The sequence below is a fragment of the Podarcis muralis genome, chromosome 13 (genome assembly GCF_964188315.1).
Source record: "Podarcis muralis chromosome 13, rPodMur119.hap1.1, whole genome shotgun sequence".
Taxonomy (NCBI): domain Eukaryota; kingdom Metazoa; phylum Chordata; class Lepidosauria; order Squamata; family Lacertidae; genus Podarcis; species Podarcis muralis.
Genome location: NC_135667.1, coordinates 10,215,750 through 10,357,734, shown reverse-complemented (window position 1 = coordinate 10,357,734; position 141,985 = coordinate 10,215,750). Strand labels below are relative to the sequence as shown.

At 41.6% G+C, this 141,985-nt stretch overlaps 10 protein-coding genes across 10 annotated transcripts; all 10 read right to left on the bottom strand.

Moving 5' to 3' along the window:
* Positions 1 to 307: 307 nt before the first annotated feature.
* Positions 308 to 4,764, bottom strand: LOC144325269 (vomeronasal type-2 receptor 26-like). The gene is made up of 4 exons (XM_077918005.1): positions 3,964 to 4,764; positions 2,581 to 2,808; positions 1,775 to 1,901; positions 308 to 1,209 (listed from the first exon to the last, which is right to left on the bottom strand). Exons 1-4 carry the CDS (start codon positions 4,762 to 4,764, stop codon positions 308 to 310), a joined length of 2,058 nt encoding a protein of 685 aa, XP_077774131.1.
* Positions 4,765 to 10,912: 6,148 nt separating this feature from the next.
* Positions 10,913 to 12,362, bottom strand: LOC114583466 (vomeronasal type-2 receptor 26-like). The gene has a single exon (XM_077916922.1). It carries the CDS (start codon positions 12,343 to 12,345, stop codon positions 11,446 to 11,448), a length of 900 nt encoding a protein of 299 aa, XP_077773048.1. The 5' UTR covers positions 12,346 to 12,362; the 3' UTR covers positions 10,913 to 11,445.
* Positions 12,363 to 33,380: 21,018 nt separating this feature from the next.
* LOC144325259 (vomeronasal type-2 receptor 26-like) lies at positions 33,381 to 38,524 on the bottom strand. Its single transcript, XM_077917978.1, has 4 exons — positions 37,671 to 38,524; positions 36,348 to 36,575; positions 35,531 to 35,657; positions 33,381 to 35,011 (listed from the first exon to the last, which is right to left on the bottom strand). Exons 1-4 carry the CDS (start codon positions 38,487 to 38,489, stop codon positions 34,110 to 34,112), a joined length of 2,076 nt encoding a protein of 691 aa, XP_077774104.1. The 5' UTR covers positions 38,490 to 38,524; the 3' UTR covers positions 33,381 to 34,109.
* A 7,839-nt stretch (positions 38,525 to 46,363) lies between these two features.
* On the bottom strand, positions 46,364 to 51,039 carry LOC114583467 (vomeronasal type-2 receptor 26-like). The gene is made up of 4 exons (XM_077918004.1): positions 50,221 to 51,039; positions 48,837 to 49,064; positions 47,847 to 47,973; positions 46,364 to 47,265 (listed from the first exon to the last, which is right to left on the bottom strand). The coding sequence occupies exons 1-4, from the start codon at positions 51,037 to 51,039 to the stop codon at positions 46,364 to 46,366; spliced, it is 2,076 nt and encodes a 691-aa protein (XP_077774130.1).
* A 6,058-nt stretch (positions 51,040 to 57,097) lies between these two features.
* On the bottom strand, positions 57,098 to 68,978 carry LOC114583465 (vomeronasal type-2 receptor 26-like). Its single transcript, XM_077918003.1, has 6 exons — positions 68,166 to 68,978; positions 64,515 to 64,742; positions 64,202 to 64,328; positions 62,720 to 63,615; positions 57,917 to 58,029; positions 57,098 to 57,407 (listed from the first exon to the last, which is right to left on the bottom strand). Exons 1-6 carry the CDS (start codon positions 68,976 to 68,978, stop codon positions 57,098 to 57,100), a joined length of 2,487 nt encoding a protein of 828 aa, XP_077774129.1.
* An 8,061-nt stretch (positions 68,979 to 77,039) lies between these two features.
* LOC114583463 (vomeronasal type-2 receptor 26-like) lies at positions 77,040 to 81,562 on the bottom strand. The gene is made up of 4 exons (XM_077916704.1): positions 80,753 to 81,562; positions 79,402 to 79,629; positions 78,568 to 78,694; positions 77,040 to 77,979 (listed from the first exon to the last, which is right to left on the bottom strand). Exons 1-4 carry the CDS (start codon positions 81,560 to 81,562, stop codon positions 77,078 to 77,080), a joined length of 2,067 nt encoding a protein of 688 aa, XP_077772830.1. The 3' UTR covers positions 77,040 to 77,077.
* A 1,467-nt stretch (positions 81,563 to 83,029) lies between these two features.
* Positions 83,030 to 99,873, bottom strand: LOC114583458 (vomeronasal type-2 receptor 26-like). The gene is made up of 8 exons (XM_077918002.1): positions 99,638 to 99,873; positions 99,091 to 99,382; positions 96,928 to 97,800; positions 96,013 to 96,240; positions 93,095 to 93,221; positions 91,615 to 92,510; positions 87,138 to 87,421; positions 83,030 to 83,417 (listed from the first exon to the last, which is right to left on the bottom strand). The coding sequence occupies exons 1-8, from the start codon at positions 99,871 to 99,873 to the stop codon at positions 83,030 to 83,032; spliced, it is 3,324 nt and encodes a 1,107-aa protein (XP_077774128.1).
* A 4,637-nt stretch (positions 99,874 to 104,510) lies between these two features.
* On the bottom strand, positions 104,511 to 109,355 carry LOC114583464 (vomeronasal type-2 receptor 26-like). The gene is made up of 4 exons (XM_077918001.1): positions 108,546 to 109,355; positions 107,134 to 107,361; positions 105,994 to 106,120; positions 104,511 to 105,412 (listed from the first exon to the last, which is right to left on the bottom strand). Exons 1-4 carry the CDS (start codon positions 109,353 to 109,355, stop codon positions 104,511 to 104,513), a joined length of 2,067 nt encoding a protein of 688 aa, XP_077774127.1.
* Positions 109,356 to 115,081: 5,726 nt separating this feature from the next.
* LOC114583470 (vomeronasal type-2 receptor 26-like) lies at positions 115,082 to 130,130 on the bottom strand. Its single transcript, XM_077918000.1, has 8 exons — positions 129,955 to 130,130; positions 128,899 to 129,190; positions 126,803 to 127,675; positions 124,293 to 124,520; positions 122,522 to 122,648; positions 121,079 to 121,974; positions 116,131 to 116,414; positions 115,082 to 115,391 (listed from the first exon to the last, which is right to left on the bottom strand). Exons 1-8 carry the CDS (start codon positions 130,128 to 130,130, stop codon positions 115,082 to 115,084), a joined length of 3,186 nt encoding a protein of 1,061 aa, XP_077774126.1.
* A 4,016-nt stretch (positions 130,131 to 134,146) lies between these two features.
* Positions 134,147 to 139,952, bottom strand: LOC114583471 (vomeronasal type-2 receptor 26-like). Its single transcript, XM_077917999.1, has 4 exons — positions 139,131 to 139,952; positions 137,452 to 137,679; positions 135,761 to 135,887; positions 134,147 to 135,048 (listed from the first exon to the last, which is right to left on the bottom strand). Exons 1-4 carry the CDS (start codon positions 139,950 to 139,952, stop codon positions 134,147 to 134,149), a joined length of 2,079 nt encoding a protein of 692 aa, XP_077774125.1.
* Between the last annotated feature and the right edge of the window lie 2,033 nt (positions 139,953 to 141,985).

Sequence of the window (141,985 nt, the reverse complement as noted above, 5' to 3'; positions counted from 1 at the left end):
GCTCAAAAAGGTGGCTATTCCAGGTGCTGTAGAGGGAAATGAGGGGCAGATGGGTCTCATAAACTTTGGAAGGAAGCCCACCTAGGAGAAGGAAATTTTGAACCTAAACCTCCATTGCTTTACAGCATTACTCATTTGTGAAAAAGGCTTTGGAAGTAGAACCTGAGGAAAAATCTGCACCCATTGCCTTTGGGAAACTTTGGCAGACAAAAAAGTTAAGAAGCAAATTTTACACATATCCAGAGTTAGGACGCATAAAGTGATACCAGCCAGCAAGTCCCAACTTAACCACAAATTCCACTGTCATTTATACCTTTCTTTGTGTTAGCTGCTCTCTGTTGTTCAGGTCAGGCCTCACCACAATAATGTAGCATTTAGGGGTGAAAATGCAAACCAGCAACCCAGCACCAGAAGCAAAGATGGAGAAGATCTCCACAGCCACCATGTATTTTCCTCTGGTGCTCAGGTAGGTTGGAATGAAGGAGAGCCAAACACTGCAGAAGACCAGCATGCTGAAGGTGATGAACTTGGCTTCGTTGAAAATGTCAGGCAACTTCCTGGCTAGAAAGGCCACCGTGAAGCTGATAGTGGCCAGGAAGCCCATGTAGCCCAAAACACAATAGAACATGGAGACTGACCCTTCATTGCAAAGAAATATGATTTCTTCAGGCATTGAGTGCATGTCCACATCTGGGAATGGGGGAGAGGTTGCCAGCCAGAGGACACAGATCCCTACTTGAACAATGGAGCAGGAAAAGACAATGGAATAAGCCAGTTCTTTGCCTACCCATTTCCTCATATTGGATCCTGGTTTGGTAGCCATGAATGCCAAAACCACCAATATGGTTTTGGCTAAGATGCTGGAGAGGGCCACAGAGAAGACAATACCAAAAGCAGTTTGTCGGAGAAGGCAAGTCACCATATTAGGTTTTCCGATAAACAACAAAGAAGAGAGGAAACACAAGAGGAGGGAGATAAGGAGACCATAGGTGAGGCTTCGATTGTTGGCTTTGACTATGGCTGTATTGCGATGCTTAATGAAGATGCTGAGCACCAGAATTGTGATCAGAGAGAATAGAAGCACAGAGGATGTTGAAACAATGGCCAAGGTTTCATCAAAGGCTAGGAAGTTTGGAATCTTAGGAATGCATAGATCCTGGCCGCTGTTTAGATACTGATCTGCTGGGCAACTGACACATGTTTCCATGTCTGAAAATACAAAAACAATGTGTGACAATTTGAAGTAACCAAAAATATTCTTAAGAATTCCACATCACTAGTCCATTGAGCATAGTGTTTTCTACATCAGAATGTATAAGAGCTTCAAGCCCCAATGTTTTTGTACTAGGTGTATCAAAAATAAAACTTGTGTATCAATACTGGAATTTTCTACATGGGTAACATCTTTTTTTTCTTTATTGTCTCCCTGCTTTTTCTTAGAGCCACATAAACAGTACAACAAAATGAGAAATGCATTGCAGCTGAAATATTGGATTTCAGAAAAGTGAATTTGATAAGACTTTCAGCCCCTTGGCAAACAACCTAATTCTTAGGGGAGGAAACACCACTTCTATTCCACCCCAATTCTGAAGAAGTTGGAGGTAAAATATATTAGCTTCCACTTAAAAAAGAAATCTTCAAGATGTTTTAAAGATTAAAATATATTGATGTGATCTATAAACAATGAGAAGCCTTCTCTCCTGCAGCAGTTCAATGTCAACAAAATTGCCAGGAGCCCAGAGGTTCTGCATTATCTTAAGAGGTCATCTCTAACCTTTCTCATTTGAAATCATTCCTTCTGGACATGGATCACAATCATAGCAGCAAAACTTCTCCCCCTCCTTCTTTTTCTTCCTGTAGCCAGGATGGCACTTGGCATTACATAGAGAAAGCGGTGGCACCTATGCAAAGAGATAGGAAGAGTTTGATATTATTATATTGTTTTGGGGAATTTATCAAATATCCAATATCAGGTGATTTAATAGTAAATAGGAGGACTAATAGCATGAAACGATTCGTAGGCACACAAGTGGCACATACAGTGGGGTAAAAAGCTGCTGTTCTAAGCATTATACAAACTTAAGAAGATGTCCGTATTCATGCCTGGACTATCCAACCTTTCAGCTGTGTTAGATTTCACCGCTGGCTTGGCCTTTTGCTGGAGTCACCACTTAACGGCATTTGCTTCAAGGAGTTCACATGGTGCTCCTTTGTGGTGGCACAAGGAATTAAAGGTATGCCATTATAGTGGTTCTGCTCCTACCTGCAGGGTCAGTACAAGAAACTAGCAATAGGAAATCATTCCATGACTTTTGGGTTCCGCTTTCCTGTTAGGCCACATCCTGTCTCAGAGAGAAATGCTTTCGGTTCCTATGCCTGACCTGTTCTGGGAGGAGTTGCATTCCGTTTGAAACAAGAGGTCTGGGAGCACTCCTCTATTCTAACTCATCACTAGTCTGAAGTGGTTTCAGGTGCTAGTAAATTTCAAAATGAATAATGTGTGAAGTGCTTTTGTTACATCCCATTTTGTGGATAGCCACTAATTCTGGGTTTTTAGGGACTGTGCCATTATTTCCATACCTTAGTGAAGCGTCTGTTCCATTTGATTCTGTCTTCATTAATGGTGAGCTCTTTGCCCGGAGGGGCCTGAGGATCCAAACTTCCCACTTTGACCCTGACATAGGAATTATTTGGGAAAGTGACCAAGTTGGTAATATCAAAGCCGGCTGCTAACTCTCCATATTCATTTAATGCAATTTCATCACCAGCACTGTTGTTGAATGAGATTCTCTGCAGGAATGAGTGGAGCTAAGTGGAAAGAGAATCGAAGTTAAACGCTTCAGTTCGCAATGGAGAGCATCCATATTCTAGTTGCACATACAAGAGGAGTAGGAAATCATGAATCAGTGCTGATTCAACACTCAACAGACTTGCATCAAGATATTATGGAGAGATGAAACCATACACCTGCTTGCTTGCGACCAGCCTTTGTCAAGATCCAAGAAAGGGAAGGGATTTGAGAAGTTATGTATGAGAAGAGATGGTAGCTTATATTCTTAAAGGATAGGAATGCAGTATGAGAACATTGGACTGGACCTTTTCATAGTTTATAGAGTGGATTTGAGCATGGTTGGATGTTGGATGCAGAGGAGTGGCAGGAAGCAGCAGATGGGTAACTCCCAAGGGACACCTCAAGGAAAGGAGGCTCAGAGCCAGGGGATTGGTGGCAGGATGACAAGGAGTGGTCAGTGGGCAAAGAGGGAGCCGACTGGGAGGAAGAGCTTTCAGATACAGAAGAGGCAACAGGGTTAAGGGAGCAGGAAGAGGATGCGCCAGACTGAAATCCAGACTAAGAGGCAGAGAAGGAGAAAGGAGAAAAGCAGAGTCTAGAGACAGTGATCACACAATTGCTAGCCTCTTCTGGGAACCTACCAGTGAGGCTTCAGGCCCCAGAAACCCCTGGTGGTTGGCATACAGGGAAAGATGAGGAGTTGGCGATGGGGCCTTCCAGGACGTGTCCAGGTAGTGGCAGCCGCCTGATGGGCTGCTCTTCTCTTTTCTCTTTGATATGAGGATCCCTGCAAAAGGCAGTGCCTGGGGGTTGGGGTCCTGGTTGTGCTCCCTTATAATTATGCACCTGGGGCCCCCAACCTTACACCACTGGGTAACTGGACAGGTAAGAGAGACAGAAAATTGGTGAGGGATGTGGATAGAAAATGGATGGGTTTTCAGTATGGAGAAGGTGGTTGGCACAGCTTCAGTTATGTGTAGTTTTTTCCTTATGTCATCTAAAGTCTGTTTAGTAGCATTATAGGAAATATTCTAATTCCCATCTTTGATAAAATTACTAAAGGTTTATTTTTTAATTTCTTAAGTTTTATTCTTTTATTTCTTTACTGATAATTAAATACCAACTCACATAATGTACCAATGCAGTGAATGCTTTGTAACAGAGAAGAATACCTGCCAAGGATCTGCATAGTGAGGAGAGAGTTTTCCCTGAGCATCTCTTCTGTTGTGAATGGTTCCAGCCAAGTGCATGCTATTTAAGGCATGAGCCAAAGCATAGACAGCATTATAGATACTGTAGCTGTGGCCAGTCATGCTCATTTCAAAATATGGTGCAGGAAGGCTCTCCAGCATTTCCTCTCCAGTACACACAGTTTTTGAGAGATTGGAATTTGGAAGTGAACAACTGAATGCATCTTCCCAGAAATCTTGGATAAAACCATCTGTCTCTGTCCATTGAGGATATACACTCTGAAGAAAGTCTTTAAAGTTGTGAATCTCTTTGAAGTGAATTGCAAAGGAGATAGCACCATGGAACATTCGTATATTAACAGTAAATTTTTGAAGGCTATATAATATGAAATCAATTTGGGTAGTTGTAATCCATACTGTTCCTTCACGTGAATTCTTTTGAGGAAATAGTAGCTGAGATAACTCCATTGTGCTTAAAGCAGCTGACAACCATATACTAAATCTACTTTCTCCATATACAAGAACTACATTGGTTCTGCTGGTTGTGAAAATTGGTAACCAGATCCTTGAGTCATGCAGTTGGTTACTGCTATAAATTAGATAGAGTTCCACTCTTTCTGTGAATGCTGAACAGATTCCATTCTTGAAAAGCATCGGCTCAATTGTCTGTAAGAAACGTTCTCCAGCTTCATTAGCTGGAGTCATGAGCCCAACCCATTTCCATCTGAAATGCAGAAGTAACTGGATAATTCCCTGATACTGAAGGTCTTCATTGGGGACCATGCGGTAAAAGGAAGGGAACTTGGTTCCATAATTTATGGGTGGTTCAAATGAACCATATGAAATCTGGAAAACAAGAAATCATCATATCAGAAAATATTTGTATATAAAAACACACACACACACACACACACACACACACACACACACAGACACTGAATATATATCCCAAATGTACCAAATTACATAGAAAAACAAATATAATCTTGCTCTTGGTTTCTGTAGATATTTATTGTTATTATTATGGCATCATCCCAGCTTTATACTTGTACACACTGATAGTCTCCAAATAGAGAGGAGCATTTATCATCGTTCTTGTTAATATACTAAATGGAAGACTCAACAAAAGTCCAAAGTGGAGGTGGATCATGTACTTTTGCTCTTTAACTTTTATAGTGATTGTAGGGAGTGGTTGATTCTCTATTGATATTTGTTATTAATATTATGGCATCATCACAGCTTCATTCTTGTGCATTTTGATTGTAACTAAGAATAGGGAAGCATTTATCATGGCTCATGTTTATATACTAAGTGGATGTTTAAGCAAAACTCCAAGGTGGAGGTGGAGTGATAGAAATTATTAATTATGTACTTTTGCTCTGTAACCTTTGTAATGTTTGTAGAAAGCTGTTGATTCTCTATCTACTAAGTACTCTCTCAGGAAGGTTTCGTGGGAAATCATGAAGAGCTCCATTAGATTGTACAGTGGTACCTTGGGTTAAGTACTTAATTCGTTCTGGAGGTACGTTCTTAACCTGAAACTGTTCTTAACCTGAAGCACCACTTTAGCTAATGGGGCCTCCTGCTTCTGCTGCGCTGCCTCTGCATGATTTCTGTTCTCATCCTGAAGCAAAGTTCTTAACCTGAAGCACTATTTCTGGGTTAGCGGAGTCTGTAACCTGAAGCGTATGTAACCTGGAGCGTATGTAACCCGAGGTACCACTGTATATGCTATTCTTCTCTGAGCACTATAAACCAAATCATATAAAATATCAGTAAAATATAAAATACTGTACCAGCACTATTTAAAACAATTAAAATGAAATACAGCAATGCAGCAGAATAGCACAATGCTGACACCACTATATAAGGCTCTGAAGTGACAAATTCCAGAACAATGCAAGAAAACACTTCTACAACTAGCCTCTGAAAGTGAACAATGTTGATTAACACCATACTCTGGGAAAGGACTGTCTTGATTTTTAAGGGGAGGAACATTTTTAGTTAACATGTTCTCAGTTATTTTTGCCTATGAAGCCAATGTCAATGTCATATATTCAGTAGCTCACAGGAAGCCAGTGCAGTTCATTCAGGATTGATATATATGAACCCATCTAGGTTTCTCCTTTACAAACCTGGCAGCTTTACAGCAATCTTCTATTACATCTATTAAACACAAATTGCCCTTCTTACACACATTGTTGGTTATGCAAATTATGGCCCTTTTACTTTGTCTATTTTCCCACTCCAGAAATATGAATCAGTAGATTCCTAATGCAAGGAAAGCGTGACATCTCTGTTTTTCAAATCCATATTCTACCTGTGGAATCTTGAAAAGACCTAAGACGTTTGCCATGCACCAGGAGGTATCAGAGCTGAGTCCCCCAATGACTCCTATGACATTTTTCTGGATGCCACACCTGTAGTTGGGAACAAAGTGACGTGATTTAAAGAGCAGGTCCAGAGTGTTTCTGTAGGTCATCTTTGAATCATAATAGCTATCATAGATGTGGAACCCGAGAGATACATTGGGCAACATCCTGGGATTCTCGTTGATCTCATCGACAGCAAACACCAAGGCCAGGATTTGCTGGTAGAACTTTGTCAACACCCTGCAAATGAAGGGAGGTTTTGTTTGATGGGAAAATTAGACAGTGCACAGAATCTAGATGGGAGAGACTCACCTGCCTCCCTATAAGGAGAGGATGAAGCCAGCAAAGTTTATTTACTTATTTGGGCAATCTAAGAATACTGTGTAATTAAAAAAGCTGTTTCTTCATATCTTCAGCAACCCGTGTTTGTTTTCACCACCTTGAAAATTTGAGTATCATCAAAAAAGTTGAGTACCATACTACTTTGCTATATGCTTTCCCTATTTTTTATGCCATCTCTTTTCTCTTTCTCCTACTCTCTTCCCTATCTCTCCTTACACAATTTGACTCAAAAAAAGCTTATTGTTCATTGACAGTATGCACATAGCCTATATGCACAGAGATTTCTAATAAAATCTCTCCACACATTTAAAAAATAAAGTTCTAAAGCTATCTTCCTCCCCAATCAGGCAAAGTTATTTTTAGTCAGATATAGTATATAAGGAATAATTAAATAATATTAGTTAACGGTTACTTACAGTGGTGCATCAATGAAGTCCTGGGAAGGGTGTTTCTTGAAGGATAATTTGGGGACTATGTAATAGATATGAGATGCCATGGCACCAATGACCAGGTGACCTGGCTCATACCACTCGTGTGGAACATGAACAGGATGATTTGTTGTGCATTGAGCGCTTTGTACTTGGGACACTATATTGGGGAGCAGCAGGAGCAGCAGGAGCAACATCCTGATGGCAAATACCCTTGTGGGCATGGACTCCCCTGCTTCTCTCTACAATATTATTCCTCTCCTCGACCTGTTCTGAACAAGACAAATTGGGTGACAGCTGATTCTGTCAATCTGGCACTTTAAAGGACATGTATCCACCTTATTGTTAGCTTGAACACTGTCACAACAGAATGCTTGGATGCCAAATAAGATGCAGTGGTTTGATATGAAAGAGGGAAACTGATAACTGATAAGTAACAGAGCCCAGCCTAGTTGTTTATGGAGCACAGAGGAGCTTATGATCATTTCAGGCTTGATTGTTGATTCTTTTTTTCCACTCTGGCATTTGGTGGTTCAGTCAGGTAGTTTGATTATTGTAATTTGAGTAATGATAGGGGAGAGAATCACTTGTGCAGTGTTTTTGGATTCTATGGTGCATCAGCAGTAGAGGAAATGCCAAAATATTACTATTATTATTATTTAAATATATATTCTTATTGATTTACCAATATTGTTCCAATAGCGACCTCAATATAACAATACCGATTTTATCCAAATAATGCAATTATGAATTCCAATTATTCAAATGTCAAATTATATGATTTAATTAAAAGTTTCCCCTTGCGTGCTAGATTTGATGGCTTCATTCTTCTTCATTATTTCTGTGTTCCACTATGTTAATAATTTCCATTGCATTCTATCCACATATAGTAATCTCTTAGATAACAGCTACAGTCTTGTGATTTCTATTTGTGTTGGTATATATTAGGTAATTTATAAAGTTTGATGTGAGTAACTCTAAGTGTAGTCCTTATTCTTTCCTGCGTGTGACAAGTTCCCCCCATGATGTTTTCCTTTCCATATATGGTGCTGTATCCTTCATTCCTGCAACTGTTGATATTTCCCATCATGCCCTGGGAGAAGCGGTTATCCCACAGTTTCCAAAAGTCACTTCATCACTTTGTCCTGTGTTTGGCTTCCAGTAAAAAAGCAGTGTTCACCATTTTTTTCCAGCCTAGGAGGAATGGTCTGAATCCAGACCACAGATGTTGAACCCCAAAGCATCTATTACTGCAGCTGGTAGACAGGAAGCCGGATCTGCCAATGTACCGGTAATTATATTTGTAACATCACAAAATCATAGGCAAGGAATGAACCTACAAGGTCAGCAGGATGGCTAGAGTTGAGCTGGTCCCATCCTTTCCCCGCTTCTTAATTTGTTAGTACTGTGGTATCCATCACCCTCCCACTTATGTAACACTGATGAGACATAGTTTGCCATCATATTAACTGAATGGTGGCAGCTATTCTGGATAGCATCCTTGCCTTACGAAGAAGTGGGGACACTGGATTATAGCATCAATAGACCAATGGGGTATCAGATCCACACAAGGCAAGATGGAGAACAGCAACAACTTGGAAAAGGTAGTTGTGAAAAACTTGGCACCTCAGTTGCCGCTCACCCCCATGTGCCTGCTCTCACTTAAATATATTGTCCCCACCTCATCGAACAACCTTTGAGCTGAAGGCTTAAGAACAAAACCTCACTATCTCTGAATACCTGTAGGGGATCTTTATGAGGGGGATAACCACAAAGTTGGAGCAGGTGTTCTTTAAATAAACAATAAAGATTTATTTTTAAAACAAGGTAGTATAATACAAGTGGAGAAACATAGCTTACTTCTTTAATAATAATACGCTAGTTCACTTCAATTCGCTTTCAGAAGTTTCGGCTTTATAGTTCAGTTCCTTTCTAAGGTGGTACTTTCCTTCAGTTACCCACCCCTTTAACAAATGCAACTCCTGAGGTACTTTCAGTAATAGTCTTAAGGGCTCACCACACCCCCCCTTCCTTCACTGGGATTTGGGAGTCTCTTCTTTCCTCAGAAGAGTCTCTCCCCTCCAGATTAATTTGAGCTGACCTAAGTAGACTCATCTCTTTCAGCTTCTTATTCTCCTGCCTCACCCTCAGTCTCCCCGCAAGATTAGGTCCTATTACTCCTGCAGGACAATACACTCAGTCCTTCACTATACACTCGGAGTGGATGTTTTATTCCAGAACCAACTCTCCCTCCTCCACACTCCTATCCTATCTCCCTACCTAACTCCCAGACTCCCTTCTCCACCCCCCTCTTAACCACACTCTAACTCCATCTCCCTCGAAATCCGCTCCTTTTAAACTCTCCCTCCTAGAACCACAGCCAATCAGAGGCTGCTGTTCTTTAAGCATTTGCTGGAAGGAGAAAAAAAAAATACTTGTGGAACCAACTTTATCGTCACAATATCACAATAGACACAACATTTTACAAGGACTAGAAGAAACAGGACAGAAGGAATAATTGCCACACACAGGAAGAACAAGGATGTAGTTTGAGTGCCACATTTGTAGTTCTATGAATCATTTCATGTGTCAACACGAATAGAAGTTATTAATATTGCAGTTGTTGTATAAGGGATTATTATTTTGACTGGAAGATAATAGAAATTAATACGATTTTGGAATGCGGAAATAAAGGAAATCTAGCACCTAAATTATATGATTCGGTATTTGAGTGATTAGTATTAGTATTACAATTTGGTATTGTTTTAATGACGCTATTATTGGATGGTAATTGAAAATAAATAAAAATTATTATAAAAGAAATAGCATAAATAGACTTTAAATCAACTTTAGAAACAACACATCTGTATTCTCTGACGCCATTTGGCTTATTTGAGATACTCTCTGCCACCACTCTTTCAAACTGGTTAGAAGTATAATTCAGGAAAAAAAAGGTTTGTCCTATTAGTGTTAGTAATATCCAATGTATTTTCCTCCAGATAATGTTGCATATCTCTGCTAATTTGTTAGTTTGTTAAAACTATTTAAAAATCAAGGGAAATGGCTGTTTTAAACTTCTCCTTCTTCTATTCATCAGCTGCTTTGTGGGTGAGAGATAAAGAATGTAGAGCCCTTAACTATTTCACAATGTTTTTTGTTTCTGGTACCCTGTGTTGTCTTCAAGATGATTTTGCAGATTACATGAAGTAATTGATAAGAGACTTTTTATTAACAATCATTCATACAGTACATGTACAACATTGAACTACTGAAATTAACCATTTCTAAAGAAAAGGCTGAGAGTTTTGCTATTAAGATTCCATTTGCTTTAAATATACAGTAATACATGACAGGGGTGTATGGAGTGTTAGGGAGGGGTAGTAACTCTAGCGGGGAACAAGTCATGCTCCTTCTGGGGCAGTTTGTCTACCACTGATCCCCACCCTGCACTCAGTTCTCACCTGGGGCTCCTAGAAGTTGTCAGCATGCAACAGCAGCCACATACCATGAATCAGATTCAACTGGCTCCCTAAATAATAATAATAATAATAATAAACTTTTATTTATATCCCGCCCTCCCCAGCCAAGGCCGGGATCAGGGCGGCTAACATTCTAAAATCATTTCATTAAAAAATCAGAAGGATGGCAACCACTGGGCTAGAGTTCTGTGAAGATTGCCAAAGGAGGGAGTGAGGCTGTGCCCTGGCCAAAGGCTTGGCGGAACAGCTCTGTCTTGCAGGCCCTGCGGAAAGATGTCATGTCCCGCAGGGCCCTAATCTTTTGTGGCAGACTGGAGCCACAGCCAAAAAAGCCCTGGCTCTGGTTGAGGCCAGCCTAGCCTCTCTGTGGCCTGGGACCTCCAAGATGTTTTTTGTTTGAAGATCGTAAGTTCCTCTATGGGACATACCAGGTGAGGGCAGCCAATGGGCCTCAAATCTTCAGTGAATTGGGGAATTTCTCTGCATGCAAAGACAGGATATAGCAGATGAGAGCAAAAGTGGGCCCAGTGCTCAAAAAGGTGGCTACTGCAGGAGCTGTAGAGGGAAATGAGGGGCAGATGGGTCTCATAAACCTAGGAAGGGAACCCATCTAGGATAAGGAAACTTTGAACTTAAACCTCCACTGCTTTACAGCATTAGTGATTTGTGAAAAAGGTTTAGGGAGTAGAACCTGAGGAAAAATCTGTACCCGTTGCCTTTGGAACATCTTTTGCAAGTTAAGAAGCAAACTCTACACATATCCAGAGTAGGGACCTGGAAAGTGATACCAGCCAGAAGTCCATGTATTCTAAGACCCAACAGAAGCACAAATTCCACTATCATTTATACCTTTCTTTGTGTTAGCTGCTCTTTGTTGTTCAGGTCTGGCCTCACCACAATTATGTAGCATTTAGGGGTGAAAATGCAAGCCAGTAACCCAGCGCCAGAAGCAAAGATGGAAAAGATCTCCACAGCCACCATGTATTTTCCTCTGGTGCTCAGGTAGGTTGGAATGAAGGAGAGCCAAACACTGCAGAAGACCAGCATGCTGAAGGTGATGAATTTGGCTTCGTTGAAAGTGCCAGGCAACTTCCTGGCTAGGAAGGCCACCATGAAGCTGATAGTGGCCAGGAAGCCCATGTAGCCCAAAATACAATAGAACATGGAGACTGACCCTTCATTACAAAGAAATATGATTTCTTCAGGCATTGCGTGCATGTCCACATCTGGGAATGGGGGAGAGGTTGCCAGCCAGAGGACACAGATTCCTGCTTGGACAATGGAGCAGGAAAAGACAATGGAATAAGCCAGTTCTTTGCCTACCCATTTCCTCATATTGGATCCTGGTTTGGTAGCCATGAATGCCAAAACCACCAATATGGTTTTGGCTAAGATGCTGGAGAGGGCCACAGAGAACACAATGCCAAAAGCAGTTTGTCGGAGAAGGCAAGTCACCATATTAGGTTTTCCGAGAAACAACAAAGAAGAGAGGAAACACAAGAGGAGGGAGATAAGGAGACCATAGGTGAGGCTTCGGTTGTTGGCTTTGACTATGGCTGTATTGCGATGCTTAATGAAGATGCTGAGCACCAGAATTGTGATCAGAGAGAATAGAAGCACAGAGGAAGTTGAAACAATGGCCAAGGTTTCATCAAAGGCTAGGAAGTTTGGAATCTTAGGAATGCATAGATCCTGGCCGCTGTTTGGATACTGATCTGCTGGGCAACTGACACATGTTTCCATGTCTGAAAATACACAAACAATGTGTGACAATTTGAAGTAACCAAAAGTATTCTTAAGAATTTCACATCACCAGTCCATTTTGTATAGTGTTTTCTACGTCAGAATGTATAAGAGCTTCAAGTCCAAATGCTTTTAGAATAGGTGTATCAAAAATAAAACTTGTGGATCAATACTGGAATTTTCTACATGGGTTAAGTCCAAAGTCCTAATTTTCACCAAGAGTCGAAAAACCTATAATTGGAGAATAGACGGAAAAGCTATTGACCAAGTCTTTAAATTTCAGTACTTGGGAGTCTTTCTCCAACACAACATGGGCTGGAAGGTCCATCTTGCATATGTATTAAACAGAGCTAAAGCCCTTTCCTTTGCGCTACTGCGTTTTTTCTTTTCAGATGGGGCTTTCCATATTCCATCAGTGTTAAAAGTTTTCAAGGCAAAGGTGATTGCAACAATAGCATATGCAATCCCAATATGGGGGTCCTTTGTTAATCTAACCCATTTGGAGGTAATCCAAAACCAGCTTCTAAGAAGGTTGCTAAAATTACCCAGGTGTGTAAGCAATACTGCTATACGACTGGAACTAAATTTTACATCTCTAGAAACCACATTATGGAAATGCATCCTCTGTTACTGGTAGTCATTATGGCATAAACTTCCAAATCTCCACTTGATACAGTGTCTCTGGAGAGATGACTTCCCTAGCCCCTGGGCAAAAATAATACATGGGAAACTTGTGTCCCTAGGACTATCTCCATCTGAACTATTAAAATTGGATTTAATTTCTGCCAAGAGAATTATAACTCACAAATTAGAGGAGATGGATTTACAATTTAATATCGCGACAGGTGGTGGCACCTGTTCGCCGATAAACCTTGGCTTAACACCACCAACGAAACTTCCATCTTATTTAACTACCTTATCTGTGGTGACGCACAGGTATGCCTTTATAAAGGCTAGATTCAATGTTTTCCCATCAAACGTGTTGGGTAACAGACTCTCCAACGGACAGATCTCACTCCTCTGTGACTGTAAAAGTGGATCTGTAGAATCGTTATATCATATAATCTTCTGTTGTCCATTACATTCGGCTTCACGGTCCAAGTTTCTGGCCCCATATTTATCGAGAACTGCTGACGGACCTCAGGAAGCCCAAATAATATACTTATTAAACGACTAAGATACAAGTAGATCCCTTGCATTCGCTAGATACTTGAATAATGTTTTATTTCAAAAGAGGAGAAATGGATCACTGTATGACTCTGACAGCTTAGCTAAACTTAAGAACCATCAATAAGTGCCAGAACTAAGACGCATACCCCCCAAAATCTGATGGATTTGAATTGCGGTTTACATAGAGGGAGCTTATTGTGTATGGTGTTTACTTAACTGAAGTAAAATTGGTTTTATCTGGATGTTTTAACTTGGAACTGTTTAAATTGTATTGTTTATGGATAAATTTCAATGTATTGTTTTCGATATGGGCCAATGGCCGCAATAAATCATACTGATACTCTACATGGGTAACATCTTTTTTTTCTTTATTGTCTCCCTGCTTTTTCTTAGAGCCACATAAGCAGTACAACAAAATGAGAAATGCATTACAGCTGAAATCTTTGGATCTCAGAAAATCGAGTTTGGTAATAGTTTCACCCTATTGTCAAACAACCTCATTCTTAGAGGAGAAAACACCACTTCTATTCCACCCCAATTTTGTAGAAGTGGGAGGTAAAATATCTTAGCTTCCACTTAAAAAAGAAATCTTCAAGATGTTTTAAAGATTAAAATATATTGATGTTATCTATAAACAATGAGAAGAACACATCTGTTAATTTAAGCCTTTTCTCCTGCAGCAGTTTAATGTCAACAAAATTGCCAGGAGCCCAGAGGTTCTGCGTTATCTTAAGATGTCATCTCTAACCTTTCTCATTTGAAATCATTCCTTCTGGACATGGATCACAATCATAGCAGCAAAACTTCTCCCCCTCCTTCTTTTTCTTCCCGTGACCAGGAAGGCAGTTGGCATTACATAGAGAAAGCGGTGGCACCTATCCAAAGAGATAGGAAGAGTTTAATATTATTATATTGTTTTGGGGAATTTATCCAATATCCAATATCAGGTGATTTAATAGTAAATAGGAGTACTGATAGTGTGAAATGATCCGTCGCTACACAAGTGGCAGAAACTTAAGAAGATGCCTGGACCATCCAACCTTTCAGCTGTGTAAGAATTCGGTGTGATTTCACCCCTGGCTTGGCCTTTTGCTGGAGTCACCACTTAACAGCATTTGCTTCAAGGAGTTCACATGGTGTTCCTTTGTGGTGGCACAAGGAATTAAAAGGTAAGCCATTATAGTGGTTCTGCTCCTACCTGCTAGGTTCATTACAAGCAACTAGGACTAGGAAATCATTCCATGACTTTTGGGTTCCACTTTCCTGTTAGGCCACATCCTGTCTCAGAGAGAAATGCTTTGGGTTCCTATGCCTGAGCTGTTCTGGGAGGAGTTGCATTCCATTTGAAGCAAGATGTCTGGGAGCACTCCTCTATTCTAACTCATCACTAGTCTGAAGTGGTTTGAGGTGCTTGTGAATTTCAAAATGAATAATGTATGAAGTGCTTTTGTTACATCCCATTTTGAGGATAACCGCAAATTCTGGGTTTTCAGGGACTGCGCCATTATTTCCATACCTTAGTGAAGCGTCTGTTCCATTTGATTCTGTCTTCAATAATGGTGAGTTCTTTCCCTGGAGGGGCCTGAGGATCCAAACTTCCCACTTTGACCCTGACATAGGAATTATTTGGGAAAGTGACCAAGTTGGTAATATTTTAGTTGCACATACAAGAAGAATTGATGCTTTTGAATTATGGTGCTGGAAGAGACTCTTGAGAGTCCCATGGACTGCAAGAAGATCAAACGCATCCATTCTTAAGGAAATCAGACCTGAGTGCTCACTGGAAGGACAGATCGTGAAGTTGAGGCTCCAATTCCTTGGCCACCTCATGAGAAGAGAAGACTCCCTGGAAAAGACCCTGATGTTGGGAAAGATAGAGGGCACAAGGAGAAGGGGACGACAGAGGATGAGATGGTTGGATAGTGTTCTCGAAGCTACAAACATAAGCCTGACCAAACTGCGGGAGGCGGTGGAAGACAGGAGTGCCTGGCGTGCTCTGGTCCATGGGGTCATGAAGAGTCGGACACGACTAAACGACTAAACAACAACACAAGAGGAGTAGGAAATCATGAATCAGTGACAATTCAACATTAAGCAGACTTGCATAAATATATTATGAAGAGATGAGACCATAGACCTGCTTGCTTGACACCAGCCTTTGTCAGTATCCAAGAAAGAGAAGGAAATTGAGAAGTCATGTAAGAGAAGAGATGGGAGCTTATGTCCTCAAACGATAGGAATGCAACATGAGAACCTCGGACTGGACCTTTCCATAGTTTATAGAGTGGATTTGACCATGGTTGGATGGATGTTGGATGCAGAGGAGTGGAAGGAAGCAGCTGCTGGGGAAAACCAAAGGGACACCCCAACGAAAGGAGGCTCAGAGCCAGGGGATTGGTGGTGGGATGACAAGGAGTGGTCAGTGGGAGAAGAGGGAGCAAACTGGAAGAAAGAGGTGTCAGAAGCAGAAGAGGCAACAGGGTTAAGGGAGCAGGAAGAGGATGCGTCAGACTGAAATCCAAACTTAAAGGCAGAAAAGTGTCTAGAGACAGTGATCACACAGTTGCTAGCCTCTTCTGGGGACCTACCAGTGAGGCTGCAGAACTTCCCTGGTGGTGGGCATACAGGGAAAGATGAGGAGTTGGGGAGAAGGCCTTCCAGGAGGTGCCCAGGTAGTGGCAGCTCCCTGATGGGCTGCTCTTCTTTTTTATCTTGGATATGAGGATCCCTGCAAAAGCCAGTGCCTGGGGTTGGGATCCTGGTTGTGCTCCCTCAGAATAATGCTCCCAGGGCCATGGGCCCCCGGCCCCCAACCTTACACCACTAAGGAACTAGACAGGTAAGAGAGACAGAGAGAACTGGGGAGGGATGTGGATGGAAAATGGAGGGGTTTTATAATATGGAGAAGGTGGATGGCACAGCTTCAGTTATGTGTAGGTTTTGGTAGTCTGTTGATTCTGAAAGCCTGTGTCATCTAAAGTCTTTTTAGTCTCATTATAGGAAATATTCTAATTCCCATCTTTGATATAATTGCTAAAGGTTTATTTTTTATTTTTTAAGTTTTATTCTTTTATTTCTTTACTGATAAGTAAATACCTACTCACATAATGTACCAATGCAGTGAATGCTTTATAAGAGAGAACAATACCTGCCAAGGATTTGCATACCGAGGAGAGAGTTTTCCCTTAGCATCTCTTCTGTTGTGGATGGTTCCAGCCAAGTGCATGCTACTTAAGGCATGTGCCAAAGCATAGACAGCATTATAGATACTGTAGCTGTGGCCAGTCATGCTCATTTCAAAAAATGGTGCAGGAAGACTCTCCAGCATCTCCTGTCCAGTACACACAGTTTTTGAGAGAGTGGAATTTAAAGTGAACAACTGAATGCATCTTCCCAGAAATCTTGGATAAAACCATCTGCCTCTGTCCAATGAGGACGTATACTCCGAAGAAAGTCTTTAAAGTTGTGAATCTCCTTGAAGTGAATTGCAAAGGAGATAGCACCATGGAGCATTCCTATATTAACAGTAAATTTTTGAAGGCTATATAATATGAAATCAATTTGGGTAGTTGTAATCCATACTTTTCCTTCACGTGACTTCTTTTGAGGAAATAGTAGCTGAGTAAACTCCATTGTGCTTAAAGCAGTTGACAACCATATACTAGATCTACTTTCTCCATATAGAAGAATTGCATGAGCTTTGCTGGTTGTGAATGCTGGTAATAAAATCTTTATGTCCACCAATTCTAGTAAGTTACCATTATAATGCATACTGGTTTTAACTCTTTCTGTGAATGCTGAACAGATTCCATTCTTGAAAAGCATTGGCTCAATGTTCTGCAAGAAACGTTCTCCAGCTTCATTAGCTGGAGTCATGAGCCCAACCCATTTCCATCTGAAATGCAGAAGTAACCGGATAATTCCCTGATACTGAAGGTCTTCATTGGGGACCATGCGGTAAAAGGAAGGGAGCTTGGTTCCATCATTTATGGCTGGTTCAAATGAACCATATGAAATCTGGAAAAAGCAAAACCAAACGTTTCCAAGTGGAAACAAGAAATCATGATATCCCAAAATATTTGTATATAAACACACACACACACACACACAGAATATATATCCCAAATGTACCAAATTACATAGAAAAACAGATATAATCTTGCTCATGGTTTCTACAGATATTTATTGTTATTATTATGGCATCATCCCAGTACACACTGATTGTCTCCAAGTAGAGAGGAGCATTCATCATCGTTCGTGTTAATATCCTAAATGGAAGACTCAACAAAAGTCCAAAGTGGAGGTGGATCATGTACTTTTGCTCTGTAACCTTTATAGCGGTTTAAGAGAGAGGTTGATTCTCTATCTATTGATATTTATTATTAATATTATGGCATAATCACAGCTTCATTCTTGTACATTTTGACTGTAACCAAGAGTAGGGGAACATTTATCATGGCTCATGTTTATATATTAAGTGGATGATTAAGCAAAACTCCAAGGTGGAAGTGGAGTGATAGAAATTGTTGATTATGTACTTTTGCTCTGTAACCTTTGTATTATTTGTAGGGAGCCGTTGATTCTCTGTATACTAAGTACACTCTCAGGAAGTTTTCCTGGGAAATCCTGAAGAGCTCCATTAGATTGTACAGTGGTACCTCGGGTTAAGTACTTAATTCGTTCTGGAGGCAGAATAGCACAATGCTGACACCACTCTATAACGCTCTGAAGTGAGAAATGCCAGAACAATAAGAAGAAAACAGTGTTTTCAATTAGCCTCTGAAAGTGAACAATGTTGAGTAACATCATACTTTGGGAAAGGAATATCTTGATTTTTAAGGGGAAGAACATTTTTAGTTAATGTGTTCTCAGCTATTTTTGCCTATGAAGCCAATGTTAATGTCATATATTCAGTAGCTCACAGGCAGCCAGGGCAGTGCATTCAGGATTGATGTATATGAACCAGTCTAGGTGCCTCCTTTACAAACCTGGCAGCTTTACAGAAATCTTCTATTACATCTATTCAACACAAATTGCCCTTCTTTGGGCACACATTGTTGGATATGCATATTATGGCCCTTTTACTTTGTCTATTTCCCCACTCCATATTTATGAATCAGTAGATTCCTAATGCAAGGAAAGCGTGAAATCTCTGTTTTTCAAATCCATATTCTACCTGTGGAATCTTGAAAAGACCTAAGACGTTTGCCATGCACCAGGAGGTATCAGAGCTGAGTCCCCCAATGGCTCCTATGACATTTTTCTGGATGCCACACCTGTAGTTGGGAACAAAGTGACGTGATTTAAAGAGCAGGTCCAGAGTGTTTCGGTAGGTCATCTTTGAATCATAATAGCTATCATAGATGTGGAAGCCAAGAGAGACATTGGGCAACATCCTGGGATTCTCGTTGATCTCATCAACAGCAAAGACCAAAGCCAGGATTTGCTGGTAGAACTTTGTCAACACCCTGCAAATGAAGTGAGATTTTGTTTGATAGGGAAATTAAACAGTGCACAGAATCTAGATAGGAGAGATTCACCTGCCTGCATATAAAGAGAGGATAAAGCCAGCAAAGCTTATTTACTTATTTGGGCAATCTAAGAATACTGTGTAATTTTCAAAGCTGTTGCATATTTCTTCATATCTTCAGCAACCTGTGTTTGTTTTTGCCACCTTGAAAATTTGGGTATCATCAAAAAAGTTAAGTACCATGCTACTTGGCTATATGCTTTCCTATTTTTTATGCCATCACTTTTCTGTTTCTCTTTAAACAATTAGACTCAAAAAAACTTATTGTTCATTGACAATATGCAGATAGTCTATATGTACAGAGATTTCTAATAAAACCTCTCCACATATTAAAAAATAAAGTTCTAAAGCAATCCCCCCTTCAAATCAATCAAAGTTATTTTCTGTCCGATTTAGCATATAAGGAATAATTAAAATAATATTAATTACCAGTTACTTACAGTGGGGCATCAATGAAGTCCTGGGAAGGGTGTTTCTTGAAGGAAACCATGCGGACTATGTAATAGATATGAGATGCCATTGCACCAATGACCAGGTCTCCTGGCTCATACCACTCGTGTGGGACATGAACAGGATTATTTGTTGCACATTTAGCACTTTTTCCTTGGGACACTATATTGGGGAGCAGCAGAAGCAGCAGGAGCAACATCCTGATGGCAAATATCCTTGTGTGCATGGACTCCCCTGCTTCTCCCGACAGTATTATTCCTTTCCTCCACCTGATCTGAACAAGACCAATTGGGTGGCAGCTGATTCTGTCAATTTGGCACTGTAAGGGACATGTATCCACCTTATTGTTAGCTTGAACACTGTCACAACAGAATGCTTGGATGCCAAATAAAATGCAGTGGTTTGATATGAAAGAGGAAAACTGATAACTGATAAGTAACAGAGTCCAGCCTAGTTGTCTATGGAGCACAGAGGAGCTTATAATCATTTCAGGCTTGCTTGTTGATTCTTTTTTTCCACTCTGGCCTTTGGAGGTTCAGTCAGGTGGATTGATTATTGTAATTTGAGTAATGATAGGGGAGAGAATCAGTTGTGCAGTGTTTTTGGATTCTGTGGCGCATCAGCAGTAGAGGAAATGCCAAAATATTACTATTATTTTTTAAAAAAATATATATTTTTATTGATTTTTCAATATTGTTCCCATTGCGACCTCATTATAACAATACCAATTTTACCTAATTAATGCATTTATGAATGCCAATTATTCAAATGTCAAACGATATGATTTAATGATACTGGCCCCCATGCATGCTAGATTTTATGGCTTCATTCTTCTTCATTAATTCTGTATTCCACTATATTAATAATTTCCATTGCATTCCATGTCCATATAATAATCTCTTATATAACGGCTACAGTCTTATGATTTCTATTTGTGTTGGTATATTAGGTAATTTGTAAAGTTTCAAGTGAGGAACTCTAAGTGTAATCCTTATTCTTTCCTTCCCCCTACCCTGATGGTTGCTCCCTTCCCGATAGGGCGACAGCAGTGACCTGTGGAAGACAGGATGAATCCTCATACTGTCCGGCAGCATTAACTTAAACGCCACGGGATTGACCTGTTGGATGACCTCAAAGGGACCCAGTCTCCTGGGCTTGAGCTTTTTGCACCCACCCCTCCAGGGCAACCCCTGTCTGGACAACCACACCCTATCCCCCACCCGGATGACCTCCCCTGGTCTTCGATGCCTGTCTGCTTCCCTCTTGTACACCTCTTTGGCCCTCTCCAAGTTCAACTGAAGCTGTTGGTGAATGGCCTCCATCTCTTCCGCAAACTGTTCAGCGGCCGGCACACTCGATGACTCTTCTCCCCTCCCCAGAAAGGCCCTGGAGTGACACCCGTGATTGGCAAAGAAAGGAGTCATCCCTGTGGACACCTTCTTGGCGTTGTTGTATGCAAATTCTGCTACTGCTAATTTGTCCACCCAGTCGTTCTGTCTCTGACTGACATAACACCGCAAATACTGTTGCAAAATGGCATTTGCTCTCTCCGCTTGCCCGTTGGTTTCGGGGTGCCTTGCTGTCGTGAAGCTCACTTCTACTTGCAGCAAACCCATGAGCTTGCGCCAAAATCGTGAGGTGAACTGTGTCCCCCAGTCAGAAATTACCTTAGAAGGAACCCCATGCAACCGAAACACATGCTCTACGAACAGCTTGGCTGTCTCCTCCGCCGTCACTGCATGGGAACACGCCACAAAGTGACACATCTTGGTTAGTAGATCCACCACTACCATGACTGATGTTTTACCTCTGGACACAGGTAGGTCAGTTATAAAATCTACAGACACCACTTCCCATGGCTTCCCTGGTATGGGCAAAGGTTCTAGTAACCCTGCCCAAGCAGCCCTTTCCCCTTTGGCCCTCTGACAGGTGTCACAACCTCTTACGTATTCCTGCACGTCCTCCCTCACCTTGGGCCACCAAAAGTCCCTTGTAACCAACAACATGGTCTTGTATTGCCCAAAATGTCCCGCAGTGGGGTTGTTGTAGAGCTGCTTGAGGATCTTGGCCCTTAGGGATTCACCTGGGACATACAGTGCCCCCGATAGAACAAAAGCCCCCCTTTCTCCTCAAAACCTCCCTCACCTCCCCTGTTTTCCTTAAGTTTGTTCAGCTTCCGCTGAGCAAAAGCATCGTTTCTGATCAGTTGCACCAGTTCATTGTCCTCCACCAGTGACCCCCCACAAGTCCACCTGTTCTCCAGGAACATGAGCCTGGCTACAGGAGGTCCCTCTTCCACCCAGTACTCCGGTTTGCGTGATAGCGCATCCGCCTTCACGTTCTGCTCTCCTGGAACATACTGAATCCTAAAGTTGAAGTTGGTAACAAACTCCGCCCAGCATATTTGCCTTTGGCACAACACATGCGCCGTCCGCCAGTACTCCAGGTTCTTATGAACCGTGCACACCTGTATCTGATGTTTCGCACCAATCAGGAAGTGTCTCCACTGTTTAAAAGCTGCAAAAATAGCAAGCAATTCTTTGTCGTAAATACTGTAGTTTAGCTCCGACTTTTTCAGTTTTCTGGAGAAAAAGGCGCACGGTCTCCAATCCCCCCTACCATCTTGCTGCATCAGGACCGCTCTGATGGCCCGGTCTGACGCATCAGTTTCCACTCGCAGCGGCAGGTCAGGGTTGACGTGCAATAACTGCTCTGAGGCAAAAACCTTCTTCAGTTTCTCAAATCCCTCTTGCGCTGCCTCAATCCACTTCTTCTTCCCACGAAGGCGGTCAGTTATGGGTGCCGTCAAACGTGCAAAGTTCTTGATGAACTTCCTGTAGAAGTTGCTGAACGCCAGGAACCACAGAACATCCTTCCTGGTCTTGGGGCTTTTCCATTCCACCACGGCTTTCACCTTCTCAGGATCCATTGCTAGACCCTTATCCGACAGCCGGTAGCCCAGGAACTCAACCTCCCTCGTGTGGAACTGGCACTTTTCCAGCTTTACCCACAGGCGATGCTCCTTTAGCTTCCCCAGAACCTCACGCAGTCCTCCACATGCTGCTTTTCGTTCTCGGAGTATACCAGAATGTCATCCAAAAAACAAACACAGTTACGGTACAGTAGCGGTCCCAGCAGGTGGTGCATGAACGCCTGAAAGCATGGGCTTCCGCTTTGTAAGCCGAAGGGCATAACAAGATATTCAAATGCCCCAGCGGAGAATCCCAGGTTTTTCGGAGAACTTAGAGGGGTCTTTGGGCGCAGCGACCCTCTCAAACAGTGTCTGGAGGAGGTTCGGACACTCAGGCACCCGCGGAGAGCCATAACGCAGACCACCCGGCCGCCAGGTAACTCCTACGGGGAGCGAAGAGAGCGGCGGGGAGGAGAAGCGGGCTGAGGGGAAGCCATAGCTAACTCCGGGAAACGAAGCCCCGAGCTTGCGGGGGGAGCTCACAGCTCTCGAAACTAAGAACTTCGGTCTCAGAACATCTTAAAAGTTAACTTAGATTTTATAAGGAAGAGCCGGATGGGAAATAAGTAAATAAGAGACCGGCGCTCTCCCCATTCAATATTGGCGCATTAGAGAAGCAAAGTCGGCAAAGCGAAAATCAGCAGCCGCTGGCGGATATTGAATTTCTCCCTTCTCAAGCCGCTAAAAAAGTAACCTCTTGAGAGAGGAAGAAGAACAAAAGAAGGAAAAAGGGGGAACGGAGGACTAATATCTGCTATCTAAGGTCCTCAGTGGAATTTTGAAAGAAGAAGTTAAAGCGTAATCGCAATTCTCTCTATCCCTTTAAAAAAAAAAAAGACTGAGTAACGGAGGGTATGCTCCACGGCTGTACTGTTCGGCAAGCCTTTTGGGTTCTTTTCTTTTTCCTTTTTTTTTGTCTACCCCTCCCCTTGCAATAGAAGACTCTTTTTGATGCTTATTGGACAATTTACAAGGTTCTACTCTACAACGTGGCTTATCAACTGGCATTGGAGGACTGAGAGACAATCTTAAACACCCCTCGCCTTGATTGCATCATCCTCTATTTCCTTCCTCTGTCTACTGGCTAGCTATTGGTTGTCTACTTTGGTTAACAACTCTGGTTAACTAACTCCCAGGGATTCTCGACACCTAGCGGTTAGGAAGATAATTACAATCTGATTCCTTTTTCCTTTTTTTTCCAATTGATCTCTTGCTTGTTTCCTTTTTGCCATTCGGACACTACATGACTCCTTCGTTTGAAGGTGGGATTTAAATTAGGCTTACAACTACTCTGAAAGAATATAAAGGATCTGCCTAATTAAGGATCTGCCTAATCTTTTTGTCTCTGGTGATTAAATCTGCAATTTAGAATTTTTGAATTCTTGAATTTTGAATTTTGAATTTTTTCCTATTTCTTTTTTTGTGTGTGTGTGTGCGTTTTTCCCCTCTGCCTGTTTGTACTGGACGGCATTTGCCTTTCCCACATTTGTTAATAGCGGACAACATTGGAGAGTAAGTAGAGTCTGGACTCCCAAAGGGATCTCAAAAGGGAGCGACCTATTAGGCGGCAAGAAGAATATATACAAATATCCTATTTTTCTTATATTTTCAATATTCTGCTTCTTATTTCTCTTCCCCCCCCCTTTTTTGTGTGTTACTCCCCCTATTGGAATATTTTTGGAATATGTTGGACTGATCCAACTATTACTTTTGAATCCTAGCAGGAGGTGAAGTTGGAAGCCTTAGGTTAAAAGTTTATTATTAACGCTGTCAGGCTAAATTAAACTATATAAACTAGAGATCCAGAATAAGATTTTGCGTGGGGACAAGTGCTGAAGTGAATAAGGTGGGAATAAAAGGGTAAGGACAATAAGACTGGGTAAACTCTAAATTAAAGATAATATTAGGAAGATGTCTCATGTACCTAAGAAAAGTGGGGAAGGTGGAACACCAGGGGACAGGAGAGGGTTGAAACCAGAAGCAGATTTCAAAACAGAAATCTTGAAAATGTTTGGTGAAATTAGACAAAGTGTGAAGAATATGGAGGATAAATTGGAGCATGTAAATACAAGAATGGAACAGGTGGATCTGAGAATTGAGAAAATGGACCAAAAAATTGATGAAACTGTAAAAGAGTTGAGAGGCCAAATTAAAGATGTCTCTAAAAGAACACAATCTCTGGAAGAAGGAATGAAAAAAACGAGAGTGGAAATGAAGGAAGTAAAACGGGAAGAAGAAAAATTGAAAGCAGGCCTATCAGAAGTTAGTAAAATACAAGAGGAGGTCTGGGACGCAATCGCGATGAACGAATTGAGGCAACGGGAGGTGAACCTCAGGCTGAGAGCAGTCCCTGAAACACAAGGAGAAAATATCAGAGAGAAATTAACAACGGAAATAGCTCAATGGTTAGCGATACAAAAAGAAGAGGTGGAAAGATCGGTTCAGAATGCGTTCAGAATCAAAACAAGAACAACTAGAACAAAGAAAATGCCCGGTGACTGTTTGGTCACATTTAAAGATAAAGACATGAGAAACTTAATTCTTCAAAAAAAACAGAGAAAGAAGACTAAACATCGAAGGGAACTATATAATCATCTTTAAAGACATTCCAGTAAGATTGCTGAAATATAGGGACCCATACAAGCCATTGGTCCAAATCCTCAAGAAGAATAAGATAGAATTTAAATGGGAATTCCCGCAAGGGATCTCATTTACTTATAAAAGCAAGAAACACAAACTTACCAGTCCAGAGGAAACAAGTAAATTCCAAAGGCGATATAGGGAACTGACGGTGGAAGAGGAAGAGGAAAGAGGAGCAGTAGGAGGTGTCGGTCTACTGGGAAGGAGGTACCAGGAAGAAAAAGGAAAGGAAGGGGGAGAATCGGAGGAAGGAGAGGAAGAAGAAGGAGAAGAGGAGGAGGAAGAACAGGAAGAAGACAGACTAACCAATTAGATAACCTTTAATCGGGAAGGGAAGATGGCGCTAAATTTATGGACCTGGAACATCAATGGAATGAACGATAGGAAAAAACGGAACAAAATTGAACAATATCTAAAAAAGAAAAACCTCGATATTATCTGTCTTCAGGAAACACACGTGGCAAAAAAGCATAAGAAAATACTGATCAATAGTAGACTGGGAAGTGAATTTATATCCTCTGATGAAGGGAAAAAAAGAGGGGTCGTACTATATGTAAAAAAAAATATTGAGGCTCAACAAATTTTCAAAGACGAAGAGGGAAGAATAATTGCAATACAGATCAAATGGCAAGGCGAGAAAATAACAATTGTCGGGATCTACGCACCCAATGGAAATAAGTCTGATTTCTATAAAAATTTGGAAGATAAACTGTTGGAATTTGTAGATCAAAAAATGATACTCGTGGGAGACATGAACGGTGTAGTTTCACTGAAATCTGATAGACTAAGAGAAGAAGGCGTAAGTAGAGAAGGAAAACTGCCTAGGACTTTCTTTACTATGATAAAAAATCTCAACTTAATTGATATATGGAGACTCAGACACCCGCTTGAGAAGCAGTTTACCTTCTATTCGGAGCCAAATCAGTCCCTATCAAGGATTGATCAAATCTGGGTCTCTAATGAGCTAACCCCAAGAATCCGACAGATCGAGATTCAACCAAAAACAATATCAGACCATAATCCAATAAAAATGGAGATTAAAGGGTACGAAGAAAGATCATTTAGATGGCGATTGAATGACCATCTCCTGGACGACCAAAAACTCATCCAAGAGGTAAAGAAAAAATTGACAGAATACTTTTTGGACAACATGGATAAGGGTACGAAAATGAGTACAGTCTGGGACGCAAGTAAGGCAGTAATAAGAGGATTCTTTATCCAACAAAATGCAATCAAGAATAAAAACAGAGAAAGGGGGAGGAAAGAAATTCTAAAACAAATAATGGATAATGAAACAAAATTAATTAAGAATCCAAACAGCTTAAAAATAAAAGAGAACATCAAAGTCTTACAGACACAGTTTGCAATGATTATAGACAGGGAGGTTGAAGGAAATATTAAAAGGCTACGACAGAAAAATTTTGAATTTGCTAATAAATCGGGTAGATGGCTTGCGTGGCAAATTAAGAAGAGGAAGGAGCAAAGTACCATCAATAAAATTATCTTAGATGGAGAAGAAGTAGAAAATCCCAAAGCTATTAGGAAAGGATTCCTGGACTTTTATAAACATCTATACAACAACAGAGAAAAGAATAACACGAAGAAGATAGAAAGATTTTTAGAAAGGAAAAGTGTGCAAAGGATCCCGTCAGATAAGAAAGACCGACTGAACGCCCCAATTGTAAATGAGGAAATTATGGATATAATAAAAGAACTGAAGAAAGGGAAGGCTCCAGGACCAGATGGCTTAACATCCAGTTATTACAAAGAACTGAGGCACGCCTTAATAGTACCCATAAGGGAAGTTATGAACAACATATTGAAACATCAAGACATTCCGGGAACATGGAAAGAGGCCTTTATTACACTCATTCCTAAGCAAGATTCCGATTTAACACAAGTAAAGAATTATAGGCCAATATCTCTGCTGAACACAGATTACAAGATCTTCGCTGGAATACTAGCAAAAAGATTAAAGAAGGTTCTGCAGGAAGTAATACATGCTGATCAGGCAGGCTTTCTCCCGGGCAGGCAGATGAAAGACAATGTCAGGAATATAGTAAATACTCTGGAATATCTGTCTGCAAGGAATGAGAAGCAAGCCTTACTAATGTTTGTGGACGCAGAGAAGGCGTTTGATAATGTGTCGTGGGAATTTATGTTAAAAAATTTAGAAAGGATGGAGGTTGGGAATGATTTTTACAACGGAATAAGGGCAATTTACTCTGAACAAAGAGCCAAATTGATTGTAAATAATATACATACCGAGGAATTTAAGATATTGAAAGGTACTAGGCAGGGGTGTCCTCTTTCGCCGTTGTTATTTATAATGGTTCTAGAAATCCTTCTAGGTTCAATAAGAAACAATGATAAAATTAAAGGAGTGACAGTCGGCAAAAATGAATATAAGGTCAAAGCCTTCGCCGATGATATTGTAATAACGATTGAAGAACCTAAAGACAGCTTAAATGAGGTTTTGGAGGAAATTGATCAATTTGGTAAAGTGGCTGGTCTTAAATTAAATAAGAAGAAAACAAAAATAATGGTTAAGAACATAGACCAGAAAACAACAGAGGAACTACAACGAGAATTTGGGATTGAGGTGGCAAAAAAGGTCAAATATTTGGGAATATGGCTGACCCCTAAAAATATCGATCTATACCAGAATAACTATGTCCAGACGTGGAACGGAATAAAGAAAGATTTAGAAACCTGGGCCAGAATGAAACTATCCTTTTGGGGTAGAATATCGACGATTAAAATGTGCGTGCTCCCAAAGATGATATTCTTGTTTCAAATGATCCCGATAATTAGGGGAACAAATGTGTTCAAAGAGTGGCAAAGAACGCTTTCGAGATATATCTGGCAGGGCAGCAAGCCAAGGATTCAATTTAAATTACTAACAGACGCCAGGGAAAGAGGTGGCTTTGCTATGCCGGACCTTAAACTATATTACGAGGCGTCCTCTCTTTGCTGGTTAAAGGAGTGGATAAAACTAAACAACAACAATCTATTAGATTTAGAGGGCTTCGATAATAGGTTCGGGTGGCACGCCTACTTATGGTTGGAGAAGAAGAAAGTACACAAAGGTTTCACAAATCATGTCATCAGAGGTTCCCTAATAGAGGTATGGGACAGGTATAAAAACATTCTAGAATTTAAAGTCCCGCACTGGTTCTCACCATTAGAGGCAATGGCGGTAAAAAAGATTAACATGAGACCAAATTGGATAACTTATGGAGGTTTGGTAAGGAAAGAGGGGGGGAAATGGAAATTGAAGCCATATGAACAAGTTAAAGACCAGGTTTACGATTGGTTGCACTACTTCCAGGCAAATGCAATGTTCAATAAAGATCTTAAAGAAAGGGGATATACTGAAAAAATGTCTAAATTCCAATCGGGAATAATTGACAATGATGTTAAGACAATCTCGAAAATGTATAAAATACTCCTGGAATGGCAAACCAAAGACGAGGGGGTTAAGTCTGTCATGATTAAGTGGGCCAAGGACTTTGGTTATAATATACAACTAGATGATTGGGAGAAGGTCTGGAATGTAAATATGAAATTCACTGCATGTACAGCGCTAAAAGAGAATGTAATGAAGATGGTATACAGGTGGTATATCACACCGGTAAAGCTAGCTAAAATGTACAAGACGTGTAATAGGTGCTGGAAATGTAAAGAGAAAGAGGGATCTTTCTTTCACATGTGGTGGGACTGTAGGAAAGTAAGGGGATTCTGGGATCTGATTTATGGTGAACTGAAAAAGATGCTCAAATATTCGTTTGTTAAGAAACCAGAATCCTTCTTGCTAGGAATAACAGGAAGAGAGATAAAAAGACAAGACCACAAACTGTTCCAGTATGCTGTCACAGCGGCAAGAACACTAATGGCCCAAAGGTGGAAACAGGAGGAATTGCCAACCCTAAATGAATGGAGGATGAAACTTACAGATTATGCGGAATTGGACAAGTTGACTGGAAGAATAAGATACCAGAAAGATCAAAAATTCATTGAGGACTGGGGAAAGTTTGCGGAATATCTGGGAACCATATGTGATCAACAAATAACGCTAGTGGGGTTTAAAGAGACTTTGTAAATATTCTAAGGTATATTGTAAGACAGAACTAGAGAGGTGAAGGTTAAGAGCAAATCAGCAATAGTATATAGAAAATGCGAGAAAATATACTATATGGATGAATGAGGGAGGTGTTGGTGGAGGTCCAAAAACTGTAAATATGTAAATATGGTTGTAACAAATATATGCAAAAGGAAACTCAATAAAAACTCAATTAAAAAAAAAAAAGATATTCAAATGCCCCAAGGGGGGTAAACATGGTGGTTTTCCATTTGTCTCCCTCTCGCACCCTAACGAGATTGTGCGCCCCTCGAGGTCTAGCTTAGTAAAAATTTTCCCTTTCCGCACTCTTGCCAAAACATTGTCGATTCTTGGCATGGGGATGGCCAGGGGTTCCATCAAGGAGTTCAAAATTCTAAAGTCAACTACAAGTCTCTTTTCTTTTGTTGCCTTCTTGTCCACAAAGAACACAGGGCTGCCACCCACTGCCTTGGACTCCCTGATGAACCCCCTTTTCAAGTTTTTGTCAATAAACTCCTTCAACTCCTGTATCTCTTGGTCGGACATCGAGTACAGCTTACCCACCGGTAGCTTGGCCCCCGGGACCAAGTTAATCTGGCAATCATATGGCCGGTGAGGCGGTAACGTGTCGGCCTCTCTCTCACTGAACACCTCCTCCAAGTCCCTGTATTGTGGAGGGATTTCGCCTTTCTTCCCCAGGCACATTGTCGCCACCTGGGCCTTCTTTTCCCAAGGTTCTCCTCCTCCCAGGCAGTTCTCCAAACAGTGAGTCGACCCGAAAGACAGGGATTGCTGGTGCCAAGAAACCACCGGGTCATGCAAGGCCAACCAACTCATTCCCAGAATAATGGGTGGCCCAGCCAAGGTGGCTACGTGAAAAGTGATGGTCTCGGAGTGCGTGGAAATCCGCATTCACATGGGAGGAGTCTGTCTGATGCATGACTTCTCCTCCCAAAAGTTCCCTTCCATCAATCGTGGTAATTTGCAGAGGAAAATCAAGGGGCAGGAGATGCAGCTGGTGCTGTGCAGCAAAGTCCCTGCTGAAGAAGTTAGCACTGGCCCCCGAATCCACTAAGGCATGGACCTCCATTGTGTGGCCATTTGGGAGCTCCTGCAGCACCCTAACCACTATGCCTGCTTTGGGGTGGCCTGGTCGGGGCTCTTCGCTGCTGCTCCTGCCTGGTTGCTGCCCCGGTTTCCCACCAGCTAGGCTTTCCATTTCCCAGCATCTGGGGCACTTCTTCTTCTCCCTGTGGAGTGGCCCCCACCATTCCCTGCCAGTTACTACGTTCAGGACACACTCTAGCAAAGTTGCCTGTTTTCTGGCACAGAAAACACTTATTGGCAGCCTGCCAGTCCTTTCCCTCCTTTTTGCCCTGTGGCTGGACTTTTGAATGCTCCCACGCGCGGGCTGAGTCGATTTCCATGGGCTCTGGCTGACTCTGACCTTGAGTAGCCCCTGCCAGCATCTCAGGAATACGATTGCCATGGAAACCCTCCCCTCTGTTCTCCCGCCTCTCCAGCAAACGGGCTTCCTGTCTGATTCCAACAGCTAAGGCAGCCTTGGTTAACGAGTCCATATCTTTGGGCCAGGGGCCTCTTGGAAGCTCATCTTTCACGTCTGAATTTAGCCCTGCCTTAAAAAGGGCCTGCCCTGGTTAAGAACTCAAATCCCAGCCCAGCTTGTGGACCAGCATGGCAAATTGAGACCAGTAACTGCGGACAGTCAGTTTCCCTTGCCTCAAAGCCAGTAGTTGCTGCTGAGTCATATCAACTTGGCTCTCATTTGTAAACATGGCATCCATCGCCTCATAAAACTTCCCCAAGTACCGGAGTGCATTGTTACCGGTGGCAATTAGGGGCCTCACCCATTCCCTAGCCATCCCAGATAGATGACTGATTACAAATGCCACTCTCTACTGATCGTTAGCAAATTCACTCCCCTGGAGCTCTAATGCATATTTCATTTCAGTCTTAAAGCTCAAATATTCCTGAGGGTCCCCATCGAACCTACCGACCAATGAAGGCATTTTCCTTCCCAGCAGCTCACCCCTTGGTTCCTTATTTTGCGAACGACTCTCCTCCAGACTAATTCGCAGCTCCTGCGCGTGCTCTTCCAATTGCGAATGACATTGCTTCAACTCAGCAAATTCATTCCTTGCTGCCTCTTCCATTGCTGTTATCTGTCCTTTCTTGCTAGCACCCGGCATATGAGTTTCGGCAAGCTGTCAAGATGATTGGTGGGTGCTAGAAGAGATAAGAGCCCAGGACTCCAGCCAGCTTTACAAGATTTATTAAGTCCATTATACTATTTACAATGCCCTTCTCAGTTGGTGTCAGTTGCCGAAACTGCCCCCTCCCTTTGTCCTCTCCAGCATAACAACTTCCTGAAGCCTCCCCTTTTCCTTCCTCCCTTACGTAAAGAGCGAAGCCCCGGAAGTTGTTTCTCCCTCCTGATAGCCCCTCCTCATCTTCCCTCTCTGACGAGGTGCAGCTGCTCATTATCAGAGGCTGCTCTCTATATTTCCCCAGCGTTTCCCCTTTCTCAGCCCCCAGTTCCCTGACAATGTGCCTGCTTCACTTTAATATATTGCCCCCAACACACTGAACAACCTTTGACCAGAAGGCTTAAAAACAAAACCTAACTATCCCAGCTTATCCTGTGGACGATCTTTGTGAGGGGATAACCAAGAAGTTGGAGACTCAAGCAGCTGTTCTTTAAATAAACAATAAATATTTATTTTTAGAAACAAGGTAGTATAATAAAAGTGGAGAAACATAGGTTACTTCAATAAGAATACGCTAGTTCACTTCAATTCGCTTTCAGAGGTTTCGGCTTTATAGTTCGGTTCCTTTCTAAGGTGGTACTTTCCTTCAGTTACGCGCCCCTTTCACAAATGCAGCTCCTGAGGTGCTTTCAGTAAAAGTCTTAAGGGCTCACCACCTCCCCACTTCCTTCACTGGGATTTGGGAGTCTCTTCTTTCCTCAGAAGAGTCTCTCCCCTCCAGATTAGTTTGAGACCTAAGTAGACTCATCTCTTTCAGATCCTACTTCTCCTGTCTCACCCTCACTCTCCCAGGAATAATTAGTCCTATTACTCCTGTAGGACAATACCCTCAGTCCTTCACTGTACACGCAGAGTGGATGTTTTATTCCAGAACCAACTCTCCCTCCTCCATAATCTTTATATTTCAACCTGACTCCTATCCTATCTATCTCCCTACCTAACTCCCAACCTCCCAACACTACTACCTCAACTCAGCTCCCCTCTTAACCACAGTCTAACTCTATCTCCCTCGAAATGCGCTCCTTTTAAACTCTCCCTCCTGGAAACAAGGCCAATCAGAGGCTGCTGCTCTTTAACCATTTGCTGGCAGGAGAAAAAAAGTAAAAAGAAATACTTGGGGAACCAACTTTTCCGTCACAACAGACACAACATTTTACAAGGATTGGAAGAAACACCACGGACAGAATAACTGCCACAGACATGAAGAACAAGGATGTAGTTTGAGTGCCACATTTGTAGTTCTATGAATCATTTAATGTGTCAACATGAATAGAAGTTATTAATATTGCAGTTGTTGTATAAGGGATTATTATTTTGACCGGAATATAATAGAAATTAATAAGATGTTGGAATGCAGAAATAAAGGAAATCATTTAGCATGTGGGGAGGGGCACCTAAATTATCTGATTCAGTATTTGAGTGCTTAGTATTAGTATTACAATTTGATATTGTTTTAATGATGCTATTCTTGGATAGTAATTGAAAATTATAACAGAAATTTTACAACTTTACAAACAACACATCTGTATTCTCTGAAGCCATTTGGCTTACATAAGATATTCTCTGCCACCACTCTTTCAAACTGGTTAGAAGTATAATTCAGGAAAAAAAGGTTTGTCCTACTAGTGTTAGTAATATCCAATGTGTTTTCCTCCAAATATTGTTGCATATCTCTGCTCCTTTTCTTTCTTAAAACTATTTTTTTTAAAAAGGGAAATGACTGTTTTAAACTTCTTCTTCCATTCCTCAGCTGCCTTGTGGGTTAGAGATAAAGAATGCAGAGCCCTCAACCATTTCACATTGTTTTTTTTTGTTTCTGGTACTCTTTTTTTGTCTTCAACATGAATTTGCGGATTCCATGAAGAAATTGATAAGAGACTTTTTATTAACAATCATTCATACAGTACATGTACAACGTTGATCAACTGAACTTAACCATTTCTAAATGAAAAGGCTGACAGTTTTGCTATTAAGATTCCATTTGCTTTAAATATACAGTAATACATGACAGGGGTGTATGGAGTGTTAGGGAGGGGTAGTAACTCTACTGGGGAACAAGTCGTGCTCCTTCTGGGGTAGTTTGTCTACCACTGAAGCCCACCCTGTGCTCAGTTCTCACCTGTGGCTGCTAGAAGTTGTCAGCTTGCAACAGCAGCCACATCCCACAAATCAGATTCAACTGGCTCCCTAAACCATGTGAGGGCAGCCAATGGGCCTCAAATACTCAGTGAGGGAATTTCTGTGCCTGCAAAGACAGGATATAGCAGATGAGAGCAAAAGTAGACCCAGTGCTCACAAAGGTGGCTACTGAAGGTGCTGTAGAGGGAAATGAGGGGCAGATGGATCTTGTAAACCTAGGAAGGGAGCCCACCTAGGTGAAGGAATCTTTGAACATAAACCTCCACTGCTTTACAGCGTTACTCATTTGTGAAAAAGGCTTTGGGAGCAGAACCTGAGGAAAAATCTGTACCCATTGCGTTTGGGACATCTTTGGCAGACAAAACAGTTAAGAAGCAAACTCTACACATATCCGGAGTCAGGACCCGGAAAGTGATACCAGCCAGCAAGTCCATGTATTCTAATACCCAACAGAAGCACAAATTCCACTATCATTTATACTTTTCTTTGGGTTAGCTGCTCTCTGTTGTTCAGGTCAGGCCTCACCACAATAATGTAGCATTTAGGGGAAAAAATGCAAACCAGTAACCAAGCACCAGAAGCAAAGATGGAGAAGATCTCCACAGCCACCATGTATTTTCCTCTGGTGCTCAGGTAGGTTGGAATGAAGGAGAGCCAAACACTGCAGAAGACCAGCATGCTGAAGGTGATGAACTTGGCTTCGTTAAAAGTGTCAGGCAACTTCCTGGCTAGGAAGGCCACCGTGAAGCTGATAGTGGCCAGGAACCCCATGTAGCCCAAAACACAATAGAACATGGAGACTGACCCTTCATTACATAGAAATATGATTTCTTCAGGCATTGAGTGCATGTCCACATCTGGGAATGGGGGAGAGGTTGCCAGCCAGAGGACACAGATTCCAACTTGGACAATGGAGCAGGAAAAGACAATGGAATAAGCCAGTTCTTTGCCTACCCATTTCCTCATATTGGATCCTGGTTTGGTAGCCATGAATGCCAAAACCACCAATATGGTTTTGGCTAAGATGCTGGAGAGGGCCACAGAGAAGACAATGCCAAAAGCAGTTTGTCGGAGAAGGCAAGTCACCATATTAGGTTTTCCGAGAAACAACAAAGAAGAGAGGAAACACAAGAGGAGGGAGATAAGGAGACCATAGGTGAGGCTTCGGTTGTTGGCTTTGACTATGGCTGTATTGCGATGCTTAATGAAGATGCCTAGCACTAGAATTGTAATCAGAGAGAATAGAAGCACAGAGGAAGTTGAAACAATGGCCAAGGTTTCATCAAAGGCTAGGAAGTTTGGAATCTTAGGAATGCATAGATCCTGGCCGCTGTTTGGATACTGATCTGCTGGGCAACTGACACATGTTTCCATGTCTGAAAATACAGAAGAAATGTGTGGCAATTTGAAGTAACCAAAAGTATTCTTAAGAATTTCACATCACTAGTCCATTGAGCATAGTGTTTTCTACATCAGAATGTATAAGAGCTTCAAGCCCCAATGCTTTTTTACTAGGTGTATAAAAAATAAAACTTGTGTATCAATCCTGGAATTTTCCACATGTGTGAAATCTGTTTTTACTGCCCCCCTGCTTTTTCTTAGAGCCACATAAACAGTACAACAAAATGAGAATGGCAAACAACCTAATTCTTAGAGGAGAAAACACCAGTTCTATTCCACCCTAATTTTGTAGAAGTTAGAGGAAAAACATATTAGCTTCCACTTAAAAAAGAAATCTTCCAGATGTTTTAAAGATTTAAATATATTGGTGTTATCTATAAACAATGAGATGAACACATCTGTCAATTTAAGCCTTCTCTCCTGCAGCAGTTTAATGTCAACAAAATTGCCAGGAGCCCAGAGGTTCTGCGTTATCTTAAGGTGTCATCTCTAACCTTTCTCATTTGAAATCATTCCTTCTGGACATGGATCACAATCATAGCAGCAAAACTTCTCCCCCTCCTTCTTTTTCTTCCCGTAACCAGGAAGGCAGTTGGCATTACATAGAGAAAGCGGTGGCACCTATGCAAAGAGATAGGAAGAGTTTAATATTATGATACTGTTTTGAGAAATTTATCAAATTTCCAATATCAGGTGATTTAATAGTAAATAGGAGGACTAATAGGATGAAATGATCCGTAGGTACACAAGTAGCACATACATTGCGGTAAAAAGCTGCTGTTCTAAGTATCATACAAACTTAAGAAGATGTCAGTATTCATGCCTGGACCATCCAACCTTACAGCTGTGTTAGAATTCGGTGTGATTTCACCCCTGGCTTTGCCTTTTGATGGAGTCACCACTTAATGGCATTTGCTTCAAGGACTTCACATGGTGTTCCTTTGTGGTGGCACAAGGAATTAAAGGTAAGCCATTCTAGTGGTTCTGCTCCTACCTGCTGGTTCATTACAAGGAACTAGGACTAGGAAATCATTCCATGACTTTTGGGTTGTGGTTTCCTGTTCGGCCACATCCTGTCTCAGAGAGAAATGCTTTGGGTTCCTATGCCTGACCTGTTCTGGGAGGAGTTGCATTCCGTTTGAAACAAGAGGTCTGGGAGCACTCCTCGATTCTAACTCATCACTAGTCTGAAGTGGTTTCAGGTTCTAGTGAATTTCAAAATGAATAATGTATGAAGTGCTTTTGTTACATCCCATTTTGTGGATAACCACAAATTCTGGGTTTTCGGGGACTGTGCCATTATTTCCATACCTTAATGAAGCGTCTGTTCCATTTGATTCTTTCTTCATTAATGGTGAGCTCTTTACTTGGAGGGGCCTGAGGATACAACCTGCCGACTTTGACTCTGACATAGGAATTATTTGGGAAAGTGACCAAGTTGGTAATATCAAAGCCAGCTGCTAACTCTCCATACTCATTTAATGTTATTTCATCCCCAGCACTATTGTTGAATGAGATTCTCTGCAGGAATGAGTGGAGCTAAGTGGAAAGAGAATTGAAGTTAAACGCTTCAGTTCACAACAGAGAGCATCCATATTCTAGTTGCGCACACAGAAGGAGTAGGAAATCATGAATCAGTGCCAATTAAACATTCAACAGACTTGCATCAAGATATTATGGAGAGATGAGACCATACACCTGCTTGCTTGCGACCAGCCTTTGTCAAGATCCAAGAAAGAGAATGGATTTGAGAAGTCATGTATGAGAAATGGGAGTTCATGTTCTCAAAGGATAGGAATGCAACATGAGAACATCGGACTGGACCTTTCCATAGTTTATAGAGTGGATTTGACCATGGTTGGATGTTGGATGCAGAGGAGTGGCAGGAAGCAGCTGGTGGGATGACAAGGAGTGGTCAGTGGGAGAAGAGGGAGCCGACTCGGAGGAAGAGGTGTCAGATGCAGAAGGGGCAACAGGGTTAAGGGAGCAGGAAGAGGATGTGCCAGACTGAAATCCAGAAGAGGAGAAGGGAGAAAAGCAGGGTCTAGAGACAGTGATCACACAATTGCTAGCCTCTTCTGGGGACCTACCAGTGAGGCTTCAGCGCCCAGAAAACCCTGGTGATTGGCAGACAGGGAAAGATGAGGAGTTGGGGACGGGGCCTTCCAGGACGTCCCCAGGTAGTGGCAGCTCCCTGATGGGCTGCTCTTCTTTTTTCTCTTGGATATGAGGATCCCTGCAAAAGCCAGTGCCTGGGATTGGGGTCCTGGTTTGCTCCGACAGAATTATGCACCCGGGGCCATGGGCCCCAGGCCCCCAACCTTACACCACTGGGTAACTGGACAGGTAAGAGAGACAGAGAGAACTGGGGAGGGATATTTGTAGAAAACGGAGGGGTTTGCAGCGGGAAGGAGGTAGTTGTTGGTAGTCTGTTGCTTCTGAAAGCCTGTGTCATCTAAAGTCTGTTTAGTATCATTATAGGAAATATTCTAATTCCCATCTTTCAAACAATAAATTTACTTAAGGTTTATTTTTAATTTCTTAAGTTTTATTCTTTTATTTCTTTACTGAAAAGTAAATGCCTACTCACAAAATGTAACAATGCAGTGAATGCTTTATAAGAGAGAACAATACCTGCCAAGGATCTGCATACTGAGGAGAGAGTTTTCCCTTAGCATCTCTTCTGTTGCGGATGACTGCAGCCAAGTGCATTCTATTTAAGGCATGTGCCAAAGCATAGACAGCATTATAGATACTGTAGCTGTGGCCAGTCATGCTCATTTCAAAAAATGGTGCTGGAAGGCTTTCCAGCATCTCCTCTCCAGTACACATGTGATTGTTGGATGTTGAGAGAGTGGCATTTGGAAGTGAACAACTGAATGCATCTTCCCAGAAATCTTGGATAAAACCATCTGTCTCTGTCCAATGAGGATATACACTCCGAAGAAAGTCTTGAAAGTTGTGAATCTCCTTGGAGTGAATTGCAAAGGATATAGCACCATGGAGCATTCGTATATTAACATTAATTTTTTTTTGAAGGCTATATAATATGAAATCAATTTGGGTAGTTGTAATCCATACTTTTCCTTCATATGACTTCTTTTGAGGAAATAGTAGCTGAGTAAACTCCATTATGATTAAAGCACTTGACAACCATATACTAAATCTACTTCCTCCATGTAGAAGAATTGCATTAGCTTTGCTTGTTGTGAAACTTGGTGACAAAACCTTTATGTCCACCATTTCTAGTAAGTTACTGTTATAATGTATTTTGGGTTTAACTCTTTCTGTGAATGCTGAACAGATTCCATTCTTGAAAAGCATTGGCTCAATTGTCTGTAAGAAACGTTCCCCAGCTTCATTAGCTGAAGTGATGAGCCCAACCCATTTCCATCTGAAATGCAGAAGTAACCGGATAATTCCCTGATACTGAAGGTCTTCATTGGGGACCATGCGGTAAAAGGAAGGGAACTTGGTTCCATCATTTATGGCTGGTTCAAATGAACCATATGAAATCTGGAAAAAGCAAAAGCCAAACGTTTCCAAGTGGAAACAAGAACTCATGATATTCCAGTTTATTCAAATATAAACACGTGCACGCACACACACTTAAATATTGAATATATATTGAATCTATACCAAGTTTAGGGACAGCACCAACCCCAGCTTACATAGGAAAACACAGATATGCTTGCTCAATGTTTTCTGTTGATATTTATTATTATTATGGCATCATCACAGCTTCATTCTTGTACATATTGATTGTATCCAATAATAGGGGAGCATTTGGGGGAGGAGCTGCTGGCGAGCTGTGATGGAGGATTGCTGAATTTCATCACTGCCGTATGTTCCGGAATCAGAGGCTGAGATGGGAGTAATCAGCCTCCCTACATTCCCCAGGCTGGGGAGTGGCAGCTCATCCGCAGATTGCCCAACACCTGGACCCAGATTCAGAAGGAAGGGGGGGGCGCTAGGGGTGGCTGGATGGAAAGCCTGGATCGTTTCTTGGTAACTCTCCTAAGTCGCCTCCATTTAGCAGCAAGCTTCCAGTTCTTAAGATGAAAAATTGGATTTAAGTTTTGAACATGATCTGAGTGAAGGGGAAGAAACTACTCTGCTAATTAATTCATCCACTGAGGTGTTAAAAAGGATTTGAACGGAAAAATGATAAACATCTATGTAGACTTGGTATGTTGGAACTGAAAGGGGGGTGGGATTTGAGCCTCCTTTGTTATAATATTTTGTTTTGCTATGCTATATGGCAAAATCCTCCTCTGAAAGAATCAACTGCCTGATTATTTATAGCAAGCAAGACTGGGGAGGTGGTGTATTTGGTGATATAATATGAGTCTAATAGTCATTAGGGGACCTGGGTGGCACTGTGGGTTAAACCACAGAGCCTAGAACTTGCCGATCAGAAGGTCGGCGGTTCGAATCCCCACGAGGGGGTGAGCTCCCGTTGCTCGGTCCCAGTTCCTGCCAACCTAGCAGTTTGAAAGCATGTCAAAAGTGCAAGTAGATAAATAGGTACCGCTCCGGTGGGAAGGTAAACGGTGTTTCTGTGCTCTGCTCTGGTTCGCCAGAAGTGGCTTAGTTATGCTGGCCACATGACCCGGAAGCTGTACGCCGGCTCCCTCAGACAATAAAGCGAGATGAGCACCGCAACCCCAGAGTCGGTCGTGACTGGACCTAACGGTCAGGGGTCCCTTTACCTTTACCTTTACCTTAATAGTCATTAATTTTGTGGAAATAACAATTATTCAAAAGTGGAAAACCAAGTTCAAAGTATTCGGCTGCAGATATATTTGGAAGAGGATAAAGACTTTCCCAACTTTGATTTGGAGAATGACTGGAGAGACGCCAAAAAAACTTAGGAAATTTGCATAGAATTGGAATCGGAATGATGCAGCTCCAATTAAATGAGCGGCCATGACCGGAGGTAGATCAGCTTGTCGGATTAAATGCGGAGCCTTAGGGGGATAGGTGCCTTTTAATATCTTACTTAATATTTGCATTCCCAGTTTTATATGGCAAAACCTTCCCTGGACAGGTTAACCATTTGAAGGACAGCTGGTCTTAAAAGCATTGGGCAGATGCCTTGCTTTGATTTTATCTGGACTGACTTGGCTGCTGCCCGAGGTGAGAAGCTTTTTGGAATGGCTTGGCAGAAACATTATTTTGTGAAGAGACACCGTGAACATATAGAGGGAATTCGGGATGTAAATTCCACAAAGAATATATTGTTTTGTTTTATCTCGCTTGTTCAGAGGCTGTGAAATGTAATGAGGATTAACATCGAAATGATTTATGGGAACTATCGTGAAAATTATGAAAGCAGCAGAAGTATGAGATGATCAGAACCACCTCGACCTCAGAACATGGGAAGATACCTCCAATTTTTTTTTCTAATTTGGCATAATATTTGGACTGTTTGATTGTTGAATAATATGTATAATTTGGAATATTTAATATGATTGGATAGGATTGTTAAAGTGGAAAATTTAATAAATATTATTTTTTAAAAAAAGAAGAATAGTGGAGCATTTATCATGGCTCATGTTAATATACTAAGTGGATGACCAACACTATTTAAAACAACTAAAATGAAATACAACAATGCAGGAGAATAGCACAATGCTGACACCACTATATAAGGCTCTGAAGTGACAGATGACAAATGCCAGAACAAAGCAAGATAACACTTTTTCAATTAGCCTCTGAAAATGAACAATGTTGATTAACACCATACTTTGGGAAAGGACTGTCTTGATTTTTAAGGGGAGGAACATTTTTAGTTAACATGTTCTCAGTTATTTTTGCCTATGAAGCCAATGTCAATGTCATATAATCAGTAGCTCTCAGGAAGCCAGTGCAGTTCATTCAGGATTGGTGTATATGAACCAGTGTAGGTGCCTCCTTTACAAACCTCGCAGCTTTAGAGAAATCTTCTATTACATCTATTAAACACAAACTGCCCTTCTTACACAAATTGTTGGTTATGCAAATTATGGCCCTTTTACTTTGTCTATTTCCCCACTCCATATTTATGAATCAGTAGATTCCTAATGCAAGGAAAGCGTGAAATCTCTGTTTTTCAAAATCCATATTCTACCTGTGGAATCTTGAAAAGACCTAAGACGTTTGCCATGCACCAGGAGGTATCAGAGCTGAGTCCCCCAATGACTCCTATGACATTTTTCTGGATGCCACACCTGTAGTTGGGAACAAAGTGATGTGATTTAAAGAGCAGGTCCAGAGTGTTTCGGTAGGTCATCTTTGAATCATAATAGCTATCATAGATGTGGAAGCCGAGAGAGACATTGGGCAACATCCTGGGATTCTCGTTGATCTCATCAACAGCAAAGACCAAAGCCAGGATTTGCTGGTAGAACTTTGTCAACACCCTGCAAATGAAGGGAGATTTTGTTTGATGGGAAAAATTAAACAGTGCACAGAATCTAGATAGGAGAGACTCACCTGCCTCCCTATAAAGAGAGGATGAAGCCAGCAAAGTTTATTTACTTATTTGGGCAATCTAAGAATACTGTGTAATTTTAAAAGCTGTTGCATATTTCTTCATCTCTTCAGCAACCCGTGTTTGTTTTTGCCACCTTGAAAATTTAGGTATCATCAAAAACTTCAGTACCATACTACTTTGCTATATACTTTTCCTATTTTTTTATGCCATCTCTTTTCTCTTTCTCCTACTCTCTTTTCTATCTCTCTTTACACAATTAGACTCAAAAAAGCTTTTTGTTCATCGACAATATGCACATAGCCTTTATGTACAGATTTCTAATAAAATCTCTCCACACATTTAAAAAATAAAGTTCTACAGCAATCAATCAAAGTTATTTTTTTGTCAGATATAGCATATAAGGAATAATTAAAATAATATTAATTAACAGTTACTTACATTGGGGCATCAATGAAGTCCTGGGAAGGGTGTTTCTTGAAGGATAATTTGGGGTGTATGTAATAGATATGAGATGCCATTGCACCAATGACCAGGTCACCTGGCTCATACCACTCATGTGGAACATGAACAGGATTATTAGTTGTGCATTTAGCACTTTGTCCTTGGGACACTATATTGGGGAGCAGCAGAAGCAGCAGGAGCAACATCCTGACGGCAAATACCCTTGTGTGCATGGACTCCCCTGCTTCTCTCGACAATATTATTCCTCTCCTCCACCTGATATGAACAAGACAAATTGGGTGGCAGCCGACTCTGTCAATTTGGCACTTTAAAGGACATGTATCCACCTTATTGTTAGCTTGAACATTGTCACAACAGAATGCCTTGGATACCAAATAAGATGCAGTGGTTTGATATGAAAGAGGGAAACTGATAACTGATAAGTAACAGAGCCCAGCCTAGTTGTCTATGGAGCACAGATGAGCTTATAATCATTTCAGGCTTGCTTGTTGATTGTTTTTTTACACTGTGGCATTTGGCGGTTCAGTCAGGTAGTTTGATTATTGTAATTTGAGTAATGATAGGGGAGAGAATCACTTGTGCAGTGTTTTTGGATTCTATGGCGCATCAGCAGTAGGGGAACTGCCAAAATATAACTATTAATAATTTTTAAATATATATTTTTATTGATTTACCAATATTGTTCCAATAGCGACCTCAATATAACAATACCAATTTTATCTAATTAATGCAATTATGAATGCCAATTATTCAAATGTCAATTATATGATTTAATTAGACGTTTCCCCTTGCATGCTAAATTTGATGGCTTCATTCTTCTTCATTATTTCTGTGTTCCACTATGTTAATAACTTCCATTGCATTCCATGTACATATAGCAATCTGTTAGATAACAGCTACAGTCTTCTGATTTCTATTTGTGTTGGTATATTAGGTAATTTATAAAGTTTCAATTGAGGAACTCTAAGTGTAATCCTTATTTCTTCCTGCGTGTGACAATTTCCCCCCATGATGTTTTTCCGTCCTTATATGGTGCTGAATCCTTTATTCCTGCAACTGTTGATATTTCCCATCATGCCCTGAGAGAAGCAGTTATCCCACAGTTTACAAAAGTCACTGCATCGCTTTGGCCTGTGATTCGGCTTCCAGTAAAAAAGCTGTGTTCTCCGTTTTTTTTCCAGCTTAGGAGGAACGGTCTGAATCCAGACCGCAGATAGTGAATCCAAAAGCACCTATTACTGCAGCTGGTAGACAGGAAGCTGGATTTGCCAATGTAATTATATGTGTAATATCACAAAATCATAGGCAAGGAATGAACCTACAAGGTCAGCAGGATTGAGTTGAAATGGCCCCATCCTTTCCCTACTTCCACATTTGTTAGTACTGGTGCACCCTTCACTCTCCCACCTATGTAACACTGATCAGACATGGTTTGCCATCACATTAACTGAATGGTGGCAGCAATTCTGGATAGCATCCTTGCTTTATCAAGAAGTGGGGGCACTGGATTATAGCATCAATGTGATATCAGATGCACACAAGGCGTGATGGAGAACAGCAAGAACTTGGAAAAGATGGATGCGCCAAGCTTGGTGCCTCAGTTACTGCTCACGTCCATGTGCCTGCTCTCACTTTAATATATTGCTCCCACTACACCGAACAACTTTTTACCCGAAGGCTTAAAAAAACACCCCTGACAATCCCAGCATATCCTATGGGGGATCTTTGTGAGGGGGATAACCAAAAAGTTGGAGTCTCAAGCAGGTGTTCTTTAAATAAACAATAATGATTTATTTTTAAAAGCAAGGTAGTATAATATAAGTCGAGAAACTTAGGTTACTTCAGCAATGATAATATGCTAGTTCACTTCAATTCAGTTTCTGAGGTTTGGGCTTTATAGTTCGGTTCCTTTCTAAGGCGGTACTTTCCTTCATTTACCCACCCCTTTAACAAATGCAGCTCCTGAGGTACTTTCAGTAATAGTCTTAAGGGCTCACCCCCCTTCCTTCACTGGGATTTGGAAGTCTCTTCTTTCCTCAGAAGAGTCTCTCCCCTCCAGATTAGTTTGAGACCTAAGCAGACTCATCTCTTTCAGCTCCTCCTTCTCCTGTCTCACCCTCAGTCTCCCAGCAAGATCCGGTCCTATTACTCCTGCAGGACATTACACTCAGTCCTTCACTGTACACTCAGAGTGGATGTTTTATTCCAGAACCAACTCTCCCTCCTCCACCCTCCTATCCTTTCTCCCTACCTAACTCCCAACCTCCCTCCTCAACCACCTCAACTCAACCCCACTCTTAACCACAGTCTAACCCCATATCCCTTGAAATTGGCTCCTTTTAAACTCTCCCTCCTGGAACCACAGCCAATCAGAGGCAGCTGTTATTTATCCATCTTCTGGCAGGAGAAAAAAGTAAAAAGAAATACTTGTGGAACTAACATTTCTGTCACAATAGACACAACATTTTAGAAGGACTGGAAGAAACACTATGGACAGCATATCTGCTACACATTGGAAGAACAAGGATATAGTTTGAGTGCCTCATTTGCAGTTCTATGAATCAATGTGTCAGTACAAATAGAAAATATTAATATTGCAGTTGTTGTATAAGGGATTATTATTTTGACTGGAATATAATACAAATTAATAAGATTTTGGAATGCAGAAATAAAGGAAATCATCTAGCAATGGGGAGGGGCACCTAAATTATATGATTCAGTATTTGAGTGCTTAGTATTAGTATTACAATTTGATATTGTTTTAATGATGCTATTATTGGATGGTAATTGAAAATTAAATAAAAAATGTATAACAGAAATAGACTCTAGAATCAACTTTTGAAACAACACATCTGTATTCTTAAAAATGGGCTTACATGAGATATTCTCTGCCACCACTCTTTCAAACTGGTTAGAAGTATAATTCAGAAATAAAAGGTTTGTCCTATTAGTGTTAGTAATATCCAATGTGTTTTCCTCCAGATATTGCTGCATATCTCTGCTCCTTTTCTTTCTTAAAACTATTTAAAAAAACAAGGGAAATGGCTGTTTTAAACTTCTCCTTCTTCTATTCCTCAGCTGCCTTGTGGGTTAGAGATAAAGAATGTAGAGCCCTGAACTATTTCACATTGTTTTTTTTTGTTTCTGGTACTCTTTTTTTGTCTTCAAGATGAATGTGTAGATACCATGAAGTAATTGATAAGAGACTTTTTATTAACAATCATTTATACAGTACATGTAGAACGTTGATCAACTGAACTTCACCATTTCTAAATGAAAAGGCTGAGAGTTTTGCTATTAAGATTCCATTTGCTTTAAATATACAGTAAGACATGACAGGTTAGTATAGTGGTAAGTATCCCCGCCTGTCACGCGGGAGACCGGGGTTCGATTCCCCGACGGGGAGAGGCAGCAATATTTAAGAGACGCAGGTGGCACTGTGGGTTAAACCACAGAGACTAGGGCTTGCTGATCAGAAGGTCGGCGGTTCGAATCCTTGCGACGGGGTGAGCTCCCATTGCTCCGTCCCTGCTCCTCCCACCCTAGCAGTTCGAAAGCACGTCAAAGTGCAAGTAGATAAATAGGCACCGCTCTGGCGGAAAGGTAAACGCCGTTTCCGTGCACTGCTCTGGTTTGCCAGAAGCGGTTAGTCATGCTGGCAACATGATCCGGAAGCTGTATGCCGGCTCCCTCGGCCAGTAAAGTAAGATGAGCGCCGCAACCCCAGAGTCGGTCATGACTGGACCTAATGGTCAGGGGTCCCTTTACCTTTAATACACGACAGGGGTGTATGGAGTGTTAGGGAGGGGTAGTAATTCTAGCGGGGACCAAGTCGTGCTCCTTCTGGGGTAGTTTATCTACCTCTGATCCCCACCCTGCACTCAGTTCTCACCTGTGGCTCCTAGAAATTGTCAGCTTGCAACAGCAGCCACATCCCATGAATCAGATACAACTGGCTGGCTCCCTAAACCATGTGAGGGCAGGCAATGTGCCTCAAATCCTCAGTGAGTTAGGGAATTTCTCTGCATGCAAAGACAGGACATAGCAGATAAGAGCAAAAGTGGGCCCAATGCTTAAAAAGGTGGCTACTGCAGGTGCTGTAGAGGGAAATGAGGGGCAGATGGGTCTCGTAAACCTAGGAAGGGAGCCCACCTAGGAGATGGAAATTTTGAACCTAAACCTCCACTGCTTTACAACATTACTCATTTGTGAAAAAGGCTTAGGGACTAGAACCTGAGGAAAAATCTGCACCCACTGCCTTTGGGACATCTTTGGCAGACAAAACAGTTAAGGAGCAAACTCTACAAAGATCCAGAGCAGGAACTCGGAAAGTGATACCCGCCACCAAGTCCATAAGACTCAACAGAACCACAAATTCCACTGTCATTTATACCTTTCTTTGTGTTAGTTGCTCTTTGTTGTTCAGGTCAGGCCTCACCACAATAATGTAGCATTTAGGGGAGAAAATGCAAGCCAGTAACCCAGCACCAGACGCAAAGATGGAGAAGATCTCCACAGCCACCATGTATTTTCCTCTGGTGCTCAGGTAGGTTGGAATGAAGGAGAGCCAAACACTGCAGAAGACCAGCATGCTGAAGGTGATGAACTTGGCTTCATTGAAGCTGTCAGGCAACTTCCTGGCTAGGAAGGCCACCGTGAAGCTGAAAGTGGCCAGTAATCCCATGTAGCCCAAAACACAATAGAACATGGAGACTGATCCTTCATTACATAGAAATATGATTTCTTCAGTCATTGAGTGCATGTCCACATCTGGGAATGGGGGAGAGTTTGCCAGCCAGAGGACACAGATTCCTACTTGAACAATGGAGCAGGAAAAGACAATGGAATAAGCCAGTTCTTTGCCTACCCATTTCCTCATATTGGATCCTGGTTTGGTAGCCATGAATGCCAAAACCACCAATATGGTTTTGGCTAAGATGCTGGAGAGGGCCACAGAGAAGACAATGCCAAAAGCTGTTTGCCGGAGAAGGCAAGTCACCATATTAGGTTTTCCGATAAACAACAAAGAAGAGAGGAAACACAAGAGGAGGGAGATAAGGAGACCATAGGTGAGGCTTCTGTTGTTGGCTTTGACTATGGCTGTATTGCGATGTTTAATGAAGATGCCTAGCAGTAGAATCGTAATCAGAGAGAATAGAAGCACAGAGGAAGTTGAAACAATGGCCAAGGTTTCATCAAAGGCTAGGAAGTTTGGAATCTTAGGAATGCATAGATCCTGGCCGCTGTTTGGATACTGATCTGCTGGGCAACTGACGCATGTTTCCATGTCTGAAAATACACAAACAATGTGTGACAATTTGAAGCAACCAAAAGCATTCTTAAGAATTTCACATCACTAGTCCATTTTGTATAGTGTTTTCTACGTCAGAATGTATAAGAGCTTCAAGCCCCAATGCTTTTTTACTAGGTGTATCAAAAATAAAACTTGTGTATCAATTCTGGAATTTTTCACATGTGTGACATCTGTTTTTACTGTCCCCCTGCTTTTTCTTAGAGCCACATAAACAGTACAACAAGATGAGAAATGCATTACTGCTGAAATCTTTGGATCTCAGAAAATCAAGTTTAATGAGACTTTCACCCCCTTGGCAAACAACCTAATTCTTAGAGGAGAAAACACCACTTCTATTCCACCCTAATTTTGTGCAAGTTAGAGGAAAAACATATTAGCTTCCACTTAAAAAAGAAATCTTCAAGATGTTTTAAAGATTTAAATATATTGATTTTATCTATAAACAATGAGATGAACACATCTGTTAATTTAAGCCTTCTCTCCTGTAGCAGTTTAATGTCAACAAAATTGCCAGGAGCCCAGAGGTTCTGCAGTATCTTAAGATGTCATCTCTAACCTTTCTCATTTGAAATCATTCCTTCTGGACATGGATCACAATCATAGCAGCAAAACTTCTCCCCCTCCTTCTTTTTCTTCCCGTACCCAGGATGGCAGTTGGCATTACATAGAGAAAGCGGTGGGACCTATGCAAAGAGATAGGAAGAGTTTAATATTATGATATTGTTTTGGGGAATTAATCAAATATCCACTATCAGGTGATTTAATAGTAAATAGGAGAACTAATGGTCCAGCTCTCACTTCCATACATCACTACTGGTTTGTCCATGGAGTTTTCTAGGCAAAGGATACTGGAGTGGCTTGCTGGTTCCTCCTCCAGGTGGATCACGTTTGGTCAAAACTCTCCACTATGACCTGTTCATCTTGTGTTCCCTGCTTGGCATAGTTCATAGCTTCTCTGAGTTCTTCAAGCCCCTTTGCCACGGCAAGGCAGTGATCCATGAAGGGGATCCATGAAGGAGCTGGACCATAAAGAAGGCTGATCGCCGAAGAATTGATGCTTTTGAATTATGGTGCTGGTGAAGACTCTTGGGAGTCCCATGGACTGCAAAAAGATCAAACACATCCATTCTTAAGGAAATCAGCCCTGAGTGCTCAGTGGAAGGACAGATCGTGAAGCTGAGGCTCCAGTATTTTGGCCACCTCATGAGAAGAGATGACTCCCTGGAGAAGACACTGATGCTGGGAAAGATGGAGGGCACAAGGAGAAGGGGGCGACAGAGGACGAGATGGTTGGATAGTGTTTTTGAGGTTACCAGCATGAGTTTGACCAAACTGCGGGAGGTAGTGGAGGACAGAGGTGCCTGGCGTGCTCTGGTCCATGGGGTCACGAAGAGTCGGACACGACTAAATGACTAAACAACAACAACAACAAGGAGGACTAATAGCGTGAAATGATCCATAGGTACACAAGTGGCACATACAGTGGGGTAAAAAGCTGCTGTTCTAAGCATCATACAAACTTAAGAAGATATCAGTATTCACATACCTTAGTGAAGCGTCTGTTCCATTTGATTCTGTCTTCATTAATAGTGAGCTCTTTACCTGGAGGGGCCTGAGGATCCAACCTGCCCACTTTGATTCTGACATAGGAATTATTTGGGAAAGTGACCAAGTTGGTAATATCAAAGCCAGCTGCTAACTCTCCATATTCATTTAATGTAATTTCATCTCCAGCACTGTTGTTGAATGAGATTCTCTGCAGGAATGAGTGGAGCTAAGTGGAAAGAGAATCAAAGTTGAACACTTCAGTTCACAACGAAGAACATCCATATTTTAGTTGCACATACAGGAGGAGTAGGAAATCATGAATCAGTGCTGATTCAACATTCAACAGACTTGCATCAAGATATTATGGAGAGCTGAGACCATAGACCTGCTTGCTTGAGACCAGCCTTTGTCAAGATCCAAGAAAGGGAAGGGATTTGAGAAGTCATGTAAGAGAAGAGATGGGAGTTCATGTTCTCAAAGGATAGGAATGCAACATGAGAACATCGGACTGGACCTTTCCATAGTTTGTAGAGTGGATTTGAGCATGGTTGGATGTTGGATGCAGAGGAGTGGTAGGAAGCAGCAGCTGGAGAACCCGAAAGGGACCCCCCAAGGAAAGGAGGCTCAGAGCCAGGGGATTGGTGGCAGGATGACAAGGAGTGGTCAGTGGGAGAAGAGGGCCGACTGGGAGGAAGAGGTGTCAGATGCAGAAGGGGCAACAGGGTTAAGGGAGCAGGAAGAGGATGTGCCAGACTGAAATCCAGAAGAGGAGAAGGGAGAAAAGCAGGGTCTAGAGACAGTGATCTCACAATTGCTAGCCTCTTCTGGGGACCTACCAGTGAGGCTTCAGCGCCCAGAAAACCCTGGTGGTTGACAGACAGGGAAAGATGAGGAGTTGGGGACGTGGCCTTCCAAGACGTGCCCAGGTAGTGGCAGCTCCCTGATGGGCTGCTCTTCTGTTTTCTCTTGGATATGAGGATCCCTGCAATAGCCAGTGCCTGGTGTTGGGGTCCTGGTTGTTCTCCCTTAGAATTATGTGCCCAGGGCCAATGGGCCCCAGGCCCCCAATCTTACCCCACTGGGTAACTGGAGAGGTAAGAGAGACAGAGAGAACTGGGGAGGGATATTTGGAGAAAACGGAGGGGTTTGCAGCGTGAGGGAGGTAGTTGTTTGTAGTCTGTTGCTTCTGGAAGTCTGTGTCATTTAAAGTCTGTTTAGTATCATTATAGGAAATATTCTAATTCCCATCTTTCAAACAATAAATTTACTTAAGGTTTATTTTTAATTTCTTAAGTTTTATTCTTTTATTTCTTTACTAATGATTAAATGCTATCTCACATAATGTATCAATGAAGTGAATGCTTTGCAACAGAGAACAGTACCTGCCAAGGTTCTACATACTGAGGAGAGAGTCTTCCCCCAGCATCTCTCCTTTCGCAGATGACTGCAGCCAAGTGCATTCTATTTAAGGCATGTGCCAAAGCATAGACAGCATTATAGATACTGTAGCTGTGGCCAGTCATGCTCATTTCAAAAAATGGTGCAGAAAGGCTTTCCAGCATCTCCTCTCCAGTACACATGTGATTGTTGGATGTTGAGAGAGTGGCATTTGGAAGTGAACAACTGAATGCATCTTCCCAGAAATCTTGGATAAAACCATCTGTCTCTGTCCAATGAGGATATACACTCTGAAGAAAGTCTTTAAAGTTGTGAATCTCCTTGGAGTGAATTGCAAAGGATATAGCACCATGGAGCATTCGTATATTAACATTAATTTTTTTCTGAAGGCTATATAATATGAAATCAATTTGGGTAGTTGTAATCCATACTTTTCCTTCATGTGACTTCTTTTGAGGAAATAGTAGCTGAGTTAACTCCATTATGATTAAAGCACTTGACAACCATATACTAAATCTACTTCCTCCATGTAGAAGAATTGCATTAGCTTTGCTTGTTGTGAAACTTGGTGACAAAACCTTTATATCCACCATTTCTAGTAAGTTACTGTTATAATGTATTTTGGGTTTAACTCTTTCTGTGAATGCTGAACAGATTCCATTCTTGAAAAGCATTGGCTCAATTGTCTGTAAGAAACGTTCCCCAGCTTCATTAGCTAGAGTGATGAGCCCAACCCATTTCCATCTGAAATGCAGAAGTAACTGGATAATTCCCTGATACTGAAGGTCTTCATTGGGGACCATGCGGTAAAAGGAAGGGAACTTGGTTCCATCATTTATGGCTGGTTCAAATGAACCATATGAAATCTGGAACAAGCAAAAGCGAAAAGTTTCCAAGTGGAAACAAGAACTCATGATATTCCAATTTATTTAGATATAAACACATGCACGCACACACACTTAAATATTGAATATATATTGAATCTATACCAAGTTTAGGGACAGCACCAACTCCAGCTTACATAGGAAAACACAGATAACCTTGCTCAATGTTTTCTGTTGATATTTATTATTATTATGGCATCATCACAGCTTCATTCTTGTACATATTGATTGTATCCAATAATAGGGGAGCATTTGGGGGAGGAGCTTTTGGCTAGCTGCGATGGAGGATTGCTGAATTCCATCACTGCCGTACGTTCCGGCATCAGAGGCTGAGAACGGAGTAATCAGCCTCCCTACATTCCCCAGGCTGGGGACTGGCAGCTCATCCACAGATTGCCCAACACCTGGCCCCAAATTCAGAAGGAAGGGGGGCGCTGGGGGTGGCTGGATGGAAAGCCTGGATCGTTTCTTGGTAACTCTCCATTTAGCAGCAAGCTTCCAGTTCTTAAGATGAAAAATTGGATTTAAGTTTTGAACATGATCTGAGTGAAGGGGGAGAAACTACTCTGCTAATTAATTCAGCCACTGACATGTTAAAAAGGATTTGAACGGAAAAAGGATAAACATCTATGTAGACTTGGTATGTTGGAACTGAAAGTGTGTGTGTGTGGGGGGGTGAGCCTCCTTTGTTATAATATTTTGTTTTGCTATGCTATATGGCAAAATCCAACTGCCTGATTATTTATAGCAAGCGAGACTGGGGAGGTGGTGTATTTGGTGATATAATATGAGTCTAATAGTGATTAGGGGACCTGGATGGCACTGTGGGTTAAAACACAGAGCCTAGGACTTGCCGATCAGAAGGTCGGCAGTTCGAATCCCCACGATGGGGTGAGCTCCCGTTGCTCGGTCCCAGTTCCTGCCAACCTAGCAGTTTGAAAGCACGTCAAAAGTGCAAGTAGATAAATAGGTACCGCTCCGGTGGGAAGGTAAACGGTGTTTCTGTGCTCTGCTCTGGTTCGCCAGAAGTGGCTTAGTCATGCTGGCCACAGGACCTGGAAGCTGTACGCCGGCTCCCTCAGACAATAAAGCGAGATGAGCACCGCAACCCCAGAGTCGGTCGCGACTGGACCTAACGGTCAGGGTTCCCTTTACCTTTACCTTAATAGTCATTAATTTTGTGGAAATAACAATTATTCAGAAGTGGAAAACCAAGTTCAAAGTATTTGGCTGCAGATATATTTGGAAGAGGATAAAGACTTTCCCAACTTTGATTTGGAGAATGACTGGAGAGACACCAAAAAAACTTAGGAAATTTGCATAGAATTGGAATCGGAATGATGCAGCTCCAATTAAACGAGCGGCCATGACCGGAGGTAGATCAGCTTGTCAAATTAAATGCAGAGCCTTTTAATATCTTACTTAATATTTGCATTCCCAGTTTTATATGGCAAAACCTTCCCTGGACAGGTTAACCATTTGAAGGACAGCTTGTCTTAAAGCATTGGGCAGATGCCTTGCTTTGATTTTATCTGGACTGACTTGGCTGCTGCCCGAGGTGAGAAGCTTTTTGGACTGGCTTGGCGGAAACATCATTTTATGAAGAGACATCGTGAACATACAGAGGGAACTCGGGATGTAAATTCCACAAAGAATATATTGTTTTGTTTTATCTTGCTTGTTCAGAGGCTGTGAAATGTAATAAGTATTAACATCGGAATGATTTATGGGAACTATCGTGAAAATTATGAAAGCAGCAGAAGTATGAGATGATCAGAACCACCTCGACCTCAGAACATGGGAAGATACCTCCAATTTTTTTATATAAGTTGGCATAATATTTGGACTGTTTGATTGTTGAATAATATGTATAATTTGGAATATTTAATATCATTGGATAGGATTGTTAAAGTGGAAAATTTAATAAATATTTTTTTTTAAAAAAAAGAATAGGGGAGCATTTATCATGGCTCATGTGAATATACTAAGTGGATGATTAAGCAAAACTCCAAGGTGGAAGCGGAGTGATAGAAATTGTTGATCATGTACTTTTGATCATGTACTTTTGATCATGTACTTTTGATTGCAGGGAGTGGTTGATTCTCTATCTACTAAGAACTCTCTCAGGAAGATTTCCTGGGAAATCCAGAAGATCTCCATTAGATTGTGAATACTATTCATCTCTGAGCACAATAAACCAAATCATATAAAATATCAATAAAATACTGTACCAGCACTATTTAAAACAACTAAAATGAAATACAACAATGCAGGAGAATAGCACAATGCTGACACCACTATATAAGGCTCTGAAGTGACAGACGACAAATGCCAGAACAAAGCAAGAAAACACTTTTTCAATTAGCCTCTGAAAATGAACAATGTTGATTAACACCATACTTTGGGAAAGGACTGTCTTGATTTTTAAGGGGAGGAACATTTTTAGTTAATGTGTTCTCAGTTATTTTTGCCTTTGAAGCCAATGTCAATATCATATATTCAGTAGCTCACAGGAAGCCAGTGTAGTTCATTCAGGATTGATGTATATGAACCAGTCTAGGTGCCTCCTTTACAAACCTCGCAGCTTTAGAGAAATCTTCTATTACATCTATTACACACAAATTGCCCTTCTTACACACATTGTTGGTTATGCATATTATGGCCCTTTTACTTTGTCTATTTCCCCACTCCATATTTATGAACCAGTAGATTCCTAATGCAAGGAACTCCTTCATGGATCACTGCCTTGCCGTGGCGAAGGGGCTTGAATAACTCAGAGAAGCTATGAACTATGCCGTGCAGGGCCACCCAAGATGGACAGGTCATAGTGGAGAGTTTTGACCAAATGTGATCCACCTGGAGGAGGAACCAGCTTCTCCAGTATCCCTGCCAAGAAAACTCCATGGACAAAGACAACAGGTATATAAAAGTTATGACGCTGGAAGATGAGCCCCTCAGGTCGGAAGGTGTCCAACATGCTACTGGGGAAGAGCGGAGGACAAGTACAAGTAGATCCAGAGCTGATGAAGCGGCTGGGCCAAAGCCGAAAGGACGCTCAGTTGCGGATATGCATGGAAGCGAAAGGAAAGTCCAATGCTGTAAAGAAAAATATTGCATAGGAACCTGGAATGTAAGAACCATGAACCTGGGTAAGTTGGATGTGGTCAAAAATGAGATGGCAAGAATAAATATTGACATCTTGGGCATCAGTGAACTAAAATGGACGGGAATGGGCAAATTCAGTTCGGATGACTATCATATCTACTACTGTGGACAAGAAACCCGTAAAAGAAATGGAGTGGCCCTCATAGTCAACAAAAGAGTGGTGAAAGCTGTACTGGGATGCAATCTCAAAAATGATAGAATGATCTCGATACGAATCCAAGGCAGACCTTTTAACATCACAGTAATCCAAGTTTATGCACCAACTACTGGTGCTGAAGAAACTGAAATTGACCAATTCTATGAAGACTTACAAGACCTTATAGAAGTGACACCAAAGAAGGATGTTCTGCTCATAATAGGGGATTGGAATGCTAAAGTAGGGAGTCAAGAGATAAAAGGAACAACTGGCAAGTTTGGCCTTGGAGTTCAAAACGAAGCAGGGCAAAGGCTAATAGAGTTCTGTCAAGAGAACAAGCTGGTCATCACAAACACTCTTTTCCAACAACACAAGAGACGACTCTACACATGGACATCACCAGATGGGCAGCATCGAAATCAGATTGATTATATTCTCTGCAGCCAAAGATGGAGAAGCTCTATACAGTCAGCAAAAACAAGACCTGGAGCTGACTGTGGCTCAGATCATCAGCTTCTTATAGCAAAATTCAAGCTTAAACTGAAGAAAGTAGGAAAAACCACTGGGCCGGTAAGATACAATCTAAGTCGAATCCCTTATGAATACACAGTGGAAGTGAGGAACAGGTTTAAGGATTTAGATTTGGTGGACAGAGTGCCTGAAGAACTATGGATTGAGGCTCGTAACATTATACAAGAGGCAGCAACTAAAACCATCCCAATGAAAAGGAAATGCAAGAAAGCAAAGTGGCTGTCCAACGAGGCCTTACAAATAGCGGGGGAGAGAAGGCAAGCAAAATGCGAGGGAGATAGTGAAAGATACAGGAAATTGAATGCAGATTTCCAAAAAATAGCAAGGAGAGACAAGAAAGCCTTCTTAAACGAGCAATGCAAAGAAATAGAGGAAAACAATAGAATGGGAAAAACCAGAGATCTGTTCAAGAAAATTGGAGATATGAAAGGAACATTTTGTACAAAGATTTCCATAATAAAAGACAAAAGTGGAAAGGACCTAACAGAAGCAGAAGACATCAAGAAGAGGTGGCAAGAATACACAGAGGAACTATACCAGAAAGAAATTGATGTCTCGTATACCCCAGGTAGTGTGGTTGCTGACCTTGAGCCAGACATCCTGGAAAGTGAAGTCAAATGGGCCTTAGAAAGCACTGCAAATAACAAGGCCAGTGGAAGTGATGATATTCCAGCTGAATTATTTAAAATTTTAAAAGATGATGCTGTTAAGGTGCTACACTCAATATGCCAGCAAATTTGGAAAACTCAGCAGTGGCCAGAGGATTGGAGAAGATCAGTCTACATCCCAATCCCAAAGAAGGGAAGTGCCAAAGAATGCTTCAACTACCGCACAATTGCACTCATTTCACACGCTAGCAAGGTTATACTTAAAATTCTACAAGGCAGGCTTAAGCAGTATGTGGACCGAGAACTCCCAGAAGTGCAAGCTGGATTTAGAAAAGGCAGAGGAACCAGAGACCAAATTGCAAACATGCGCTGGATTATGGAGAAAGCTAGAGAGTTCCAGAAGGACATCTACTTCTGCTTCATTGACTATGCAAAAGCCTTTGACTGTGTCGACCACAGCAAACTATGGCAAGTTCTTAAAGAAATGGGAGTGCCTGATCACCTCATCTGTCTCCTGAGAAATCTCTATGTGGGACAAGAAGCTACAGTTAGAACTGGAAATGGAACAACTGATTGGTTCAAAATTGGGAAAGGAGTACGACAAGGCTGTATATTGTCCCCCTGCTTATTTAACTTATATGCAGAATTCATCATGCGAAAGGCTGGGCTGGATGAATCCCAAGCCGGAATTAAGATCGCCGGAAGAAATATCAACAACCTCAGATATGCAGATGACACAACCTTGATGGCAGAAAGTGAGGAGGAATTAAAGAACCTTTTAATGAGGGTGAAAGAGGAGAGTGCAAAATATGGTCTGAAGCTCAACATCAAAAAAACGAAGATCATGGCCACTGGTCCCATCACCTCCTGGCAAATAGAAGGGGAAGAAATGGAGGCAGTGAGAGATTTTACTTTCTTGGGCTCCATGATCACTGCAGATGGTGACAGCAGTCACGAAATTAAAAGACGCCTGCTCCTTGGGAGAAAGGCGATGGCAAATCTAGACAACATCTTAAAAAGTAGAGACATCACCTTACCAACAAAGGTCCGTATAGTAAGAGCTATGGTTTTCCCAGTAGTGATGTATGGAAGTGAGAGCTGGACCATAAAGAAGGCTGGTCGCCGAAGAATTGATGCTTTTGAATTATGGTGCTGGAGGAGACTCTTGAGAGTCCCATGGACTGCAAGAAGATCAAACGCATCCATTCTGAAGGAAATCAGACCTGAGTGCTCACTGGAAGGACAGATCGTGAAGTTGAGGCTCCAATACTTTGGCCACCTCATGAGAAGAGAAGACTCCCTGGAAAAGACCCTGATGTTGGGAAAGATGGAGGGCACAAGGAGAAGGGGACGACAGAGGATGAGATGGATGGATAGTGTTCTCGAAGCTACAAACATGAGCCTGACCAAACTGCGGGAGGCGGTGGAAGACAGGAGTGCCTGGTGTGCTCTGGTCCATGGCGTCACGAAGAGTCGGACACGACTAAATGACTAAACAACAACAACAAATGCAAGGAAAGCGTGAAATCTCTGTTTTTCAAAATCCATATTCTACCTGTGGAATCTTGAAAAGACCTAAGACGTTTGCCATGCACCAGGAGGTATCAGAGCTGAGTCCCCCAATGACTCCTATGACATTTTTCTGGATGCCACACCTGTAGTTGGGAACAAAGTGACGTGATTTAAAGATCAGGTCCAGAGTGTTTCGGTAGGTCATCTTTGAATCATAATAGCTATCATAGATGTGGAAGCCGAGAGAGACATTGGGCAACATGCTGGGATTCTCGTTGATCTCATCAACAGCAAAGACCAAAGCAAGGATTTGCTGGTAGAACTTTGTCAACACCCTGCAAATGAAGTGAGGTTTTGTTTGATGGGAAAATTAAACAGTGCACAGAATCTAGATAGGAGAGACTCACCTGCCTCCCTATAAAGAGAGGATGAAGCCAGCAAAGTTTATTTTCTTATTTGGGCAATCTAAGAATACTGTGTAATTTTAAAAGCTGTTGCATATTTCTTCATCTCTTCAGGAACCCGTGTTTGTTTTTGCCACCTTGAAAATTTAGGTATCATCAAAAACTTCAGTACCATACTACTTTGCTATATACTTTTCCTATTTTTTTATGCCATATCTTTTCTCTTTCTCCTACTCTCTTTTCTATCTCTCTTTACATAATTAGACTCAAAAAAGCTTATTGTTCATCGACAATATGCACATAGCCTTTATGTACAGATTTCTAATAAAATCTCTCCACACATTTAAAAAATAAAGTTCTATAGAATCTATCAAAGTTATTTTTTGGCAGATATAGCATATAAGGAATAATTAAAATAATATTAATTAACAGTTACTTACATTGGGGCATCAATGAAGTCCTGGGAAGGGTGTTTCTTGAAGGATAATTTGGTGACTATGTAATCAATATGAGATGCCATTGCACCAATGACCAGGTCACCTGGCTCATACCACTCGTGTGGAACATGAACAGGATTATTAGTTGTGCATTGAGCACTTTGTCCTTGGGACACTATATTGGGGAGCAGCAGAAGCAGCAGGAGCAACATCCTGATGGCAAATACACTTGTGTGCATGGACTCCCCTGCTTCTCTCGACAGTATTATTCCTCTCCTCCACCTGATATGAACAAGACACATTGGGTGGCAGCCGGCTCTGTCAGTTTGGCACTTTAAAGGACATGTATCCACCTTATTGTTAGCTTGAACATTGTCACAACAGAATGCCTTGGATACCAAATAAGATGCAGTGGTTTGATATGAAAGAGGGAAACTGATAACTGATAAGTAACAGAGCCCAGCCTAGTTGTCTATGGAGCACAGAGGAGCTTATAATCATTTCAAGCTTGCTTGTTGATTGTTTTTTTACACTGTGGCATTTGGCGGTTCAGTCAGGTAGATTGATTATTGTAATTTGAGTAATGATAGGGGAGAGAATCACTTGTGCAGTGTTTTTCGATTCTATGGCACATCAGCAGTACGGGAACTGCCAAAATATAACTATTATTAATTTTTAAATATATATATTTATTGATTTACCAATATTGTTCCAATAGCGACCTCAATATAACAATACCAATTTTATCTAATTAATGCAATTATGAATGCCAATTATTCAAATGTCAATTATATGATTTAATTAAACGTTTCCCCTTGCATGCTAAATTTGATGGCTTCATTCTTCTTCATTATTTCTGTGTTCCACTATGTTAATAACTTCCATTGCATTCCATGTACATATAGCAATCTGTTAGATAACAGCTACAGTCTTCTGATTTCTATTTGTGTTGGTATATTAGGTAATTTATAAAGTTTCAATTGAGGAACTCTAAGTGTAATCCTTATTTCTTCCTGCGTGTGACAATTTCCCCCCATGATGTTTTTCCGTCCTTATATGGTGCTGGATCCTTTATTCCTGCAACTGTTGATATTTCCCATCATGCCCTGAGAGAAGCAGTTATCCCACAGTTTCCAAAAGTCACTGCATCGCTTTGGCCTGTGATTCGGCTTCCAGTAAAAAAGCTGTGTTCTCCGTTTTTTTTTCCAGCTTAGGAGGAACGGTCTGAATCCAGACCGCAGATAGTGAATCCAAAAGCACCTATTACTGCAGCTGGTAGACAGGAAGCTGGATTTGCCAATGTAATTATATGTGTAATATCACAAAATCATAGGCAAGGAATGAACCTACAAGGTCAGCAGGATTGAGTTGAAATGGCCCCATCCTTTCCCTACTTCCACATTTGTTAGTACTGGGGCAGCCTTCACTCTCCCACCTATGTAACACTGATCAGACATGGTTTGCCATCACATTAACTGAATGGTGGCAGCAATTCTGGATAGCATCCTTGCTTTATCAAGAAGTGGGGGCACTGGATTATAGCATCAATGTGATATCAGATGCACACAAGGCGTGATGGAGAACAGCAAGAACTTGGAAAAGATGGATGCGCCAAGCTTGGTGCCTCAGTTACTGCTCACGTCCATGTGCCTGCTCTCACTTTAATATATTGCTCCCACTACACCGAACAACTTTTTACCCGAAGGCTTAAAAAAACAACACCCTAACAATCCCAGCATATCCTGTGGGGGATCTTTGTGAGGGGGATAACCAAAAAGTTGGAGTCTCAAGCAGGTGTTCTTTAAATAAACAATAACGATTTATTTTTAAAAGCAAGGTAGTATAATATAAGTCGAGAAACTTAGGTTACTTCAGCAATAATAATATGCTAGTTCACTTCAATTCAGTTTCTGAGGTTTGGGCTTTATAGTTCGGTTCCTTTCTAAGGCGGTACTTTCCTTCATTTACCCACCCCTTTAACAAATGCAGCTCCTGAGGTACTTTCAGTAATAGTCTTAAGGGCTCACCCCCTTCCTTCACTGGGATTTGGAAGTCTCTTCTTTCCTCAGAAGAGTCTCTCCCCTCCAGATTAGTTTGAGACCTAAGCAGACTCATCTCTTTCAGCTCCTCCTTCTCCTGTCTCACCCTCAGTCTCCCAGCAAGATCCGGTCCTATTACTCCTGCAGGACATTACACTCAGTCCTTCACTGTACACTCAGAGTGGATGTTTTATTCCAGAACCAACTCTCCCTCCTCCACCCTCCTATCCTATCTCCCTACCTGACTCCCAACCTCCCTCCTCAACCACCTCAACTCAACCCCACTCTTAACCACAGTCTAACCCCATCTCCCTTGAAATTGGCTCCTTTTAAACTCTCCCTCCTGGAACCACAGCCAATCAGAGGCAGCTGTTATTTATCCATCTTCTGGCAGGAGAAAAAAGTAAAAAGAAATACTTGTGGAACTAACATTTCTGTCACAATAGACACAACATTTTAGAAGGACTGGAAGAAACACTATGGACAGCATCTGCTACACATTGGAAGAACAAGGATGTAGTTTGAGTGCCTCATTTGCAGTTCTATGAATCAATGTGTCAATACAAATAGAAAATATTAATATTGCAGTTGTTGTATAAGGGATTATTATTTTGACTGGAATATAATAGAAATTAATAAGATGTTGGAATGCAGAAATAAAGGAAATCATCTAGCATGTGGGGAGGGGCACCTAAATTATATGATTCAGTATTTGAGTGCTTAGTATTAGTATTACAATTTGATATTGTTTTAATGATGCTATTATTGGATGGTAATTGAAAATTAATAAAAAAATGTATAACAGAAATAGACTTTAGAATCAACTTTAGAAACAACACATCTGTATTCTTAAAAATGGGCTTACTTGAGATATTCTCTGCCGCCTCTCTTTCAAACTGGTTAGAAGTATAATTCAGAAATAAAAGGTTTGTCCTATTAGTGTTAGTAATATCCAATGTGTTTTCCTCCAGATATTGCTGCATATCTCTGCTCCTTTTCTTTCTTAAAACTATTTAAAAAAACAAGGGAAATGGCTGTTTTAAACTTCTCCTTCTTCTATTCCTCAGCTGCCTTGTTGGTTAGAGATAAAGAATGTAGAGCCCTTAACTATTTCACAATGTTTTTTGTTTCTGGTTTTTGTCTTCAAGATGAATTTGTAGATACCATGAAGTAATTGATAAAAGACTTTTTATTAACAATCATTTATACAGTACATGTAGTACGTTGATCAACTGAACTTAACCATTTCTAAATGAAAAGGCTGAGAGTTTTGCTATTAAGATTCCATTTGCTTTAATTATACAGTAAGACATGACAGGTTAGTATAGTGGTAAGTATCCCCGCCTGTCACGCGGGAGACCGGGGTTCGATTCCCCGACGGGGAGAGGCAGCAATGTTTAAGAGACGCAGGTGGCACTGTGGGGTTAAACCACAGAGACTAGGGCTTGCTGATCAGAAGGTCGGCGGTTCGAATCCTTGCGACGGGGTGAGCTCCCATTGCACCGTCCCTGCTCCTCCTACCCTAGCAGTTCGAAAGCACGTCAAAGTGCAAGTAGATAAACAGGCACCGCTCTGGCGGAAAGGTAAACGCCGTTTCCGTGCACTGCTCTGGTTTGCCAGAAGCGGTTAGTCATGCTGGCAACATGACCCGGAAGCTGTATGCCGGCTCCCTCGGCCAGTAAAGCAAGATGAGCGCCGCAACCCCAGAGTCGGTCATGACTGGACCTAATGGTCAGGGGTCCCTTTACCTTTAATACATGACAGGGGTGTATGGAGTGTTAGGGAGGGGTAGTAATTCTAGCGGGGACCAAGTCGTGCTCCTTCTGGGGTAGTTTGTCTACCTCTGATCCCCACCCTGCACTCAGTTCTCACCTGTGGCTCCTAGAAATTGTCAGCTTGCAACAGCAGCCACATCCCATGAATCAGATAGAACTGGCTGGCTCCCTAAACCATGTGAGGGCAGCCAATGGGCCTCAAATCCTCAGTGAGTTAGGGAATTTCTCTGCATGCAAAGACAGGACATAGCAGATAAGAGCAAAAGTGGGCCCAATGCTTAAAAAGGTGGCTACTGCAGGTAGGTGGGTACTGCTATTAAGATTCCATTTGCTTTAAGTATACAGTAATACATGACAGGGATGTAAAGAGTGTTAGGGGAGGGGTAGTAACTCTAGTGGGAAACAAGTCGTGCTCCTTCTGGTGCAGTTTGTCTACCTCTGATCCCCACCCTGCATTCAGTTCTCACCTGGGGCTCTTAGAAGTTGTCAGCATTCAACAGCAGCCACACCCCACCCCAGAAAATACAACTGGCTCCCTAAACCAGGTGAGGGCAGCCAATGGGCCTCGAATCCTCAGTGAGTTGGGGAATTTCTCTGCATGCAAAGACAGGACATAGCAGATAAGAGCAAAAGTGGGCCCAATGCTTAAAAAGGTGGCTACTGCAGGTGCTGTAGAGGGAAATGAGGAGCAGATGGGTCTCGTAAACCTAGGAAGGGAGCCCACCTCTAGGAGAAGGAAATTTTGAACCTAAACCTCCACTGCTTTACAGCATTACTCATTACTCAGCATTACAGCATTACTCATTTGTGAAAAAGGCTTAGGGACTAGAACCTGAGGAAAAATCTGCACCCACTGCCTTTGGGACATCTTTGGCAGACAAAAGAGTTAAGGAGCAAACTCTACAAAGATCCAGAGCAGGAACTCGGAAAGTGATACCCGCCACCAAGTCCATAAGACTCAACAGAACCACAAATTCCACTGTCATTTATACCTTTCTTTGTGTTAGTTGCTCTTTGTTGTTCAGGTCAGGCCTCACCACAATAATGTAGCATTTAGGGGAGAAAATGCAAGCCAGTAACCCAGCACCAGAAGCAAAGATGGAGAAGATCTCCACAGCCACCATGTATTTTCCTCTGGTGCTCAAGTAGGTTGGAATGAAGGAGAGCCAAACACTGCAGAAGACCAGCATGCTGAAGGTGATGAACTTGGCTTCATTGAAGCTGTCAGGCAACTTCCTGGCTAAGAAGGCCACCGTGAAGCTGAAAGTGGCCAGTAATCCCATGTAGCCCAAAACACAATAGAACATGGAGACTGATCCTTCATTACATAGAAATATGATTTCTTCAGTCATTGAGTGCATATCCACATCTGGGAATGGGGGAGAGTTTGCCAGCCAGAGGACACAGATTCCTACTTGAACAATGGAGCAGGAAAAGACAATGGAATAAGCAAGTTCTTTGCCTACCCATTTCCTCATATTGGATCCTGGTTTGGTAGCCATGAATGCCAAACACACCAATATGGTTTTGGCTAAGATGCTGGAGAGGGCCACAGAGAAGACAATGCCAAAAGCAGTTTGTCGGAGAAGGCAAGTCACCATATTAGGTTTTCCGATAAACAGCAAAGAAGAGAGGAAACACAAGAGGAGGGAGATAAGGAGACCATAGGTGAGGCTTCGGTTGTTGGCTTTGACTATGGCTGTATTGCGATGCTTAATGAAGATGCTGAGCACCAGAATTGTGATTAGAGCGAATAAAAGTGCAGAGGAAGATGAAAAAATGGCCAAGGTTTCATCAAAGGCTAGGAAGTTTGGAATCTTAGGAATGCATAGATCCTGGCCGCTGTTTGGATACTGATCTGCTGGGCAACTGACACATGTTTCCATGTCTGAAAATACACAAACAGTATGTGACAATTTGAAGCAACCAAAAGTATTCTTAAGAATTTCACATCACTAGTCCATTTAGCATAGTGTTTTCTACATCAGAATGTATAAGAGCTTCAAGCCCAAATGCTTTTATAATAGGTGTATCAAAAATAAAACTTGTGTATCAATTCTGGAATTTTCTACATGGGTGACATCTTTTTTTTCTTTATTGTCTCCCTGCTTTTTCTTAGAGCCACATAAACAGTACAACAAAATGAGAAATGCATTACAGCTGAAATCTTTGGATCTCAGAAAAGTGAGTTTGGTAATAGTTTCACCCTATTGTCAAACAACCTCATTCTTAGAGGAGAAAACACCACTTCTATTCCACCCCAATTTTGTAGAAGTTGGAGGTAAAATATATTAGCTTCCACTTAAAAAAGAAATCTTCAAGATGCTTTAAAGATTAAAATATATTGATGTTATCTATAAACAATGAGAAGAACAAATCTGTTAATTTAAGCCTTCTCTCTTGTAGCAGTTTAATGTCAACAAAATTGCCAGGAGCCCAGAGGTTCTGCAGTATCTTAAGATGTCATCTCTAACCTTTCTCATTTGAAATCATTCCTTCTGGACATGGATCACAATCATAGCAGCAAAACTTCTCCCCCTCCTTCTTTTTCTTCCCGTAACCAGGATGGCAGTTGGCATTACATAGAGAAAGCGGTGGCACCTATGCAAAGAGATAGGAAGAGTTTAATATTATGATACTGTTTTCCAATATCAGGTGATTTAATAGTAAATAGGAATACTGATAGTGTGAAATGATCTGTAGGTACACAAGTGGCACACACATTGTGGTAAAAAGCTGCTGTTCTAAGCATCATACAAACTTAAGAAGATATCAGTATTCCCATACCTTAGTGAAGCGTCTGTTCCATTTGATTCTGTCTTCATTAATGGTGAGCTCTTTACCTGGAGGGGCCTGAGGATCCAACCTGCCCACTTTGATTCTGACGTAGGAATTATTTGGGAAAGTGACTAAGTTGGTAATATCAAAGCCAGCTGCTAACTCTCCATATTCATCTAATGTAATTTCATCTCCAGCACTGTTGTTGAATGAGATTCTCTGCAGGAATGAGTGGAGCTAAGTGGAAAGAGACTCAAAGTTGAACACTTCAGTTCACAACAAAGAGCATCCATATTTTTGTTGCACATACAGGAGGAGTAGGAAATCATGAATCAGTGCCAATTCAACATTCAACAGACTTGCATCAAGATGGCGAGACCATAGTCCTGGACTTCCGGGTTAGCGCCATCGTCTAATGGCGGATTCCCTCCGAGCTCCGGAGGGAATCGGCTCAGTAGGAGACGGGTCCTGCCGCGGCGGCAACGCGGGGACCCTCAGAAACCACAGGCGTTGAAGCCTGTGGACCTGGAGACTCGGTGGGCACCATTTGCCCCCCCCCAACCCGAGAAGGAGCCTTTTTAAAGGCTTCGGAATGGGGGACGGGGAGCGGCGTGGTGCTGAGAGTCGATTGCTTCTCCTACGGAGTGAAGCCGCATGCCATGGTCGGAGAGCGCTGACTTCTTCCTTTGAAAATTTGGACTAAAAGTAACAACCCGTGAGTAATACGGAATTTGGATTTTCAAAAGGAAAATTTTTGTTTAAATTCGGCACGATCGGGGAAAGCGCAAAGAGGAAGTCCGTCTCCCCGCCTTGTAAACAGCTTGAAGCAAGGACTAGATAACTAAGGTCAAGAGAACATCTTCTTTTTATTGGATAAAGATATTAATTGCACGATTTGGCAGTATAAGCAATCTTGCTGGAGGATAAGAGTTAATTTGGAGAGCTGAAGTGCCCCCCCCCAGGACCCGGGAGTGATCCACGAGAGAGAGCCTGTTGAGGAGACATAGAAGATTTTGACAGCTGTCAAACTAGCTGTCAAAGTTGGGAAAAAATAGAGAACTTTGTTTCTGGTGTCTTTGCTGGTTATATTTGTTACAATATAGTTATAAATTGTTGGAAACAAAGAAGAACTGAAACAAGTTAACTTGAATTTTGGGTTGGAACTGGAAGGAATACTAAATAACTAGAATCCCTCTAGAGGGGGTTCAGGGACATTACAAGAATGGCTGCAAGTGGAAAAATACAGGCTGAGCTGAACAAGGCTTTTTTTCTCCTGGGAAAGTTGCAAGAGCAAAGTGATGTTTTGGCTACAAGTGTCACAACTTTGAAGTCAACAGTAAATAAACTTACTGAGTTGGATAAGGACTTGACTCAAAAAGTCTATGCAGCTGAACAAGAAAAGAAATCTGAGAAGCTTGAGGAAGTGGAAAAAGTGATATATGTTGATCAGGAGAAACAAGAAGGAGGGGCTGTAATGTAGCAGATGGCAAAGGAGAGCCAGAGGCCTGTCAAGATGGATACAAAGGAAAATAAGAACTGGATGATGAAAATCTGGTTTGAATTGAAGAATGAAGAATGGAGAGATCTCTTCTTGTGGAGATCTGAAGAACTATGGATTACAAATTTGATCAAGGTGGAAGCTGGAGCTTTTGGGACATTTGGATTTAAATGGATTAAGAAACAAGATTTGAGCTCCACTTTTAAGTATGGAGGTCTGGCTGGACATTATGATCACAATATGGACATTATTGGGACAGAGCTTCTCCGAGATTTGGTGTTTAATACAAAGGACTATCAAAAAAACCGGCAGAGAGGAACTGAGAGAGAATTAAGAGCCTCGGACGTGAGGTCTCCAGGCTGATAGTAGATAGACTGATGGACATTGGTTGGGGATCGAAACCGGGAAAGGGGTGGGGGGTGGGGTTTGGGAATCCAAAGGGTGTACAATTATATTCTGATTCTTTTTATTTTGTTTTGCTATTAGTATAAAAATGGGGAATTCGTGGAAGGGAATTTGGGTCGACCTTAGAAAAAGGTTTTAAGTAGGAGTATTGACGTATAAAGACTGATGTATATAAGGTAAAATTGGATACATAAAATGAATTAAATATAATAATGAACTAAATATAATAAGGTTAAAAATTGGGGACAAGAACTTGTTGAACTAACAATTGGAAATGGAATACAAGAAGGGGAGGCGTGGGGAAATCATGGAAATAGGTTATCGAAAATAAGGATTGTAAATGTTGAGTGTTTTTAATTTTTTTTCTTTTTTCTTTTTTCTGGATTTTCTTGAAAATCTCAATAAATATATTTTTTTAAAAAAATAGAGAGACCATAGTCCTGCTTGCCTGAGTCCAGCCTTTGCCTGTATCCAAGAAAGGGAAGGAATTTGAGAAGTCATGTAAGAGAAGAGATGGGAGCTTATGTTCTCAAAAGATAGGAATGCAACATGAGAACATCGGACTGGACCTTTCCATAGTTTATAGAGTGGATTTGAGCATGGTTGGATGTTGGATGCAGAGGAGTGGTAGGAAGCAGCAGCTGGAGAACCCGAAAGGGACGCCCCAAGGAAAGGAGGCTCAGAGCCAGGGGATTGGTGGCAGGATGACAAGGAGTGGTCAGTGGGAGAAGAGGGAGCCAACAGGGAGGAAGAGGTGTCAGAAACAGAAGAGGCAACAGGGTTAAGGGAGCAGGAAGAGGCAGTGGCAGAGTGAAATCCAGACTCAAAGGCAGAAGAGGAGAATGGAGAAATGCAGGGTCTAGAGACAGTGATCAAACAGTTGCTAGCCTCTTCTGGGGACCTACCAGTGGGGCCAGAAACCCCTGGTGATTGGCAGACAGGGAAAGATGAGGAGCTGGGGACAGGGCCTTCCAAGATGTGCCCAGGTAGTGGCAGCTCCCTGGTGGGCTCCTCTTCTCTCTTGGATATGAGGATCCCTGCAATAGCTAGTGCCTGGTGTTGGGGTCCTGGTTGTTCTCCCTTAGAATTATGTGCCCAGGGCCAATGGGCCCCAGGCCCCCAACCTTACACCACTGGGTAACTGGACAGGTAAGAGAGACAGAGAGAATTGGGTAGGGTCTTGAGATGGTGATCACACAATTGCTAGCCTCTTCTGGGGGTCAGCCAGCAAGGCTTCAGGGCCCAGAAACCCCTGGTGGTTGACAGACAGGGAAATATGAGGAGTTGGGGATGGGGCCTTCCAGGACGTGTCCAGGCAGCGGCAGCTCCCTGATGGGCTGTTCTTCTGTTTTCTTTTGGATATGAAGATCCCTGCAATAACCAGTGCCTGGGGGTTGGGGTCCTGGTTGTACTTGCTCAGAATTATGCGCCCGGGGCCCCCAATCTTACACCACTGGGTAACTGGAGAGGTAAGAGAGACAGAGAGAAGTGGGGAGGGATATTTGGAGAAAACGGAGGGGTTTGCAGCATGAAGGAGGTAGTTGTTTGTAGTCTGTTGCTTCTGAAAGTCTGTGTCATCTAAAGTCTGTTTAGTATCATTATAGGAAATATTCTAATTCCCATCTTTCATACAATAAATTTACTTAAGGTTCATTTTTAATTTCCTAAGTTTTATTCTTTTATTTCTTTACTGATGATTAAATGCCAACTATCATACTGTACCAATGCAGTGAATGCTTTGTAACAGAGAACATTACCTGCCAAGGTTCTACATATTGAGGAGAGAGTCTTCCCCTAGCACCTCTCCATTTGCAGATGACTGCAGCCAAGTGCATGCTATTTAAGGCATGTGCCAAAGCATAGACAGCATTATAAACACTGTAGCTGTGGCCAGTCATGCTCATTTCAAAAAATGGTGCAGGAAGGCTCTCTAGCATCTCCTCTCCAGTACACATGGTTGCTGAGAGAGTGGAATTTGGAAGTGAACAACTGAATGCATCTTCCCAGAAATCTTGGATAAAACCATCTGTCTCTGTCCAATGAGGGTATACATTCTGAAGAAAGTCTTGAAAGTTGTGAATCTCCTTGGAGTGAATTGCAAAGGATATTGCACCATGGAGCATTCGTACTTTAACATTAATTTTTTTTTGAAGGCTATATAATATGAAATCAATTTCGGTAGTTGTAATCCATACTTTTCCCACATGTGACTTCTTTTGAGGAAATAGTAGCTGAGTTAATTCCATTATGATTAAAGCACTTGACAACCATATACTAAATCTACTTTCTCCATATAGAAGAATTGCATTGGCTCTGCTGGTTGTGAAAGTTGGTAACAAAATCCTTGAGTCCTCCAGCATTTCTAGGAAGTTACTGTTATAATGTATATTGGGTTTAACGCTTTCTGTGAATGCCGAACAGATTCCATTCTTGAAAAGCATTGGCTCAATTGTCTGTAAGAAACGTTCCCCAGCTTCATTAGCTGGAGTGATGAGCCCAACCCATTTCCATCTGAAATGCAGAAATAACTGGATAATTCCCTGATACTGAAGGTCTTCATTGGGGACCATGCGGTAAAAGGAAGGGAACTTGGTTCCATCATTTATGGCTGGTTCAAATGAACCGTATGAAATCTGGAAAAAGCAAAAGCCAAACGTTTTCAAGTGGAAACAAGAACTCCTGATACTCCAATTTATTCAAATATAAACATGTGCATGCACGCACACTAAAAATATTGAATATATATTGAATCTATATCCCAAGTTTACCAAGTTTAGGGACAGCACCAACTCCAGCTTATATAGGAAAACACAGATAACCTTGCTCCATGTTTTCTGTTGATATTTATTATTATTATGGCATCATCACAGCTTCATTCTTGTACATATTGATTGTATCGAAGAATAGGGGAGCATTTGGGGGAGGAGCTTCCGGTGAGCTGCGATGGAGGATTCCTGAATTCCATCACTGCCGTACATTTTGGAATCAGAGGCTGAGATGGGAGTAATCAGCCTCCCTACATTCCCCAGGATGGGGAGTGGCAGCTTATCCGCAGATCGCCCAACACCTGGCCCCAAATTCAGAAGGAGGGGGGCGCTGCGGGCAGCTGGGTGGAAAGCCTGGAACCTTTCTTGGCAACTCTCCAAAGTCGCCTCCATTTAGCAGCAAGCTTCTAATTCTTAAGATGAAAAACTGGATTTAAGTTTTGGACATGATCTGAGCGAAGGTGAAGAAACTACTCTTCTAATTAATTCATCCACTGAGGTGCTAAAAAGGATTTGAACGGAAAAAGGATAAACATCTATGTTGACTTGGTATGTTGGAACTGAAAGGGGGGGGGGTTGAACCTCCTTTGTTATTATATTTTGTTTTGCTATGCTATGTGGCAAAATCCTCCTCTGAAAGAACCAACTCCATGATTATTTATAGCAAGCGAGACTGGAGAGGTGGTGTATTTGGTGATAGAATCATTAGTCATTAACTGTGTGGAAATAACAATTATTCAAAGGTGGAAAACCAAGTTCAAAGTATTCGGCTGCAGATATATTTGGAAGAGGATAAAGACTTTCCCAACTTTGATTTGGAGAATGACTGGAGAGACGCAAAAAAACCCTTGGGAAGTTTGCCTGGAATTAGAATCGGAATGACGCAGCTCCAACTAAACGAGCGGCCATGACCGAAAGTAGATCAGAAGAAGAAGAAGAGTTTGGATTTGATATCCCGCCTTTCACTCCCCTTCAGGAGTCTCAAAGCGGCTAACATTCTCCTTTTCCCTTCCTCCCCCACAACAAACACTCTGTGAGGTGAGTGGGGCTGAGAGACTTCAAAGAAATGTGACTGGCCCAAGGTCACCCAGCAGCTGCATGTGGAGGAGCGGAGATGCGAACCCGGTTACCCAGATTACATGACTACCGCTCTTAACCACTACACCACACTGGCTCTCAGCTTGTCAAATTAAATGCAGAGCCTTTTAATATCTTACTTAATATTTGCATTCCCAGTTTTATATGGCAAAACCTTCCCTGGACAGGTTAACCATTTGAAGGACAGCTGGTCTTAAAGCATTGGGCAGATGCCTTGCTTTGATTTTATCTGGACTGACTTGGCTGCTGCCCAAGTTGAGAAGATTTTTGGACTGGCTTGGTGGAAACATCATTTTGTGAAGAGACATCGTGAACATACAGAGGGAACTCGGGATGTAAATTCCACACAGAATATATTGTTTTGTTTTATCTCGCTTGTTTGGAGGCTGTGAAATGTAATAAGTATTAACAACAGAATGATTTATGGGAACTATCGTGAAAATTAAGAAAGCAGCAGAAGTATGAGATGATCAGAACCACCCCGGCCTGAGAACATGGGAAGATACCTCCAATTTTTTTTATATAATTTGGCCTAATATTTGGACTGTTTGATGGTTGAATAATATGTATAATTTGGAATATTTAATATGATTTTATTGGATTGTTAAAGTGGAAAATTTAATAAATATTATTTTTTAAAAAAAGAAGAATAGGGGAGCATTTATAATGTCTCATGTCAATATACTAAGTGGATGATTAAGCAAAATTCCAAGATGGAAGTGGAGTGATAGAAATTGTTGACCATGTACTTTTGATCTGTAAACCTTGTAATGAATGTAGGAAGCCATTGATTCTCTATCTACTAAGAACTCTCTCAGGAAGATTTCCTGGGAAATCCTGAAGATCTCTATTAGATTGTGAATACTATTCATCTCTGAGCACAACAAACCAAATCATATAAAATGTCAGTAAAATACTGTACCAGCACTATTTAAAACAACTAAAATGAAATGCAACAATGCAGCGGAATAGCACAATGCTGACACCACTATATAACGCTCTGAAGTGACAAATGCCAGAACAACAGCAAGAAAACACTTTTTCAATTAGCCTCTGAAAGTGAACAATGTTGATTAACATCATACTTTGGGAAAGGACTATCTTGATTTTTAAGGGGAAGAATATTTTTAGTTAATGTGTTCTCAGCTATTTTTGCCTATGAAGCCAATGTCAATGTCCTATATTCAGTAGCTCACAGGAAACCAGTGCAGTGCGTTCAGGATTGTTCTATATGAACCAGTCTAGGTGCCTCCTTTACAAACCTGGCAACTTTAGAGAAATCTTCTATTACATCTATTAAACACAAATTGCCCTTCTTACACACATTGTTGGATATGCATATTATGGCCCTTTTACTTTGTCTATTTCCCCACTCCATATTTATGAATCAGTAGATTCCTAATGCAAGGAAAGTATGAAATCTCTGTTTTTCAAAATCCATATTCTACCTGTGGAATCTTGAAAGGACCTAAGACGTTTGCCATACACCAGGAGGTATCAGAGCTGAGTCCCCCAATGACTCCTATGACATTTTTCTGGATGCCACACCTGTAGTTGGGAACAAAGTGACGTGATTTAAAGATCAGGTCCAGAGTGTTTCGGTAGGTCATCTTTGAATCATAATAGCTATCATAGATGTGGAAGCCGAGAGAGACATTGGGCAACATGCTGGGATTCTCGTTGATCTCATCAACAGCAAAGACCAAAGCCAGGATTTGCTGGTAGAACTTCGTCAACACCCTGCAAATGAAGTGAGGTTTTGTTTGATGGGAAAATTAAACAGTGCACAGAATCTAGATAGGAGAGATTCACCTGCCTCCCTATAAGGAGAGGATGAAGCCAGCAAAGTTTATTTACTTATTCGGGCAATCTAAGAATAATGTGTAATTAAAAAAGCTGTTGCATATTTCTTTATATCTTCAGCAACCCATGTTTGTTTTCGCCACCTTGAAAATTTGGGTATCATCAAAACTTTGACTACTATACTATTTGGCGATATGCTTTTCCTATTTTTAATGCCATCTCTTTTCTTTTTCTCCTACTCTCTTTTCTTTCTGTCGTTATAGATTTGGTCTTTTTAAAAAGCTTATTCTTCACTGACAATATGCACATAGTCTATATGCACAGAGATTTCGAATAACATCTATCCACACATTTAAAAAAATAAAGTTCTAAAGCAATTCCCCCTTCAAATCAATCAAAGTTATATTCAGTCAGATACAACATATAAGGAATAATTAAAATAATATTAATTAATGGTTACTTACAGTGGGGCATCAATGAAGTCTTGGGAAGGGTGTTTCTTGAAGGAAACCTTGTGGACTATGTAATAGATATGAGATGCCATTGCACCAATGACCAGGTCACCTGGCTCATACCACTCGTGTGGAACATGAACAGGATGATTTGTTGCGCATTTAGAACTTTGTCCTTGGGACACTATATTGGGGAGCAGCAGAAGCAGCAGGAGCAACATCCTGATGGCAAATACCCTTGTCTGCATGGACTCCCCTGCTTCTCTCGACAGTATTATTCCTCTCCTCCACCTGATCTGAACAAGACCAATTGGGTGGCAGCTGACTCAGTCAATTTGGCACTTTAACGGACATGTATCCACCTTATTGTTAGCTTGAACATTGTCACAACAGAATGCCTTGGATGCCAAATAAGATGCAGTGGTTTGATATGAAAAAGGGAAACTAATAACTGATAAGTAACAGAGCCCAGCCTAGTTGTCTATGGAGCACAGAGGAGCTTATAATCATTTCAGGCTTGCTTGTTGATTCTTTTTTTCCACTGTGGCATTTGGAGTTTCAGTCAGGTGGATTGATTATTGTAATTTGAGTAATGATAGGGGAGAGAATCACTTGTGCAGTGTTTTTGGATTCTATGGCACATCAGCAGTAGGGGAACTGCCAAAATATTACTATTATTATATTTAAAATATATTCACTTATTGATTTACCAATATTGCTCCAATAATGACCTCATTATAAGAATACCAATTTTATTTAATTTATGCAATTATGAATGCCAATTATTCAAATATCAAATTATTTAATTTCATTAAACTGGCCCCCATGCATGCTAGATTTGATAGCTTCATTCTTGATTATTTTTGTGTTCTACTATGTTAATAACTTCCATTGCATTCCATGTACATATAGTGTCAGGGAACTGCCATCGGAGGAACCGGTGGTGAAAGGGATCACGCAGGCTGGGAGAGACTCAGCAGCTGAAGCAGGAACCAGCAGAGGGAGAGGTGGGTCTCTGGTGGAAGGGCTCACGCAGGCTGGGAGAGACTCAGCAGCTGAAGCAGGAACTAGCAAGGGGAGAGGTGGATCTCCGAGGGAAAGCGAGCAGGGGGGAGGGCTCAGGGACTCTTCCAGCGAGAGCAGTGGGGGGGTATCTGAAGCTCCCATAGGGAGACCCACTCCTCGCCGGAAACTGTCACGCCGTGAGTCCAGAAGACGTGTTTCCGTTAAGGAGCTTTTATGCTGGAAACGATTCCGAAAGCAACCACTGTCGGAATCTGCAAGTGATTAGAGCAGTCATGTCTGAGGGGCTCTGTCACAGACAGAAGTTTGTGGGCTGGAATAAACTCTGTGGGATTACGATTTTACGCACAAGCAGCTCATCATCCCATCACATATAGCAATCTGTTAGATAACAGCTACAGTCTTGTGATTTCTATTTGTGTTGGTATATTAGGTAATTTATAAAGTTTAAAGTGAGGAACTCTAAGTGTAATCCTTATTCTTTCCTGCGTGTGACAATTTCCCCCCATGATGTTTTCCTGTCCATATATGGTGCTGTAACCTTCATTCCTGCAACTGTTGATGGTCCCCATCATGCCCTGGGAGAAGCGGTTATCCCACAGTTTCCAAAAGTCACTGCATCACTTTGTCCTGTGATTCGGCTTCCAGTAAAGAAGCAGTGTTCACCATTTTTTCCAGCCTAGGAGGAGCGCTCTGAACCCAGACTGCAGATAGTGAATCCAAAAGCATCTATTACTGCAGCTGGTAGACAAGAAGCCAATCTTCCAATGTAATTATATTTGTAACATCACAAAATCAGAGGCAAGGAATGAACGTACAAGGTCAGCAGGATATCTAGAGTTGAGCTGGCCCCATCCTTTCCCCGCTTCCTAATTTGTTAGTACTGGGGCATCCTTCACTCTACCACCTATGTAACACTGATCAGATATGGTTTGCCATCACATTAACTGAATTGGAAAACATAGATGTGACAAGCTCGGCGACTCAGTCACCGCTCACGCCCATGTGCCTGCGCTCACTTAAATATATTGCCCCCACCTCACCAAACAACCTTTGACCCGAAGGCTTAAAAACAAAACTAATTATCCCAGAATATCCTGGGGGGGGGGGATCTTTGTGAGGGGGATAACTAAGAAGTTGAGTTTCAAGCAGGTGTTTTTAGATAATCAATAAAGATTTATTTTTAGAACAAGGTTGTATAATACAAGTAGAGAAACTTAGTTTACTTAAATAATAATACTCTAGTTTACTTCAATTCGCTTTCAGAGGTTTCGGCTTTATATTTCAGTTCCTTTCTAAGGCGGTACTTTCCTTCAGTTACCCACCCCTTTAACAAATCCATCTCCTGAGGTACTTTCAGTAATAGTCTTAAGGGCTCACCCCCCACCATCCTTCACTGGGTTTTGGGCTTCTCTTTTTAACTCAGAAGGGTATCTCCTCTTCAGATTAGTTGGAGACCTAAGTAGACTCATCTCTTTCAGCTCCTCCTTCTCTTGCCTCACACCCAGTCTCCCAGCAAGATTTGGTCCTTTTACTCCTGCAGGACACTGGAGTGGATGTTTTATTCCAGAACCAACTCACTCTCCTCAACACTCTTTATATTTCAACCTGACTCCTATCCTATCTCCCTACCTAACTCCCAACCTCTCCAGCCTCCCTCCTCAACCACCTCAACTCACCTCCCCTCTTAACCACACTCTAACTCCATCTCCCTCGAAGTGTGTTCCTTTCAAACTCTCCCTCCTGGAACCACAGCCAATCAGAGGCTGCTGATCTTTAAGCATTTGCTGGCAGGAGAAAAAAGTAAAAAGAAATACTTGTGGAACCAACTTTTCCGTCACAATAGACACAACATGTTACAAGGATTGGAGGAGACACCACAGACAGAATAACTGCCACACACTGGAAGAACAAGGATATAGTTTGAGTGCCTCATTTGTAGTTCTATAAATCATTTAATGTGTCAACACAAATAGAAGTTATTAATATTGCAGTTGTTGTATAAGGGATTATTATTTTCACTGGAATATAATAGAAATTAATAAGATTTTGGAATGCAGAAATAAAGGAAATCATCTAGCAATGGGGAGGGGCACCTAAATTATCTGATTTGGTGTTTAAGTGATTAGTATTAGTATTACAATTTGGTATTGTTTTAATGAGGCTATGATTGAATGGTAATTTAAAATTAATAAAAATTATTATAACAGAAATAGCATAACTAGACTTTAGAATCCACTTTAGAAACAACACATCTGTATTCTCTGAAGCCATTTGGCTTATTTGAGATATTCTCTGCCACCACTCTTTCAAACAGGTTAGAAGTATAATTCAGAAAAAAAGGCTTGTCCTATTAGTGTTATAATAATAATAATAATAATAATTTATTATTTATACCCCGCCCATCTGGCTGAGTTTCCCCAGCCACTCTGGGCGGCTCCCAATCAGTGTTAAAAACAGTACAGCGTTACATATTAAAAACTTCCCTGAACAAGGCTGCCTTAAGATGTCTTCTGAATATCAGGTAATTATTTATCTCTTTGACATATCCAGTGTGTTTTCCTCCAGATAATGTTGCATATCTCTGCTACTTTTCTTTGTTAAAACTATTTTTTTAAAAAAGGGAAATGGCTGTTTTAAACTTCTCCTTCTTATGTTCCTCAGCTGCCTTGTAGGTGAGAGATAAAGAATGTAGAGCCCTTAATTATTTCACAATGTTTTTGTATCTGGTACCCTGTGTTGTCTTCAAGATGAATTTGCAGATTACATGAAGTAATTGATAAGAGACATTTTATTAACATTCCTTTATGTACAACATTCATCAACTGAACTTAACCATTTCTAAATTAAAAGGCTGAGAGTTTTGCTATTAAGATTCCATTTGCTTTAAGTATACAGTAATACATGACAGGGATGTAAAGAGTGTTAGGGGAGGGGTAGTAACTCTAGTGGGAAACAAGTCGTGCTCCTTCTGGTGCAGTTTGTCTACCTCTGATCCCCACCCTGCATTCAGTTCTCACCTGGGGCTCTTAGAAGTTGTCAGCATTCAACAGCAGCCACACCCCACCCCAGAAAATACAACTGGCTCCCTAAACCAGGTGAGGGCAGCCAATGGGCCTCGAATCCTCAGTGAGTTGGGGAATTTCTCTGCATGCAAAGACAGGATCAGACTGAGTGAGTGGATGAAAGCAATAGCAGGTCCAATGTTCAAAACGATGGCTACTGCAGGAGCTGTAGAAGGAAATGAGGGGCAGATGGGTCTCGTAAACCTAGGAAGGAAGCCCACCTAGGAGAAGGAAACTTTGAACCTAAACCTCCACTGCTTTACAGCATTACTCATTTGGGAAAATGGCTTTGGGAGTAGAACCTGAGGAAAAATCTGTACCCACTGCCTTTGGGACATCTTTGGCAGACAAAAAGGTTAAGGAGAAAACTTTACACATATCCGGAGTAGGGACTCGGAAAGTGATACCAGCCACCAAGTCCATGTATTCTAAGACCCAACAGAACCACAAATTCCACTGCCATTTATACCTTTCTTTGTGTTAGCTGCTCTTTGTTGTTCAGGTCTGGCCTCACCACAATTATGTAGCATTTAGGGGGGAAAATGCAAGCCAGTAACCCAGCACCAGAAGCAAAGATGGAGAAGATCTCCACAGCCACCATGTATTTTCCTCTGGTGCTCAGGTAGGTTGGAATGAAGGAGAGCCAAACACTGCAGAAGACCAGCATGCTGAAGGTGATGAACTTGGCTTCATTGAAAGTGTCAGGCAACTTCCTGGCTAGGAAGGCCACCGTGAAGCTGATAGTGGCCAGGAAGCCCATGTAGCCCAAAACACAATAGAACATGGAAACTGACCCTTCATTACAAAGAAATATGATTTCTTCAGGCATTGATTGCATGTCCACATCTGGGAATGGGGGAGAGGTTGCCAGCCAGAGGACACAGATTCCTACTTGAATAATGGAGCAGGAAAAGACAATGGAATAAGCCAGTTCTTTGCCTACCCATTTCCTCATATTGGATCCTGGTTTGGTAGCCACGAATGCCAAAACCACCAATATGGTTTTGGCTAAGATGCTGGAGAGAGCCACAGAGAAGACAATGCCAAAAGCAGTTTGTCGGAGAAGGCAAGTCACCATATTAGGTTTTCCGATAAACAGCAAAGAAGAGAGGAAACACAAGAGGAGGGAGATAAGGAGACCATAGGTGAGGCTTCGGTTGTTGGCTTTGACTATGGCTGTATTGCGATGCTTAATGAAGATGCTGAGCACCAGAATTGTGATTAGAGCGAATAAAAGTGCAGAGGAAGATGAAACAATGGTCAAGGTTTCATCGAAGGCTAGGAAGTTTGGAATCTTAGGAATGCATAGATCCTGGCCGCTGTTTGGATACTGATCTGCTGGGCAACTGACACATGTATCCATATCTGAAAATACAAAAACAATGTGTGACAATTTGAAGTAACCAAAAATATTCTTAAGAATTCCCTCCTCACTAGTCCATTTAGCATAGTGTTTTCTACGTCAGAATGTATAAGAGCTTCAAGTCCAAATGCTTTTATAATAGGTGTATCAAAAATAAAACTTGTGTTTCAATTCTGGAATTTTCTACATGGGTAACATCTTTTTTTTCCTTTATTGTCTGCCTCCTTTTTCTTAGAGCCACATAATCAGTACAACAAAATGAGAAATGCATTAAAGATGAAATCTTTGGATCTCCGAAAAGCGAGTTTGATAAGAGTTTCACCCTATTGTCAAACAACCTCATTCTTAGAGGAGAAAAGACCACTTCTATTCCACCCTAATTTTGTAGAAGTTGGAAGTAAAATATTTTAGCTTCCACTTAAAAAAGAAATCTTCAAGATGTTTTAAAGATTAAAATATATTGATGTTATCTATAAACAATGAGAAGAACACATCTGTTAATTTAAGCCTTCTCTCCTGCAGCAGTTTAATGTCAATAAAATTGCCAGGAGCCCAGAGGTTCTGCAGTATCTTAAGAGGTCATCTCTAACCTTTCTCATTTGAAATCATTCCTTCTGGACATGGATCACAATCATAGCAGCAAAACTTCTTCCCATCCTTCTTTTTCTTCCCGTAACCAGGAAGGCAGTTGGCATTACATACAGAAAGCGGTGGCACCTTTGCAAAGAGATAGGAAGAGTTTAATATTATGATACTGTTTTGAGGAATTTATCAAATATCCAATATCAGGTGATTTAATAGTAAATAGGAGGACTAATAGCGTGAAATGATCCGTAGCTACACAAGTGGCACATACAGTGGGGTAAAAAGCTGCTGTTCTAAACATCATACAAACTTAAGAAGATGTCCGTATTCATGCCTGAACCATCCAACCTTACAGTTGTGTTAGAATTCAGTCTGATTCCGTGTGATTTCACCCCTGGCTAGGCCTTTTGATGGAGTAACCACTTAACGGCATTTGCTTCAAGGAGTTCACATGGTGTTCCTTTGTGGTGGCACAAGGAATTAAAGGTAAACCATTATAGTGGTTCTTCTCCTACCTGCAGGGTCAGTACAAGAAACTAGCAATAGGAAATCATTCCATGACTTTTGGGTTTTGGGTTGTGGTTTCCTGTTAGGCCACATCCTGTCTCAGAGAGAAATGCTTTGGGTTCCTATGCCTGACCTGTTCTGGGAGGAGTTGCATTCCATTTGAAGCAAGAGGTCTGGGAGCACTCCTCTATTCTAACTCATCACTAGTCTGAAGTGGTTTCAAGTGCTAGTGAATTTCAAAATGAATAATGTGTGAAGTGCTTTTGTTACATCCCATTTTGTGGATAACCACAAATTCTGGGTTTTCAGGGACTGTGCCATTATTTCCATACCTTAGTGAAGCGTCTGTGCCATTTGATTCTGTTTTCATTAATGGTGAGCTCTTTGCCCGGAGGGGCCTGAGGATCCAAACTTCCCACTTTGACCCTGACATAGGAATTATTTGGGAAAGTGACCAAGTTGGTAATATCAAAGCCAGCTTCTAACTCTCCATATTCATTGAATGTAATTTCATCCCCAGCACTGTTGTTGAATGAGATTCTCTGCAGGAATGAGTGGAGCTAAGTGGAAAGAGAATTGAGGTTAAACGCTTCAGTTCACAATGGAGAGCATCCATATTTTAGTTGCACATACAGGACGAGTAGGAAATCATGAATCGGTGCCAATTCAACATTAAACAGACTTGCATAAATATATTATGAAGAGATGAGACCATAGATCTGCTTGCTTGAGACCAGCCTTTGTCAAGATCCAAGAAAGGGAATGGATTTGAGAAGTCATGTATGAGAAGAGATGGGAGCTTATGATCTGGAAGGATGGGAATGCAACATGAGAACCTCGGACTGGACCTTTTCATAGTTTATAGAGTGAATTTGAGCATGGTTGGATGTTGGATGCAGAGGAGTGGAAGGAAGCAGCTGCTGGGGAACCCCAAAGGGACACCCAAAGGAAAGGAGGCTCAGAGCCAGGGGATTGGTGGTGGGATGACAAGGAGTGGTCAGTGGGAGAAGAGGGAGCCGACTGGGAGGAAGAGCTTTCAGATACAGAAGAGGCAAAAGAGGATGCGCCAGACTGAAATCCAGACTTAAAGGCAGAAGAGGAGAAGGGAGAAAAGCAGGGTCTAGAGACAGTGATCAAACAGTTGCCAGTGTCTTCTGGGTACCTACCAGTGAGGCCAGTATCCCCTGGTGATTGGCAGACAGGGAAAGATGAGGAGTTGGCGATGGTGCCTTCCAAGACGTGCCCAGGCAGTGGCAGCTCCCTGATGGGCTGCTCTTCTGTTTTCTCTTTGATATGAGTATCCCTGCAATAACCAGTGCCCTGCCATGGGCCCCGGGCCCTCAACCTAACACCACTGGGTAACTGGACAGGTAAGAGAGAATGAGAGAATTGGGGAGGGATATGGAGAGGAAACGGAGGGATTTGCAGTGTGAAGGAGGTAGTTGGCACAGCTACAGTTACGTGTAATTTTTGATAGTCTATTGCTTCTGAAAGCCTGTGTCATCTAAAGTCTGTTTAGTATCATTATAGGAAATACTCTAATTCCCATCTTTCATACAATAAATTTACTTAAGGTTTATTTTTAATTTCTTAAGTTTTATGCTTTTATTTCTTTACTGATGATTAAATGCCAACTCACATAATGTACCAATGCAGTGAATGCTTTGTAACAGAGAACAATACCTGCCAAGGATCTGCATACTGAGGAGAGAGTTTTCCCTTAGCACCTCTTCTGTTGCGGATGGCTCCAGCCAAGTGCATGCTATCTAAGGCATGTGCCAAAGCATAGACAGCATTATAAACACTGTAGCTGTGGCCAGTCATGCTCATTTCAAAAAATGGTGCAGGAAGGCTCTCCAGCATCTCCTCTCCAGTACACATAGTTGCTGAGAGAGTGGAATTTGGAAGTGAACAACTGAATGCATCTTCCCAGAAATCTTGGATAAAACCATCTGCGTCTGTCCAATGAGGATATATACGCAGAAGAAAGTCTTTAAAGTTGTGAATCTCCTTGGAGTGAATTGCAAAGGATATTGCACCATGGAACATTCGTATATTAATATTAAAGTTTTTTTGAAGGCTATATAATATGAAATCAATTTGGGCAGTTGTAATCCATACTTTTCCTTCATGTGACTTCTTTTGAGGAAATAGTAGCTGAGTTAACTCCATTGTGATTAAAGCAAATGACAACCATATACTAAATCTACTTTCTCCATGTAGAAGAATTGCATTAGCTTTGCTAGTTGTGAAACTTGGTACCAAAATCTTTATGTCCACCATTTCTAGTAAGTTACTGTTATAATGTATATTGGGTTTAACTCTTTCTGTGAATGCTGAACAGATTCCATTCTTGAAGAGCATTGGCTCAATTGTCTGTAAGAAACGTTCCCCAGCTTCATTAGCTGGAGTCATGAGCCCAACCCATTTCCATCTGAAATGCAGAAGTAACTGGATAATTCCCTGATACTGAAGGTCTTCATTGGGGACCATGCGATAAAAGGAAGGGAATTTGGTTCCATCATTTATGGCTGGTTCAAATAAACCATATGAAATCTGAAAAACCAAAAACCAAACGTTTCCAAGTGGAAACAAGAACTCATGATATTCCAGTTTATTCAAATATAAACACGTGCACGCACACACAGTAAAATATTGAATATATATTGAATCTATATCCCAAGTTTACCAAGTTTAGAGACAGCACCAACCCCAGATTATATTGGAAAACACAGATATGCTTGCTCAATGTTTTCTGTTGATATTTATTATTATTATGGCATCGTTACAGCTTCATTCTTGTACATATTGATTGTATCCAAGAATAGGTGAGCATTTGGGGGAGGATCTTCCGGCAATCTGTGATGGAGGATTGCTGAATCCCATCACTGCTGTACATTCTGGAATCAGAGGCTGAGAAGGGAGTAATCAGCCACCCTACACTCCTCAGGCTGGGGAGTGGCAGTTCATCCGCAGATTGCCCAACACCTGGCCCCAAATTCAGAAGGAAGGGGGGGCTGGGGGGCACTGGATGGAAAGCCCGGAATGTTTCTTGGCAACTCTCCAAAGTCACCACCATTTAGCAGCAAGCTTCCAGTTCTTTAGACGAAAAATTGGGTTTAAGTTTTGGACATGATCTGAACGAAGGGGGAGAAACTACTCTGCTAGTTAATTCAGCCACTGAGGTGCCAAAAAGGAATTGAATGGAAGAAGTATTAACATCTATATAGACTTGGTATGTTGGAACTGAAAGGGGACCATTTATCATGGCTCATGTTAATAAACTAAGTGGATGATTAAGCAAAACTCCAAGGTGTAAGTGGAGTAATAGAAATTGTTGATTATGTACTTATGATCTGTAACCTTTGTAATGATTGTAGGGAGCGGTTGATTCTCTATTTACTAAGAACTCTCTCAGGAAGATTTCCTGGGAAATCCCGAAGAGCTCCATTAGATTGTGTATACTTTTCATCTCTGAGCATCATAAACCAAGTCATATAAAATATCAGTAAAATACTGTACCAGCACTATTTAAAACAACTAAAATGAAATACAACAATGCAGCAGAATAGCACAATGCTGACACCACTATATAACGCTCTGAAGTGACAGACGACAAATGCCAGAACGATAGCAAGAAAACAGTGTTTCCTATTAGCCTCTGAAAGTGAACAATGTTGATTAAAACCATACTTTGGGAAAGGACTGTCTTGATTTTTAAGGGGAGGAACATTTTTAGTTAATGTGTTCTCAGTTATTTTTGCCTATGAAGCCAATGTCAATGTCATATATTCAGTAGCTCACAGGAAGCCAGTGCAGTGCGTTCAGGATTGATGTATATGAACCAGTCTAGGTGCCTCCTTTACAAACTTGGCAGCTTTACAGAAATCTCCTAATATATCTATTACACACAAATTGCCCTTCTTATAAACATTGTCGGTTATGCTTATTATGGATCTTTTACTTTGTCCATTTTACCACTTCATATTTATGAATCAGTAGATTCCTAATGCAAGGAAAGCGTGACATCTCTGTTTTCCAAAACCCATATTCTACCTGTGGAATCTTGAAATGACCTAAGACGTTTGCCATGCACCAGGAGGTATCAGAGCTGAGTCCCCCAATGACTCCTATGACATTTTTCTGGATGCCACACCTGTAGTTGGGAACAAAGTGACGTGATTTAAAGATCAGGTCCAGAGTGTTTCGGTAGGTCATCTTTGAATCATAATAGCTATCATAGATGTGGAAGCCAAGAGAGACATTGGGCAACATGCTGGGATTCTCGTTGATCTCATCAACAGCAAAGACCAAAGCCAGGATTTGCTGGTAGTACTTTGTCAACACCCTGCAAATAAAGTGAGATTTTGTTTGATGGGAAATTTAAACAGTGCACAGAATCTAGATAGGAGAGATGCACCTGCCTGCTTCCCCTTCGTGGATCACTGCCTTGCCGTGTCGAAGGGGCCTGAATAACTCAGAGAAGCTATGAACTATGCCAAGCAGGGCACCCATGATAGACAGGTCATAGTGGAGAGTTTTGACCAAACGTGATCCACCTGGAGGAGGAACCAGCTTCTCCAGTATTCCTGCCAAGAAAACTCCATGGACAAAGGCAACAGGCATATAAAAGTTATGATGCTGGAAGATGAGCCCCTCAGGTCAGAAGGCGTCCAACATGCTACTGAGGAAGAGCGGAGGACAAGTACAAATAGATTCAGAGCTGATGAAGCAGCTGGGCCAAAGCTGAAAGGACACTCTGTTGCGGATATGCCTGGAAGCGAAAGGAAAGTCCAATGCTGTAAAGAAAAATATTGCTTAGAAACCTGAAATGTAAGAACCATGAACCTGGGTAAGTTGGATGCGGTCAAAAATGAGATGGCAAGAATAAATATTGACATCCTGGGCATCAGTGAACTAAAATGGACGGGAATGGGCGAATTCAGTTCGGATGACCATCATATCTACTACTGTGGGCAAGAAACCCGTAAAAGAAATGGAGTGGCCCTCATAGTCAAGAAAAGAGTGGCGAAAGCTGTACTGGGATGCAATCTCAAAAATGATAGAATGCTCTTGATACGACTCCAAGGCAGACCTTTTAACATCACAGTAATCCAAGTTTATGCACCAACTACTGGTGCTGAAGAATCTGAAATTGACCAATTCTATGAAGACTTACAACACCTTATAGAAGTTACACCAAAGAAGGATGTTCTTCTCATTATAGGGGATTGGAATGCTAAAGTAGGGAGTCAAGAGATAAAAGGAACAACTGGCAAGTTTGGCCTTGGAGATCAAAACGAAGCAGGGCAAAGGCTAATAGCATTCTGTCAAGAGAACAAGCTGGTCATCACAAACACGCTTTTCCAACAACACAAGAGACGACTGTACACATGGACATCACCAGATGGGCAGCATCGAAATCAGATTGATTATATTCTCTGCAGCCAAAGATGGAGAAGCTCTATACAGTCAGCAAAAACAAGACCTGGAGCTGACTGTGGCTCAGATCATCAGCTTCTTATAGCAAAATTCAAGCTTAAACTGCAGAAAGTAGGAAAAACCACTGGGCCGGTAAGATACAATCTAAGTCAAATCCCTTTTGAATACACAGTGGAAGCGAGGAACAGGTTTAAGGATTTGGTGGACAGAGTGCCTGAAGAACTATGGATGGAGGCTCGTAACATTGTACAGGAGGCAGCAACGAAAACCATCCCAATGAAAAGGAAATGCATGAAAGCAAAGTGGCTGTCCAACAAGGCCTTACAAATAGCGGAGGAGAGAAGGCAAGCAAAATGCGAGGGAGATATTGAAAGATACAGGAAATTGAATGCAGATTTCCAAAGAATAGCAAGGAGAGACAAGAAGGCCTTCTTAAACGAGCAATGCAAACAAATAGAGGAAAACAACAGAATGGGAAGAACCAGAGATCTGTTCAAGAAAATTGGAGATATGAAAGGAACATTTCGTACAAAGATTACCATAATAAAGGACAAAAGTGGTAAGGACCTAACAGAAGCAGAAGACATCAAGAAGACGTGGCAAGAATACACAGAGGAATTATACCAGAAAGATATGGATGGCTCGTACACCCCAGGTAGTGTGGTTGCTGACCTTGAGCCAGACATCCTGGAAAGTGAAGTCAAATGGGCCTTAGAAAGCACTGCAAATAACAAGGCCAGTGGAAGTGATGGTATTCCAGCTGAACTATTTAAAATTTTAAAAGATGATGCTGTTAAGGTGCTACACTCAATATGCCAGCAAATTTGGAAAACTCAGCAGTGGCCAGAAGATTGGAGAAGATCAGTCTACATCCCAATCCCAAAGAAGGGCAGTGCCAAAGAATGCTCCAACTACCACACAATTGCACTCATTTCACACGCTAGCAAGGTTATGCTTAAAATTCTACAAGGAAGGCTCAAGCAGTATGTGGATTGAGAACTCCCAGAAGTGCAAGCTGGATTTCGAAGGGGCAGAGGAACCAGAGACCAAATTGCAAACATGCGCTGGATTATGGAGAAAGCTAGAGAGTTCCAGAAAGACATCTACTTCTGCTTCATTGACTATGCAAAAGCCTTTGACTGTGTCGACCACAGCAAACTATGGCAAGTTCTTAAAGAAATGGGAGTGCCTGATCACCTCATCTGTCTCCTGAGAAATCTCTATGTGGGACAAGAAGCTACAGTTAGAACTGGATATGGAACAACTGATTGGTTCAAAATTGGGAAAGGAGTACGACAGGGTTGTATATTGTTTCCCTGCTTATTTAACTTATATGCAGAATTCATCATGTGAAAGGCTGGGCTGGATGAATCCCTAGCCGGAATTAAGATTGCCGGAAGAAATATCAACAACCTCAGATATGCAGATGACACAACCTTGATGGCGGAAAGTGAGGAGGAATTAAAGAACCTTTTAATGAGAGTGAAAGAGGAGAGCTTAACATCAAAAAAAGGAAGATCATGGCAACTGGTCCCATCACCTCCTGGCAAATAGAAGGGGAAGAAATGGAGGCAGTGGGAGATTTTACTTTCTTGGGCTCCATGATCACTGCAGATGGTGACAGCAGCCACGAAATTAAAAGACGCCTGCTTCTTGGGAGAAAAGCAATGACAAACCTAGACAGCATCTTAAAAACTAGAGACATCACCTTGCCAACAAAGGTCTGTATAGTAAAAGCTATGGTTTCCCCAGTAGTGATGTATGGAAGTGAAAGCTGGACCATAAAGAAGGTTGATCGCCGAAGAATTGATGCTTTTGAATTATGGTGCTGGAAGAGACTCTTGAGAGTCCCATGGGTGGCAAGAAGATCAAACCTCTCCATTCTTAAGGAAATCAGCCCTGAGTGCTCACTGGAAGGACAGATTGTGAAGCTGAGGCTCCAATACTTTGGCCACCTCATGAGAAGAGAAGACTCCCTGGAAAAGACCCTGATGTTATGAAAGATGGAGGGCACAAGGAGAAGGGGACGACAGAGGACGAGATGGTTGGATAGTGTTCGCAAAGCTACCAGCATGAGTTTGACCAAACTGCGGGAGGTAGTGGAGGACAGAGGTGCCTGGCGTGCTCTGGTCCATGGGGTCACGAAAAGTCGGACACGACTAAACAATAACACCTGCCTGCTTATACAGAGAGGATGAAGCCAGCAAAATTTATTTACTTATTCGGGCAATCTAAGAATACCGTGTAATTTTAAAAGCTGTTGCATATTTCTTTATATCTTCAGCAACCCGTGTTTGTTTTTGTCACCTTGAAAATTTGGGTATCATCAAAAAAGTTAAGTACCATACTACTTGGCTATATGCTTTTCCTATTTTTTATGCCATCTGTTTTCTCATTCTCCTACTCTCTTTTCTATCTCTCTTACCACAATTAGATTCAAAAGAGCTTATTGTTCATTGACAGTTTGCACATAGCCTATATGTACAGAGATTTCTAATAAAATCTCTCCATACATTTAAAAAATAAAGTTCTAAAGCTATCTTCCTCCCCAATCAATCAAAGTTATTTTCTGTCCGATATAGCATATAAGGAATAATTAAAATAATATTAATTAATGATTACTTACAGTGGGGCCTCAATGAAGTCCTGGGAAGGGTGTTTCTTGAAGCATAATTTGGGGACTATGTAAACAATATGAGATGCCATTGCACCAATGACCAGGTCACCTGGCTCATACCACTCGTGTGGAACATGAACAGGATTATTTGTTGCGCATTTAGCACTTTGTCCTTGGGACACTATATTGGGGAGCAGCAGAAGCAGCAGGAGCAACATCCTGATGGCAAATACACTTGTCTGCATGGACTCCCCTGCTTCTCTCAACAGTCTTATTCCTCTCCTCCACCTGATCTGAACAAGACAAATTGGGTGGCAGCTGACTCTGACAATTTGGTACTTTAAGGGACATGTATCTACCTTATTGTTAGCTTGAACATGGTCACAACAGAATGCCTTGGATGCCAAATAAGATGCAGTGGTTGATATGAAAGAGGGAAACTGATAACTGATAAGTAACAGAGGCCAGCCTTGTTGTCTATGCAGCACAGAGGAACTTATAATCATTTCAGGCTTGCTTGTTCATTCTTTTTTTTCACTGTGACACCTGGAGGTTCAGTCAGGTGGATTGATTATTGTAATTTGCGTAATGATACGGGAGAGAATCACTTGTGCATTGTTTTTGGATTCTATGGCGCATCAGCAGCAGGGGAACCTCCAAAATATTACTATTATTATATTTATAATACATATTTTTATTGCTTTACCAATATTGTCCCAATAGCGACCACATTATAAGAATACCAATTTTATTTAATTAATGCAATTATGAATGCCTATTATTCAAATGTCAAATTATATAATTTAATTAAACTGGCCCCCATGCATGCTGGATTTGATAGCTTCTTTCTTCATTATTTCTGTGTTCCGCTATGTTAATAATTTCCATTGCATTCCATGCACATATAATAATCTCTTATATAACAGCTGCAGTCTTGTGATTTCTGTTTGTGTTGGTATATTAGGTAATTTCTAAAGTTTGAAGTGAGGAACTCTAAGTGTAATCCTTTTTCTTTCCTCCGTGTGACAATTTCCCCTCATGATGTTTTCCCGTCCATATATGGTGCTGTATCTTTCATACCTGCAACTGTTGATGGTTCCCATCATGCCCTGGGAAAAGCGGTTATCCCACAGTTTCTAAAAGTCACTGCATCGCTTTGTCCTGTGATTCGGTTTCCAGTAAAAAAGCAGTGTTCACCATTTTTTTCCAGCCTAGGAGGAACGCTCTGAATCCGGACTGCAGATAGTGAATCCAAAAGCATCTATTGCCGCAGCTGGTAGACAAGAAGCTGGATCTGTCAATGTAATTATATTTGTAACATCACAAAATCATAGGCAAGGAATGAACCTACAAGGTCAGCAGGATGTCTAGACTTGACCTGGCCCCATCCTTTCCCCACTTCATAATTTGTTAGTACTGGGGTATCCTTCACTCTCCCACCTATGTAACACTGATAAGACATAGTTTGACATCACATTAATTGAATGGTGGCAGCAATTCGGCATAGCATCCTTGTCTTATCAAGAAGTGGGGGCACTGGATTACAGCATCAATAGACCAATGGGATATCAGATCCACACAAGGCATGATGTAGAACAGCAACAACTTGGAAAAGATAGATGTGCCAAGCTTGGCGCCTCAGTTACTGCTCACGCCATGTGTCTGCTCTCACTTTAATATAATGCCCCCACCTCACCGAACAACCTTTTACCCGAAAGCTTAAAAACAAAACCTAACTATCCTAGAATATCCTGGGGCGGTTCTTTGTGATGGGAATAACCAAGAAGTTGAAGCAGGTGTTCTTTACATAAACAATAAAGATTTATTTTTAAAACAAGGTAGTATAATATAAGTGGAGAAACTTAAGTTACTTCAATAATAATATGCTAGTTCACTTTAATTCGCTTTCAGAGGTTTCGGCTTTATAGTTCAGTTCCTTTCTAAGGCGGTACTTTCCTTCAGTTACCCACCCCTTTAACAAATCCATCTCCTGAGGTACTTTCAGTAATAGTCTTAAGGGCTCACCCCCCACCATCCTTCACTGGGTTTTGGGCTTCTCTTTTTAACTCAGAAGGGTATCTCCTCTTCAGATTAGTTGGAGACCTAAGTAGACTCATCTCTTTCAGCTCCTCCTTCTCTTGCCTCACACCCAGTCTCCCAGCAAGATTTGGTCCTTTTACTCCTGCAGGACACTGGAGTGGATGTTTTATTCCAGAACCAACTCACTCTCCTCAACACTCTCTATATTTCAACCTGACTCCTATCCTATCTCCCTACCTAACTCCCAACCTCTCCAGCCTCCCTCCTCAACCACCTCAACTCAACTCCCCTCTTAACCACACTCTAACTCCATCTCCCTCAAAATCAGCTCCTTTTAAACTCTCCCTGGAACCACAGCCAATCAGAGGCTGCCGTTCTTTAACCTTTTGCTGGCAGGAGAAAAAAGTAAAAAGAAATACTTGGGACCAATGTTTCTGTCACAACAGAAACAACATTTCACAAGGACTGGAAGAAACACCACGGACAGAATAAATGCCACACACAGGAAGAGCAAGGATATAGTTTGAGTGTCTCATTTGTAGTTTGAAACCTAAGTAGACTCATCTCTTTCAGTTCCTCCTTTTCCTGTCTTACCCTCAGTCTCCCAGCAAGATTCGATCCTATTACCCCTGCAGGACACTACACTCAGTGCTTCACTGTACACTCGGAGTGGATGTTTTATTCCAGAACCAACTCTCCCTCCTCCACACTCCTATCCTATCTCCCTATCTCCCAACCTCTCCAGCCTCCCTCCTCAACCACCTCAACTCAGCTCCCCTCTTAACCACACTCTAACGCCATCTCCCTTGAAGTGTGTTCCTTTCAAACTCTCCCTCCTGGAACCACAGCCAATCAGAGGCTGCTGATCTTTAAGCATTTGCTGGCAGGAGAAAAAAGTAAAAAGAAATACTTGTGGAACCAACATTTCCATCACAATAGGCACAACATTTTACAAGGATTGGAAGAGACACCACAGACAGAATAATTTCCACACACAGGAAGAACAAGGATATAGTTTGAGTGCCTCATTTGTAGTTCTATAAATCATTTAATGTGTCAACACAAATAGAAGTTATTAATATTGCAGTTGTTGTATAAGGGATTATTATTTTGACTGGAATATAATAGAAATTGATAAGATTTTGGAATGCAGAAATAAAGGAAATCATCTAGCATGTGGGGGGGGCACCTAAATTATCTGATTCGGTATTTGAGTGATTAGTATTTGTATTACAATTTGGTATTGTTTTAAAGAGGCTATGATTGAATGGTAATTTAAAATTAATAAAATTATTATAACAGAAATAGCATAACTAGACTTTAGAATCAACTTTAGAAACAACACATCTGTATTCTCTGAAGCCATTTGGCTTATTTGAGATATTCTCTGCCACCACTCTTTCAAACAGGTTAGAAGTATAATTCAGAAAAAAAGCCTTGTCCTATTAGTGTTAGCAATATCCAATATGTTTTCCTCCAGATATGGTTGCATATCTCTGCTACTTTTCCTTGTTAAAACTATTTTAAAAACAAGGGAAATGGCTGTTTTAAACTTCTCCTTTTTCTATTCATCAGCTGCTTTGTGGGTGAGAGATAAAGAATGTAGAGCCCTCAACTATTTCACAGTGTTTTTTGTTTCTGGTACCCTCTGTGGTCTTCAAGATGAATTTGCAGATTACACGAAGTAATTGATAAGAGACATTTTATTAACATTCCTTTATGTACAACATTCATCAACTGAACGTAACCATTTCTAAATTAAAAGGCTGAGAGTTTTGCTATTAAGATTCCATTTGCTTTAAGTATACAGTAATACATGACAGGGATGTAAAGAGTGTTAGGGGAGGGGTAGTAACTCTAGTGGGAAACAAGTCGTGCTCCTTCTGGGGGCAGTTTGTCTACCTCTGATCCGCACCCTGCACTCAGTTCTCACCTGGGGCTCTTAGAAGTTGTCAGCATTCAACAACAGCCACACCCCACCCCAGAAAATACAACTGGCTCCCTAAACCAGGTGAGGGCAGCCAATGGGCCTCGAATCCTCAGTGAGTTGGGGAATTTCTCTGCATGCAAAGACAGGATCAGACTGAGTTATGGATGAAAGCAATAGCAGGTCCAATGCTCAAAAAGATGGCTACTGCAGGAGCTGTAGAGGGAAATGAGGGGCAGATGGATCTTGTAAACCTAGGAAGGGAGCCCACCTAGGTGAAGGAATCTTTGAACATAAACCTCCACTGCTTTACAGCATTACTCATTTGTGAAAAAGGCTTTGGGAGTAGAACCTGAGGAAAAATCTGCACCCATTGCCTTTCGGACCTCTTTGGCAGACAAAACAGTTAAGGAGCAAACTCTACAAAGATCCAGAGCAGGGACTCGGAAAGTGATACCAGCCTCCAAGTCCATGTATTCTCAGACCCAACAGAACCACAAATCCCACTGTCATTTATACCTTTCTTTGGGTTAGCTGCTCTTTGTTGTTCAGGTCTGGCCTCAGCACAATTATGTAGCATTTAGGGGTGAAAATGCAAGCCAGTAACCCAGCACCAGAAGCAAAGATGGAGAAGATCTCCACAGCCACCATGTATTTTCCTCTGGTGCTCAGGTAAGTTGGAATGAAGGAGAGCCAAACACTGCAGAAGACCAGCATGCTGAAGGTGATGAACTTGGCTTCGTTGAAAGTGTCAGGCAACTTCCTGGCTAGGAAGGCCACCGTGAAGCTGATAGTGGCCAGGAAGCCCATGTAGCCCAAAACACAATAGAACATGGAGACTGACCCTTCATTACAAAGAAATATGATTTCTTCAGGCATTGAGTGCATGTCCACATCTGGGAATGGGGGAGAGGTTGCCAGCCAGAGGACACAGATTCCTACTTGAACAATGGAGCAGGAAAAGACAATGGAATAAGCCAGTTCTTTGCCTACCCATTTCCTCATATTGGATCCTGGTTTGGTAGCCATGAAAGCCAAAACCACCAGTATGGTTTTGGCTAAGATGCTGGAGAGGGCCACAGAGAAGACAATGCCAAAAGCAGTTTGTCGGAGAAGGCAAGTCACCATATTAGGTTTTCCGAGAAACAACAAAGAAGAGAGGAAACACAAGAGGAGGGAGATAAGGAGACCATAGGTGAGGCTTCGGTTGTTGGCTTTGACTATGGTTGTGTTGCGATGCTTAATGAAGACGCCGAGCACCAGAATTGTGATCAGAGAGAATAGAAGCACAGAGCCTGTTGAAACAATGGCCAAGGTTTCATCGAAGGCTAGGAAGTTTGGAATCTTAGGAATGCATAGATCCTGGCCGCTGTTTGGATACTGATCTGCTGGGCAACTGACACATGTTTCTGTGTCTGAAAATACACAAACAAAGCATGACAATTTGAAGTAACCAAAAGTATTCTTAAGAATTTCACATCACTAGTCCATTTAGCATAGTGTTTTCTACGTCAGAATGTATGAGCTTCAAGACCAAATGCTTTTGTACTAGGTGTATCAAAAATAAAACTTGTGTATCAATTCTGGAATTTTCTACATGGGTAACGTCTTTTTTTTCTTTATTGTCTCCCTGCTTTTTCTTAGAGCCACATAAACAGTACAACAAAATGAGAAATAAATTACATCTGAAATCTTTGGATCTCAGAAAAGTGAGTTTAATAAGACTTTCACTCTATTGTCAAACAACCTCATTCTTAGAGGAGAAAACACCACTTCTATTCCACCCTAATTTTGAAGAAGTTGGAAGTAAAATATATTAGCTTCCACTTAAAAAAGAAATCTTCAAGATGTTTTAAAGATTAAAATATATTGATGTTATCTATAAACAATGAGATGAACACATCTGTTAATTTAAGCCTTCTCTCCTGCAGCAGTTTAATGTCAACAAAATTCCCAGGAGCCCAGGGGTTCTGCAGTATCTTAAGATGTCATCTCTAACCTTTCTCATTTGAAATCATTCCTTCTGGACATGGATCACAATCATAGCAGCAAAACTTCTCCCCCTCCTTCTTTTTCTTCCCGTAACCAGGATGGCAGTTGGCATTACATAGAGAAAGTGGTGGCACCTATCCAAAGAGATAGGAAGAGTTTAATATTAAGATATTGTTTTGGGGAATTTTTCAAATATCCAATTTCAGGTGATTAAACAGGAGTTCACACGGTGTTCCTTTTGTGGTGGCTCAAGGAATTTAAGGTAACCCATTATAGTAGTTCTGCTCCCACCTGCAGGGTCACTACAAGCAAATTATCCCATGACTTTTGGGTTCTGGTGTCCTGTTAGGCCCCATTCTGCCTCCTATGGTATTTATCATCTATATGAAACTCTTAGGAATAATATGATTACTATTATTCTTATTCTTATAGGAATAATAAGATCTGGCACATGGCATCATCTGTATGCTGATGATATGCAGTTCTACCTTTCCATTTCATTAGAATGAAAGGAGGTACTGAAGTTATTTGACAGGTGTCTGGAGTGAGTCATGGATGGGATGGAGGCTGAATCCTTATCACAGAGAAGGGCTTTGGGTGGGTGGTTCCTACGCCTGCCTTGTTCTGTGAGGGGTTGCATTCCCTTTGAAGCAAGAGATCTGGGAGCACTCCCTGATTCTTACTAATCACTAGAGTCTGAAGTATTTTTGAGTGCTAGCTAGGAGTCCTCCACCCACCTTAGACCTATTCACCAGCTACAACCACTCCTAGGTGTATATATCCTGAACTTTCTTCATACAAAATCAAGAAAAGTATGATGTTCATTCTCAACCCATATACTGATACAGCCAGCTTAGTATTTAATCTAATGCCACTAACTGGAGAACTGCTTCATTGATTTCATAAACAAGAATGGTGGATGATGCTGGACTCCCTGATAGCCATTGCTCCTTCTTAGTGGGAGATGCCTTCTGCGCATGTTGGTATTGTGGCTCATTTGTTTTTGAACTGATAGACCTTACAGCGTTTCTTAAAGGACAATATTTTCTCCTGGATGGCTTATTGACATACAATAAACAAAAAGGGAATGTCAGTATCACATGTAATGTAATACTATGTACAGTGGTGCCTCGCAAGACAAAATTAATTCGTTCCGCAAGTCTCTTCGTCTTGCGGTTTTTTCGTCTTGCGATGCACGGTTTCCCATAGGAATGCATTGAAAATCAATTAATGCGTTCCTAGGGAAACCGCCTTCAGACCAGGTCCGGGGACAGTCTGTCCCCGGACCTCTTCTGAAGGCTGGGGGGGGGGGGACAAGGGCTTTTCTTCCCACCCCCAGCATTTTAAAAAACCCTGGGACAGCGGAGGACTTCTCCGCTGTCCGGGGCGATCTTAAAATGCTGGCGGGCGGCATTTTAAAATCGCCCCGGACAGCGGAGGACTTCTCCGCTGTCCGGGGCGATTTAAAAGCCCCTGGGAAGGCAGGCAGGGGGGACAAAGACTTTTGCCCCCTGCCCGCCTTCAGAAGGTGTTCCCGCCCCCCGCCCCGCTTCGGAACAGCGTTCCGAAGTGGGGCGGCTGGGGCAGGTCTTCCCGCCCCCCCTCCCCGCTTCGGAACAGCGTTCCGAAGTGGGGCAGCTGGGGCAGGTCTTCCCGCCCCCCCTCCCCGCTTCGGAACAGCATTCCGAAGTGGGGCGGCTGGGGCAGGTGTCCCCGCCCCCCCTTCCCGCTTCGGAACAGCGTTCCGAAGTGGGGCGGCTGGGGCAGGTGATCCCGCCCCCCCTCCCCGCTTCGGAACAGTGTTCCGAAGTGGGGCGGCTGGGGCAGGTGATCCCGCCCCCCCTTCGGAACAGCGTTTTAAAATGCTGGGGGTCGGGAGCGAAGCGCTGCCGACCCCAGCATTTTAAAATCTCCCCGTGTCCCGGGAAGGTTTTAAAATGCTGGGGGTCGGGAGCGAAGCGTTCGCTGCCGACCCCAGCATTTTAAAATCTCCAAGGGACAGCAGAGAAGTCTCTGTCCCGAGGAGATTTTAAAATGCTGGGGGTCGGGAGGGAAGCGCTGCCGACCCCCAGCATTTTAAAACCTCCCCTGGACACGGGGAGATTTTAAAATGCTGGGGGTCGGGAGGGAAGCGCTGCCGACCCCCAGCATTTTAAAACCTCCCCTGGACACGGGGAGATTTTAAAATGCTGGGGGTCGGGAGGGAAGCGCTGCCGACCCCCAGCATTTTAAAACCTCCCCTGGACACGGGGAGATTTTAAAATGCTGGGGGTCGGCAGCGCTTCCCTCCCGACCCCCAGCATTTTAAAATCTCCTCGGGACAGAGACTTCTCTGCTGTCCCTTGGAGATTTTAAAATGCTGGGGGTCGGCAGCGAACGCTTCGCTCCCGCCCGCCAGCACTTTAAGATCGTCCGGGGCAGGCGGGGGGAAGGCAGGCGGGGGGGAGCAAAGACTTTTGCCCCCCGCCGGCCTTCAGAAGAGGTCCTCTTCTGAAGGCCGGCTGTGGGCGAAAGTCTTTGCTCCCGACCGCCAGCATTTCCCTATGGGCTTTCGTCTTGCGATGCAAGCCCATAGGGAAATTCGTCTTGCGAAGCGCCTCCAAAACAGAAAACCCTTTCGTCTTGCGGGTTTTCCGTCTTGCGAGGCATTCGTCTTGCGGGGTACCACTGTACAAAGAAAAGTGCCAATAGCGAAATTGAAGGCCAACAAGCACAGCTTCAGAGGCTGAAGGTGCAAACATACAGAAAAAGCCACTCTCTCAAAAAGGGAATCTTTCCATTAAAGCACTATCCATCTAGATATGAAAACTATATATGAAAAAAAAGCTATACTAAATAATAAATTTCAAAATTATTAATGCATGAAATGCTTTTGTTACATCCCATTCTGTGGAAAACCAGGGGCTGTGCCATTTTTTTCTATACCTGAGTGAAGGCTCTGTGCCATTTGATTTGGTCCTCCTTAACGGTGAGCTCTTTGCCAGGAGGGGCCTGAGGATCCAGCCTTCCCACTTTGACTCTGATGTATGAACTATTTGGGAATGTGACCAAGTTTGTAATATCAAGGCCAGCTGCTAACTCTCCATATTCATTTAATGTGATTTCATCCCCAGCACTGTTGTTGAATGAGATTCTCTGCAGGAATGAGTGGAGCTAAGAGGAAGAGCATAAAAAGTTCTATAAAACATTTGAATAGTCTGATTAAGATTGTTGAATAGCTTTCCTAGACGGAATGAATTCCTTTTCCTCTAGAAGTTGAACACTTCAGTCCACAATGGAGAGGAGGAGGGAGAAAAGCAGGGTCTAGAGACAGTGATCACACAGTTGCTAGCCTCTTCTGGGGACCTACCAGTGAGTATAGGTTTGGCTTCAGGGTGCCAGAACCCCCTGGCAGTCGGTAGACAGGGAAAGATGGGGTCTTCCAGGACATGCCCAAGCAGTGGCAGCCCCCCCCCCAAATGAGGATCCAGTGCCTGGTGTGGGGGTTCTGTTTGTGCTCCCTCAGAATTATGTAAATTGGCCACGGGCCCCTGGCCTCCATCTTTACACCACTGGGTAACTGGACAGGTAAGAGAGACAGAGAGAATCGCAGAGGGATGCGGTTGGCACAGCTTCAGTTACATGTAGTTTTTGGAAGTCTGTTGCTTGTGAAAGCCTGTGTCATCTAAAGTCTGTTTAGTATCATTACAGGAAATATTCTAATTCCCATCTCTGATAAAAATTTCTATAGGTTTATTTTTTAATTTCTTAAGTTTTATTCTTTTATTTCTTTACTGATAAGTAAATGCCTACTCACATAATGTACCAATGCAGTGAATGCTTTGTAACAGAGATCAATACCTGCCAAGGATATGCATACTGAGGAGAGAGTTTTCCCTTAGCACCTCTTCTGTTGCGGATGGCTCCAGCCAAGTGCATGCTATTTAAGGCATGTGCCAAAGCATAGACAGCATTATAAACACTGTAGCTGTGGCCAGTCATGCTCATTTCAAAAAATGGTGCAGGGAGGCTCTCCAGCATCTCCTCTCCAGTACACACAGTTTTTGAGAGAGTGGAATTTGAAAGTGAACAACTGAATGCATCTTCCCAGAAATCTTGGATAAAACCATCTGTCTCTGTCCATTGAGGATATACACTCTGAAGAAAGTCTTTAAAGTTGTGAATCTCTTTGAAGTGAATTGCAAAGGAGATAGCACCATGGAGCATTCGTATATTAACATTAAATTTTTTTTGCAGGCTATATAATATGAAATCAATTTGGGTAGTTGTGATCCATACTTTTCCTTCACGTGACTTCTTTTGAGGAAATAGTAGCTGATATAACTCCATTGTGCTTAAAGCAACTGACAACCATATAATAAATCTACTTTCTCCGTATACAAGAACTGCATTGGCTCTGCTGGTTGTGAAAGTTGGTAACAAAATCTTTATGTCCACCATTTCTTGTAAGTTAGTATTATCACGTATATTGTGTTTAAATCTTTCTGTGAATGCTGAACAGATTCCATTCTTGAAAAGCATTGGCTCAATGTTCTGCAAGAAACGTTCTCCAACTTCATTAGCTGGAGTCATGAGCCCAACCCATTTCCATCTGAAATGCAGAAGTAACTGGATAATTCCCTGATACTGAAGGTCTTCATTGGGGACCATGCGGTAAAAGGAAGGGAACTTGGTTCCATAATTTATGGCTGGTTCAAATGAACCGTATGAAATCTGGCAAAAGAAAAACCAAATGCTTCCAAGTGGAAACAAGAAATCATGATATCTCAAAAACATTTGTATATAAACACGTGCACGCACACACACTATAATATTGAATATATATTGAATCTATATCCCAAGTTTACCAAGTTTAGGGACAGTACCAACCCCTGTTTATATAGGAAAAAACAGATATGCTTGCTCAATGTTTTCTGTTGATATTTATTATTATTATGGCATCATTACAGCTTCATTCTTGTACATATTGATTGTATCCAAGAATAGGGGAGCATTTGGGGGAGGAGCTTTCAGTGAGCTGTGATGGAGGATTGCTGAATTCCATCACCGCTGTACGTTCTGGAATCAGAGGCTGAGAAGGGAGTAATCAGGCTCCCTACATTCCCCAGGCTGGGGAGTGGCAGCTCATCCGCAGATCGCCCAACACCTGGCCCCAAATTCAGAAGGAAGGAGGGGCTGGGGGTGCTGGGTGGAAAGCCTGGAACCTTTCTTGGCAACGCTCCAAAGTCGCCTCCATTTAGCAGCAAGCTTCCAGTTCTTAAGATGGAAAATTGGATTCAAGTTTTGAAAATACACAAACAATGTGTGACAATTTGAAGTAACCAAAAGTATGCTTAAGAATTTCCTCATTACTAGTCCATTTAGCATAGTGTTTTCTACATCAGAATGTATAAGAGCTTCAAGTCCAAATGCTTTTGTACTAGGTGAATCAAAAATAAAACTTCACTCAGATCATGATCATGTCCCTGACCATCAGGTCCAGTCGTAACTAACTCTGGGGTTGCGGCGCTCATCTTACTTTATTGGCCAAGTGAGCCGACGTACAGCTTCCGGGTCATGTGGCCAGCATGACTAAGCTTCTTCTGGTGAACCAGAGCAGGGAACTGAAACGCCGTATACCTTGCTGTCGGAGAGGTACCTATTTATCTACTTGCACTTTGACAACCTTTCAAACTGCTAGGTTGGCAGGAGCAGGGACCGAGCAACCGGAGCTTACCCCGTCATGGGGATTCGAACCGCCGACCTTCTGATTGGCAAGTCCTAGGCTCTGTGGTTTAACCCACAGCGCTACCCGCGTCCCATGCCTCCTTTACATACCTGGCAGATTTACAGCAATATTCTATGACATCTATTAAACACAAAAGGTCCATGTTACATACATTGTTGGATATGCATATTATACCCCTTTTACTTTGTTCATTCTCCCACTCCATATTTATGAATCAGTAGATTCCTAATGCAAGGACAGCATGAAATCTCTGTTTTTCAAAATCCATATTATACCTGTGGAATCTTGAAAAGACCTAAGACGTTTGCCATGCACCAAGAGGTATCCGAGCTAAGTCCCCCTATGACTCCTATGACATTTTTCTGGATGCCACACCTGTAGTTGGGAACAAAGTGACGTGATTTAAAGATCAGGTCCAGAGTGTTTCGGTAGGTCATCTTTGAATCATAATAGCTATCATAGATGTGGAAGCCGAGAGAGACATTGGGCAACATCCTGGGATTCTCGTTGATCTCATCAACAGCAAACACCAAGGCCAGGATTTGCTGGTAAAACTTTGTCACCACCCTGCAGATGAAATAAGAGTGGGGAAATTAATCATAATCTAGGTATGAGAGACTCACCTGCCTGTCTATCGAAAGAAAGGACAAAGCCCGCAAAGTTTATTTACTTATAGTTCATTGAGAGTATGAACACAGCCTATATGCACAGAGATTTCTAATAAAATCTCTCGACACATTTAAAAAATAAAGTTCTAAAGCTATTCCCCCTAATAAATCATATCAAGAATAATTAAAATAATATTAATTAACGGTTACTTACAGTGGGGCATCAATGAAGTCCTGGGAAGGGTGTTTCTTGAAGGATAATTTGGGGACTATGTAATAAATATGAGATGCCATTGCACCAATGACCAGGTCACCTGGCTCATACCACTCGTGTGGAACATGAACAGGATGATTTGTGGTGCATTTAGTACTTTGTCCTTGGGACACTATATTGGAGAGCAGCAGAAGCAGCAGGAGCAACATCCTGATGGCAAATACCCTTGTGGGCATGGACTCCCCTGCTTCTCTCGACAGTCTTATTCCTCTCCTCCACCTGATCTGAACAAGACAAATTGGGTGGCAGCTGACTCTGCCAATTTGATACTTTAAGGGACATGTATCCACCTTATTGTTAGCTTGAACATTGTCACAACAGAATGCCTTGGAGACCAAATAAGATGCAGTGGTTTGATATGAAAAAGGGAAACTGATAACTGATAAGTAACAGAGCCCTGCCTAGTTGTCTATGGAGCACAGAGGAGCTTATAATCATTTCAGGCTTGCTTGTTGATTCTTTTTTCCCCACTGTGACATCTGGAGGTTCAGTCAGGTGGATTGATTATTGTAATTTTAGTAATGATAGGGGAGAGAATCAGTTGTGCAGTGGTTTTGGATTCTATGGCGCATCAGCAGTAGGGGAACTGCCAAAATATTACTATTATTATTTTTTAAATATATATTTTTATTGATTTACCAATTTTGTTCCAATAGCGACCTCATTATAACAATACCTATTTTATCTAATTAATGCAATTATGAATGCCAATTATTCAAATGTAAATTATATTATTTAATTAAATGTTTCCCCTTGCATGCTAAATTTGATGGCTTCATTCAACTTCATTATTTCTGTGTTCCACTATGTTAATAATTTCCATTGCATTCCATGCACATATAATAATCTCTTTTATAACGGCTACAGTTCTGTGATTTCTATTTGTATTAGGTAATTTATAAACTTTCAAGTGAGGAACTTTAAGTGTAGTCCTTATTCTTTCCTGCGTGTGACAATTTCCCCTCATGATGTTTTCCCGTCCATATATGATGCTGTATCCTTCATTCCTGCAACTGTTGATGGTTCCCATCATGCCCTGGGAGAAGCAGTTATCCCACATTTTCCAAAAGTCACTGCATCGCTTTGTCCTGTGATTCAGCTTCAAGTAAAAAAGCAGTGTTCACCATTTTTTCCAGCCTAGGAGGAACGGTCTGAATCCAGACTGCAGATACTGAATCCAAAAGGATTTATTACTGCAGCTAGTAGACAGGAAGCCGGATCTGCCAATGTAATTATATTTGTAACATCACAAAATCACAAGCAAGGAATGAACCTACAAGGTCAGCAGGATGTCTAGAGTTGAGCTGGCCCCATCCTTTCCCCGCTTCCTAATTTGTTAGTACTGTGGTATCCATCACTCTCCCACCTATGTAACACTGATCAGACATAGTTTGCCATCATATTAACTGAATGGTGGCAGCAATTCTGAATAGCATCCTTGCCTTATCAAGAAGTGGGGACACTGGATTATAGCATCAATAGACCAATGGGAAATCGGATCCACACAAAGCATGATGGAGAACAGCAACAACTTGGAAAAGATGGATGCGACAAACTTAGCATCTCAGTTACCACTCAAGCCCATGTGTCCGCTCACTCTTAAATATCTTGCCCCCACCTCACCGAACAACCTTTGACCCGAAGGCTTAAAAACAAAACCTCACTATACCAGGGGGATCTTTGTGAGGGGGATAACCAAGAAGTTGGAGTCTCGGGGGGGCGCTAGGGGCGCATTGGAAAATAGCCAGCAATACCATCTCTCCGGCTCACACGAGGAAATTAAGAGGCTGATATGGGAGTTAGCCCAGGGAATGGGGGGACACTGCCTTCACCTGTGGTGCCGATAAATCACCCCCGAGTTCGAAAGATGCAGGGGGTGAGGGCATTAGGCGCACAGCCCTTGTGTGGGTTCTTGGCTCTCCTGGACGCTGTCTCCGATAGCGCGCCTGTTTGCAGCAGCTCAAAATAAACAATTAGAGAGCAGCAAATGCACATGTTTCGAGTGAAGAATGGGAGTTGAGACTGCTATGTGAAGTGACCTCTGTGAAGTCAAGTGACGGGCTGGATTCAACAGGAAAATATATCAAGAAGAAGACACATCAAAGAGTCGGTATGTCGGAACGGGACGGAATGGGGGGAGGAAACTTTTCTTTTTTTATCTTATGTGATTACCTAAAAATCCCCCCCCCCCAAGAAGAATCGTTGCAACTACTGATTATAAGCGGGATGATTAAGAACTGTGTGGAAATGAATTACTAATCAAAGACATGGTTTGTGGAATATCTGGAAAGGAATGAAAGGCCTTTGGAATGACGCAGTTATAAAAAGAAACTCGCTAGGAAGCAGGCCTGGTTGCAGGATTTACGATCGAGGGGGAGGAGACCATGGCTTTGTTATCATATTGGACTGTGAGTTTGACCTGGCAGAACTCCCTAAGAAGATTGAGGAGAGAGTGACAGGCCTGCGACGATTAATGGGCAGACTTTAAGAATGTTTTGTACGGAGTGATGAAATGATGTCTGTCTATTTGAATATGGCTCTTGGAGGAATGGAAAATCTACACAGGACTATAACAACGTTTGTTTTTAACCCGCTTGTGGAGACTATCAGAGGTCACAAAGAAAGTATTATATGATAACAAGAAGATGAGGAAAACAATAAAGAGAAGATTGGACAGAACTGTGAATACTATTTGGACAGAACTGCGAATATGAAAGCAGCAGCAGTAGAGATGTTTGGATCGCTTTCTGAGCTCGAAGCATGGGTACCCCGAACAAAAAATTAAAAATTTGGCTCTCTAATTTGGAATTAATGTGATTTGATTGGTTTATTAATAAAAATTATATTAAAAAAGAGAAATGAAGTTGGAGTCTCAAGCAGGTGTTCTTTAAATAAACAATAAAGATTTATTTTTAGAACAAGGTAGTATAATACAAGTGGAGAATCTTAGGTTACTTCAATAAGAATACACTAGTTCACTTCAATTCGCTTTATAGTTTGTTTCCTTTCTAAGGTGGTACTTTCCTTCAGTTACCCACCCCTTTAACAAATGCAGCTCCTGAGGTACTTTCAGTAATAGTCTTAAGGGCTCACCCCCCTTCCTTCACTGGGATTTGGAAGTCTCTTCTTTCCTCAGAAGAGTCTCTCCCCTCCAGATTAGTTTGAGACCTAAGTAGACTCATCTCTTTCAGCTCCTCCTTCTCCTGTCTCACCCTCAGTCTTGCAGCAAAATTTGGTTCTATTACTCCTGCAGGACAATACATTCAGTCCTTCACTGTACGCTCAGAGTGGATGTTTAATTCCAGAACCAACTCTCCCTCCTCAACATTCTTTATATTTCAACCTGACTCCTATCCTATCTCCCTACCTAATCCCCAGACTCCCTCCTCAACACCCCTCTTAACCACACTCTAACTCCATCTCCCTTGAAATCCGTTTCTTTTAAACTCTCCCTCCTGGAATCACAGCCAATCAGAGGCAGCCATTCTTTAAGCATTTGCTGGCAGGAGAAAAAAGTAAAAAGAAATACTTGTGGAACCAACTTTTCCATCAGAATAGACAAAACATTTTACAAGGACTAGAAGAAACACCACGGACAGAATAACTGTCATACAAAGGAAGAACAAGGATATAGTTTGAGTACCTCTTTTGCAGTTCTATGAATCATTTTAAAGTGTCAACACAAATAGAAGTTATTAATATTGCAGTTGTTTTATAAGGGATTATTATTTTGACTGGAATATAATAGAAATTAATAAGGTTTTGGAATGCAGAAATAAAGGAAATCATCTAGCATGGGGGGGGGGAGCACCTAAATTATATGATTTGGTATGTGAGTGATTAGTATTAGTATTATAATTTCGTATTGTTTTAATGAGGCTATTATTGGATGGTAATTGTAAATTAATAAAAATTGTTATAACAGAAATAGTGTTTTCCTCCAGATATTGTTGCATATCTCTGCTACTTTTCTTTGTTAAAACTATTTAAAAAACAAGGGAAATGGCTGTTTTAAACATCTCCTTCTTCTTTCCTCAGCTGCCTTGTGGGTGAGAGATAAAGAATGTAGAGCCCTTAACTATTTCACAATGTTTTTTGTTTCTGTGTTGTCTTCAAGATGAATTTGCAGATTCCAGGAAGTAATTGATAAGAGACTTTTTATTAACATTCATTTATGTACAACATTCATCAATTGAACTTAACCATTTCTTAACTGAAAGTCTGACAGTTTTGCTAGTTTTGCTATTAAAATTCCATTTGCATTAAATATATAGTAATACATGACAGGGATGTATGGAGTGTTAGGGAAGGGGTAGTAACTCTAGCGGGAACAAGTCATGCTCCTTCTGGGATAGTTTGTCTACCTCAGATCCCCACCCTTCACTCAGTTCTCACCTGTGGCTCCTAGAAATTGTCAGCATGCAACAGCAGCCACACCCCATGAATCATATTCAACTGGCTCCGTAAACCAGGTGAGGACAGCCAATGGGCCTCAAATCCTCAGTGAGTTAGGGTCCAATGCTAAAAAATGAGGGGCAGATGGGTCTTGTAAACCTAGGAAGGGAGCCCACCTAGGAGAAGGAAATTTTGAACCTAAACCTCCACTGCTTTACAGCATTACTCATTTGTGAAAAAGGCTTTGGGAGTAGAACCTGAGGAAAAATCTTTACCCGTTGCCTTTGGGACATCTTTGGCAGACAAAACAGTTAAGGAGCAAACTCTACAAAGATCCAGAGCAGGGACTCGGAAAGTGATACCAGCCAGCAGGTCCATGTATTCTAAGACCCAACAGAACCACAGATTCCACTGTCATTTATACCTTTCTTTGTGTTAGCTGCTCTTTGTTGTTCAGGTCTGGCCTCAACACAATAATGTAGCATTTAGGGGAAAAAATGCAAACCAGTAACCCAGCACCAGAAGCAAAGATGGAGAAGATCTCCACAGCCACCATGTATTTTCCTCTGGTGCTCAGGTAGGTTGGAATGAAGGAGAGCCAAACACTGCAGAAGACCAGCATGCTGAAGTTGATGAACTTGGCTTCATTGAAAGTGTCAGGCAACTTCCTGGCTAGGAAGGCCACAGTGAAACTGATAATGGCCAGGAAGCCCATGTAGCCCAAAACACAATAGAACATGAGGACTGACCCTTCATTACATAAGAATATAATTTCTTCACTCATTGAGTGCATGTCCACATCTGGGAATGGGGGAGAGGTTGCCAGCCAGAGGACACAGATCCCTACTTGAACAATGGAGCAGGAAAAGACAATGGAATAAGCCAGTTCTTTGCCTACCCATTTCCTCATTTTGGATCCTGGTTTGGTAGCCATGAATGCCAAAACCACCAATATGGTTTTGGCTAAGATGCTGGAGAGGGCCACTGAGAAGACAATGCCAAAAGCAGTTTGTCGGAGAAGGCAAGTCACCATATTAGGTCTTCCGATAAACAACAAAGAAGAGAGGAAACACAAGAGGAGGGAGATAAGGAGACCATAGGTGAGGCTTCGGTTGTTGGCTTTGACTATGGCTGTATTGCGATGCTTAATGAAGATGCTGAGCACCAGAATTGTGATGAGAGAGAATAAAAGTGCAGAGGAAGTTGAAACAATGGCCAAGGTTTCATCGAAGGCTAGGAAGTTTGGAATCTTAGGAATGCATAGATCCTGGCCGCTGTTTGGATACTGATCTGCTGGGCAACTGACACATGTTTCCATTTCTGAAAATACACAAACAATGTGTGACAATTTTAAGTAACCAAAAGTATTCTTAAGAATTTCACATCACTAGTCCATTTAGTGTTTTCTACGTCAGAATGTATAAGAGCTTCAAGCCCAAATGCTTTTGCACTAGGTGTATCAAAAATAAAACTTGTGTATCAATTCTGGAATTTTCTACATGGGTGACATCTTTTTTTTCTTTATTGTTTCCCTGCTTTTTCTTAGAGCCACATAAACCGTACAACAAAATGAGAAATGCATTACAGCTGAAATCTTTTTATGTCAGAAAAGTGAGGTTGCTAAGAGTTTCACCCTATTGTCAAACAACCTAATTCTTAGAGGAGAAAACACCACTTTTATTCCACCCCAATTTTGTAGACGATGGAGGAAAAATATATTAGCTTCCACTTAAAAAAGAAATCTTCAAGATGTTTTAAAGATTAAAATATATTGATGTTATCTATAAACAATGAGAACAACACATCTGTTAATTTAAGCCTTCTCTCCTGCAGCAGTTTAATGTCAACAAAATTGCCAGGAGCCCAGAGGTTCTGCGTTATCTTAAGATGTCATCTCTAACCTTTCTCATTTGAAATCATTCCTTCTGGACATGGATCACAATCATAGCAGCAAAACTTCTCCCCCTCCTTCTTTTTCTTCCCGTAACCAGGATGGCAGTTGGCACTACATAGAGAAAGCGGTGGCACCTATCCAAAGAGATAGGAAGAGTTTAATATTATGATACTGTTTTGAGGAATTTACCAAATATCCACTATCAAGTGATTTAATAGTAAATAGGAGGACTAATAGCGTGAAATTATCCGTAGGTACACTTATTCTTAAGGAAATCAGCCCTGAGTGCTCACTGGAAGGAAAGATCCTGAAGCTGAGACTCCAATACTTTGGCCACCTCATGAGAAGAGAAGATTCCCTGGAAGAGACCCTGATGTTGGGAAGGATGGAGGGCACAAGGAGAAGGGCCGACAGAGGACGAAGCTACCAGCATGAATCTGACTAAACTGCGGGAAGCAGCGGAAGACAGAAGTGCCTGGCGTGCTCTGGTCCATGGGGTCACGAAGAGTCGGACATGACTAAACGACTAAACAACAACAACACACAAGTGGCACATACAGTAGGGTAAAAAGCTGCTGTTCTAACTATCATACAAGCTTAAGAAGATGTCAGTATTCATGCCTGGACCATCCAACCTTATAGCTGTGTTTGACTCCATCAAAAGGCCAAGCCAGGGGAGAAATCACACTGAATTCTGTGTGATTTCACCCCTGGCTTGGCCTTTTGATGGAGTCACCACCTAACGGCCTTTGCTTTAAGGAGTCCACATGATGTTCCTTTGTGTGGCACAAGGAATTAAAGGTAAGCCATTATAGTGGTTCTGCTCCTAACTGCAAGGTCATTACAAGAAACTAGCAATAGGAAATCATTCCATGACTTTTGGGTAGTGGTTTCCTGTTAGGCCACCTCCTGTCTCAGAGAGAAATGCTTTCGGTTCCTAAGCCTGACCTGTTCTGGGAGGAGTTGCATTCCATTTGAAGCAAGAGGTCTGGGAGCACTCCTCTATTCTAACTCATCACTAGTCTGAGGTGTTTTCAAGTGCTAGTGAATTTCAAAATGAAGAATGTGTGAAGTGCTTTTGTTACATCCCATTTTGTGGATAACCACAAATTCTGGGTTTTCAGGAACTGTGCCATTATTTCCATACCTTAGTGAAGCGTCTGTGCCATTTGATTCTGTCTTCATTAATGGTGAGCTCTTTGCCTGGAGGGGCCTGAGGATCCAAACTTCCCACTTTGACCCTGACATAGGAATTATTTGGGAAAGTGACCAAGTTGGTAATATCAAAGCCAGCTGCTAACTCTCCATATTCATTTAATGTAATTTCATCCTCAGCACTGTTGTTGAATGAGATTCTCTGCAGGAATGAGTGGAGCTAAGTGGAAAGAGAATTGAAGTTAAATGCTTCAGTTCACAATGGAGAACATCCATATTTTACTTGCACATACAGAAGGGGTAGGGAATCATGAACCAGTGTCAATTCAACATTCAACAGACTTTCATAAATATATTATGAAGAGATGAGACCATACACCTGCTTGCTTGAGACGAGCCTTTGTCAAGATCCAAGAAAGGGAAGGGATTTGAGAAGTCATGTATGAGAAGAGATGAGAGCTTATGTTCTGGAAGGATGGGAATGCAACATGAGAATGTTGGACTTTACCCTTTCATAGTTTATAGAGTGGATTTGAGCATGGTTGGATGTTGGATGCAGAAGAGTGGCAGGAAGCAGCTGCTGAGGAACCCCCAAGGGACACCCCAAGGAAAGGAGGCTCAGAGCCAGGGGATTGGTGGTGGGATGACAAGGAGTGGTCAGTGGGAGAAGAGGGAGCGGACTGGGAGGAAGAGGCGTCAGAAGCAGAAAAGGCAACAGGGTTAAGGGTGCAGGAAGAGGCAGTGGCAGACTGAAATCCAGACTCAGAGGCAGAAGAGGAGAAGGGAGAAAAGCAGGGTCTAGAGACAGTGATCAAACAGTTGCCAGTGTCTTCTGGGTACCTACCAGTGAGGCCAGCAACCCCTGGTGATTGGCAGAAAGGGAAAGATGAGGAATTGGGGACGGGGCCTTCCAGGACGTGCCCAGGTAGTGGCAGCTCCCTGATGGGCTGCTCATCTGTTTTCTCTTTGATATGAGGATCCCTGCAATAGCCAGTGCCTGGGGTTGGGTCCTGGTTGTGCTCCCTCAGAATTATGTGCCCGGGGCCATGGACCTCAGGTCCCCAACCTTACACCACTGGGTAACTGGAGAGGTGAGAGACACAGAGAGAACGGGGGAGGGATATGGGGAGGAAATGGAGGGATTTGCAGTGTGAAGGAGGTAGTTGCCACAGCTGCAGTTACCTGTAGTTGTTGGTAGTCTGTTGCTTCTGAAAGTCAGTGTCATCTAAAGTCTGTTTAGTATCATTATAGGAAATACTCTAATTCCCATCTTTCATACAGTAAATTTACTAAAGGTTTATTTTTAATTTCTTAAGTTTTATGCTTTTATTTCTTTACTGATGATTAAATGCCAACTCACATAATGTACCAATGCAGTGAATGCTTTGTAACAGAGAACAATACCTGCCAAGGATCTGCAAACTGAGGAGAGAGTTGTCCCTTAGCACCTCTTCTGTTGCGGATGGCTCCAGCCAAGTGCATGCTATTTAAGGCATGTGCCAAAGCATAGACAGCATTATAGATACTGTAGCTGTGGCCAGTCATGCTCATTTCAAAAAATGGTGCAGGGAGGCTCTCCAGCGTCTCCTCTCCAGTACACATGGTTGCTGAGAGAGTGGAATTTGGAAGTGAACAACTGAATGCATCTTCCCAGAAATCTTGTATAAAACCATCTGTGTCTGTCCAATGAGGATATATACGCTGAAGAAAGTCTTTAAAGTTGTGAATCTCCTTGGAGTGAATTGCAAAGGATATTGCACCATGGAGAATTCGTATATTAACATTAAATTTTTTTTGAAGGCTATATAATATGAAATCAATTTGGGTAGTTGTAATCCATACTTTTCCTTCATGTGACTTCTTTTGAGGAAATAGTAGCTGAGTAAACTCCATCACGATAAAAGCATTTGCCAACCATAGAATAAATCTACTTTCTCCATATAGAAGAATTGCAATAGCTTTGGTGGTTGTGAATGTTGGTAATAAAATTTTTATGTCCACCATTTCTAGTAAGTTAGTATTATAATGTATATTGTGTTCCACTCTTTCTGTGAATGCTGAACAGATTCCATTCTTGAAAAGCATTGGCTCAATATTCTGCAAGAAACGTTCTCCAGCTTCATTAGGTGGAGTCATGAGCCCAACCCATTTCCATCTGAAATGCAGAAGTAACTGGATAATTCCCTGATACTGAAGGTCTTCATTGGGGACCATGCGGTAAAAGGAAGGGAACTTGGTTCCATAATTTATGGCTGGTTCAAATGAACCATATGAAATCTGGAAAAAGCAAAAGCCAAACGTTTCCAAGTGGAAACAAGAACTCATGATATTCCAATTTATTTAGATATAAACACATGCACGCACACACACTTAAATATTGAATATATATTGAATCTATATCCCAAGTTTACCAAGTTTAGGGAGAGCACCGACCCCAGCTTATATAGGTAAACCAATATAACCTTGCTCAATGTTTTCTGTTGATATTTATCATTATTATGGCATCATCACAGCTTCATTCTTGTACATATTGATTGTATCCAAGAATAGGGGAGCATTTGGGGGAGGAGCTTCCGGCATGCTGTGATGGAGGATTGCTGAATTCCATCACCGCTGTACGTTCTGGAATCAGAGGCTGAAATGGGAGTAATCAGCCACCCTACACTCCTCAGGCTGGGGAGTGGCAGGTCATCTGCACATCGCCCAATACCTGGCCCCAAATTCAGAAGGAGGGGCTGGGGACGCTGGATGGAAAGCCCGGAAAGTTTCTTGGCAACCCTCCAAAGTCACCACCATTTAGCAGCAAGCTTTAAGTTTTGGACATGATCTGAGTGAAGGGGAAGAAACTACTCTGACAATTAATTGAGTCATTGAGGTGCTAAAAAGTATTTGAATGGATGAAGGATTAACATCTTCCATTCAAATACTAAAAAGTATTTGAATGGAAGAAGGATTAACATCTACGTAGACAACGCAGCGTAAATTAATAATGCAGAGTTTTTAAAGAATAAAAGCTTCACTGAGTTACAATAAACTTCTTCATAAACAACATGGTTCCAAACAGTTTGACTGAGATTACATACAGACTCTGTTCACATCTAATGCAGACCGACTCTCACATCTTACAGAGAGCACAAAGTGAATCTGGCTACTAAGTCACATGTCAGAATGACTCAACGGTTAGCAGTTAGGCCTGAATAACTTTAGTAGGCCCAAATGATTGTACAGTCCCAGCACTTCCCAGCCTGCTTTGCTGCTTCTGCTCTCATGTGTCTTTGCCACATGACATTCGTATGTTGGAACTGAAAGTGGGAGGGGGGTTGAGCCTCCTTTGTTATTTATTATATTTCATTTTGCTATGTTATATGGCAAAATCCTCCTCTGAAAGAACCAACTGCCTGATTATTTATAGCAAACGAGACTGTATAGGTGGTTTATTTGGTGATATAATATGATTCTAATAGTCATTAACTGTGTGGAAACAACAAGTATTCAAAAGTGGAAAACCAAGTTCAAAGTATTCGGCTGCAGATATATTTGGAAGAGGATAAAGAGTTTCTGGAATATTTGGAAGAGGATAAAGAGTTTCTGGTGCTGAAGAAACTGAAATTGACCAATTTTATGAAGACTTACAACACCTTATAGAAGTGACACCAAAGAAGGATGTTCTTCTCATTATAGGGGATTGGAATGCTAAAGTAGGGAATCAAGAGATAAAAGGAAGAACTGGCAAGTTTGGCCTTGGAGATCAAAATGAAGCAGGGCAAAGGCTAATAGAATTCTGTCAAGAGAACAAGCTGGTCATCACAAACACACTTTCCCAACAACACAAGGGACGACTCTACACATGGACAGCACCAGATTGGCAGCATCGAAATCAAATTGATTATATTCTCTGCAGCCAAAGATGGAGAAGCTCTATACAGTCAGCAAAAACAAGACCTGGAGCTTCTTATAGCAAAATTCAAGCTTAAACTGAAGAAAGTAGGAAAAACCACAGGGCCGGTAAGATACAATCTAAATCAAATCCCTTATGAATACACAGTGAAAGTGAGGAACAGAATTAAGGATTTAGATTTGGTGGACAGAGTGCCTGAAGAACTATGGATGGAGGCTCGCAACATTATACAGGAGGCAGCAACGAAAACCATCCCAATGAAAAGGAAATGCAAGAAAGCAAAGTGCCTGTCCAACGAGGCCTTAAAAATAGCAGGGGAGAGAAGGCAAGCAAAATGCGAGGGAGATAGTGAAAAATACAGGAAATTGAATGCAGATTTCCAAAAAATAGCAAGGAGAGACAAGAAGGCCTTCTTAAATGAGCAATGCAAAGAAATAGAGGAAAACAACAGAATGGGAAGAACCAGAGGTCTGTTCAAGAAAATTGGAGATATGAAAGGAACATTTCATACAAAGCTTACCATAATAAAGGACAAAAGTGGTAAGGACCTAACAGAAGCAGAAGACATCAAGAAGAGGTGGCAAGAATACACAGAGGAATTATACCAGAAAGATATACCCCAGGTAGTGTGATTGCAGACCTTGAGCCAGACATCCTGGAGAGTGAAGTCAAATGGGCCTTAGAAAGCACTGCAAATAACAAGGCCAGTGGAAGTGATGGTATTCCAGCTGAACTATTCAAAATTTTAAAAGATGATGCTCTTATGGTGCTACACTCAATATGCCAGCAAGTTTTGAAAACTCAGAAGTGGCCAGAGGATTGGAGAAGATCAGTCTACATCCCAATCCCAAAGAAAGGCAGTGCCAAAGAATGTTCCAAGTACCGCACAATTGCACTCATTTCACATGCTATCAAGGTTATGCTTAAAATTCTACAAGGAAGGCTCAAGCAGTATGTGGACCGAGAACTCCCAGAAGTGCAAGCTGGTTTTAGAAGAGGCAGAGGAATCAGAGACCAAATTGCAAACATGCGCTGGATTATGGAGAAAGCTAGAGAGTTCCAGAAATACATCTACTTCTGCTTCATTGACTATGCAAAATCCTTTGACTATGTCGACCACAGCAAACTATGGCAAGTTCTTAAAGAAATGGGAGTGCCTGATCACCTCATCTGTCTCCTGAGAAATCTCTACTTGGGACAAGAAGCTACAGTTAGAACTGGATATGGAACAACTGATTGGTTCGAAAGGAGTACGACAAGGCTATACATTGTCTCCCTGCTTATTTAACTTATATGCAGAATTAATCATGTGAAAGGCTAGGCTGGATGAATCCCTAGCTGGAATTAAGATTGCTGGAAGAAATATCAACAGCCTCAGATATGCAGATGACACAACATTTATGGCAGAAAGTGAGGAGGAATTAAAGAACCTTTTATTGAGGGTGAAAGAGGAGAGCGCAAAATATGGTCTGAAGCTCAACATCAAAAAAAGAAGATCATGGCCACTAGTCCCATCACCTCCTGGCAAATAGAAGGGGAAGAAATGGAGGCAGTGAGAGATTTTACTTTCTTGGGCTCCATGATCACTGCAGATGGTGACAGCAGCCACAAAATTAAAAGACGCCTGCTTGTTGGGAGAAAAGCAATGACAAACCTAGACAACATCTTAAAAAGTAGAGACATCACCTTGCCAACAAAAGTCCGTATAGTAAAAGCTATGGTTTTCCCAGTAGTGAGGTATGGAAGTGAGAGCTGGACCATAAAGAAGGCTGATTGCCGAAGAATTGATGCTTTTGAATTATGGTGCTAGAGGAGACTCTTGAGAGTCCCATGGACTGCAAGAAGATCAAACCTATCCATTCTTAAGGAAATCAGCCCTGAGTGCTCACTGGAAGGACAGATTGTGACGCTGAGGCTCCAATACTTTGGCCACCTCATGAGAAGAGAAGACTCCCTGGAAAAGACCCTGATGTTGGGAAAGATGGAGGGCACAAGGAGAAGGGGACGACAGAGGACGAGATGGTTGGATAGTGTTCTCGAAGCTACCAGCATGAGTTTGACCAAACTGCAGGAGGCAGTGGAAGACAGGAGTGCCTGGCGTGCTCTGGTCCATGGGGTCACAAAGAGTCGGACACGACTAAACAATTAAACAACAACAACAAAGAGTTTCCCAACTTTGATTTGGAGAATGTCTGGAAAAACGCCAAAAAAACTTAGGAAGTTTGTCCAGAATTAGAATCAGAATGACGCAGTTCCAATTAAACAAGCGGCCATGACCGAAAGTAGATCAGCTTGTCAAATTAAATGTGGAGCCTTAGGGGAATAGGTGCCTTTTAATATCTTACTTAATATTTGCATTCCCACTTTTATATGGCAAAACCTTCCCTGGACAGGTTAACCATTAGAAGGACAGCTGGTCTTAAAAGCATTGGGCAGATGCCTTGCTTTGATTTTATCTGGACTGACTTGGCTGCTGCCCAAGGTGAGAAGATTTTTGGACTGGCTTGGCGGAAACATCATTTTGTGAAGAGACATCGTGAACATACAGAGGGAACTCGGGATGTAAATTCCACACAGAATATATTGTTTTGTTTTATCTCGCTTGTTCAGAGGCTGTGAAATGTAATGAGCATTAACATCGGAATGATTTATGGGAACTATCGTGAAAATTATGAAAGCAGCAGAAGTAAGATGATCAGAACCACCCCCGACCTCAGAACATGGGAAGATAATCTTCAAATTTTTTTATAATTTGGCATAATATTTAGATTGTTTGATGGTTGAATAATATGTATAATTTGGAATATTTAATATGATTGGATTGGATTGTTAAATTGGAAAATTTAATAAATAGTATTTTTTTAAATAAAGAAGAATAGGGAAGCATTTATCATGTTAATATACTCATGTTAATATACTAAGTGGATGCTTAAGCAAAACTCCAAGGTGTAGGTGGAGTGATAGAAATTGTTGATCACGTACTTTTCATCTGTAACCTTTTTAATGATTGTAGGGAAGTGTTGATTCTCTATCTACTAAGAACTCTCTCAGGAAGATTTCCTGGGAAATCCTGAAGATCTCATTTAGATTGTATATGCTATTCTTCTCTGAGCACAAAACCAAATCATATAAAATATCAGTAAAATACAAAATACTGTACCAGCACTATTTAAAACAACTAAAATGAAATACAACAACGTAGCAGAATATCACAATGCTGACACCACTATATAACGCTCTGAAGTGACACATGACAAATGCCAGAACAAAGCAAGAAAACACTTTTTCAATTAGCCTCTGAAAGTGAACAATGTTGACTAAAATCATACTTTGGGAAAAGACTATCTTGATTTTTAAGGGCAGGAACATTTTTAGTTAATATGTTCTCAGCTATTTTTGCCTATGAATCCAATGCCAATGTCATATACTGAGTACCTCACAGGAAGGCAGTGCAGTGCTTTAAAGGATTGATGAATATGAACCAGTCTGGGTGCCTGCTTTACATAAAAGGTAAAGGAACCCCTGACCATTAGGTCCAGTCGTGACCGACTCTGGGGTTGCAGCGCTCATCTATCTTTATTGGCCAAGGGAGCCGACGTACAGCTACCGGGTCATGTGGCCAGCATGACTAAGCTTCTTCTGGCGAACCAGAGCAGCGCACAGAAACACCGTTTACCTTCCTTCAAGAGTGGCACCTATTTATCTACTTGCACTTTGATGACCTTTCGAACTGCTAGGTTGGCAGGAGCAGGGACCGAGCAACGGAAGCTCACCCCGTCATGGGGATTCGAACCGCTGACCTTCTGATCGGCAAGTCCTAGGCTCTGTGGTTTAACCCACAGCGCCACCTGCGTCCCATGCCTCCTTTACATACCTGGCAGCTTTACAGCAATATTCTATGACATCTATTAAACACAAATGGTCAATGTTACACACGTTGTTGGATATGCATATTATACCCCTTTTACTTGGTTCATTTCCCCACTCCATATTTATGAATCAGTAGATTCCTAATGCAAGGACAGCATGAAATCTCTGTTTTTCAAAATCCATATTCTACCTGTGGAATCTTGAAAAGACCTAAGACGTTTGCCATGCACCAAGAGCTATCAGAGCTAAGTCCCCCTATGACTCCTATGACATTTTTCTGGATGCCACACCTGTAGTTGGGAACAAAGTGATGTGATTTAAAGATCAGGTCCAGAGTGTTTCGGTAGGTCATCTTTGAATCATAATAGCTATCATAGATGTGGAAGCCGAGAGAGACATTGGGCAACATCCTGGGATTCTTGTTGATCTCATCAACAGCAAACACCAAGGCCAGGATTTGCTGGTAAAACTTTGTCACCACCCTGCAGATGAAATAAGAGTGGGGAAATTAATAATAATCTAGGTATGAGAGACTCACCTGCCTGCCTATCGAAAGAAAGGACAAAGCCCGCAAAGTTTATTTACTTAATAGGCAGTCTCATAATACTGTGTCATTAAAAAAGCCGTTGCACATGTCTTCGATATCTTCAGCAACCCGTGTTTGTTTTCACCAGCTTGAAAATTTGGGTATCATCAACAAAGTTGAGTACAACACTTTTGGCTGTATGTTTCTCCTAGGTTTTTATGCCTTTTCTCTTACTCTCTTTTCCGTCTGTCAACTTTGTCAACACCCTGCAAATGAAGTGAGGTTTTGTTTGATGGGGAAATTAAACAGTGCTCAGACTCTAGATAGGAAAGATTCACCTGCCTGCCTATAAAGAGAGGATGAAGCCAGCAAAGTTTATTTACTTATTTAGGCAATCTAAGAATACTGTGTTTGTTTTCGCTACCTTGAAAATTTGGGTATCATCAAAAAAATTCAGTACCGTTCCTATTTTTTTATTCCATCCCTTTTCTCTTTCTCCTACTCTCTTTTCTATCTCTCTTACCACAATTAGAATCAAAAAAGCTTATAGTTCATTGAGAGTATGAACACAGCCTATCTGCACAGAGATTTCTAATAAAATCTCTCCACACATTTAAAAAATAAAGTTCTACAGCTCTCCCCCCAATCAATCATATCAGGAATAATTAAAATAATATTAATTAACGGTTACTTACATTGGGGCATCAATGAAGTCCTGGGAAGGGTGTTTCTTGAAGGATAATTTGGGGACTATGTAATAAATATGAGAGGCCATTGCACCAATGACCAGGTCACCTGGCTCATACCACTCGTGTGGAACATGAACAGGATTATTTGTGGTGCATTTAGTACTTTGTCCTTGGGACACTATATTGGGGAGCAGCAGAAGCAGCAGGAGCAACATCCTGATGGCAAATACACTTGTCTGCATGGACTCCCCTGCTTCTCCCGGCAGTCTTATTCCTCTCCTCCACCTGATCTGAACAAGACAAATTGGGTGGCAGCTGACTCTGTCAATTTGATACTTTAAGGGACATGTATCCACCTTATTGTTAGCTTGAACATTGTCACAACAGAATGCCTTGGATGCCAAATAAGATGCAGTGGTTTGATATGAAAGAGGGAAACTGATAACTGATAAGTAACAGAGCCCTGCCTAGTTGTCTATGGAGCACAGAGGAGCTTATAATCATTTCAGGCTTGCTTGTTGATTCTTTTTTTTCCACTGTGACATCTGGAGGTTAAGTCAGGTAGATTGATTATTGTAATTTTAGTAATGATAGGGGAGAGAATCAGTTGTGCAGTGTTTTTGGATTCTATGGCGCATCAGCAGTAGGGGAACTGCCAAAATATTACTATTATTATTTTTAAATATATATTTTTATTGATTTACCAATATTGTTCCAATAGTGACCTCAATATAACAATACCAATTCTATCCAAATAATGCAATTATGACTGCCAATTTTTCAAATGTCAATTATATGATTTAATTAAACGTTTCCCCTTGCATGCTAAATTTGATGGCTTCATTCTTCTTCATTATTTCTGTGTTCCACTATGTTAATAATTTCCATTGCATTCCATGCACATATAATAATCTCTTATATAACGGCTACAGTCTTGTGATTTCTATTTGTATTAGGTAATTTATAAACTTTCAAGTGAGGAACTTTAAGTGTAGTCCTTATTCTTTCCTGCGTGTGACAATTTCCCCTCATGATGTTTTTCTGTCCATATAAGGTGCTGGATCCGTCATTCCTGCAACTGTTGATGGTTCCCATCATGCCCTGGGAGAAGTGGTTATCCCACATTTTCCAAAAGTCACTGCATCGCTTTGTCCTGTGATTCGGCTTCCAGTAAAAAAGCAGTGTTCACCATTTTTTCCAGCCTAGGAGGAACGGTCTGAATCCGGACTGCAGATACTGAATCCAAAAGGATTTATTACTGCAGCTAGTAGACAGGAAGCCGGATCTGCCAATGTAATTATATTTGTAACATCACAAAATCATAAGCAAGGAATGAACCTACAAGGTCAGCAGGATGTCTAGAGTTGAGCTGGCCCCATCCTTTCCCCGCTTCCTAATTTGTTAGTACTGTGGTATCCATCACTCTCCCACCTATGTAACACTGATCAGATATAGTTTGCCATCATATCAACTGAATGGTGGCAGCAATTCTGAATAGCATCCTTGCCTTATCAAGAAGTGGGGACACTGGATTATAGCATCAATAGACCAATGGGATATCGGAACCACACAAAGCATGATGGAGAACAGCAACAACTTGGAAAAGATGGATGCGACAAACTTGGCACCTCAGTTACCACTCAAGCCCATGTGTCCGCTCTCTCTTAAATATATTGCCCCCACCTCACCGAACAACCTTTGACCTGAAGGCTTAAAAACAAAACCTCACTATACCAGGGGGATCTTTGTGAGGGGGATAACCAAGAAGTTGGAGTCTCGGGGGGGGCCGCTAGGGGCGCATTGGAAGATGGCCGGCAATACCATCTCTCCGGCTCACACGAGGAAATTCAGAGGCTGATATGGGAGTATACAGCCTCCTTTGTTACCCCAGGGAATGGTGGGACACTGCCTTCGCTTGTGGTGCCGATTAATCACCCCCGAGTTCGAAAGATGCAGGGGGTGAGGGCACTAGGGGCACAGCCCTTGTGTGGGTTCTCGGCTCTTCCGGACGCTGTCTCCGATAGCGCGCCTGGTTGCAGCAGCTCAAAATAAACAATTAGACAGCAGCAAATGCACATGTTTCGAGTGAAGAATGGGAGTTGAGACTGCTATGTGAAGTGACCTCTGTGAAGTCGAGCAACGGGCTGGATTCAACAGGAAAATATATCAAGAAGAAGACACATCAAAGGGTCGGTATGTCGGAACGGGACGGAATGGGGGGAGGAAACTTTTCTTTTTTTATCTTATGTGATTACCTAAAAATCCCCCCCCCCCCAAGAAGACTCGTTGCAACTACTGATTATAAGCGCGATGATTCAGAACTGTGTGGAAATGAATTACTAATCAAAGACATGGTTTGTGGAATATCTGGAAAGGAATGAAAGGCCTTTGAAATGACGCAGTTAGAAAAAGAGACTTGCTAGGAAGCAGGCCTGGTTGCAGGATTTACGATCGAGGGGGAGGAGACCATGGCTTTGTTATCATATTGGACTGTGAGTTTGACCTGGCAGAACTCCCTAAGAAGATTGAGGAGAGAGTGACAGGCCTGTGACGATTAATGGATAGACTTTAAGAATGTTTTGTACGGAGTGATGAAATGGCGTCTGTCTATTTGAATATGGCTCTTGGAGGAATGGAAAATCTACACAGGACTATAACAACGTTTGTTTTTAACCCGCTTGTGGAGACTATCAGAGGTCACAAGGAAAGGATTATATGATAACAAGAAGATGAGGAAAACAATAAAGAGAAGATTGGACAGAACTGTGAATACTATTTGGACAGAACTGTGAATATTAAAGCAGCAGGAATAGAGATGTTTGGATCCCTTTCTGAGCTCGAAGCATTTGTACCCCCAACAAAAAAATAAAAATTTGGCTCTGTAATTGGAATTAATGTGATTTGATAGGTTTGTTAATAAAAATTAAATTAAAAAAAAGAAAAAGAAGTTGGAGTCTCGAGTAGGTGTTCTTTAAATAAACAATAAAGATTTATTTTTAGAACAAGGTAGTATAATACAAGTGGAGAAACTTCAATAAGAATACACTAGGTCACTTCAATTCACTTTATAGTTTCTTTCCTTTCTAAGGTGGTACTTTCCTTCATTTACCCACCCCTTTAACAAATGCAGCTCCTGAGGTACTTTCAGTAATAGTCTTAAGGGCTCACCCCCCTTCCTTCACTGGGATTTGGTAGTCTCTTCTTTCCTCAGAAGAGTCTCTCCCCTCCAGATTAGTTTGAGACCTAAGCAGACTCATCTATTTCAGCTCCTCCTTCTCCTGTCTCACCCTCAGTCTCCCAGAAAGATTTGGTCCTTTTACTCCTGCAGGACAATATACTCAGTCCTTCACGGTACACTCAGAGTGGATGTTTTATTCCAGAACCAACTCTCCCTCCTCCACACTCCTATCCTATCTCCCTATCTCACAATCTCTCCAGCCTCCCTCCTCAACCACCTCAACTCAACCCCACTCTTAACCACACTCTAACTCCATCTCCCTCGAAGTGTGTTCCTTTCAAACTCTCCCTCCTGGAACCACAGTCAATCAGAGGCTGCTGTTCTTTAAGCATTTGCTGGCAGGAGAAAAACGTAAAAAGAAATACTTGTGGAAGCAACATTTCCGTCACAATAGGCACAACATTTTACAAGGATTGGAAGAGACACCACAGACAGAATAACTGCCACACACTGGAAGAACAAGGATATAGTTCGAGTGCCTCATTTGTAGTTCTATAAATCATTTAATGTGTCAACACAAATAGAAGTTATTAATATTGCAGTTGTTGTATAAGGGATTATTATTTTGACTGGAATATAATAGAAATTAATAAGATTTTGGAATGCAGAAATAAAGGAAATCATCTAGCAATGGGGGGGGGCACCTAAATTATCTGATTCGGTATTTGAGTGATTAGTATTAGTATTAGTATAATTCAGAAAAAAAGGCTTGTCCTATTAGTGTTAGTAATATCCAGTGTGTTTTCCTCCAGATAATGTTGCATATCTCTGCTACTTTTCCTTGTTAAAACTATTTAAAAAACAAGGGAAATGGCTGTTTTACACTTCTCCTTCTTCTGTTCCTCAGCTGCCTTGTAGGTGAGAGATAAAGAATGTAGAGCCCTTAATTATTTCACAATGTTTTTGTTTCTGGTACCCTGTGTTGTCTTCAAGATGAATTTGCAGATTACACGAAGTAATTGATAAGAGACTTTTTATTAACAATCATTCATACAGTACATGTACAACATTGAACCACTGAAATTAACCATTTCTAAATGAAAAGGCTGAGAGTTTTGCTATTAAGATTCCATTTGCTTTAAATATACATTAATACATGACAGGGGTGTATGAAGTGTTAGAGAGGGGTAGTAACTCTAGCGGGGAACAAGTCGTGCTCCTTCTGGGGTAGTTTGTCTACCTCAGATCCCCACCCTGCACTCAGTTCTCACCTGTGGCTCCTAGACGTTGTCAGCATGCAACAGCAGCCACATTCCACAAAACAGATTGTACTGACTGCCTAAATTAGGTGAGGGCAGCCAATGGGCCTCAAATCTTCAGTGATTTGGGGAATTTCTCTGCATGCAAAGACAGGATAAAGCAGATGAGAGCAAAAGTGGGCATCAATGCTTAAAGAGGTGGCTACTGCAGGTGCTGTAGAGGGAAATGAGGGGCAGATGGGTCTCATAAACCTAGGAAGGGAGCCCACCTTGCAGAAGAAAACTTTGAACCTAACCCTCCATTGCTTTAGAGCATTACGCATTTGTGAAAAAGGCTTTGGGTGTAGAACCTGAGGAAAAATCTGTACCCATTGCCTTAGGAAAATCTTTGGCAGACAAAAAAGTTAAGAAGCAAACTCTACACTTATCCAGAGCAGGGACCCAGAAAGTGATACCAGCTAGCAAGTCCATGTATTTTAGGACCCAACAGAGCCACAAATTCCACTGTCATTTATACCTTTCTCTGTGTTAGATGCTCTTTGTTGTTCAGGTCAGGCCTCACCACAATTATGTAGCATTTAGGGGTGAAAATGCAAGCCAGTAACCCAGCACCAGAAGCAAAGATGGAGAAGATCTCCACAGCCACCATGTATTTTCCTCTGGTGCTCAGGTAGGTTGGAATGAAGGAGAGCCAAACACTGCAGAAGACCAGCATGCTGAAGGTGATGAACTTGGCTTCGTTGAAAGTGTCAGGCAACTTCCTGGCTAGGAAGGCCACCGTGAAGCTGATAGTGGCCAGGAAGCCCATGTAGCCCAAAACACAATAGAACATGGAGACTGACCCTTCATTACAAAGAAATATGATTTCTTCAGGCATTGAGTGCATGTCCACATCTGGGAATGGGGGAGAGGTTGCCAGCCAGAGGACACAGATTCCTACTTGAACAATGGAGCAGGAAAAGACAATGGAATAAGCCAGTTCTTTGCCTACCCATTTCCTCATATTGGATCCTGGTTTGGTAGCCATGAATGCCAAAACCACCAATATGGTTTTGGCTAAGATGCTGGAGAGGGCCACAGAGAAGACAATGCCAAAAGCAGTTTGTCGGAGAAGGCAAGTCACCATATTAGGTTTTCCGATAAACAGCAAAGAAGAGAGGAAACACAAGAGGAGGGAGATAAGGAGACCATAGGTGAGGCTTTGGTTGTTGGCTTTGACTATGGCTGTATCGTGATGCTTAATGAAGATGCCGAGCACCAGAATTGTGATGAGAGAGAATAAAAGCGCAAAAAAAGTTGAAACAATGACCAAGTTTTCATCAAAGGCTAGGAAGTTTGGAATCTTAGGAATGCATAGATCCTGGCCGCTGTTTGGATACTGATCTGCTGTGCAACTGACACATGTTTCTATGTCTGAAAACAAACGGTGCATGACAATTTGAAGCAATAAAAACTATTCTTAAGAATTTCCTAATCAGTAATCCATCTAGCATAGTGATTTCTACCTAAAAAGGTTTAAGAACTTCAAACCCAAATTCTTTTAACCTAGTGGCATCAAAAGTAAACCTCATGAATCCAATCTGGAATTTTCTACTTGGAGGATATCTACTCTTACAGCTCCCCTCCTTTGTCTTAGAACCACATAAACTGTACAGCAAATTAAGAAATTACAGCTGAAATCTTAGGAGCCTAGAAAGGCAAGTTTAATGAGACTTTCACCCTCTTGTCAAACAACCTAATTCTTAGAGGGGAAAACACCACTTGTATTCCACCCTAAGTTTGTAGAGGTTGGAGGTATAATATATAATAAAAAAATATTCAAGATGTTTTAAATATAAAAATATATTGATGTTATCTATAAACTATTAGAACATGACCTCCATTAATTTAAGCCTCCTATTCTCAACAAAATTGGCAAGAGCCCAGAGCTTTCGTAATATCTGAAGATGTCATCTCCCACCTTTCTCATCTGAGATCATTCCGTCTGGACATGGATCACAATCATAGCAGCAAAACTTCTTTCCCTCCTTCTTTTTCTTCCCATAACCAGGAAGACAGTGGGCATTACATATAGAGAGGGGTGGCACCTATCCAAAGAGACAGGAAGAGTTTAATATTGTTTTGGGGAATTATCCAGTATCAGGTGCTTTAACAGTTGCTGTTCTAAGTATCATACAAACTTAAGAAGATTTCAGTATTCATAGCTGGACCATCCAACCTTACAGCTGTGTTAAAATTTGGTGTGATTTCACCCTGGCTTTGCCTTTTGATGGAGTCACCACCTAACGACATTTGCTTCAAGGAGTTCACATGGTGTTCTTTTGTGGTGGCTCAAGGAATTAAAGGTAACCCATTATAGTGGTTCTGCTCCCACCTGCAAGGTCACAACAAGAAACTAGCACGAGGAAATCATTGAATGACCTTTGGATTGTGGTGCCCTGTTAGACCCCATTCTGTCTCCTATAGTATTTATCATCTATAGGAAATCCTTTGGAATAACATCCTAGGATCTAGCACATGGTGTCATCTGTATGCTGATGATGTGAACTTCTACCTTTCCATTGCATTTGAATGAGAGGAGGTGGTGAAGGTGCTGGTTTGGTGTCTGGAGGCAGTGATGGAAGGGATGGGGAGAGAGAAATGCTTTGGGTGGGTGGCGCCTATGCCATACCTGTTCTGGGAGGGGTTGTATTCCCTTTCAAGCAAGAGGTCTGGGAGCACTCCCACCTTAGACCTACTCACCTGTTACAACTGGTCCTAGATGCATGCACTCTGAACTTAGCTTCATACAAACTAAAATTTCATGATGTTCATTCTCAACCCAAGTAGTGATACAGCTAGCGTAGTCTTCAATCTAGTGCCACTAACTGGAGAATAGTTTCATGGATTTCATAAACAGGAAAGGTGGATGATGCTGGACTCTCTGATAGCCATTGCTCCTTCTTAGTGGGAGATGTCTTCTGCACAGGTTCCTCGATTTGGTATTGTGGCTCATTTGTTTATGTACTGATAGACCTTACAGCATTTCTTAAAGGACAATATTTCTCCTGGATGGCTTATTAGGTAAAGGTAAAGGGACCACTGACCATTAGGTCCAGTTGTGGCTGACTCTGGGGTTATGGCACTCATCTCGCTTTATTGGCCGAGGGAGCCGGTGTACAGCTTCCAGGTCATGTGGCCAGCATGACTAAGCCACTCCTGGCGAACCAGAGCAGTGCACAGAAACGCTGTTTACCTTCCCGCCGGAGTGGTACCTATTTATCTACTTGCACTTTGATGTGCTTTCGAGCTTCTAGGTTGGCAGGAGCTGGGACCTAGCAACGGGAGCTTACCCCGTTGCGGGGATTCGAACCGCCAACCTTCTGATCAGCAAGTCCTAGGCTCTGTGATTTAACCCACAGTGCCACCCATGTCCCTGGCTTATTAGCATGGAATAAATAAAAAGGGAATGTCAGTATCCCATGTAATGTAATATTATGTACAAATAAAAGTGCCATTAGCAAAACTGAAGGCCAACATGCACGGCCTCAGAGGCTGAAGGTGGAAACATACAGAAAAGTCACTCTTTCAAATAGAGTATCTCTCAATTAAAGCACTATGAAGCACTTATTTTAAGCCATATTTAATAGTGAATTTCAAAATCAATAACGTATGAATTGCTTTTGTTACAATGCATTTTGTGGATAACCACAAATTTTGGCATTTCACAGATTGCGCCGTTATTCCCATACCTGAGTGAAGTCTCTGTGCCATTTCATTCTGTCCTCATTAATGGTGAGCTCTTTGCCCGGAGGGGCCTGAGGATCCAACCTTCCCACTTTGACTCTGATGTATGATCTATTTGGGAAAGTGACCAAGTTGGTAATATCAAAGCCAGCTGCTAACTCTCCATATTCATTTAATGTGATTTCATCCCCAGCACTGTTGTTGAATGAGATTCTCTGCAGGAATGAGTGGAGCTAAGAGGAAGAGAATCAAAAGGTCTATAAAGCATTCCAATAGTCTAATTAAGATTGTTGGATAGCTTTCCAAGATGGAATTAATTCCTTTTCCTCTAGGAGGTAAACACTTCAGTTCACAATGTAGAGCATCCATATTTCAGTTGCACATTCAGGAGGAGGTGGAAATCATGAATCTGTGTCAATTCAGCATTTGACAGACTTCCATGAAGATATTATGAAGGAGAGTTGAGCCCCTAGACCTGCTTGCTTGGGACCTGACCGTGACAGGGACAGAATTTGAGAAGTCATGTAAGAGAAGCAATGGGAACTCATGTTCTCAAAGACAGGAATGCAAGATGAGAACATCTGACTGAACCTTTCCTTACTTTATAGAGCAGAGCTGAGCATAGTGTCATGGGCTTGCTGGATGCAGAGGAGTGGCAGGAAGCAGCAGCTGGGGAACCCCCAAGGGACACCCCAAGGAAAGGAGGCTCAGAACCAGGGATTGATGGTGGGATGACAAGGAGTGGTCAGTGACAGAAGAGGGAGCAGACTGGGAAGAGGGGTTTTTGGAAACAGAAGAGACAACAGGGTTATGTGAGCAGGAAGAGGTTGTGACAGACAGCAATCCAGTCTCCAAGGCAGAAGAGGAGGCTAGAGAGAAGGGGGCAAAGGGGCAGAGAACAGATGGTTGCCAGGCCAGGCTCCAGGCCCCATAGAAAACTGGTGGCAGGCATGCATGCAAGGAAGGAAGGACTGGGTACTTGGGGAGGAGGACTGCCAGGATGTCCCTGGGTGGTGACCTCTCCCAATGGGATGCTCTTCTGCCCTCCTCCCCCATTCTACACCACTGGGTAATTGGAGAAGGTCATAGAGACAGAGAGATTTGCGGAGGGATTTGGAGAGGTAACAGAGATTTTCAGAGTGTGGAGGAAGAGGTGGTTGGCAGAGCCTCAGACTGTAGAATAGCTCCGAAACACAAGGCATTATCATTGCCATCATCAGCTGCTGAGAAACCAAAAAGTGTAAGGCAGTTTCCACAGTGGAAAAGAAGTTGGAGGTGCTGGACTTCTTGAAGGATAGGACGTCTGTGAGTGCTGAGGCATGCAAATTTGGCCGCAACGAATCCAGTATCCAAGTCATCAATGTTCATGAGAGGGAAAAACATGGGACTGTGGCAGCACTGACTGCAAATTTGACCAGCCAGGGGGACAAGGCTTTGGTGAAGCAGAGATGGCACGGAACTTATGGGTGGAAGATATGAACTGGACATTGGTTTCTGTGGATAGCAGCATCGTAAACCAAAATCCTCCGATCCTCTAAGACCACTCCCAATCATTCACAGATGAGGACCAGCTTGCCAATGGAATTTAAAGCCAGCCCAGGTTTGCTTAACAGCTTTAAGATTTGCTTAAACCTGAAGAATGTCTGAATGACAGGGGAGGCTGCATATGCAGAAAAAGAGGCTTCCAAAATGAACCCTGCACAACAAGCCGAACACAACATCTGACTGTCAGTCAGACCCTCTGGTGCTTTTATCATATGAAGAATCATTCAGTGAGGGAGAAGAAGAGGAAGAGGAAGAGCCACATTTGTCCCTGACCGGTAAGTGAAGCAGTTTTTTAAAAATAGCTTTAAATTGGTTTTCTAGGAGTTATTCTGGCTTTACATGAGTCTGCTTATATGTGTGATGGCCAGGAATGTGAGTTAACTGTCATAGTTGTTGCCTGGTTAGATATGAAAGCTTGAGTGATGTAAAGTCAGTTCAGTATCACTATGGGAAATATTCTAATTCCCATCTTTGATACAATAAAATTACTTAAGGTTTATCTTTAATTTCTTAACTTCTATTCTTTTATTTCATTAAAAGGTAAAGGTAAAGGTACCCCTGCCCGTACGGACCAGTCTTGACAGACTCTGGGGTTGTGTGCCCATCTCACTTAAGAGGCCAGGGGCCAGCGCTGTCCAGAGACACTTCCGGGTCACGTGGCCAGCGTGACAAAGCTGCATCTGGCGAGCCAGCGCAGCACACGGAAACGCCGTTTACCTTCCCGCCAGTAAGCGGTCCCTATTTATCTACTTGCACCTGGGGGTGCTTTCGAACTGCTAGGTTGGCAGGCGCTGGGACCAAGCAACGGGAGCGCACCCCGACGTGGGGATTCGAACCGCCAACCTTTCGATCGGCAAGCCCTAGGCGCTGAGGCTTTTACCCACAGCGTCACCCGTATCATTACTGATAATTAAATGCCAACTCACATAATGGATCAATGCAGTGAATGCTTTGTAAGAGAGAACATTACCTGCCAAGGTTCTACATACTGAGGAGAGAGTTTTCCCTTAGCATCTCTCCTTTTGCGGATGACTGCAGCCAAGTGCATTCTATTTAAGGCATGTGCCAAAGCATAGACAGCATTATAGATACTGTAGCTGTGGCCAGTCATGCTCATTTCAAAATATGGTGCAGGGAGACTCTCCAGCATCTCCTCTCCAGTACACGTGGTTGGTGAGAGAGTGGCATTTGAAAGTGAACAACTGAATGCATCTTCCCAGAAATCTTGGATAAAACCATCTGTGTCTGTCCAATAAGGATGTACATTCTGAAGAAAGTCTTGAAATTTGTGAATCTCCTTGGAGTGAATCGCAAAGGAGATAGCACCATGGAACATTCGTATATTAACATTAAATTTTTTTTGCAGGCTATATAATATGAAATCAAGTTGGGCTGTTGTAATCCATACTTTTCCTTCGTGTGACTTCTTATAAGGAAGTAGTAACTGAGTTATCTCCATTGTCTTTATAGCACTTGCTAACCATATAATAAATCTACCTTCTCCATATACAAGAACTGCATTGGCTTTGCTGGTTGTAAAAGGTGTAAATGAAAACCATGCATTCAGCGTTCCTACTATGTTACCGTTATAATGCACATTGGGTTTAACTTTTTCTGTGAATGCTGAACAGAGTCCATTATTGAACAGCATTGGTTCTATTGTCTGTAAGAAACGTTCTCCAGCTTCATTAGCTGGAGTGATGAGCCCAACCCATTTCCATCTGAAATGCAGAAGTAACTGGATTATTCCCTTGTACTGATGATCTTCATTGGGAACCATGCGGTAAAAGGAAGGGAACTCGGTTCCATCATTTATGGCTGGTTCAAATGAGCCAAATGAAATCTGGAAAAGGAAAAAGCCAAACATTTCCAAGTGTAATAAAAAACTAATGGTATTCCAACTACTTTGAATATAAATATAAATCCTATATATCCCAAATATATGAAGCTTAGGGACAGCACCAACCTCAATTTACATAGAAAAACATAGACAATCTTGCTCTATGCTTTCTGTGGATATTATTATTACTATTATTGTTATATCACAGTTTCATACTTGTGCACATCGATTCTTTTCAAGTAGAGGGAAGAAATTATCATTGCTTATTTTAATATATTAATAAAGGAATGATTGAGGTGGAGATAGAGCAATAGAAACTGTTCCTTTGCTCTGTAACCTTTACAGTGGTTGTAGAGATTGGCTGATTCTCCATCTGCTAAGAACTCTCCTGGGAAGATTATATATGTTATATATATATATTATATATTATATATATATATATATATATATATATATATATATATATATATATATATATATGCTTTCGTAGATTTTCACGGGTACAGGAATGCAGGTTTTGGTGTCCTCGGGTATCTTCCCGTGTAAAAGTTGGGGTGTCTAGGCGACGTTTTATATATGTTATTATTCTCTGACCACAAGAAACCACATTATTTAAAATATCAGTAAAATACAGAATCACAGAATCATAGACTGGTTGCAAAGATTGAAACAACTAAAATGAAAACTAACTATACAGCAGAACAACATAATATTGCCACTACCATATAACTTTCCAGAATGTCAAATGTCTGAACAATAACAAGAAAACCGTGTTTTTAATTAACTTCTGAAAGTGAGCAATGCTAAATAAAACCATACTTCCCCAGGAAAGGAATTTCATAAGTTTGAAGGGAAGGAAAATTCTTAGTTACTGCGTCCTGAGTTATTTATGCATTTGTAAGGTAGTGTCAACAGCATAAATTGATATGGGTAGCTCAGAGACATGCAGTGCAGTCCTTTCTGGACTGATTCAATACGAACCATTGAGGTGCCTCATTTACGAACCTAGCACCTGACAGCAATCTTCTATTGCATCTATTAGACACAAATTGCCCACATTGTTGGATATGCATATTAGGCCCCGACCCCAATTATATCCACATTTTGCAGTCCCCTTTTACTATTTCCATTTTACCATATTTATGAATCAATAGGTTCCTGCTGCATGGAAACGAGAAGAGTGAATTATGGAACGAAATACCCATTTTTCAAAATCCATATTCTACCTGTGGAATCTTGAAAAGACCTAAGACGTTTGCCATGCACCAGGAGGTATCAGAGTCAAGTCCCCCAATGGCTCCTATGACATTTTTCTGGATGCCACACCTGTAGTTGGGAACAAAGTGATTTTCATTAAAGATCAGGTCCAGAATTGTTCGGTAGGCCATCTTTGAATCATAATAGCTATCATAGATGTGGAATCCCAGAGAGACATTGGGCAACATCCTGGGATTCTTGTTGATCTCATCAACAGCAAAGACCAAAGCAAGGATGTGCTGGTAGAACTTTGTCATCACCCTGCAAATGAAATGAGTTAATGTTTAATGGGAAAATTAAACAGTGCATATTATCTAGATATAGGAGAAATTCACCCACCTGCTTATAAAGGGCACAGCCAGCAAAATTTATTTATTTATTTATTTAGACAACCTTTATATATTACTGTGTCAATAAAAATATATTAAAGTGTTTTCTACAGCTGCTGCAAACTTCATGACGTCTTCATCAAACTATCTACTAGGACCACAACATCTTACTGATGATTTCTTAACAACCTGTTGAGACCCCATGACCGTAGAGGTGAAGTTAATTTTTTTGCTCATCACTTGCTTACAGTCAATTGCATTTCTCATTTTCCTGCCCATGCATTAAGTTTATCATTTTGTTGCTGTTTGCAACCCATGTTTGTTTTCTCCACCCTGGACATTTTGCTATCATCAGCAAAGTTAAGTTCCTCACTGCTTGCCCATTTGTTCTTCATATGTTTTTATGCCATCCCTTTTCTCTTGCTCTCACTCTCTTTTCTCGCTGCCTTTATAGACTTAGACAAAAAAGCTTAATGTTCATTGCCATTAAGCTTTTCTGCATAGCCTATGTGCATGGATATCTCTAATAAAATTGTGTGTGTGTGTGTGTGTGTGTAAAATCCTTCCATTCTTTTTCTTAAAAAAATTCTAAAGCTTTTTTCTCCAAACCAATCAAAAGTTTTTTTTCCAGTCAGCCATGACATATAAAGAATAAATAAAATAATATTAAGTACCATATAAGTACCACTTACTTACAGTGGGGTATTAATGAAGACCTGGGAAGGGTGTTCATTGAAAGAAACTCTGGGTAATATGTAATACATATAAGATACCGTTGCACCAATGACAAGGTCACCAGGTTCATACCACTCATTTGGAACATGGACAGGATTATTTGTGGTGCATTTGACACTTTGTACTTGGGACCCCATGTTGGTGAGAAGCAGAAGTAGAAGCAACATCCTGATGACAAATGTCCTTCTCTGCATAGACACTCCTGTTTCTCTTTACAATATTATTGCTGTCCTCCACTTGATTTGAACAAGAGAGATTGGGTGGTCATTGACTGTTAATTTGGTATTTTAAGGGACATGTATCCACCTATTGTTAACTTAAACCCTGTCACAACAGAATGCCTTGGATGCATTAATATGATGCAGTAATTTGATATGAAAGAGGGAAACTGAAAACTGAGAGGTAACAACGTCCAGCCTCTCTCTCCTCCTTTACCATAGCTGTCTATGAAACACTGGGGAACTAATAATCATTTCAGACTTGCATGTTGCGTGTTTTCCACTCTGACATCTCAAGCTTCAGCTTGTGGAATTGATTATAGTAATTCTAATAATTACAGGGGAGAGAATCACTTTTGTAGTGCTTTTGGAGTCTATGGCGCATCAGCAGTGGGGGAACTGCCAAAGTAATTATATTTGTGATGTTTCAGAATAATAGGTTAGGATTGTACCTAGAAGGTCATCCAGTTCATACCCTGTCAATGCAGAATACCCACAAGTATTTGCTATTTTTTAAAATCCACTGATAAGCAGGAAACAACACTCTTCATAAAATTTCTCTATCAAGTATTTTTTAGAGTTTCTGAGTGTCAGAAGTACATTGAAGGAAACTAGGGAAGATACCATTAGCAGTTTGGGAGAAAAGCTGATAACCAACTACAGCGAGAAGTAATCCTTGAACGTATATGCCAACAATTTTGAATAATTGTAATACTTACAATTGGCAGATAGTGATGTGGAAGTACCCATTTGTTTTTACTTTCTTTGTTTTTCCTCCTTTTTATCTTTTTATCTTTTTGCATTGTTTTGTTTGTTCTTTCTGTTTCTTTCTTTCTCTCTCCTTGTTTTATTTTTGTATCGTTATCATTCAGATTTGGAAACATTTATAAGAAGCTTTGGAAGTAAGAAAACAACTCACTCTGAAACTTACTTATAGGTGGTACCTAACACCACGGAAACTATGCCCAGGAACCTCACCAAAATGCTGGAGAGGATACACCTCCACAGGCACATACCTCCACATGTGATGGGAATGTCCTAAAATCCAACTCTTCTGGACCTCGATCATACAAGAAATATGCAAAATATCTAAGCAATATTAGAAGTCACTCCAGAACTGGCCCTACTAAACATCTTCCAAGACAATAATGCCCACTCACAACACAAAGAGCTTATAACCCACCTACTCTCAGTAGCCAGAAGCATCATAGCCTGACACTGGAAAGACTTCTCAGGAGTAAGCGTAGATCAATGGTATCAAATAGTATGGGGAACAGCCTTACGGGAAAACCAACCAATAAACTGAAACTGACAAGGGGACAAACAGAAGATGATGCCTTCACTCCTGTATGGTTAACCTTGATCATATAGCCCAACAAGGCAACAACAAGAACTTGCCATCAGCATATGAATCAGTCTGGCTAACCTGATCCAAGCACACACACACACCACTCACACATGAAAATAAATTTCACTATATCCAGTCAAAGACAACCAGCCACACCCTTAGCCACCCCCAACCTCTTTCACCACCAAAGGAATACAAGCGAATAGTAAAGAGAACCCACACAAGTGATGCTGACACAAAACCCCACACATACACTAAGTAGAATAGAAGCATTGCCACCCGACCCCACTCCACTCGCCATCCCCCCTTTTCTTCCTAATGTAGTCCTAACGTCTCAACAAATGAAACTGATCTGTAGAAAATGTAACTTGAAAAAAGAGACATTGCACATAGTTTATTAAACCAAGAAATTTTAATAAAAATATATCTTTCTTTTTTTAAAAAAAAAAAAAGCTTGGGAGGTGTGGAAGGAAGCAGGAGGGTCCCTGGATGAAAGGCATGATAGAAAGTGTCTCCCAGGGGGAGAGACTGGGAGAAGAAAGTAGGGTCTCAGGGGGGAGATGGGAAGGTCTACTTCTCTGTTTGTGAATAAATGAGTAGATATATATGATATAAATATGATAAAGGGCCCATCTTCTCTCTCTTTCTCTCCTTATTTTTGGGTTTTTTCTTTTTATTCACCTTGTTCTGTAGACTAGGTTGATTTTTATTGCATTCCATGTTGAAATTTTTCAATAGGATAGAATTGAATTTATTATGGTCCCAGACCAGAGTCACATACCGTATTAAACAAATCAGAAACACAATAAAATTAAGCTTAAATTAACAATCAATATAACAATAAACAATACAGTTATGACAGCAGTTAAAATATAGTTTAAGTCTTAATCTCTACAATATTATCTATAATTTGCTTCTAAGGCCTTAGTCTTTATAATACACAGCTTGTTCCCTAGGTTTTATGGCAACCGTGCAAAATTTGGCCACCTTTAATGTGATCTCTGGATCCTTTTCCTCTATCAGAGATTTTAAACATTGAGGTTGGGGCCCACTTGGAATTTTCTGTATAAGAGGGGTGATAAAAACTGAGCGTATATCCCTGTAAAAACAGCATCGTAGCAGGGCATAAGAGATGGTTTTCACCTCTAATGCGCCGCAGGGGTAAACTCGTTATAAAAATTATACATATAAGAACTTCCAGATTGGCAAAGCCAAGTGTATGCACTTGTTTGAGTGGTAGTGCACTAAGGCATATGGTAAATAAGAACAGTTTGAACAAGTAAACCTAAAACCGAATGAAAATAGTAAAACACCTCCTGCTAAATAGCATCTAGATGTGTTCACTACTGAGGACAAAGCTTTAAAATGAAGCAATTTCAAATCCAAATAGACCAAGGTCAGCAAGAACTTCCAGCCCTCACAAACTTCATCTTCTTCTGTTCTTGGAGTCTCCTATTCTTACTTCATTTTGTTCTTCATTAGCCTTCCAAGACAAAGACAAAAATCTCTGAAAAACCCTGGTGACAGCTTTATTTGCATACATTGTTTCTTTCCACTTCTTAGCCAATCTTCTTAGCACAGTAGAACTCTGTTTAGATTCCCATTACCCAAAATCTGAAGTTTCTTTTTTGAAATTTTGTCCTTCCTGTGCAGCTGCTAAAGAGTTTCAAGGGAAAAGTGGTCATTATTCCAAAAGCAAAATCAATGAGAGAGGGTGCCATGCTATTGTATCCACATGTGAATACAGCAGATTTCCATGAGCAAACAAGGGAAGGACCATAGTTTAGTAACATATTCTTTTTATTGAATGAACCCAGTTCACACAGTTGGCAGTCACTTACTAGATCGCTATTCTTTGTCAGTCTTTGGTTCTCATTACATGTGAAACCAGATATCCATACAGGTAGCTATTGTGCAAGATGGGGTTCACAAAAGGTCAGGGAGCTGGCATGGATATGGAGTGAAGTTGGAAACAGGGGTGAAAAGCAATCCAGGGCCCCCCAAACAGTCCAGGCCACACTTGATGAAGCCAGGGACCTCTGGCATGATCTGAGATTCATTCCGAAGCAGTTCAAGAGCTGGCCTAATATCTAATTAGTGTCAAAATCTCTAATTAAATATATGGCTGGAAGAAGAGTGGGAAGATATGAAGTTGAAACTTCTCCAAACTCAGGATTGGGGAAGGGGTCCAATTCCACAGGGTTCTCTTTTGCAACCAACTTATTTGTGGAGAAACTGCATGTAGTTGAGCACCCTGCAGGATCTCTGCCCCGAGGCAACCGTTGAGTGAAGGCAAGGAATCTGTGGGGTGGGGCATCAGGTAGGAAGGAGAATCAGGCACTCAATCTCCTACATAATCCTGGGAATGCACACTTTGCAGCTTCCAATGGTCTCCCCAAATTTGTTCAGGAAAGGCACAGATCCTCATGAGCAGAAATGTGGGGCACCCATGGGGATGAAGGAGAAGAGTAGGAAGGCAAAGTAAATTTTCTGGTAAAGTCTTGGTGGGGAAATGACAGGGAAAGTGAAGCCTGCTAGAAAGTCCATTTAGCCTAAGAACCAAACGAGCCACAAATTCATCTGTCCCTTAAACCTTTCTTTGTGTTAGCTGTTCTCTGTTGTTCAGGTCAGGCCTCACTACAATAATGTAGCATTTGGGGGAAAAGATGCAAGCCAGTAACCCAGCACCAGAAGCAATGATGGAGAAGATCTCCACAGCCACCATGTATTTTCCTTTGGTGCTCAGATAAGTTGGAATGAAGGAGAGCCAAACACTGCAGAAGACCAGCATGCTGAAGGTGATGAACTTGGCTTCGTTGAAAGTTTCAGGCAACTTCCTGGCTAAGAAGGCCACCGTGAAGCTGATAGTGGCCAGGAAGCCCATGTAGCCCAAAACACAATAGAACATGGAGACTGACCCTTCATTACAAAGAAATATGATTTCTTCAGGCATTGAGTGCATGTCCACATCTGGGAATGGGGGAGAGGTTGCCAGCCAGAGGACACAGATTCCTACTTGAACAATGGAGCAGGAAAAGACAATGGAATAAGCCAGTTCTTTGCCTACCCATTTCCTCATATTGGTTCCTGGTTTGGAAGCCATGAATGCCAAAACCACCAATATGGTTTTGGCTAAGATGCTGGAGAGGGCCACAGAGAAGATGATGCCGAAAGCGTTTTGTCGGAGAAGGCAGGTTACCTTATTAGGTTTTCCAATGAACAACAAAGAACAGAGGAAGCACAAAAGGAGGGAGATGAGGAGAGTATAGGTGAGGCTTCTGTTGTTGGCTTTGACTATGGCTGTATTGCGATGCTTAATGAAGATGCCGAGCACCAGAATTGTGATTAGAGAGAATAAAAGTGCAGAGGAAGTTGAAACAATGGCCAAGGTTTCATCGAAGGCTAGGAAGTTTGGAATCTTAGGAATGCATAGATCCTGGCCGCTGTTTGGATACTGATCTGCTGGGCAACTGACACATGTTTCTATGTCTGAAAACAAACAAAGAATGCATGACAGTTTGAAGCATCCAAAATTATTTTAAAGAATTTCCTCATCAATCCATCTAGCACAGTATTTTCTACCTAAAAAGCTTTAAGAACTTCAAGCCCATATGCTTTTAACCTAGAGCCATCAAAAATAAATCTCATGAATCAAACCCGGAATTTTCTACATGGAGGACATCTGCTCGTACAGTCCCCCTGCTTTTTCTTAGAACCAAATAAACTGTACAGCAAATTAAGAAATAAATTACAACTTAAATCTTTGGAGTCCAGAAAGGCAAGTTTAATGAGACATTTACCCTCTTGTCAAACAACCTAATTCTTAAAGGAGAAATCACCACTTTTATTCCACCCTAATTTTGTAGAACTTGAGCAGGTATAGGAAAACTTGGCCCTCCAGATGTTTTGGGACTACAATTCGCATCATCTCTGACCACTGGTCCTGTTAGCTAGGGATGATGAGAGTTGTAGTCCCAAAACATCTGGAGAGCCGAGTTTGCCTCTGCCTGAACTTGAAGGTGAAATATATTTTTAAAAAATTCTTCAAGATGTTTTAAAGATAAAAATATATTGATGTTATATATAAACAATGAGAACAACACATCTGTTAATTTAAACCTTTTGTCCTGCAGCAGTTTATCGTCAACAGAATTGCCAAGAGCCCAGAGCTTTCGAAATATCTGAAGATGTCATCTCCCACCTTTCTCATTTGAAATCATTCCTTCTGGACATGGATCACAATCATAGCAGCAAAACTTCTCCCCCTCCTTCTTTTTCTTCCCATAACCAGGATGGCAGTTGGCATTACATAGAGAAAGCGGTGGCACCTATGCAAAGAGATAGGAAGAGTTTAATATTATTATATTGTTTTGGGGGATTGATCAAATATCCAATATCAGGTGATATAAGAGTAAATATGAGGACTAATGGTGGGAAATGATCCATATGTACACAAGTGGCACATATAGTGTGGTAAAAAGCTGCTGCTCTAAGCATCATACAAACTTAAGAAGATGTCAGTATTCATGCCTGGACCATCCAACCTTACAGCTGTGTTAGAATTCGGTGTGATTTCACCCCTGGCTTGGCCTTTTGATGGAGTCACCACCTAACAGCATTTGTTTAAGGTGTTCACATGGTGTTCCTTTGTGGTGGCACAAGGAATTAAAGGTAAGCCATTATAGTGGTTCTGCTCCTACCTGCAGGGTCAGTACAAGAAACTAGCACTAGGAAATCATTGAATGACCTTTGGATTGTGATGCCCTGTTAGATCCCATTCTGTCTCCTATAGTATTTATCATCTATAGGAAACCCTTTGGAATAATATCCTAGGATCTGACACATGGTGTCATCTGTATGCTGATGATGTGAAGTTCTACCTTTCCATTCCATTGGAATGAGAGGAGGTGGTGAAGGTGCTGGACAGGTGTCTGAAGACAGTGATGGAAGGGATGGGGGCTGAATCCTTATCAGAGAGAAATGCTTTGGATGGGTGGTTCCTATGCCAGACCTGCTCTGGGAGGGGTTGCATTCCCTTTGAAGCAAGAGGTCTATGAGCACTCTTCTAACTCATCACTAGAGTCTGAAGTGTTTTTTGGTGTTAGCTAGGATTCCTCCAGCCACATCAGACATATTGACCAGTTACAAACAGTCCTAGATGCATGTACCAGAGTTGCTTCATACAAACTAAAAAAGATTATGATGTTCATTCTCAACCCAAGTAGTGATACAGCTTGCTCCTTCTTAGTGGGAGATGTCCTCTGCGCATGTTGCTCATTTTCATATTGTGGCTCATTTGTTTATGTACTGTTAGACCTTACAGCATTTCTCCAAGATGGCTTATTAGCATGCATTAAATAAAAAGGGAATTTCAGTATCCCATGTAATATCATGTAAAAAGAAAAGTGCCATTAGCAAAATTGAAGGCAACAGGTGCAAAAATTAAAGGTGCAAAAATAAAGGAAATGTCACTCTTTCAAATAGAGTATCTCTCCAATAAAGCACTATCCATCTAGATATGAAAACTTCTTATTTTAAGCTATATTTAATAGTGAATTTCAAAATTAATAATGTATGAATGGCTTTTGTTACATCGCATTTTGTGGATAACCACAAATTATGGCATTTCACATATTGTGCCATTATTCCCATACCTGAGTGAAGTCTCTGTGCCATTTGATTATGTCCTCATTAATAGTGAGCTCTTTGCCAGGAGGGGCCTGAGAATCCAGCCTCCCCACTTTGACCCTGACATATGATCCATATGTCTGAAGTGGTTTCAGGTTCTAGTGAATTTCAAAATGAATAATGTATGAAGTGCTTTTGTTACATCCTATTTTGTGGATAACCACAAATTCTGGGTTTTCAGGGACTGTGCCATTATTTCCATACCTTAGTGAAGCGTCTGTTCCATTTGATTCTGTCTTCATTAATGGTGAGCTCTTTGCCCGGAGGGGCCTGAGGATCCAACCTTCCCACTTTGACTCTGACATAGGAATTATTTGGGAAAGTGACCAAGTTGGTAATATCAAAGCCAGCTGCTAACTCTCCATACTCATTTAATGTAATTTCATCCCCAGCACTGTTGTTGAATGAGATTCTCTGCAGGAATGAGTGGAGCTAAGTGGAAAAGAATAAAAAGGTCTATAAAGCATTCCAATAGTCTGATTAAGATTGTTGAATAGCTTTCCAAGATGGAATTAATTCTTTTTCCTCTAGGAGTTAAACACTTCAGTTCACTATGGAGAGCATCCATATTTCAGTTGCACATACAGGTGAAGGTGGAAATCATGAATCAGTGTCAATTCAACATTTGACAGACTTCCATAAAGATATTATGAAGGAGAGTTGAGCCCATAGACCTGCTTCCTTCGGACCTGCCTTTGTCAATATCCATGACAGGGCAGAAGAGAAGCGATGGGAGCCCATGTTCTCAAAGGATAGGAATGCAAGATGAGAACATCTGACTGAACCTTTCCTTAGTCTATAGGGTGCATTTGAGCATGGTGTCATGGACTTGCTGGATGCAGAGGAGTGGCAGAAAGCAGCAGCTGGGGAACCCCCAAGGGACACCCCAAGGAAAGGAGGTGCAGAGCCAGGAATTGGTGGTGGGATGACAAGGAGTGGTCAGTGGCAGAAGAGGGAGCAGCCTGGGAGGAGGGGGCTGTTGGAAATTGAAGAGGCAACAGCAGGGGTCAGCAACCTTTTTCAGCCGTGGGCCACTGTACCTCAGACCTTGTGGGGGGCCGGACTATATTTTGGAAAAAAAATATGAACGAATTCCTATGCCCCACAAATAACCCAGAGATGCATTTTAAATAAAAGGACACATTCTACACATGTAAAAACATGCTGATTCCTGGACCATCCGTGGGCCTGATTGAGAAGGTGATTGGGCCGCATCCAGCCCACGGGCCTTAGGTTGCCTACCCCTGGGCAACAGGGTTAAGTGAGATGGAAGAGGCTCTGACAGACAACAATCCAGACTCAGAGGCAGGAGTATGGAGAGAAGCAGGGTCTAGAGACTGTGGCCACACAGTTGTTTGCCTCTTCTGGGGTAAGGCTTCATGGCCCAGAAACCTCTGGCGGTGGGCAGGCAGGCAAATTTGAGGAGTTGGGGACAGTGGCCTGCCTGCCTGCCTGTTTTCTCTTGGATAGGCTGAAGATCCCCATAGAAGCCAGTGCCTGAGGTGGGGGTCCTGGTTGTGCTCCCTCAGAATTATGGGTCTGGGGCCATGGACCCCGGCCTCCAACTTTACACCACTGGGTAACTGGACAGGTAAGAGAGACAGAGAGAATTGCAGAGGGATATGGGGATAAAACGGAGGGGTTTGCAGTGTGAAGGAGGTGGTTGGCACAGCTTCAGTTACTTGTACTTGTTGGTAGTCTGATGCTTATGAAAGTCTGTATCATCTAATGTCTGTTCAGTATCATTATAGGAAATATTCTAATTCCCATCTTTGATTCAATAAAAATTCCTTAGCTTTATTTTTAATTTCTTAAGTTCTATTTTTTTTATTTCTTTACTGATAATTAAAAGCCATCTCACATAATTTATCAATGCAGTGTACCTGCCAAGATTCTACATATTGTGGAGAGATTTCCCCCCGGGCATCTCTTCTCTTGCGAATGACTCCAGCCAAGTGCATTCTATTTAAGGCATGTGCCAAAGCATAGACAGCATTATAGATACTGTAGCTGTGGCCAGTCATGCTCATTTCAAAAAATGGTGCAGGGAGGCTCTCCAGCATTTCCTCTCCAGTACACGAGTTATCAGTGAATGCTGAGAGAGTGGCATTTGAAAGTGAACAACTGAATGCATCTTCCCAGAAATCTTGGATGAAACCATCTGCCTCTGTCAAATAAGGTTGTATATTCCGAAGAAAGTCTTGAAAGTTGTGGATCTCCTTGGAGTGAATTGCAAAGGAGATAGCACCGTGGAACATTCGTATATTAACATAAATTTTTTTTTGAAGGCTGTGTAATATGAAATCAAGTTGGGTTGTCGTAATCCATACTTTTCCTTCACGTGACTTCATATGAGGAAATAGGAGCTGAGTAAACTCCATCACGATTAAAGCATTTGCCAACCATAGAATAAATCTACTTTCTCCAAATACAAGAACTGCATTGGCTTTGCTGGTTGTGAAAGTTGGTAACAATATCCTTGAGTCAGCCAGAGTTTCTAGAAAGTCACCATTATAATGCAGATTGAGTTCAACTCTTTCTGTGAAAGCTGAACAGATTCCATTCTTGAAAAACATGGGTTCAATTGTCTGCAAGAAATGTTCGCCGGCTTCATTAGCTGTAGTCACGAGCCCAACCCATTTCCACCTGAAATGCAGAAGTAGCCGGATAATTCCCTGATACTGAAGGTCTTCATTGGGGACCATGCGATAAAAGGAAGGGAACTTGGTTCCATCATTTATGGCTGGTTCAAATAAACCGTATGAAATCTGGAACAAGCAAAAGCCAAACGTTTCCAAGTGGAAACAAGAACTCATGATATTCCAGTTTATTCAAATATAAACACGTGCACGCACACACAAACTATATTGAAAATATATCCTAAATGTACCAAGTTTAGGGACAGCACCAACCCCGGCTTATATAGGAAAACACTGATACTCTTGCTCAGTGGCAGGGCTGTCTTAAGAATATGCGGTGCCAGCATGCAAAGATCCACCAGGCGCCTCTTCCTCAGGTTGCCCAGTCCCAGGTGCACAGGAGGACGGAGCTGGCTGGCCATCTCAGTGTCTCGCTGGCTCAGTCGCCCCCAAACCTGCTGCCCGGCGCCCCTAAGAGCCCGGCGCCTGGATGCCCAGCACCCCTAGCGCCTATGGGTAAGTCGGCCCTGCTCAATGGTTTCTGTAATTATTATTATTTTTTATTATGGCATCATCGCAGCTTTATACTTGTGCACACTGATTGTATCCAAGAATAGGGGAGCATTTATCATCACTCATGTTAATATACTAAGTGGATGATTGAATAAAACTCCAAAGGGAAGGTGGATCATGTACTTTTGCTCTGTAACCTTTATAGCGGTTGAAGAGGGAAGTTGATTCTTTGTCTACTTAGAACTCTCTTGGGAATGTTTCCTGGGAAATCACGAAGAGCTCTGAAAGATTAAATATGTTATTGTTCTCTGACTACAATAAACCACATCATATAAAATATCAGTAAAATGAAAATTAACGTACCAGCAGTAATTTAAAAAAATGAAATCCCACAATGAAGTAGAACAGCACAATGCTGACACCACTATGTATATAACGCTCTGAAATCACAGGTGACAAATTCCAGAATAATAGCAAGAAAACAGTGAAAGTGAACTTTGGGAAAGGACTATCTTGATTTTTAAGGGGAGGAACATTTTTAGTTAATGTGTCCTGAGTTATTCATACCTTTGAAGTCATCTGTCAATTTCATAAATTGAGTAGCTCACTGGAAGCCAGTGCAGTGCTTTCAGGTTTGATATACATGAACCAGTCTAGGCTTCTCATTTACAAACCTGGCAGCTTTGCAGCAATCTTCTATTACATCTATTAAACACAAATTGCCCTTCTTACACACATTGTTGGATATGCATATTATGCCCCTTTTACGTTGTCTATTTCCCCAATCCATATTTATGAATCAGTAGATTCCTACTGCAAGGAAAGCATGAAAACTCTGTTTTTCAAAACCCATATTGTACCTGTGGAATCTTGAAAAGACCTAAGACGTTTGCCATGCACCAGGAGGTATCAGAGCTGAGTCCTCCAATGACTCCTATGACATTTTTCTGGATGCCACACCTGTAGTTGGGAACAAAGTGATGTGATTTAAAGAGCAGGTCAAGAGTTGTTTGGTAGGCCATCTTTGAATCATAATAGTTATCATAGATGTGGAATCCCAGAGAGACATTGGGCAACATCCTGGGATTCTCGTTGATCTCATCAACAGCAAACACCAAAGCAAGGATGTGCTGGTAGAACTTTGTCATCACCCTGCAAATGAAGTCAGTTAATGTTTAATGGGAAAATTAAAGAGTGCATATTATCTAGATATAGGAGAGATTCACCCACCTGCTTATAAAGGGCACAGCCAGCAAAATGTATTTATTTATTTAGACAACCTTTATATAATACTGTGTCAATAAAAATATATTAACGTGTTTTCTACAGCTGCTGCAAACTTCATTGACGTCTGCATCAAACTATCTACTAGGACCACAACATCTTACTGATGATTTCTTACAACCAGTTGAGACCCCATGACCGTAGAGGTGAAGTTAATTTTTTTGCTCATCACTTTGCACTTGCTTACAGTCAATTGCATTTCTCATTTTCCTGCCCATGCATTCAGTTTATCATTTTGTTGCTGTTTGCAACCCATGTTTGTTTTCTCCACCCTGGACATTTTGGTATCATCAGCAAAGTTA

What these genes read in the sequence shown, in the direction of transcription:
- LOC144325269 (XM_077918005.1), bottom strand. Translation starts at nt 4,764, where the DNA reads ATGGTCCCCAATGAAGACCTTCAGTATCAGGGAATTATCCAGTTACTT. An exon ending in ACTATGCAGATCCTTGGCAG is followed by an intron (nt 2,809 to 3,963) that starts GTATTCTTCTCT and finishes CTTTCCACTTAG; the next exon opens with CTCCACTCATTCCTGCAGAG. An exon ending in GGAACAGACGCTTCACTAAG is followed by an intron (nt 1,902 to 2,580) that starts GTATGGAAATAA and finishes CTCTTTGCATAG; the next exon opens with GTGCCACCGCTTTCTCTATG.
- LOC114583458 (XM_077918002.1), bottom strand. Translation starts at nt 99,873, where the DNA reads ATGCCCACAAGGGTATTTGCCATCAGGATGTTGCTCCTGCTGCTTCTG. An exon ending in AGCAGCTAACCCAAAGAAAG is followed by an intron (nt 87,422 to 91,614) that starts GTATAAATGACA and finishes TGTCTTGTTCAG; the next exon opens with ATCAGGTGGAGGAGAGGAAT. An exon ending in GACTTCATTGAGGCCCCACT is followed by an intron (nt 83,418 to 87,137) that starts GTAAGTAATCAT and finishes CTTTATTTGCAG; the next exon opens with GGTGTTGACAAAGTACTACC.
- LOC114583467 (XM_077918004.1), bottom strand. Translation starts at nt 51,039, where the DNA reads ATGGTCCCCAATGAAGACCTTCAGTATCAGGGAATTATCCAGTTACTT. An exon ending in AGTATGTAGAACCTTGGCAG is followed by an intron (nt 49,065 to 50,220) that starts GTACTGTTCTCT and finishes CTTTCCACTTAG; the next exon opens with CTCCACTCATTCCTGCAGAG. An exon ending in AATGATTTCAAATGAGAAAG is followed by an intron (nt 47,266 to 47,846) that starts GTTAGAGATGAC and finishes GTGTATTTTCAG; the next exon opens with ACATGGAAACATGCGTCAGT.
- LOC114583463 (XM_077916704.1), bottom strand. Translation starts at nt 81,562, where the DNA reads ATGGTCCCCAATGAAGACCTTCAGTATCAGGGAATTATCCAGTTACTT. An exon ending in GGCACAGACGCTTCACTAAG is followed by an intron (nt 78,695 to 79,401) that starts GTATGGAAATAA and finishes CTCTTTGCAAAG; the next exon opens with GTGCCACCGCTTTCTGTATG. An exon ending in AATGATTTCAAATGAGAAAG is followed by an intron (nt 77,980 to 78,567) that starts GTTAGAGATGAC and finishes TTGTATTTTCAG; the next exon opens with ATATGGATACATGTGTCAGT.
- LOC114583471 (XM_077917999.1), bottom strand. Translation starts at nt 139,952, where the DNA reads ATGGTCCCCAATGAAGACCTTCAGTATCAGGGAATTATCCGGCTACTT. An exon ending in AATATGTAGAATCTTGGCAG is followed by an intron (nt 137,680 to 139,130) that starts GTACACTGCATT and finishes TTTTCCACTTAG; the next exon opens with CTCCACTCATTCCTGCAGAG. An exon ending in AATGATTTCAAATGAGAAAG is followed by an intron (nt 135,049 to 135,760) that starts GTGGGAGATGAC and finishes GTTTGTTTTCAG; the next exon opens with ACATAGAAACATGTGTCAGT.
- LOC144325259 (XM_077917978.1), bottom strand. Translation starts at nt 38,489, where the DNA reads ATGGTCCCCAATGAAGACCTTCAGTATCAGGGAATTATCCGGTTACTT. An exon ending in AGTATGCAGATCCTTGGCAG is followed by an intron (nt 36,576 to 37,670) that starts GTATTGTTCTCT and finishes CTTTCCACTTAG; the next exon opens with CTCCACTCATTCCTGCAGAG. An exon ending in AATGATTTCAAATGAGAAAG is followed by an intron (nt 35,012 to 35,530) that starts GTTAGAGATGAC and finishes CTGTATTTTCAG; the next exon opens with ACATGGAAACATGTGTCAGT.
- LOC114583470 (XM_077918000.1), bottom strand. Translation starts at nt 130,130, where the DNA reads ATGGGGTCCCAAGTACAAAGTGTCAAATGCACCACAAATAATCCTGTC. An exon ending in AGTATGTAGAACCTTGGCAG is followed by an intron (nt 124,521 to 126,802) that starts GTAATGTTCTCT and finishes TCTTCCTCTTAG; the next exon opens with CTCCACTCATTCCTGCAGAG. An exon ending in GACTTCATTGATGCCCCAAT is followed by an intron (nt 115,392 to 116,130) that starts GTAAGTAACCGT and finishes TTTCATCTGCAG; the next exon opens with GGTGGTGACAAAGTTTTACC.
- LOC114583464 (XM_077918001.1), bottom strand. Translation starts at nt 109,355, where the DNA reads ATGGTCCCCAATGAAGACCTTCAGTATCAGGGAATTATCCAGTTACTT. An exon ending in GGCACAGACGCTTCACTAAG is followed by an intron (nt 106,121 to 107,133) that starts GTATGGAAATAA and finishes CTCTTTGGATAG; the next exon opens with GTGCCACCGCTTTCTCTATG. An exon ending in AATGATTTCAAATGAGAAAG is followed by an intron (nt 105,413 to 105,993) that starts GTTAGAGATGAC and finishes GTGTATTTTCAG; the next exon opens with AAATGGAAACATGTGTCAGT.
- LOC114583466 (XM_077916922.1), bottom strand. Translation starts at nt 12,345, where the DNA reads ATGGAAACATGTGTCAGTTGCCCAGCAGATCAGTATCCAAACAGCGGC.
- LOC114583465 (XM_077918003.1), bottom strand. Translation starts at nt 68,978, where the DNA reads ATGGTCCCCAATGAAGACCTTCAGTATCAGGGAATTATCCAGTTATTT. An exon ending in AATGATTTCAAATGAGAAAG is followed by an intron (nt 63,616 to 64,201) that starts GTTAGAGATGAC and finishes GTGTATTTTCAG; the next exon opens with ACATGGAAACATGTGTCAGT. An exon ending in GACTTCATTGATGCCCCAAT is followed by an intron (nt 57,408 to 57,916) that starts GTAAGTAACTGT and finishes CTTCATTTGCAG; the next exon opens with GGTGTTGACAAAGTTCTACC.